Source organism: Chenopodium album, chromosome 8, assembly GCF_948465745.1.
Source record: "Chenopodium album chromosome 8, dcCheAlbu1.1, whole genome shotgun sequence".
Lineage (NCBI taxonomy): Eukaryota > Viridiplantae > Streptophyta > Magnoliopsida > Caryophyllales > Amaranthaceae > Chenopodium > Chenopodium album.
In genome coordinates, this window is record NC_137841.1 from 64,162,824 (window position 1) to 64,307,002 (window position 144,179).

A 144,179-nucleotide genomic window follows, 5' to 3' on the forward strand; every position below is an offset into this window, starting at 1 on the left:
GATGTAGATTTGGCAATCCTGACCCACAAAATTGATAATCTGATTCGAATGATCTGAAATTAATCCTGTTTAGAGTAATTTTACCCTGCCACGTGGCCTAATTAGAGGGTGACACGTGTCAGATTGGACCAAAATGGACCAATCCCTACTTGACACGTGTCATTCCAGAAATAAAGGGGAAAAGGCGGCCTTCAGGCCCAAATCCCGAGAACGCCGCAATACGGCGCAGCCCACCAATGATTAGGGTTCTGTGACCTAATCAGGGGCACAATTTCCAAAGACCCTATAAATAGGGAGATGTCCCTCATTTTGAGGACACGTTTTATCATTTATTACACATTTTACTCTTTGATAGAGACATCCTGAGCTTGGAATCCGAGCAGATCCCTACCTAAATTTCCGCACCTTTTTTCTCCCTTCAAGTTCCTAACTTGTGCGTCGGAGGCGGAGCACCACCCAACTGGTGTCTCCGTTTGTTTTGCAGGTACAGCTCACCCCGGATCAGTGTTCGTGTCGTAACTCTCCCGAGGGACAAAAACACCCAAAACATTTGGCGCCGTCTGTGGGGAGAGTACCTCGAAGATGATTCAAGAGTCTGTACCCCCTAACCGTCTGGGTGAGGACCCAGAAGTTTTTACAAACCATGAGGAGGATGAAGACCCTCAGGTCGAAGCCTTTACAGCTGAAGACGACTCTCTCAGAACCAAGCGCATCTGGCCATGAGACACTTGAACAACCTTCTGCGTTCACTCGGGAGATAACCGAGGCGGCTCAGCCGGCCAAGGTTAAGAACGTGTTGGTTGGTACCTATGATGGCACCACCAATCCGGAAGACCACCTCATGGCTTACACCAACCTCATGTACTTGCAGGGGTTGGATGATGCCACTTGGTGTCGGTGTTTCCCGGCTACATTGAAGGGCATTGCCCAACAATGGTTTGGCAATTTTCCAGCCGGGTCCATCGATAGCTTCAGGAAGCTCGCCTTCCTGTTTGCTTCCAACTTCTCAATGAACATCCCTGCTAAGAAAACAAGCCTTGATTTGAGCACTGTTAAGCAGGGAGAGAGAGAAGGGCTGCACTCATATGTCAGGCGGTTCAATCTGATAAGAATTCGGATTCAAGGACTGTCTGACGAGGTAGCCTTTACAGACTTTTTCAAGGGTCTGAGAGACGGGTCGACTTTTAAGTTCAACCTCGTCAGAAAAGGGGCTTTCACCTTACAGGCGGCTCTGAGGGAGGCGGAAAGCTACATCCAAGCTACCGACCTCTGCTCGCCTGGTAGCCAGTCGGACTCCAAAAAGTCCGACAAGTAGAAAGACAGCCGGTCAGCTCAGCCGGCCAAAAACAAAGAAGAGAGCAAGAAAAGAAAAGAAGTCTGGGCGGTTACTGACTCTGACCAGCCGTCCCAGAAGAAAAAGAAAGAGTTTAAACCGTTGAAGAGTTCTGTCCATTGAGAAGCCGAATCCTATGAAGAGTTCTGTCCATTGAGAAGCCGAATCCTATGAAGAGTTCTGTCCAGTCACGGAACAAAAATAAATTCTGTCAGTTTCATGAGGAAGTTGGCCATGACACCAACGACTGCTTTAGTCTTCAGCGGGAGTTGGACCGTCTGGCTGACAAAGGGCTGCTGAAGTCCTACATTTCTAAGTCCCCAGCCGGGGCAAAAAAGAAAAACAAGGGTCAGTACTCCAAGACTACCCCCCAGCCTGCTAGTAGTTCGGATGGGTTCTCATGTGGTGGCCCTACCATCCGGGGCACCAAGAGCCATCTTCGAAAGATGGACAAAGATGATGATGAGCAGGCGGAAGCCAGCTCCTCCTTCCCAGACGTCTTGATCACTGAGAAGGACAGGGGCAGCGTCCGCCGCCCGCATGATGACCCGGTGGTCATTGAATGTAAGGTTGCCAACCAGCTGGTTGGACGGATCCTTATTGACACCGACAGCTCATCAGACATCATCAGCCTCCGGTGCCTGCAAAAGCTGAAATACAATGTCAGCAGCATGCATCCGGTCACTCACCCCTTGGTTGGTTTTGGGGGTGGGATGGTCTACCCAGCCGGGAGAATTGACTTACCCATCCGGCTGGGAGAGAAAGGTCAGGGACGACATATTGTCGTCAGATTCTTGGTCGTTGAAGAGTTGACCGCCTACAACATCATCCTTGGCAGGCCAACCCTCAACGTAGCCAAGGCAGTAATCATCCCGTCCCTCATGTTCATCAAGTATGAGAGGGATGACGGCTCTGTTGGTTCCTTGAATGGGGATCAGTAGACGGCCCGAGAGTGCTATCTCTCAGCCGTCCGAGATACCGTGGCCCCAGGCGGTCAGGAACCAATAGACCTTGACAATGTCAAGGATGCCGACCCAACTCCCGCCCCACCAGCAGCCGAGAAGAAAAGAAAGACACCTCTGCTGGTGGAGTTGAAGAAAGAGAAAAAATAGCAATCACTGACCGGTGAACGGTTAGATGAGCTCCGTCCCCAACCGGCTGGCGAAAGCATTGATCTCGTTCTGGATGACGGCCGTCCAGAACGCACTGTTAAGGTTGGGACGGTTGCTCATGCTACCTTGGGTGCAAGCTTGCACCTTCTGCTGAAAGAATTCAAAGACATTTTTGCCTTTGAAGTGGAAGAGATGCCAGGCGTCCGCCCGGATCTTGCTGTCCACAAACTCGCCGTGGACCCCAAAAAGAAGCCCATCCGGCAAAAGAAAAGAAACCACGGCGAGGAAAGAAGTCAGGCGGCAGCTGCCGAAGTCAAAAAGCCGCTAGACGCCAGGTTCATTCGGCCTTGTAATTTTCCCGACTGGGTGGCCAATGTGGTCCTTGTTAAGAAACCGAATGGGACCTGGCGCATGTGTGTTGATTACACAGACCTCAACAAGGCGTGTCCAAAGGACAGTTACCCGCTTCCAAAGATCGACAGTCTGGTCGATTCTACAGCCGGTCACGCCTTGATGAGCTTTATGGATGCCTACTCCGGCTTTCATCAGATACCCCTGTGGAAGAAAGATCAAGAGAAGACGGCCTTCGTCACTGATCAGGGGCTATTCTGTTATATCGTGATGCCGTTTGGCTTGAAAAATGCGCGTGCCACTTTCTAACGGATGATTAATACGGTCTTCATTAATCAGATTGGGAGGAATGTGGAGGCGTACATTGATGACATGATAGTCAAATCCAAGCAGCAGGCGGATCACTTTGCTGATCTCCGAGAAACCTTCACCACACTCAGGCGGCATAAGGTTATGTTAAATCCTAAGAAATGCGTCTTTGGTGTTGAGTCTGGGAAGTTTCTCGGATTCCTGATTGATTAAAGGGGGATAGAGGCTAACCCCGAAAAGATACAGGCGGTGATTGACATGAAGTCACCCCGTTATGTCAAGGAAGTTCAGAGACTCACCGGTTGTCTGGCCGCCCTGGGGAGGTTCCTCAGCCGGTCAGGTGACAAATACCTCTACTTCTTCCAAACAATCAGGAAGAAGACCATATTTGAATGGGGGGATGATGCTGAGGCGGCGTTCCAGAGGTTGAAAGAGAATTTACATTCTCTGCCTAGGTTGGTCAGTCCTTTGCCTAGGGAGACGTTGTACATGTAATTAGCCGTCTCAGACCATGCCCTCAGTGCCGTTCTCCTTGCTGAGCGAGACGGCGTGCAGCTCCCGGTTTACTTCATTAGCCATGTTCTTAAAAATGCTGAACTCTGGTACCCCATGGTTGAAAAATTTGGTCTTGCTTTGTATATGGCATTCAAAAAATTGAAGCCTTACTTTTTGGCACATCCGGTGGTGATCTACACGGACCAGCCACTCAAGCGGCCGATGTCTACCTTGGACTCATCCGGGAGAATGTTGAAATGGGCTATTGAAATGCAGAGCCTTGAAATCACTTACGAACCAAGAAAGGCAGTGAAAGGTCAGGCGTTTGCCGACTTCATTGTTGAAATGACTCGTGCGGTGGCTCCGGATAATCTTGATCAGGTTTGGAAAGTGTACGTAGACGGGAGCTCTACAAAGAACGGCTGTGGTGCAGGCGTAATTTATGAGTCTCCTGAAGGAGACAGATTTGAATATGCACTACGCTTCAAGTTTCAGGCCTCTAACAATGAGGCGGAATATGAAGCCCTGCTAGCCGGCATACGCATGTGTAAGGCGATGTGTAAGGCGGCAGAGGCCATGAAAATTGACGCCTACTCTGATTCTCAATTGGTTGTTAGCCAGTATGAGGGAAGTTATGAGGCTACCCATCCGGCTATGATCAAATATCTTCAGGCAGCCAAAGAAGAGGCCGGGGCACTTGAGGAATTCCGACTAAATCAAGTGCCTAGGTCTGAAAACAATCAGGCGGATGCAATGTCAAAACTGGCATCTTCCGCCTGCCATGACACGCCTCGATCTGTCTTTTGGGAAGTCTTGGAAAAGAGAAGCATCTATGAAGATCCCATTGGAGTTCTGGACCGAAGCTCTACCTGGATGGATGACATCCGGGCTTATCTTTCAGACGGCACCCTTCCTAATTCGCCACAAGAGGCAGCCGTCCTGAAGAAGCGAGCTGCGAGCTTCGAGTTGAGAAATGGAGAACTCTTCAAGGCGGGGTTTCTTAAGCCCCTGTTGAAGTGTGTCACCCAAGAAAAGGGGAGGGAAGTTCTCGAAGACTTGCACTCGGGATTCTGCGCCTCTCACATAGGCGGCAAGTCCCTAGCCGTCAGAGCCAGACGACATTACTTTTGGCCCACTCTTGAGGCAGACGCCAAGGAATTGGTGAAAAAATGTGATAAGTGCCAAAAGTTTGGCAAACTTATTCATCGTCCAGCTACTGATCTGACGGCCATCCACAGCCCAATCCCGTTTGCAAAATAGGGCATGGACAAACTAGGTACTTACACGCCTGTTCCAGGCGGAAAGCGCTACATCTTAGTGGCTGTGGATTATTTCACTAAGTGGGTTGAGGCTGAGGCGGTTAAAAGCATCAAGACCTCAGACGTAATTTCCTTCATCTGGAAAAATGTTATCACCTGGTACGGGGTACCCATGTCTATGGTGTTTGATAATGGTCCTCAATTTGAGACGCCTCAGCTAAAAACTTGGTTGGGAGATCAGGGGATCTCAAGCTGTTTTGCATCTGTTGGCCGGCCCCAAGCAAACGGCCAAGTTGAAGCCTTCAACAAACTCATCTCAGACGGAATTAAGAAGAAAATAGAAAGAGCCGGTGGCTTGTGGGCAGAAGAGTTGATCCATGTCCTATGGGCCATCCGGACAACGGAAAAAGGGGCAACCGGTGAAACCCCATTTCTCATGGTTTACGGTGCTGAAGCCGTCTTGCCCATCAAACGTTACGAGCCGACTCTTAGAGTCATGCTGTATGATGAAGAGGCAAACTGGGAAGCAATGCGCCTGGCATTGGATTCACTCCCAGAACGCAGGGGCAATGCCGCCTTGCGTCATGAGATTTACCGTCTGAGAATGACTAGAGCCTACAACAAAAAATTACACAAGCGTCCTTTGAAAGTTGACGACTTAGTGTTACGAAAAATGGAGGCAACCGGTAGGGCCAATGAGTTGGGAAAGCTAACACCAAATTGGGAAGGCCCCTACCGGATCTATGAAGAAGTAAGGGACGGCACCTACCGCCTGGAAACCCCAGACGGCAGGCGCCTGCCTAGAACTTGGAATGTAGACAATCTGAAAAAGTACTACTTCTGAGAATGTAAATTTTTGTAAACAAATGAACTAATAAAGGAAATCAAACTTTGTTTGCAAATTGTGTTATTTTTTTATTCTCCATCCGGGTAAAACCCAGGCGGATTCTCCTTTACCCAACTAGGTTTGATACTTAGTAAAGGTTACATTTGTTGGACCGCCTGGGTAATACTCGGATCCCTTTCTTTATTTAGGTTTGATACTTTGTTTATTCAACCGCCTGATTATCAGCCTGGGTAATACCCAGACTGACCTGTTTGTCTAAAAAACTAAGTTCGATACTTAGTGTAAATTCAATACTGACTAGAAACTAAGCACAAAAACGTTTAGTGGCTACGCAACCGGTCTCAAACAAGACCAGAGGCTAAAATGGCCGGATGGTTGCTCATTTTATAAAATCGCCTGTCCCAACATGGACAAAGGCGTCCGGCGACACCCCTCCGGGTGCAATCGTCGCAGAGAACAGACTATTTGTCGGTTCTACGTATCCATGCAGACGGCAAAAATTGAACGACCAAATTGGTCAACTCATAGCCGTCTGACCAAAATAGCCTATGAAGAACGAATAAGTTCCCAGATACCGGATGCCCATAGGCATCAGTCGGTCAACGGCTGAAGTTCTCACTTAGGTTATTTATTCCAAAAATTTCACCTCTCACCCCAATTGTGGCAAAAGAGTTCAATGGCTATGAAATCTCTACCAAGACGGACATACGCCGTCTGTGTAGTGACCGAAACGCCTGTTGGTGTACGGCTGTGCACTTGGTTTGGGGCAATCACTACTATGATTGATTGACTTACAAACATATCATGCTCTTTGCAGCATCAAACGTTTTCAAGTCAATCAACCAACTCCACTTGAAACCAATCACACAGCCGTCCAGGGGCAAGGATATCCAGGCAAGAAATCGCCACATGCTTTTGATAAGATAGGATCAAAACCGACTCAGTCGGTGCATTTCATAAAAGTTCATCCAACCAAACGGTTGTAATGGATCAAATGTTAACCGGACCCCGTCCGGGAGAAAGAAATTGTTAATTAACCCGGCTCCACAGCCGGTAAATACACAGATACTCGGCACGCAGGCCGGAAAAAGCAAGTTTTGGCATACAGCCGCTGAATAAAAAGAAAATTAAAAAAGCAAAGATTGGCATACTGCCGCTGAGGGGTCACTTCTGGCCTGCAGACGGAGCCTCCTGGTCCTCCCCCTTCTCCTCATCATCTGAGGGAATTTCCTGCGCTTCACCAGGACCAGGAAGCTCAGGCGCGGACGGCTCATTGGAGTTGACCCAGGCTTCAAAGGAGGCAGGCTCTGGCTCGCCTTGCTCTCTCAAGTACACCACGTACTCGGCATAGCTGTGCGCCATTGCCCAGATGCTATAATCCGCGTCTGGGTACAAGGCAGCCCAAGCAATCTTCATACGGGCGTCGTTGTCAGCATCACTCTCAGCAACAAGGCGGTTTTGCTCCGCCTCCAGGGTTGCTGCAAAGTTTTTCTGAGCTTGAGCAGCATCCTTCTCCAGCCTCTCAACCTTGGTCTTCAGTTTGCCAAGGTCCGCCTGGGCCTTCTTGAGCGCCTTATTAGCCTTTTTGGCGCTCTCGTCCGCTTTCTTCTGGGCCTCCTCCGCCCCCTTCTTGGCCGTCTCAGCATCCGTTGCCCGCTGGTTGGCCGCCTTCAGATCTAGCTCCAGCTGCTGGATTTTAAACGCCTGTGTCATAATTATTGCTTTAGTTTCAAGTTCATTTACGATAGTCGAGTGTAAAGCAATATTATCAGCGTCTATGGCGGAATTCTTGGCCTTTTTTACCTCTTCTCGTTTGTGGGAATAAGGACGTGTGAGCCCGTCCACCCGCAGCATGGCCTGCAAAAAAGTCAGGCGGCATAAGTATGGCAGGCGGGATAAGACACTTGGAAAAAATACGATTGAATTAACAAGTTTCTTACCTCAGCTAGAAGGGATAGAATGCGTTCAAGATTGAACGTCTCTATCCCAGGGATATTGTCCTTATCCCTCTTCCGGACGGCTTCCAGCATGGCCTTGGCATGTTTCTGGACGTCTGGCCAGCGGGGAGATTGATCTGCACCATAATCAATACGTGATGAGTGCGAAACTAAGGCAGCACCTATTTGTTGCCGACCGTCTGAGGATGACGTCTGTTGGGAGTGGGATTTCACCTGTAAAGGCCACCCCAGCTCAAGCGGGGATTCAAAAGGGTTCTTACCTTTAGAGTCGGCCAAGCGGGAATCGCTTGCAGGCGTGGTGAACCCCGCGGCTGCTGATAAGGGGTTGACAAGATCAAGGCACATGCTGCCGCCTACCTTCTCGAGTCGCCCCGATACCCGTATCGTCTTAGCCCCGGCTGAGGCGCCAGGAGTTGACGCAGAGGCGGACTTTTTTATTTTGTTGAGAACGGCTGGGGCCTCCTCCCTAGCCCGTTTGTCTCAAACGATTTCCCAACTTCTCCCCCCTGCGAAAATAAACAAGTCAAAGTTAGTATCCGGGCAAGATAGTTTTTAAAATAAACTTAAGAAAGGGTCGGGCGCTCAATACCTTGGCCCTGAGCTCGGCCGCAGCTTTCTCCGCAAGATCTTTGCGGATGGTCGCAGAAGACCGCTTTAGAGTTTTCTTCGACTGCAACATGTTTAGTGCTTCTTCTGCAAAAAGAAAGAAATTGGTCAATATCATAAATCAATTTCGATAGAAAAATACTACAGACGGTATAAACTCAGGCGCATACGTTTGGTAAACATGTGCCCTAGCCCGCAGGCGGCCAGGAAGCATTCATCCCTGAACCAGGCGCTCTTGGGAATCCAATTCTTAGGAACTTTTATTGTTTCCCCGGTTGACAGAGTTGCGTCTGTGAGGCCGAAAAAGTCTGCCTCAATTATTTTGTCAAAGTCTTCCTCTGGGATCCGGGGAAGAGCGCACTTCCTGCCCAACAAGTCAGGCTTCTTATTGTATAGACAGAATTCATAGTTTTCCCGTCTGGTTAGGGCTGACATCAGGTAGAACCTGTGTTTCCAGCCATCGAACTTGGAGACCTTGTCCAAGGTCATCATATATTGCGGCTGCGTGGTTAGAGTGTACCACGCCCTCCAGCCGCCTGGGCTTCTGCTGAGGTAGTGCATGCTTGCAAAAGCCTCCCAGCCGGGGTTAAGCCCCTGGAACTCGCAGGCGGCAACATACCCCAGAATGTTGGTCCAGGAGTTGGGGGTAAGTTGCCAGACCCCAAGGCCGTAGCCTCTTAAAATTGCCTTCACCGCCTGGTAAGGGGGAAGCGAATACCAGCTTTGAACGCCGCCTCATAACAGCCAAAATAGCTGTTGGCGTTCTGTTCATCGTCCTCCCAGGCGATGGTGCCATTCTCAGGCGGCACCCGGATCCTATACCCGTCTCCTAGCGGGTGCATTTTCGTAAAGTTCTTTAAGTTCTCTTCCATTTGGACCCGGTCCTTGGAAGAGACGTGGATGTTGAAGGGATCGTCCTTCTCGCTCCACTTTTTCCTTTCTTCCTCCTCGCTATCCGGAAGAGGGGGTAAGTCATCGCTGCTCTCAGAGGTAGAGGCGGAGCTGTCACTCTCCGTCCCCTCCTCACTTTGGTCCAAGGGGGCAGAGACGACCTCGTCGCCGCCTTGATCGCACTCTTCCAAGAAAGAGTCAGCAGGGGTTGAAGAGGCGCGCGGAGGGGATCTCTCTAGAGCCGTCTGGTCTCCCTGACCAGACGTTTCTCCCTCAGGCCTTTGGCCGCCTGAGCCTTCGCTCCTGTAATTTGGATCGGTGGTCGTCTGCATTGTCCGAGCCATGGTGTCCTGCACAGACACATAACTGGTCGGAATCCTTGGCAAAGGGTGGTCCCAACACCCCGAGACGACACTCCCAGTCCTAGACTCAGCCGTCCCTAGTGACCGGCTGGACTCTAACCTAGGCTGTGCCGTGTGTGTTGGTGATGCACCCATTTATTGCAAGAAATATGTACAAGCGGTGAAAAAAGAAAAGAGCTGGGAGAGACAGAGACGGTACCTTTGGATTTGATATTTGAAGGAAGGCGGGTCCGGCTGGGTCGTTGAAGAGCGAACTTTCTTACTCGCGTCTGACTCAAGCGGATGACTTCTGCTCTCTCAAAGTTTTTCTCTCTAGAAAATTTTTGTAAACGTACAAAATTATGAGGGTAAAACGGCTATATATAGAGGGTAAATATGGGGGCATTTCCTTAATTTACTCGGAAGGTGAACGGTTACTCTGTAACGGTAAAATTACCGCCAACCGGAGCGTGACATGTGTCACAGATGCCACGTGGCGTGCCACGTCACATCTGTGAGGGGCAAATGTTTAGGGTAATTTTACCCTGCCACGTGGCCCAATCAGAGGGTGACACGTGTCAGCCTCAGATTAGACCAAAATGGACCAATCCCTACTTGACACGTGTCATTCCAGAAATAAAGGGAAAAAGGCGGCCTTCAGGCCCAAATCCCGAGAACGCCGCAATACGGCGCAGCCCACCAATGATTAGGGTTCTGTGACCTAATCAGGGGCACAATTTCCAAAGACCCTATAAATAGGGAGATGTCCCTCATTTTGAGGACACGTTTTATCATTTATTACACATTTTACTCTTTGATAGAGACATCCTGAGCTTGGAATCCGAGCAGATCCCTACCTAAATTTCCGCACCTTTTTTCTCCCTTCAAGTTCCTAACTTGTGCGTCGGAGGCGGAGCACCACCCAACTGGTGTCTCCGTTTGTTTTGCAGGTACAGCTCACCCCGGATCAATATTCGTGTCGTAACTCTCCCGAGGGACAAAAACACCCAAAACAAATCCGATTCATACTCGACCCGAAAATAGAGTTGATCTGATCTTAACAGACACCCGAACTAATTTGATCCAACTCGAATAATCAAATATTACTCGACCCGAAGAACCCAACCCAGACTCGACCCGAATGACCCGATTGTGAGATGTGAAAACTGAAAACTACAATTGCTTACTCTCCGACACTACCCTTGAAAGTTCCCCTACTTTTCCTCCATACAAATCAAATAATTTAATTTTTAAAAACTCCATACTATATAAGTACCAGAAACCATCAAAACATTGGAATATATAAATCATTTTTGTTTCTATCATACTCTAACATCATAAATCTCTTCCCTTTCCTCCCTTAGGAAGAGAGAGTGAAGAGAATTTATCAAAAAAAACCCAAAAAAATTAATCACCCATTTCATCAAATTCCCCCAAAAAATCATAATTTATCCACCCAAATCCGAAGAACTGGAGTCGTCGGGTGGTGTAAACGGGCAGATCAGATACAGATCGCCGTCATCGGCGGAGCTTTTCACGGAGGGTCAGGTACCGCCATTGTCGTCGTCAAACCCAGCTGGGGTTTCATCATCAACTTCCCCAGCATCATCTGATCAACCCCATCTACAAGACGCACACCACTCGTTCGACAAAATGCTTAAGAAAAACAAGTATCAACAAGAGTCGTTTTCTGACAAGATTTACCGTTATAAGGGTATAATTCTTGTGATTACATTGCCCCTTTTGCTGATCTCGTTTGTTCTGTATATGATGCCGGGTCCCACTGATGAAGGGTTCTCTCCTAGGAAGATGAAGACTGGTAGTTCTGTTACGGTTGGTGGTAGTAGATATGCTGTGATCTTTGATGCTGGGAGTTCTGGGAGTAGGGTTCATGTTTTTCGTTTTGATAAGAATTTGGATCTTGTTCCCATTGGTAATGATCTCGAACTCTTTGTTCAGGTGAGTGAATTTTTGTGAAAATTTTGAATTTTTATTTAGTGGGTTTGATTTGGATTTAAGTTTAGTTTTGTGGGAATTTTTCAATAATTCTGCTTTATGCTGATTTGAGAGTGTTGATTGTGTTTGTGGTATTTAAAGATTAATATGTACTGGGTTTGATTTGGATTTAGTTTTATTTTTGTGGGGATTTGTGAAATTCTTCTGAATTATGCTTTTGAACTGATTTGGGAGTGTTTGGGTTGCTTATGATCTATCTACATAGTATGGATCTAAAGGTTAATGCTGGTAATACATAATTGTTTCTAAGGTTACTTTGATTTTGCTTGGTAATTGGCTTTGCAGTTTCTGAATGGATTTTTATTTTTTCATGAATGTAATTATGGCTTTAATTATGGTGCATTGTACATTGATGGATTTTTGGGACGAGTTCTGATGTGGTTTAAATAATTGAATGCCGGACAAGTCTGAAGCTTATTGTTTTAGTGATTTGATCATCTCTGATTTTTGGTTAGAGTTTGAAATTCAAGAATGAAATCAAAATGCATGATTATTCTTATCTAGTGATTACTGATCAGTTATCTGGGCATAAAAAATGATATATTTGCTTTAGTATTGCTGGGGATCAGTTATCTTAATTGGAAAGGGCTTAGGTAGTTGGTGGATTTGGTTTCTAGAATTGCAATTTTACTTGTGATAGGTTTTTGAATCATCTAGTAAACCTTGAGCTCAAGATGTTTCCTCTAGTTTACCCCTGTCCTGGTTTACTTCTGTGTTTAAAGTTACTTGTTTTTCTATTGAAGGCAGGATTTATCCCAACCTTTGCTGAGCTTGCAAAATGATGTTGACTGTATTTGTCTGATTGCCTCTATCCCTATGCAGTGGTTGCTGCTCCTTTTTCTTCTTTCATTTGCTGTTGTGTAATAGTTAGCTTCTTATAGGTGGTAGATGTCGTGTCTTACTTAAAATTTGTTTCATGCTTCTACTTTTCCTGTCAAGCTTCATCATTGAGTGAATAGAAATTAATATGCAATACTTGCAATTGTTATATAACCCTGGTTTTCAATTTTTCTTTGTAGAAAAAACCAGGTCTAAGTTCATATGCAAGCAACCCTCAGGATGCTGCTAATTCACTAGTTTCTCTCCTAGAGCAAGCAGAAGCTGTTATTCCCAAGAACATGCTTGGGAAGACTCCCGTCAAAGTTGGGGTAAGCTATGTAGCTGATAGTTCTTCCCTAAATGATCAATTGTCTAATATTTTGTTATTTGCCAGTATAACCTGAAAAAATTGAGCCATTTTCTCTTACAGGCAACTGCAGGTTTGAGGCAATTGGATGGTGATGCGCCTGAAAGAATATTGCAAGCAGTATGTTCTTGACTCTCTTATTTGTCATGCATGATAAATAATTACTTTTTGGTGTCTCTCATTGTTGGTTGTCAGAGAAGATTTGACAAAAATGTAATTTCTCTTTTTTGTCTTTTAATTGACGTTGGTATCTTATTTTATATAGGTCAGGGACCTGCTCAAGGATAAAAGTGATCTGAAATCAGAACCAGACTGGGTCACTGTCTTGGACGGAAACCAGGAAGGTGCATTTCAGTGGGTATGTGGTCACATCCTTAAACTTCTTTTGTTGCTTATCCTAAAGTCCTAGTGAATTAATTTTTACTACATATATACTGTTATGTGGGCACTTTTAGTAGATTTTGAGGACTAAAGTGGGTAGCAAAAGAAATAGTCTCTCTCTCTCTCCCCGCTAGTGTAGTAGTGTTGTCTGTTCACCACTTCACCAATAATTTCTAAGTTTATTGTGAGTCGTCTTACTGTGCCTGTTTTCAAAATGCTTGACTGGATTCTACAGTATTTAACACAGTTTATTGGATTTTTTTGTCCTTTTTTTTGCTACTTGGTGGTTTTTTGAAAGTATAGTCTCTGCTTATAGACTATGTCAATGGTATCCATTGCTGTTTCTCCTCGATGAGAGCACACATGCTTTTCAGGTATTACCTTTCATTGCCGTACAGTACTATCCCTTTTCTTTTATATGGGATTATGTGTGCTTTTGGTTGCTGATGGTTGTGTTCTTAAATGGGCCTATTTTTATGATGGAACCTAGTTGATTAGTTATAGATTTTGAAAGCGCTCACTCTGTGCATGTGTTTTTCTCCCCTTGAATCCTAATATGCATGACGCTGGATTTAGTGGCTTCAGCATTTGGCATCTTTATGTTAAGAATTTGGAGCTTAATTTGTTTTTCTTCATTGGTGTGTAGGTAACCATAAACTATCTTCTAGGAAAATTGGGAAAGAAATACTCAGATACAGTGGGAGTAGTTGATCTTGGAGGTGGGTCTGTTCAGATGGCATATGCTGTTTCTGAGAGTGATGCTGCTAATGCTCCAAAGGTGTCTGATGGTGAGGAGGCATATGTGAGGGAAATGTATCTAAAGGGTAAAAAGTACTACCTATATGTGCACAGGTCAGCCTGTCTTCTCTCTAAAGTACTTTCTGTGCTTGTTTTTTCACACCTTGTTTCTTTGTCTGTATCTTTGTATCTAAATGAACTTGTCATTAAATTGTTTTGCTATCACCTTTAAGCTCATTGAGGCTTCTTTTTCCAGTTACTTGCACTATGGTTTACTGGCTGCTCGTGCTGAGATTTTGAAGGCAGTTGGGGATTCAGAAAATCCGTGCATATTGCCAGGCTATCAAGGTATAAAACTCATTAATTTCTGCTATCATATCCGTCATTATTTCAACTACTGCCCATTGGATTAGGCACATCATATTCATTTGGATGACTTTGTAACATCTTGTTTACAGTGCTCTTTTGCTTCTTTTGTTCCCAAGTAGCTAATGATTTTATTCTTTTGCCATTTTATGCTACAATTGCATGTTTAAGTTTACTGTATGATCCTCAGACCTATCTTAAACTGGTGATTTACACAAGGCACTGGGTGGTTGTTATGCTATGAATGCTATGATGTGTATTCATTTTCATGGTACACAATCCATTCAGTCTAGCCATCTTGAATCAAATTTCTTGTTAGTAGAAGATCTATTAACCGTCCTTTTTCTGTCAACTTGTGCCATATCTGGGAGCCTCTTGAGAGGCATTGGACTGTTCATATGTAATGGTATTCTTTCATATGATAGGTTCACATTCTTTGTAGGTGATGCTATGTTTTTCTAAATAAATGAAAATGGATAGTGTTTTTCTTTGATATTTGTACATATTCATGTGTATATGTTACTAGTGAAATTTATTCCCCTAATTTTTTAAGTGCTCTGTTTTGGTGAGTTTGGGTGAATGAGTTATCATTCATACATATCAGATAAACAGCCTGTGGATGGGAATTGTAGATTTACTTATCATCATGGTAATTGACATTATAATCTTCTGCTTTCAAGGTTCATACAAGTACGGAGGAGTTCAGTATGAAGTGTCAGCTTCTCCATCTGGCGCAGATGTGGATTCTTGCAAATCATTTACAGCGAAAGCTTTGAAAGTCAATGAAACATGTACACACATGAAGTGCTCTTTTGGCGGTGTATGGAATGGTGGTGGGGGTGATGGACAGAAGAATCTGTTTGTTGCTTCATTTTTCTTTGATAGAGCAGCCGAGGTATGTTATTTAGTTTTATTACTAGGTTAGAACCCGTGCGATGTACGGTTTATATAAAACCTATTTTTAATTAAAAATAAATCGCTATTATACATGAATATAAATAAGAATTACCTATATTTTGTAATTTTAAAATTTTTTATATTAATCAAAATTATGTTATAGTATTAGTTCAACGTAATCTATTTCATAATTCAATATAGGAGGTCATTTATTAGTGTGGTATTTAAAACTGTTTCAATTATCTACGATAAATTGATATATTTTAGTTGTAATGTAGAAGCTTCCAATATTTAATTTCAAAAATGTTAAATATGATTGCTTTCCAAAAAAAAAAAAAAAAGTTAAGAAAAAGAAAAAAAAAAGAAAAGAAAGATGACATCATCATTGCATTTAGGCTGGAAATTATTGAAAAAGCCACACGTGAGCAATGGTGATGTCAGCAACTTCTGTTTTAGTAATAGTTAATAGATTTGAAATAGTTATGGGGTTCTTCCTCCAACTTAAAATAATCCCTTTCTTCCCACATTAAATAAAATATAATATAATGAAAAAAGAGCAGTACCAGTAGTTTGGTATATCAATTAAACTTCATTTATTGTTTCTGCAGGCTGGTTTTATTAACTCAACGGAACCAGTTGTCACTGTACGCCCTTCAGATTTCAAGGAAACTGCTGAGCGCGCTTGTGGCACCAAGATTGAAGATGGGAAATCTAAATTCCCAGATGTAGAAGAAGGAAATCTGCCTTACCTATGCATGGATCTTGTTTACCAATACACACTACTTGTGGATGGTTTTGGTAAGTTGATTCTCTTATCTGTTTCTATGATAAACGATTTCCCTTAGGGCTTGTTAAACTTATTCTAATCTTTTGTTGTGTGCTTGTTCTTTTTACACAGGCCTAAAGCCTTCACAACAGATGACATTGGTGAAGAAAGTGCCATACGGAAATTCTCTGGTGGAAGCAGCATGGCCACTAGGAAGTGCCATCGATGTCATGTCATCCTTGGCATAATTGAGAAATATGTCATCTTTGAAGCTTTTCCCTGCCTTTCAGGCTAGTCTTTTTGTTGGAATTGAGTCTTGACTACTGCTATGATTGGGCGGACAGTGACTCCAGAAGTTTTGACACGCCTTCTTGCTTTCCAGATCTGTACCAAATTGATTCAAAGAACTGCTGTTGGATGACATTAAAAATGACTTTGATACCAGTGACTTATGTCATTATTCTTTGTAATTATTTTATACAATGCCAAGTAGCTGATTGTTTTATTGATCAATTGAAAGTGATACTCCATAGATGATTTCGAATAGAAGTATAGCAGTAGTTGAAACTCCTGTGCTCGATTGAACCCTGTTTTTTTGGTTTTCCTGGAACTCTTTTTATGAATAGGGTAAAGAGGTTTAGCTTTATAAAACAACCAAAAATTAATAAATTGACTTAGGCTTTGGTTTTTCTCACCTTGTTGTCAATTCTTTCAAATTTTAAAGTTTGTGTAAGTTAATTTTATAAGTCAATACTATATACTAAAAGGCATACTAGCAATGACACGTGTCATCTCATGATGTGTCCTTAATTATTATTATTTTTTTATATAAAAAATTTATGAATTAAGGAAACAAATCAATTTCCAAAATAATATTATTTGTTGTACATATTCCATATTAATGTAGTATATTTAAAATAAAAAGATTTCACAAATAATTTTTCTAAAACAGAAAATTGGACAATTATAAACCAAAAATTATATTCTTAAAAATATTTTGTGATCTGTTTTACAACAAAAAAAATATTGGTCGGATTTTTTGCCTACTTTTATTTTTAATTGTGTATTAGAAACTACAATTAAAATTTAACATATCATATACTTTTATTATTCCTCGACTAATTTATGATTATAATATTTATCTATTAATGATGTATAACGATCATCGTGCATGACACGGGATCTAACCTAGTTCTTCACTAAAGTGATGTCAAGTATTTTTTATTTTATTTATTTATTTTTTTGAATAAATGTGATGTCAAGTATGAACAATGAACAAATGCATTGATATATTAGAAGTCCAAGTCCAATTTAAAAACAGGAGAGAGATGATTAAAATGCTAAACTTGGTCCAAAATTGACACTCTTGTAATATTTTGGTCGTATCTTAAGATATTGACCTTATTTTAATTGGGTTTGAGAGTAGATTTCTAGAGCTTTCTAACTATATTATATGCCTTAATTCAAGTTTGAAATTAAAGGTTATGATAAAAATAATAATTGTAAAAAATTGAAAACAAAATGCTTGGATTTTTCAAAATTGTAGGCGAGAAACACCTTTTCACATGAGATTTTCGAAAATCTCATACATTTTTCCTCTTTACAAAATTTTATTTTAAAAAAATCACAACTTTAACTCCGATGATAACTTTGTCCTTGGCCAGTGATTTGTTTGGAGGAGATAATGTTAAATTAAGTTAAGGATATGGAAAACATAAGATACATTTGAGTTCATATTAGTTCATTTAAATTTAGTATGCGAGACATTACCCGGTAAAATATAAATGTCATTTAACGACCTCTTAACCATAAACATGTAGTGCTTAAGATTCAAGAATGATTTTTTTTTTTTTTTTTTTTTTTTTAAAAAAAAAAAAAAAAGAAAACGAATTGATGGTAAACAATGTTAATATTTTTTTGACGTGAAACAATAATGTTAATATTATCATTGAATGATTTCCTTAAAAATTGCTTAAAGGTAAATTTATTCCCTATATGTATTGGTTTACAAACTTATTCCCATGATGTTAGGATTGGACAGAGCTTCATTTTTTTTTTTCAAACATAGAACCGCTAACGGTGATAGCGGTTTTATACATTAAAGCTGCTAATATCGTTAGCGGTTCTAATAGACAGAAGAAAGTGGAAAAGAAATTATAGTGTGATGTTATTTAATTATTAGAACCGCTATCACTGTTTTAATATTAGATACGCTATCACCGTTAGCGGTTCTATGTTTAATTGGGAAAAAAAAATTACGAAACTCTAACCAATGCTACGTGGACAACATTGTGGGAATTACTTTTTAAACCGATACATATAGGGAATAAATTTATGCTTGAACAATTTTTAGGGAAATCGTTCTATTATCATTGTTTCAAAAGAAAATGTTAATATTATCATTGACCTCCTATTTAGGGTCTGTTCTCATTGACTGAATTGAGCTGAACTGAACTGAACTGAATTTATTAGAGGTGAACTGAACTAAAATGAATATTTTATAAAAGAGGGAAATTAGGAGTTGAACTGAACTGAACTGAACTTATTAGATCTGAACTAAACTAAACTTATTAGAGCTTAACTGAACTGTGTACTAAACTAAAAATAATCGTATCAGTAATTACAGACTTTACAGTACTCCATACCACTTTTTTTTTTTTTTTTTTTTTTTTTTTTTTTTTTTTTTTGTAAAAAAATAATAGTATTTAAAAAAATAATAGTAATAAAAATAATAAATTAAAAAAAAAAAAAATCAGCATATAGTGGGTCTACTGAGAACAGCAGAGTTCTCTCGACTCTCGACTGCCTGAATAAGCATAACAATCTCTCTCTTCTTTCTCTCTCATTATTCTACAATTCTTGTAATCAATTCTCTTCCAATATTTATTGATCTTGTATTAAACAATTAGAAAAAGCTGAATCAGTTTTATTCTTGGGTTTTTTAACCCATCAAATTCCTAAACCTATAACCAGTAACAACTGAACTTGAACTTGAGAGCTTCAGCCGCCATTGAGCTCAGGTAGTATTCTTCCCATTTCCAGATTGCTTTGAAATTTATTAATATATGCAATTTGTGGTAATGGGTTTGAGTGTTTTGTTCAAATGTTGCATTTATTTATGCTTTTATCAGCTAATTTTTTACTTGATTGATGAGTTTGTTGTATTCTTAATTATTTTGTGTTTCATTTACTTTTAGAATTGACTTGATTAATGGGGTTGTTGTATTATTATTACTTTTAATTTTTGAAATCATTTATTTTTATGATTTCTTATTTGATTTTGCTGAATATTGTGTAAAAGGGTATTTTAAAATGGTTGAATAAAAATTGATGTATATGGACAAGCTGATAAAATAGAGCTAAAAGCTTAAACGTTTGAATTTTATTTGATAGAAGAAAGGATGAATAAGAGCTCGATGTCTAATATTTGAACTAAAATTCAAATTTTGAGGGGATTTTGATGGAGAATTCTGATTTTTATTTATTTATTTATGATTTAATAGTAGAAATTGAAGTTGCAATTACAAATAAGTACAAAGTCTTAATCTTTGGGGGTGTTGTCAATGCTATCAATGTAACTGATAAAAATTATTTCTTGACTCTCAGGGAAGTGGAGCACTTAATACAATAACAACAATGATTTGTAAATTTTTGAAGACAGTAGATGCAATGTGAAGAAATGATCAATAATGTTGTTTATGCAATTTGTCAGGAGTAGAAGAAGGAATTTTCTTGCACCTTTTTCTTCGCTTACAAATGCTTTTTCCATCCCCATCAAATATCTCCCCTCTCAAAATTCCCTTATCCAATCATCATCTCAAGTTTCCATACCACATTCAAAGACAAAGTTCTATGCCTCCCTTTTTTGCTCCCTCATTCATCTATTTCTGTCCTGTGGACATCCTTCCCGGGCTATTCAAACATTTTCCTTCATGCAATCAAATGGAGTTGCTCCATCAGACTTGCGGTCGTGGAATCACCTCCTACGTGGATTTCATAACCTTGGCATGGCTTGTCAGGTATTGCTTGTGCATTTAAATTGGTTAAGGGTTGGTTATTTACCTTTTATATAAGGTATAAGAGGGGGGGGGGGGGGGCGTCTAACATCCTATGCTACTTCTTAGAATTGCAAAGTATTGGGGTGCATGCTGATCACACTGTACAACTAATGAATATGTCACCGTTATTTAAGTCTGTGACTCACTGCACACAATGCTTTTTTGAAATGGTCAATTTTGATATATATGTTTCAATTTAACCATTTTAATTAATATAAATGAGTATAAGAGTGGAAATATACATTCAATAATGTACTCTGGATGCTAATTGACAATTCACATTTTCTCGTGTATTTTTCAATATACCAGAGTTATATTATAGATAAAGGCAAAAATTATCTGGAAAGTAGGGATGTGAAGAGTTTTAAATATATCCTTATCTGTGAAAGATGCATAAAAATGTAAACACAAAGAAAAAGGGATGACCTTTGTGAAATGATTTTGGCACTCCTACTGTGAGAGCGCAGTTTTATATGCTCTACTCACAAGGAGGAGATCCAAATAAATGAAATGAGTGCCAATTCATTTCCCAGGTCTTTGATTAGGAAAGGAGTGTATATGCTAGGTCCTAATATATTGATTTAGTTTGAAAAACAAAGATTGATCTTGTATTTTGCACTTTATAATTCCGCTTTGCAAGAACGAAGATTGATCTTGTAGTTGGCACTGTATGATTCTGCTTTGCGAGAACTCCAAACCCCCTAGTGTTTTCCTTATTTCTTTTGGGTCTGGTTGGGTGAATGGTATGTGTGTGCATTGGCAGGATTGAGGGAATCATAAGATTTATTGAATTTAAAGTAAGTTAAATGGATGATCTTTGATGGCGGTTCCTTGGAGTTAGCTTGCATGCCTATCATATTAATAATATATACCCCCCCCCCCCCCCCTCCTCTTCCTCTCTTAGAAGAAAAACATCAAATTTCTTGCTAGTTATTGTGCTCAAAGTTTTTGATTTTGGAGATATATGTGTAGATGGGTTTTAAGTGTGGGTATATGCTTCCCTTCACCCCCTCTTTAAGGCATTTGCATTTTGATTCTGCTTAAGTGTATACTTGATACACATCACTAAATCGGCTTTAAAGTAGCTCTGATTAGATTATTTAGGTATGGCTTGTGTTGGAAAATGCTATCCTGTGGATTTCCCTTGTCTCCGCACTGAGGACATTCTAGTCAAACTACTTGCTAATTGGATAATTTGAATTTTTCTTTTAACTGATCATCAGGTATGGCTTGTCTATTCAGAGATGCTGGCTTGTGGGGTAATGCCTAATGTCTCCACCCATAACATATTAATCCGCTCTTTATGCAATTTGGGCATGTTGGATTCTGCTCTTCACTTTGTTGGGATTGTTGTTGAAGTTGATACTGTCACCTATAACGCTCTGATATGGGGTTTCTGCCAGCGAAACTTGCCAGAGCAGGCCTTGGGATGCTTGTCTCAGATGATAAAGAAGGGAATTCCTATTGATATTTGTACTGGTAATATTTTGATCAAGGGATTTTGTGATGTTGGATCGATGGGACATGCAGAACAGGTCTTAAATAATTTAATCGAATACAATGGTGACAATGTTGATTGTCTTCCTGATCTGATAAGCTTTAACACCTTGATTCATGGCTTTTGCAAAAACGGTATGATGACTAATGCTCTTCAAGTAATGGAAGATATAAACAAGATGGGTTTACTACCTGACATTATTACTTATAATATTTTACTTTATGGATTTTGCAAGATCGGGAATTTTTCTGAGGCCAAGAAACTATTGAATATGATATGGGAATCACAGTTAGGTGAACAGTCTCTGTCAGATGTGGAAAATATTCAGATCGATGCTAAGAAAACAGGTGTAGCAGTAGTACAACCCAATGTGATTACATACACAACATTAATCACTGCATACGGCACCCCAGAAGTTATGCATGAAGCACTGGCTGTATATCAGGACATGGTTAATGCTGGAATCTTTCCTGATCTAATTACATATACTTCCATTTTAAGTGGCCTTTGCAAGAGTGGAAAGGTAACAGAGGCACAGGCTCTTTTTCAGGAGATGAAGCAAATGGGAATAGAACCTAATCACGTGTCATCCTCAGCTATCATTCATGCTTTATTAAAATGTGGGAATCCATTAGGCGCATTTGCCTTTCTAAGTCAGATGGTGGTTCGTGGGTTATGTCTTGACCTTGTCTTGTATACAGCTATGATGGATGGGCTTTTTAAGGCTGGAAAACCAACAGAGGCTGAAGACATGTTTAAGATGCTCTTAATGCATAACATGAGACCCAATCAAATTACTTATTCTGCACTGATTGATGGTTGCTGCAAATTAGGGAACATGAAGAATGCTGAATCCGTGTTGCAAGAGATGGAGGTTTCAGGTGTTACTCCAAGTGTCATCACTTACTCATCAATGATGAATGGATATATTAAAGAAGGAATCCTTGAGAAAGCTTTCGAATTACTGAGGAAGATGGTGCAGCAAAATGTGGTTCCTAATTCCATAACATATGGTACTTTGATACATGGGTGTGTTATGGCTGGGAAGCAAGAGCTTGGCTTGGAGTTGTACGAGGAAATGAAATCACAAGATTTAGAAGAAAATAAATATATAGTTGATACATTTGTTAATATGTACAAAAGAAGTGAAAAGATGGACGAAGCAATGGATTTAGTTAAGGATGTCATGTCCAGAGGCATATTGCTTGACCGCTTTAACTACACAAATTTGATGGATGGCTACTTTAAGTTGGGAAATGTGTCTGCTGCTCTTCATCTGGCCCAAGAATTCACTGAAAAAGGTTTAGGATTTGATATTGTTGCATTTAATGTGTTGATGAGTGGACTTTTGAAGCATGGAAAGTATGAACCTGAATCAGTTTATGGTGGTCTGGAACAGTTTAATTTGGTTGCAGATGCTGCTACATACAACACAATGATCCATGCTTATTGTAAGGATGGAAGAGTGGAGGAGGCTCTTAAATTGTGGTCTGATATGAAGGTTGATGGGCTAATGCCCAATAAAATTACCTGTAATATCCTTGTTACAGGATTGTGTAATTTTGATAAGCTGGACAAAGCAATGGATATTCTGTTTCAAATGTCAGCTATAAGTTTCTTTCCGACGCCTAGTGTGCACAGAGCTGTCCTTGCTGCAGCTTCAAAGACCAGAAGGGCAAGTGTAATCCTGCAGATTCATGAGCAGCTTCTAGACATGGGCCTTGAGGCAAATTATTTAAGCTTTAACACCCTTATCAATGTCTTGTGCAAGCTGGGAATGACAAACAAAGCTTCTACTGTTTTAAAAAACATGAAAAGCAGAGGAATACCAGCTGATATTGTCACTTATAACAACTTTATACTTGGATATTGCAGAAGTAGCCATATAAAAAAGGCCTTTGCAACATATTTCCTATTGCTAAATGAGGGGCTGACCCCTAATATGGTCACTTTCAATACTCTGCTTGATGGTGTATTCTCTGCAGGTCTAACGAGAGAGGCAGTGAGATTGATTGATGAAATGAAAGAAAGAGGATTTGTGTTTAATGCTGTGACATACAATATTTTGGTCTCGGGTTATGCAAAGATGAGTAATACAAAGGAGTCAATCAGACTTTACTGCGAAATGGTGTGCAAAGGTTTCATCCCCACGACTGCTGCATACAATACACTTATCCACCAGTTTTCACTGCTGGGAAAGATGAGCCAGGCTAGAGAACTTATGAATGAAATGCAGGTTAGAGGCAGATCACCTAATGCATCAACATATGACATACTCATAAGTGGGTGGTGCAATTTATCCAATCAAGCAGAGCTTGAGAAGATGTTGAAACGATCATATCAAGCTGAAGCCATGAAATTGTGGAGTGAAATGACTGAAAAAGGGTTGGTTCCTGGTACAAGCACTATCTCTTCTATCTGTCGCACTTTAGCAAGATCAGGTAAGAAAGCTGCTGCTCTGAGATTAAAGGAACAGTACTATGGAAGAGGTCACGTTACAATTAGTCCAAGCAGCGAGGAGTAGCTTAAATCCGTTGTTTTTAGGTTATCCTTCTCACATTGTTGGCCTCTTATCTAAGTTGATGCCTAAATTGGCCACATTGCTGAAGAGAGAACAGCAGAAAGTGCACTATGATACTCCCTCACTCAAGGAGCTCTCTGAGAAAGCCCTCCCACTAAATATTTTGAGTGTCTGTGCTAGTTGGGTGAGGGCTTCCTTTTTTCCTTGAAAGGCTAATCTTCCTCCCTGGTGGAGACTTGAGGAAATGAGGCGCATTTACTGAAATTCAACAACTTCACTATCTTCTCTGTAAGTTAAGCTTTTTTGTACAAGACATTCATATGTCATAAGAGTGTTTTTTTCATTTGTCACTATTTTATAGGTATATGTTCCATGTAATTGGAAAGAAACTATTACAGATTTAAGCAAACAAACAAACAAATAAATAAATAGATCAAAGTTTTCTCCTAATTTTAATGTCATCTCTATATCGTTAATGATTGTTTTCTGAAACTAACAAGGTTTAGTTAGTATTTTCCCAAGTGATTAAGTTTACAACTCCTTTATGGTATTTATGTAGGTAGACATAGTACTACTGGTTGGCCAGCATAGAGAAGCTTTTTGCCAGTTGAGCAGCCAATCATATTGCTGGAGTTGTATCTTTACAATCTCAGAAAAAGATGCTACAAGTCTCTTGTTGTCTTTGAGAGAGGTCTTCTCATATGAAGTGCATTTATCACAAACCTTGTTGGTAAGCATTTCTTCTGAGCTCACTGAATATCCCACTTCTGTTATTTTTGTTGATGGAAGCAAAGTGTGGACAATAATTACCACAAATTCCATACGGAATTGCTTAGATTTGCTTCCATTTTTTCTTTTGTTGAGCCCTGAGCTTGTGGTCCTCCTTGATTTAACCATCCCTCAGGCAATAGAGGCTGCAATGCTGCATTCATAAATATGTCCAGGTCATTTTAGTTTGGTGCAACTACTTTTTATTTTATTGAATCATGTTAGAGACTTCAATCCAATGTGTCATGTTTTTACACCCCCCCCCCCCCCCACCAACAAAAAAAAAAAAAAAAGAAAAAAGTCAAGGAGTTGCTCTTATATATTTGACCTGCTTGTTTTCTGCGTACACTCATCATGTAGCTGCTCTTGTAATAAATATTCATAGAATTTAGGATTATTCTGATGGAATGGGTTTGATACCCAGAGGTTTGTGTGTCTATAGGTGAAACATCATCAGTAATTTTATCCAATTGAACTTGTTCTGTGAAAGCAATCCTTCAGAGCCACGGGCCCACAGAAGCACACTTTCGCCTGTCATTTACAAAAACTCATTAAGCTTGTCTGGAGTACCAGAAGAAATATTTTAATGACTCCTTTGATCATTTTGCTGACTAGCCTTTGCTTCTGGAAACTTCTGTTACCATTTTTAACAAGATTGACCATCCTGTAGCTCATAAAAACACAACCCAGCCATTCTCCTTTTGACTGGTTCTTCATTTTGTAGACTCATTGTTGAGAGTCAAAATAGGTGGTTTGTCAAATCAAGGCTCAATTCAAGATCTTGAGAAACTTTTGCTTTGGGGGAAATTTCACAATTTTTAGTCTTGATAGCATAGTGGATCAGTGGATAATAGCATAATACATCTTTAGTTAAGGCAGCTGCTTATCTTCTCATATTATCTTTATTATGAATCTTGTAGGAACATGAATTGCACGAATGCTTAATGTTGAGGGAATTTATAACCCCCGTATTTTGTTCATATTTTCCAAGTTAGAATCATTGAGCATGGTAAATGTTGAGTGAATATGCATAACATTTTGAGGCAGTGAGCAGTGTGAAGGATTTGGTTTATGATTCCCAAAGACTGTAGTCCTGCTGGACTCAACCCACCTGACTTGCCTTTTGTCTCAGTTCTCAATGACCCAACTTTTAAAGTCTGAATACCCAAAAGAGAGAGGCATGTGGGTGTTAAAAATAAGCTTTAATTATGATTCATGATGTATTGAAAAATAGTGGGTGCTCTGATTTAAGCCACTTATGATTTCATGAAAGTCTATTTGAGATTTATCACCCTTCAATCACATCTAGGCCATATGTTGCTTAGGTCCCAAGCTTCATTGATGAGTACTGACTATTGTTGGCTTCTGAAAGAATTAAACCTGACCTTTTATAGTTTTATGTGTTTTTCTTGTATATAAACACCACATGATTCTTGGTATGTCTTCTGATGGTAGGGTCACTAATGGAGTTGCATGTGAAGTCTCCCACGGTGATCTGGCGGTGTATGGGATGACAGTGGGGAAGATAGACAGAATAAGCACCATTGTACTTTATCTTCAGTTCTTCACTTAACATCAGTTGAGGTATCACTCAATCTACTTGTTCATGAAAAGACTGCATGGTTTTGTTGAGGATGCTGGTCATCCTAAAATATAGGGACATTTTGAATAAGCATGCATGATTGCTTTTAAATATAGGGTGTGAAAATTTAGAAGCTAATATTATCTTATTCTTCTTGTTTAAGCAAAAAAAAAAATAATAATAAAAAAAATAAATAAATAAATAAAAATTTAATGTCAATTGATGTCTCCTTTGTCATTTTATTTTTTTTTATTTTTTTTTTCTTTTTTGACTTGCATAATTCATTGTAATCTCTCTGAGAATTGGGAGAATTTTGATGAAAACTTCTGCAACAGATACTAGTCTAGATTGTTCTATCTAATGACAGATGTCATTGTTACCGAAAGTACACTTATTGTATCTTTGATCTTTTGCATAGAGAAGCAATGGACTAGTCTATGATTATTAAAAGTGATTTAAGTTTCAAGAAGCAATACAATCTGAAAAGCACATCAGTTTTATTTTTCCTTGTAAACTTGTATTTCTATTGCTACTGGTAGTCGTAGCAGATAAGCATTTGTGTGTGTTCTTTGGCTGCTCAATTACTCACTAATCTCCTTTATTCTAGAATATAGGAAGGCGGTCTGTAGAAGACATTGCTTAATTATATGTTTCAATGATCAACAACAAGCTGCACAAGGAGTTTGCTGATTTCGTCGTGATTAAGGTGATATTGCTGGAGGGAGCCTGATTACATTTTGAAGCTTCCACAGGGAATATTATTTCATTACGGAAACTTGCATATGTGAACGTGAAGTTAGCTTTTCATTAGTGCATGTATAGAACATATTATTAAGGCTACATCAACATGGTAGCTTATGCTTGATTTAATGTGTCGAGAATTTTGTACTTTGTATTATACAATTATACAGAGCACAATATGCATCAATTAACCGACTCAACTGATTGATAATTGAATACAATTTTATGCTATTCACACCGTCATAAGTCATTTAGTAAACCTTTCTTACAAAATAAAGAAAATACTCTATCAAACACATATATATTGTAGTTGTACACAGACAATTTCCGTATACACCTTTTGTCCCACTAGGATTGCCCTGTTTAAATTGTTTAGGACTCTCTACATCTAGGAAATCTATTACGGGGTAAAAAACATTAGAAAATCAAAATTTACTTTTATTGAAACATCAACCTAGGAGGCTGGCTTAAGCTTTTCAGGAACCAAAGCATAACCGCACTCTATAACTCAAATGATTATTCAAGGTTACAGAAAACAGCACGGGGCTCAGTGAAGTCTGTTCAATCAAATTTGACTTCTGCAATAATGGATTTCAACATATTATAATGGAACATACAAGAAAGAATTTATACAAAATTTGTATTCTAACACTTATAAATAGGAAAAAATTAGCATGAGAAACACCTCAGCTATAGTCTCGAGCAAGTGCCATAACAATAACATTCTACCAGAATGTCACATGGCATCAACTACTTCACGATAAACTGAAACTGTTCCTGTTCTTCCTAACCTTCCGATCCATCAAAAAATTATCCACCCAAAAGCCTCTGTAAAAACCAGCAACATAACATTAGCAGAATTCAACAAAGCTGCCCTTGGACCAATTCATGAAGAAGCAGAGCAGATGCAAATTACACTACAAAGCAGTCTTTAGATCGATACCCAAATGTAACAGCATCAAGCATCAGCAAGCTTCAACTCTTGCGAAGATTGCGGAGATTGATCATCTTCTGTCACCGTAGCTTCCTCACTTCACAATAAGGATGGTACACAATGAGAAAAACAAATCATCCAATGGATTCCTCCAAGTATGAAGAAAAACAATCCCCAAAAATACCATTGCAAATACACATAATTACGGCTTGATATTAGCAAAATAAAAAATAATAGACATTGGCTGCAATTTACAATATGTGATTGGTAAATAAGACTGTGAAATCATATTTTTAATTAAATTAAAAAAAATAAAATAAAAAAACTCACAAAAGCCCTTATAACTCAATTTGTAGAGTACTTTTATGCCTTTCCAAGTGCACATAATGGAAGTCTATCTAGCTGTTTAGTTCTGTTTCTTGCAAAATTATTCACCAAACTCCTAAACTCGGAAGTTTGGCACATGTTCTCGTTCTTCCTGCTCTCTCCAGACTATCTTTACGGAATTCCCAATACAGATTTATAGTTCGTCCTTTAGTTTGCTTACTACCAATCTATACTATATTTCCTGAAATTATAATCAACTCCATCACGCTTCAGAAATAAACAGAAAACCTATCTGGCAATGAGAGTAAAGAAATGGTGCAAAAACAAATTAAATAAATTACAAACTCTGAATTGCCTGAAAACGGAATAACTTGAAGGTTGAATTACCCCATTTACCAAACTATTTGAACTCAGACAAACCTAGAAGTTTAAACCTCAACTTGAGAAAACTGATAATTAAATATAGTCTCTTCCTTCCTTGATTTATACTGATTCTTCTGTGGTGGTAAAAATGCCTACTCATTGGAGACTATGCTAACTATGCTGATGATGAATGTGCCAGCTCGGATGATGACTAAGCAATTCTGTTATAACAGAATTGATCATGTAATAAGTGTGTAAGTTAGTTACAGCTAGCTCTAGAATATATACTTGTACTTTAGCATATTTCATTATTCATTCAATAGATTTCCTCCTCCTTCTTCTCTCTAGATTCTATCTAGATTTTCTCTCACTAAAATCTTGCTGTACTTCACTGTAAACTTCAATAGAAACTAAGTTCAAACTTCTACAGTACAGCTATATAAACAACCTTTTAATTTATCAAGGACTTCCAAACAATGAATTGTGTTCTGCATTATGCCAAAATATCATTATGGGAAACAATTAATACTCCGATGCTATCCCATAATCCAAATACCTATAAAAAAAAAGGCTAAGGCTTCTATCTAGGACATGGTAAAGGGGGCTGGATACATGTAGGGTTGTACAATAACAAAGAAGTGGTTCCCAATCTTCCCATAAATTGTTATTACAGCATACGTCAATATCTATACCATTTGGGACTTTTACCACAAGGAAACTCAATCTAAATTCCCATCTAATATAGTATGGGTCAAGTAATATGACTTTTACCAATTATAGTATGGGTCAAGTAATATGACATTTCCATTTTAGGAATGTTAGTCATGTAAATAGAAACGGAGGAAGTATATATTTTGTACAAAACTACCATGCTACATGAATCTTCAATCATTAATACATATTTAGCTTTCTAGTTTGTTTGCTCCGAGCAAATCTACCTCCTTGGGTTCAATTCATATTTAATATGCTTCAACTTCAATCAGAACATGTGTGGCAACAGAAGTTTTATACGGTGAAAAAAAAATACAAACATACCTACATTGCCCAATGCCCAGTTGCCCACAAACAACAAATTTTCCCAAATTTTAGACAATCTGATCAAGAAATTCTTAAGAAATCTAGGGGAAAACCACTCCTCTTTCCTCTACAAACCTAGTATACAAATTTCCCCGATCCTCTGGCCAGCAAATTATCTTTGTCTTATAATAACCTCTCATCAGTCTCATGGCGTAACCCAAATTAATTTTTTCTCTACAACTATATCTAAGGCTAATATATTCGTCACTTTTGATCTGTTTAAGTCTAATATCTTGCTCAAATCATTAATCTGTACTATTGCAACCCTATCCTTCCATGTCTCCATTTCTTATAGTATCCCCCTCCACAAAACAGACAGTAACTGCTACAATCCATTTGATTAGCTAGAGTCATTAACTCCAATTCCATATTAGTTTGCGACTACATTTAGATAGTGGAACATGAGAATAACAGACTCTTTAACATTTTCTTTTCCGAAACAGCAAGCATTGCTCTAAAATTTACATACTACAGCTATATATCATTATAAAAACACATACTCCAGTCTTTTAAGATCCAACACCAAAATATTATTATTCTAAAGTGAAAAAATACTATGATGTAGCAACATCCCGAATAGGTATAAGCATTCATCAATCTATGAAGATAGTATCAACATTTCAATACATAGAAGAAACCAATTCAAAATATTGTTATATAGGTTATGTTTGCCTTGTTAGTTAAGGAAAAATACGTTTCTAAAAAAAAAAAATATACTACAAATTCCTTGCATTTGGTTTGTCAAATAGAGAATAATTTTCTGCAATCATAAATAACTCTACCAAAGTGACTATTAATTTTTAACCTTTACTCAAGAATGGATTATCAAACTTACCATTGCATGTTTTTCTTCCTTCTAAACCTCTCTCCATGCCTCAATCCCCTGCCCCTAGGCTATCTAGCTTCTACCCTCCTCTCACATTGTTTTGTTCATTGAATTGGGCCCAATAATGGAATATAAGTTTGAATATAAAATTCCACTCAAAATATATCCAAGGAACTAAAACACAACCATGAGCTAAGTCAAGTTTGTTTCATCAAGTCCAAAGTAAGTCCCCAAAACCAACTTCCATTACGTCGATTCAAAAAAAGAATTCTTCCCAAACTCTCCATAATCAGAAAACCCAACTCAAATACAAAGCCCCTCATCCCCAAGTTCCCCCCCCCCCCCCAAGAAAAGGAACCAAATTTGATCATTCCGCGATAATCAATCAGTTAGAGAAAGACGACCACAACTCCAATTCCTCAAATCCCACAAGTTTTTCTTTCTGGCCACATTCCAAAAAATTCTCCAAAACGAATTTGCCAAAGTTTCACAAACAATGCAAGCAAAATTCAATTGTCTACGATTTCAGCATACCAAAATTGATCACACAAATACAATGACTACCCTGAACAATTTCACAATTCTCAATTCAATTCAAATTAATACGAACGAGGTAACGATTATCTTACCCCGGTGAAGCATCAGTAGCAGAAGCATCAGTACCCGAAGCATCACCCAAATTCAAATTCAAATTCAAATTCTTCTGTTCAAGCAAGAAAGTCTTAGTAATCAAATTACAAACCGTATAAACAAACTGAACAGAATCATTACACGGTATCGGGTACGTAATTTTCTCGAAAACCTCCCTCGGAACACTCGAATCCACCAACCCAATAACCGGAATCTGAAGCCGAGCAGCCTCATTAATCACAGAAGACTTCCTCTCAAAATCCATAATCACAACACAATCAGGAGGTTGAGCAGGAGCAAAACAAATCTTCTTATTCCTAGACCTAAACTTTTTAGGGCTAGAAGAGTTCGTCAGAAAACCCCCTAATCGCCAGTACTGAGCTTGAGGAGAGAGAAAGGAACCATGGCCGATCTTGCGAGTCATATGATCGAAAATGTCGTCGAAAAGGGGGTTAGTGTTGACGAAGAGGAATCGAGCTTTGCCGCGAACAAGGTGGGAGATGAAATCGAGGGCATTGCGAAGGGAAATTAGGGTTTTGTCGGAATCGATGATTGAGGCTCCATTGCGACTGCCATAGATGAAGGGCTTGCAATGGTGGGCGGTGATGCGGCGGCCGAGATGGGCGTTGGTGCTTAGAAGCTTCTGGATTACCACTGAGTGAATTGACATTTTGGAGAAGAAAGAACAAGTGAGTGTGTATGTGTGTTTTTGTGTGTGTGTGTGTAGTAGTTGAAGATGGAGGGTTTTGGGTTTTGTATACTTTGATTTCTCTTTTGCAATGTTTGAGGTGGATGGACTAGAACACATGGATGACTTCCTATAGGGTTATTGGGTCGGGTTTTGGGCTCGAGTGCTTGCGATGTGAAAATCGGGTGTCGAATTTTTCAAGTGGGTTCTGATAGGGAAGGTTTTAGCGATGGGGAGTGGAAATTGGATGGAGAATATTTTTATTCAAATAAAAGACTATATATTATTCTTTCAAAAAAAAAAAAAAAAACTATATATCATTATGTGTATGTGAGCCCCACATACATTTTGAGTTTACGATAGATAATAGGGGCTGCTTATTTGCGCACACTTAGCACTTATAACCGCACACCCCTGTGACCCCACTATAAGTTACTTTCCTAATTTCCTTCTAATTTGCACTAAGTCTCACGTATCAATGCCAATGTTTTACTTTTTTTTTTTATTTGGACTTTTGTGGGTAAATTACCCAACTCCCAAAATCGTAAACATTGATTTTGCTTTTTACTTCATCCCTCTTTTTACACTCCACCATTAATTTGATACCCAAAAGCTTCTACCTTTTATGGAAATTCACCTTTATAATATATCTCAATTGTAATTGCACTTTATTATAATTAGGAAGATGGATGGAGAATTTGATTTTGAAGGGATTAATGATAATGAATTTTGGGAGCTTTTTGGGCTAGATGATTTGCAGAATGTACTAGAGGAGAACGGCCATGAAGTTTGAAATTCTTCACATTCTCATATTAATGGTAATAATTTTCAATCTTGATCTATTTTTTACAAGCATCTTTGTAATTGGGGTTGGATTTCACTCAATTATACAATAAAATTAATCTAGGGTTTTAAAGGAAATTATTCATAATTCTTGATAATGAGTCAATTGATTCCAATATTGTTATACCTTAGTATTAAATCAGTTTATTTGCAAATTATATGTCTCAATTTCAACTTCTTAAGGTTTGGTGATTAAAAATAGTATAATAAGATTAGTTTAATTTTAACTTTGGTGTTAATCAAAATCAAAAGAGTACTATTGCAAAACCAAAAGAACAAACTCGTATTATCGAACTCTCAGCAAATAGGCTAAGTGTATATTTTTAATGGCTTTTTTATTATTCAAAATATAATTTTGTGACTATTCTTGTTTTTTTTTTTTTATTGTATAGGTTCACCAGAATTTGATAATCATCAACCTCCTCAAATGCCCACTGATATGTATCAACTTACGTCCCAAAAATTTTCAAATAGAGAAACATTGTTGGAGACTGTTCGAAGAATGGCCTACTCACTAGGCTTTGTTACGGTGATTCAAAAATCCAAAAAAAAACAGATGGGTTATTATTGGTTGTGATCGTGGTGGATCATATCGAACTAATCGTAGTCGTATCCCTAATAGTGGAAAGAAAAAGTCAGGAACTCGATTAATGAATTGCCCATTTCAAATTTGTGGAAGAATGAACCGAGACACTAGTTGGAGAGTCGAAATTAAAGATCTTTCTCATAACCATGATTTATCAAGTGATATTTCGGGACATCCTTATACCCGGCGTTTCTCAGGGGAGGAAGTTAATGAGATTAAACAGATGATTGCTGTCGGCATTGCGCCACGGCAGATACTTACAAAACTTCGAAAAGGTAACTCTAATCTAAAAGCAATATCTAGAACACTTTATAATGTGAAGGCTAAAATTATTAAAGATGGGCTAGGAGGTCGTTCAATGATCCAAGCTTTGATTGATGAACTTGGTAAGGGTGGTTTTATGTATGATGTTGAGTGTGATAATGAAGGACATGTGACACATTTGTTGTTTTCTCATCCAAGTTCGATTGAATTAGCAAGAATTTACTCATATACTTTTGTGATGGACTGCACTTAAAAGACTAACAAGTATGAAATGTCTTTACTTGATATTGTTGGAGTTACTATTTTTAATACATCATTCTTTTGCGGTTTTGCCTTCTTATTTAAAGAGGAGGAAAGTGATTATGTGTGGGCACTACAAAAATTTGGTAAGATTTTGGGTTATGATAAGCAACCATCGGTGATTGTGACTGATCGAGAATTGGCTTTGATGAATGCAATTAAAGTTGTTTTCCCTAATACTTGTAATTTGTTGTGTGTATGGCACATTGAAAAAAATATTTTAGCAAAGTGCAAGCCTTTTTTTGATGATGGTGATGAATGGGATGTGTTTATGTCCGATTGGACAAATTTGATTGCTTCTTCAACTGAAGATTAATTTAATGAAGCTTGGTCTGAAATTGAAGTGAAGTATGGGAAGTACAGGGAGATTCTCATTTACATTCAGAATACTTGGTTTTCATGGAAAAAATATTTTGTTGGAGCATGGTCAAGTGAATATATGCATTTTGGGCATGTTGTTAGTTCTAGAGCCGAAGGTTCACATGCTACTTTGAAGAAATACCTTGAAGTTTCGAGTGGTGACCTTCGCACAGTGAAGAAAAAAATTTGTCATGTTGTTGATCATCAATATAATGAGATTAAAACACAATTGTGAAGTGAGAAGATACGCATTCCTCATGACTTGAATGCGTATCCCCTTCTTTAGTAAGCTCATAGGTCATGTTTCTCATTTTGCATTAAGAAAACTCCTTAACCAATTTGAGCTAGCTTATTCCGATTCTTTGTCTCCTACTTGTATTGGTCAGTTTTCAAAAACTATGGGTCTCCTTTGTGCTCACGTGATGAGAAAAATGACTGACAGGGTAAAGTCGTATCCCCCAATCAAAAATAATTACCTAAATCGCTAACTAAGGTAGATAGGGAAGTAGGGTCGATCTCCACAGGGAAACTAGTCTTTTTACTCCTAATTTATTATTATAATCTAAACTATTTAAGTAACCAATATTTATAGTTGAATAAGAAACTAAACTAAAAAGAGTAGGAGTAGGGAGAAAATAATATATAAAAGGATTTAGGGCATAGGTTCACCAATAAATAATACTCCAGGGTAAAACAGGGTAATCAATCATTGACATGGCATAAATAACATGATTATCAGGCTATCGCAATTTATTAATCAACATAGATTTAACAGGCTCTCGCAATTTACTAGATCTAAGTTCTTATTGAAAATAGCCTTTAATATCAAATTAACATCTGCTCGATTCATCAATTTAATATTGTTATACTTTTACAAGCCGCAATTGTAAAACATTAAAACAATCCAATAAGAAATTACCATGCAATACCAATAATTAATAATAGTCAATCATCAATGCATCAATTAACCAGATTGTAAAGGGCTCTCGCTACGTATTACAATCACACAATTAATTTACCGGTATTAAATCTCATCTCTCGAATTTTGACTTAACCATTTATAAATTAACTTGCCTATTGAAACTAGACCTAAACATTAATTCTCATCTCTCGATTCTTGAATCAATATTGTCAAACTCATGCATAAAAGATAGGCCTAATCTAGTCACAGAGCATTAAATCAATCAATAGGAAATTAATCTAGCATTGATAATTAACAACAATAATTTACCCCTTCATATTGTTTATTAGATCCCCATAAACCCTAGAAATTAAACTACTCACACATATTAAAAACTAAACTAATCAAAGTAATAAAATAAATCATGGTGAAAGGAATAAAATAAACAACTAAGATTAAGGGAGAAGAAATAAAAGAGAAAGTAATACTAAGAGTTTAATTAAAAGGAGAGAGAAAAGTTAGAGAGATAAAGAGAGAAGAAAAACTAAACTAAAACTAAGGGCTTGTTTGGCATCAGTTTTGGTTTTCAGTTTCCTGTTTTTTTGAAAACCAAAAACCAAAAACAGAAAACAAGAAAAAGGTGTTTCCACTTTTCTGTTGTCAGTTTTTAAAATTATCATAATTTTAATAAATTTATATAATTTTTTATTCATTATAGGACTCATATCATATACTTTTAGAAAACAAAAAACCAAAAAACAGAAAACCACAGCAATGTCAAACGAACCCTAAAACTAACTAAAAAAACTAAACTAAACTAAAGCTACAAACCTCTCTTCTCCAACCTACGTACTACTACCCCTTTTATAAGAAAAGTCAAAGGACTTTCATTCCCACTCAAACTCCTCACCAAACAAATTCCTTCAGCAAATAAAGACGTGTTCAGCGAAGTAAGGCCCAAGGATTTGTAGGCCCAATATCTTAAATAGCCTAAGTGAGTCGCTGATTATATTTGCCCGATCGGGTCATGCCTCCCCCGATCGGGCCCGGTTAGCTTGGGCTGCAAGCTGGGCTTCAAAGCTCTACCTCCCTTTTGTTCTTGGACTTGGTCTTTTAGAGTTCATTAGCCCAAATTCATTCACTTGTTTGATCCGTGATATAAGAACTTGTAAAATCTTGGACATTCTCTTGTATCAAGCCCTTAATCACCGGATTAAATTTTCTAACTCGGCCTTGGGCTTAAAATATACGGTCATAAAATACGATCCGACTCTAATATTTTCGTAGTGGCTCAATAAGCTCAGGAATTATCGTAATTCTGCAAATTCCTACAAAATAATACCAACTCTACAAAAACACTAGAAAACGTATATTAGTAATAAAAATAGCTCCGTAGAGCTCAAATAAGCACAAATATGACCGTGGGACGGGGAATAAAAATATATATAAAATAGACTTATCAATGACAAATGAGGATTTAAAGCTTGGCAACATTCATTACCAGTGGAGAATTGACAACATATCACTTTCAAAGAACGGAGAGAATCAAGATTTTTATGGAGATCGGATTGATGTGCTTGTACAAGAGTTACAACTCAAATATCAGCAATTGCCTCTTACTCAAAAAGAAGGTATTTGAAAACAAATTTCTCAATTTGTTAGTTCTTCAAGTCCTTTGGTTCTTGAACCCATGATTCGTCAATCTAAAACTCTTGGAACTAATTCAAGAAAAACAAAAAACAAAGTACTTCTACAAAGAGAGATCCTTCAGGTTTTGAGATGGTTGAAAAGGTCTGAAGGTGCAGCATGTGTGGCAACACAAATCATGATCGTAGAAGATATCCTAAAAGTACTACTCAAAATTCTTCAATGTCCTTCATGCCTCCGATTTTGAATGACTTGACTAGTCCATCCACCTCTTTTGTTGTTGATTTGAACCTTTTGCCTCCAAACTCATATTATAATAACCCATCGTAAGGTAAAAAAATTTTTTGATAAGTTGTGTTTATATTGTCATGCTATTGTATATATTATTATATAAAGATATTATATTAACATGTTTAATTAATATTATGAAGGTCGAGAATATTTGATATTATGTGATGTCCACGATATAAAGTGCAAAGACAATGATTAAGGTAATTTTGTTTTTTTTTTCGTAGTTTGGTTATCTTTTATGTTTAATTGTCTAAACTAATTATTATATGTTATTGAGTTTTGTCGTAATGGATGCAGGTTTTGTCATTGGAGTAGTTAATTGGAAGTTACTAGCACAAGATCTTTGGATTAGCTTTGGTTGATAAATCGTATTTATGTATTTTTTGAGACAATATTTGTTGATTTAACTTTTGCCCAACTTTTGTATTTTGTTAAAAACTTAATTTGAGATAATCATAGCTATTAATTTAAGATGTTTAGTATCATATAATATCAAATTGATCTGATTATAACGTTAAAATTTTTTGAAAGAAAAAAATTGTCATTTTATATTTATGTAAAAAAAAAAAAATCAAACTTGATTCAAGGTTGAAAACTACTGCCGTTGTACAAGAAATACTTAATATTTGTTTCAGACTTAGAACAAACAAGAACAAACAAAAGCTATTATGAGTACTACGGAGTACCAAAAAAAAAATGAAGTATTAATGATAGAAGAAAACTAATGCATAAAGTAAAGAAAAAGTCAAATATCAATTTGCTTTCTCACTTTCTCACGTGTATTAGAAGAAAAAAAGGAAAGTAACTTATAGTGGGGCCAAAGGGGTGTGCGGTTATCAAGTTGGGGTGTGCGCAAATCAGTGCCCATAATTGGGTGTTTAAAAACTATATAAAGATTTCAAACTGTTTTTGAATTCAAACTGAAGGGGAATATTATTCTTAATCCCCTACTATTACTTTGTAAACGTTAATTTATTATTACCACTATTTTTGAAAGATCATGACACTTTGAAATATGTGTCCAAAGTTATAAACTTTGGCCATTATACTCACTATTACGTATTTCAAAATATAGGTATGTGGAATCTTGTTTGAATCGTCTCAATTAATTTTCCAAATATCACCTCTTTATATTTTTTTTGTAATGCAAAATTAGAGACATTAATAGTTTAATATTACATTACCCTCCATGCAAATAGTGAGTGTAAAAAACCTTCAAGAATAGAGGTTGTATATTTTATGATCGTTTTTATCGTATTAATGTGACAAATAAAAACGGTGTTGAAAATAATAAAACAAATCGAATAGGATGTCCAATGTAGCCAATATTTTTGCACTGTCAAATTGTGGTTTGCATGCAAACAAATCATGAACGCTGACATAGGGACAACTTCTCTTAACATTTTACACGAGTCACGATGAAGAGTTTTCATTGGTTATCTCAACCAATGGTGGTGGTCATCAAATACTCATTCATGCACCTACCTCATTCATGCACAATTCTAATACCCACTTATACCCATATACTCTCATTTGTTACTTTAGTCAATAATATTTTCTTTATCATACTTGTAGTAAAAAAGAATATTAAAAAAAAAAAAAACATTTTTAGTCAATTTTAGCGGACAAATGGCGAACATTAATCATTTGCCCACCTTTTGCCAAAGGTCAAGGTCATGGCCATAACCTAGTCATAACATTTTTCTCTCCAAAAACGATGAATTATTTTATAAAAAAAATTAAGTATTATTTCATCTTCTCTCCCCATGCCCACTACAAAAAGGACAACTAATGGATATGCTCTAAGAGCAAAGCCAATGATTGTCCATGCCAATGGTGGCCATCAAATATTTAATTCATATCTCTTTCTTTTATCTCATTTATGCCCAATTCTCACACCATTTATGTCCATATACTCTCATTGGTTGTCCACTACTTACCCTGTTCATAAATATTCTCTTAATTATACTTGTACTAAATTACTAAAAAGAATATAAAAAATAAATACTATCAACCAATTATAGCAGGACAAGTGACATACTCTAATTCTTTACCCACCTTTTGCTAAAGGTCATGACATTTATCTCTCCAAAATTGATGAAATTTTATTTTTTAAATATTATTTTATCTTCACTCTCCTCATACCCACTACAAAAGGGCAAGCAATGGGTATGCTCTAACATGATCCTCCTATCCTCTTGCACATCCATGAGAAACCTTAAAGCCAACAAAAAAGTGAGCTAAAAAGATGAAAATCCTATTGAAGCTAGTGCTTTCAGCTAAGGGAGGGTGATTGCAAAAGGAAGTTTACAGAGGAAAAATACATTAAGGCAATTTGTACAATTTGAGTTTGTAAAAAAGTGAGCTAAAAAGTGAGTGCAAAAGGAAGTTTACGGAGGAAAAATACATTATTTGTAAAAAAGTGAGCTAAAAAGATGAAAATCCTATTGAAGCTAGTGCTTTGAGCTAGGGGGGGATATTGCAAAAGGAAGTTTACGGAGGAAAAATACATTATTTGAAAAGGCAATTTGTACAATTTGAGTTTGCACGTAATCAGGTCTGTAAAAGAGGGAGTGCAAGGTGCCCTCTTGCACAGGCCCATTTTTTTTTTACTCCTTTTTTTTTAAAAAAAAACTACTATTGATTATATTGTATATTTGTATAGTCACAGTCTTCTTGTTTATAACGTTGTCAAGTATTCAATGCAGCCAATCACGCTATTATTTTCATCAAAAACATTTTCCTCCCTTTATTCAAGCTTCATATTAATTTCTACAACTTTCCAAATTCCTTCGTCAATTTAATTAGTACTGTATCATCTTAATTAAATCAATTCAATTCCATGGAAAATAATTTCTCCATTCAAGGATTTTCAATGGAAAATAATATATACTTAGTCAATTTCAAACATTTTTTCTTCCATCAAATTGGCAATGAACAATTAATTATATTTGATTTTCCATAATTATTTCATCTAATTCTCAATTAATACACAATCAAACAGAAACAAAAACGAATTGTAAATTCACTTGGGAGTATTGTTTTGATAGTTTTTTGAATGACTGATTTCAGTGATTCCTTCTTTGCCCATCGATTAAAGGTAAAATTTAATGTTTATTTATTTTTTATTTTTCTAGTTTGATAATATCAGTTGAAGCAATTTTATATTGAAATAATTTTTTTTATACGGTCCTAGACTCCTAGCTTCTAATTTTTCTATGGGCATGTATAAATTGTATGAATGCAATTATGTAGTATCTTAATCGTTCCTACTATTTCTCAGTTGGATTTTATTTTTTATTTTTTATTTTTTATTTTGCAACTTGTATGTTAAAGATTTGAATCTTAATTGGTTGTTTCTACGGGCCTATCATTGTATATGTGACACTATTATTATAATTATATAGTTGATATTATCAACAATTTAACATGAATAAAATATTTGAATTTAATTTTGCGTAATTGAATATATCATTGTTATACGAAAGCATTTTCATTTTGTAATGCATATATAGGGAAATTGTGCATTGAAAATTATAGATAAAAAGTACTTCGTAGTATAATTTTCACATTATTTAGGGCCCCCTTTTCGATTTAGAACAGGGCTCTCAAAATCAATACTACGGCCCTGCACGTAATAATAAGGTGTTTAAAAACTCAAATAGAGGATTTAAACAGTTCCAATTTAAATAATTTTTTTATATAATTATTTAGCTTCTAAAGTCACAATTTATTTTTTAACATTTCTTCATTATGGTGTATAAATTGGATTAGACATTTCTTTGGGTTTGAATTGTATAGTAAGTTCTTAGGATTTAAACCATAGAAGTATGTTTTTTAGGTTTGAAATACATACGTTTTTTTTTTTTTTTTTTTTTTTTTTTTTTTTTTTTTTACTTCCTCTTTTTGTATGAATTGTGTTCTTCTAAGACGCACATTCAAATTTTTTTTTTATTTTTTATTTTTTATTTTTTATTTATTTATTTTTAAATAGAAAACATGAGCCTAATATATTATTGCAAATCAAGCTCCATCAAAGTGAAACGACTTTGGGGGAATAGACTCATACAAACATGTTTAGAACACTCATATGTGTCCCATCTAGCAACTAGATGAGCTAAGGTGTAACCGACTATTTTAACATGAGAAATCACAAACACCTAAACATTTAACATTTAATTAAACTAGTATTATTTGCAAAACATACAATTAAATTTGAGTTGAAAACAATCCAGACTAAGGATAAAACACAAAGAACGTGGACCACACGTTGCTTTTTCTTTTATTAAAATAGAAATTATGGAAAGCACCATGTAATGACCATGGAGTATTAGTCTATCACTACTCATCTGGTACTCCATAGCTAGGAGCCTAGGAGGCTAGGAAGCATCATGTAATTACCATCGAGTATGACTTCTGTGACCTTGTCCCACATCATGTAATGACCATTGAGTATGACTTCTGTGACTTTGTCTCACATCATGTAATGACCATCGAGTATGACTTATGTGACCTTGTCCCACACTTTATTGTATTGGACTCATTAATTGACTTGATCACTTAAATCAATCACTTAAATATAATTGTATTTTGTATTAATTTCATCATAAACATATGCTTTTTTCATTTTTGGTCTAATACGTGTCGCTCTAAGGAAAAACAAACACTAATTATGTACACATGCACATTTATTGGGACAAAGTTGTCCGCTCAGTGTAGATAAGCGAATCGAAGGCAAAACGTAAGGATAATTGAGTAGGACACTGTAGTCGCTACTCGGTAGTTATTCAGAACTTTTAAACACTTCTTATTTGGTTGTTGGTGTTTTTATACAAACGAGTGTACCGTGACTATGAACCGGCTGCATAAAACAAGTATCGGAGTGTGAAAGGGGTAAAACCGAAATGTACAATAGCAAGTGAAAGTGAAGAACGATTTTCAAACCTAAACTGAACCACAACACAAACTCCCCCCTCATTCCAACTTCTTCAGCCAACACAACAATGGCTCTAAAACTCTTCCATTATTATCAGTCGCCATTAAGGTATGCTTACTTCTCTCTTTCTCTCTCTTCTTTACAACTTCGACTCTTTTCATCAGAGAAAACCCCTTTTGATCACGAAGTAGACAAAGTTTTTCGCATAATCAATGATTCATCTTCACCCCAGAAACTGAAACAATCCCTAAATTCAAGTGGGATTTCTTTATCAAATCAACTTATTGATAAAGTTCTTAAAAGGGTTCGTTTCAGTCATTCAAACCCACTTTTAGCTTTAGAATTCTTCAAGTTAATTGGTAAAAGTAAAGGGTTTTATCATACCCAATTTTCTCTTGATACAATGCTTTATGTTTTAGGTAGAACTAGGAAATTTGATCAAATTTGGGAGATTTTGAATGATGTTAAAAGGGAAGATCGTAGTTTGATTTCTCATAGAACTTTGCAGGTTGTTTTAGGTAGAATTGCTAAGGTTTGTTCTGTTAGACAAACTGTAGAAGGGTTTAAGAAGTTTAAAAGACTTGTTCCTGAATTTGATACTAGTTGTTTTAATGCATTGTTGAGGGTTTTGTGTCAAGAGAAAACAATGGTGGATGCTAGAAATGTGTATCATGGTTTGAAGGGTCAGTTTAAGCCGAATGCAGTGACTTTTAATATACTTCTATCAGGGTGGAGGTCGTCGGAGGAGGCCGAAGAATTTTTCGAGGAGATGAAGGAGTTGGGTGTGAAGCCGGATGTTGTGACTTATAATAGTTTGATTGATGTTTATTGTAAGAGTGGAGAGGTTACGAAGGCGTACCAATTGTTTAATAAAATGCAAGAGGAAGGGATTTGTCCGGATGTGATCACATATACGAGTTTGATTGGGGGTTTGGGTAAGGCAGGTCAGCCGGATAAGGCTAGGGATGTGTTGAGGGAGATGAGGGAGTATGGATGTTACCCGGATGCTGCAGCGTATAATGCTGCTATTAGGAACTATTGCATTGCTAAGAGGCTTGGTGTTGCTTTTGAGTTGATGAATGAGATGGTGGCCAAGGGGTTGAGTCCGAATCCAACTACGTTTAATTTGTTTTTTAGGGTGTTTTATTGGTCGAATGACTTGAAGAGTTCTTGGAGATTGTATCAGCAGATGAAAAAAGACGGTTGCTTGCCAAACACGCAGTCCTGTATGTTTTTAATTAGGCTGTGTAAGAGGCAGGAACAGGTGGATATGGCACTTGAGCTGTGGAATGACATGGTAGAGAAGGGGTTTGGATCGTTTATATTGGTGTCTGATGTTTTGTTTGATCTGCTTTGTGACGTGGGGAAGTTGGTTGAGGCGGAGACATGTTTCTTGCAGATGATAAAGAAGAGACAAAAGCCAAGCAATGTTTCTTTTAGAAGAATTAAGGTGCTAATGGAATTGGCAAATAAACATGAAGCCTTAGAGAATCTATCACAGAAGATGGCTATTTTTGGACCACCTATCCAAATTCGCAAGCCAAATGAGAACTTTGACGATGCCACAACTTTGCGATCAATTGCTCGTTGAGTTAGACTGAGATGTGATAGTTTGAATGTATCAAGTCGCTACGGCTTTTCTGTGTTGAGCGCGTGACCCTTCCATGGCTTATATCCTTTGATATTAATTATGCTTTGATGCTCGCAGCTGTGTTGATGAGGAGTCTTTTGGTTGTTTATTGGCTCAACAGCTGAAAGCAGAGTTGTTAGTGTTGGATGAAGAATTGTGTATTTTTTTGAACAATCACGGCATAGAGATTCAGCCATTCAGGGGCTCACATTTCTATCTGCTTGTATGGCATGCTGAGCAAACAGCTGATTCACTGGGATGGCCAGCACTGTCCCTTGCTGCTGTTTTTAGGCAATGCTAGCAGCTAATTGTCTCACGCGTTTGTTTAAATAAATATGTCTGTGAGAAGCAAGCATATGGACCAATCTATTTCCAACTTCCTCAAGGCCTGTGCTTCCAGAAAAGCTCAAAGCAGCAAACCTCGATGCCGGAAACCCACCCAAAATATTTTCCACATGGTAGATTCACCCCAAGAAAAAATATGTGTTAGTCAGGACACCCTATTTCAGCATACCCATTGAATAATTAACTGTTTCTACAGTTCTACCAGTTCTACCTCTTGGTGCTTGTAAGTTGTAACAAATATCCCAATTCTCCTCATAGTTGCTTGGTGGGCTTGCTGCAAATTCTTAACCTGACCTTTGGACCACCAAATGGAGCTGATACGGTGCTATCAAAGAGGTTTAATGTGTACACATACTGGCGCATACTGCAGTTTCTGCTATAAAAGATGTTTACTGGTAATCATTATATGTAAATGTAACTAACATTTATGGAAAAGCAAGAGACAGCAGGATGTTCCAGATGATATTGAATCACCCTAATTGATTGGCAAGTTATGGTTCTTTGTCTTATTATTTTTGAGTTGTTTCATCTATATTAAACTGGTTTTGATCATTACTCCGTTGTATTCAGTATTTCAGTTTTTGTATAGTTAATTTACAATTGTGCAGTGGCATTCAAACATTTTGTACAATAAATTTGTGCAGTGGCATTCCATATTTTTTGCGCGATAAATAATGTTATGCATCGATAGGGAATGAACATTAAAAGGCGTATAAAACATGGTCAGATGTAGAAGCAGACATCAGAGTTTTGAAACAACCTTCAACTTTCCACTAAATGATCGTCGAACATTCCTAAAAAACTGAAAAGTGATAATAGAAAGAAACCCAAGCTTAAGGGGAAGATTGACCTTTAGTTTGAGACATCAAAATGTTTTTTTTTTTTGTTTTTTTTTTTTGACAAGACGAATTAAAAACAAAGAAACATAAAAACCAACTAAAAGGACCAAAACAAAAAATGACGAAGGTGACCCTGAAGAGCCAACCAATGAGCCGGGGCAACCCACTGGCGAGAAACCTTCCGAAGTTCACAAACTAAGAATCGGAGAATGAAATCTCTAATATCCTGAATCAACTAGATGCAAGAAATATCCCGACCTCCTCTATCTTGAAATAAAGATAATAAAGTCGAGCAGCCTGTGTAGATCAACAAACGCCTGAAACCACGTCTATTAGCAACCTTAAGAGCCCAGAGACAAGCCTGAGTGAAGAGCAGAGGAAGAAAGAAATGCTCTCTAGCCTCCACCAATCACCATATTCGAACATGGGTCATGTCTATCAAAATGGTTTTAATCAAACTATTCATACTCATTCGAAAATTTCAAACCCATACCAACCTTATATATAGTCTAAATGTTTTAAGGTGTATAATAAATTGCTTAAAGTACTCCCTTAGAATTTTTAACCAAACTTCAAACATATTCATATAACCAAGAAGAGGAATATGACAAGAGATATGTAGAACACCATTTCCCTCTCCTGAAAAGAGGGGAATAATAAGAAGAAAAAGAAGAGAGTTCAATGAAAGAAAGAGAAGATACAAAAAATCAGAAGATACACATTAATGGACTGTCACTGTATGTTCAACATTCTGTAAGACATCACAAGTTTGGCTAGGTTCCAGAATATTGATTGAACAAAAGCTCATGAAAATTGACACTAAAATTCCTATAAATAGTTATAGATTTTTTCTTCTACTGCGTTGTCTTTGTTCTGCTTCTCGTTGCTCTAGTAAACATATCTTTTATGTTATGTGAATCTGTCTCTATCTTCACCTTTTTTCCCTGTCTTGCTGTCTTGGCTGTTTTCTTGTTGGTTGAAGCTGCTCCTCCATTTTCCTGTCGACATCAAAAATTCACATTATAACAAGCGACATTTGTACATAAACCACGCATTTTAGGCGCTAAAAGAAATTAGAGCGTGCATGAACTATATGCTATGCTAACTTAATTACTCAGCAAAGTTTCCTCCAAAAAAAAAAAAAAAAAAAAAAACCTAAGCAATGATCAGTACCATTTGCAACTTATGTTTGGAAACAAGTTGACAGAATGAAGCACTTTGTAAAAACAAACACGGAGTATTTATCATCATGGCCCATGCCAATAAAATGTTAGCCAGAGAATGGGAGAAATGCACGACAGAATACATCCAAATCTTAACAAAATACACATCAAACTGCATATTATAAATTGTACATTTAATCGCTATTCATAAAATATATGCTTTATCTATTAAGGGTAAGATGAAACATAAAGCTCCGTTAAACCCAATCAACCCAGATTAGAATCCATAAGACATTAATGTACCTGAGCTGAGGATTGATGCAAATTATCTGTCATGGAGGAAGAATGATCATCTGCTTTCCTTGTCAAATCTTGTAAATCCAATCTGTTCAATTTATAAAAGTGAACTTGAATATTAAAAGAAAAAAGCAATTCCTAAGAATATAACCTTAGTCTTTCAGACACCACTACAATCACTTTTTAATGAGGTCAAATTTCTCATGATGTGTATCATTGCATATGGAATTTTAACAAGTAAATCATGCCTACTACTTTGAGCCACCTTCAAAAACCATCGCCCTTTCAATGGCAAAGTAAATAACTCCATATAAGACATTTTCTTATCGTTTGATTGATTATATAAACAAATTTAATAGCCTTGCCCAAAACTCTTTCAAATTTATGTACCTCATTTTCCCTGTTTAAGTCCATCTTTCTCTTTTAATACAGTGTCAGGAATTACCTTAGATGATTACACAAAAGTTCCACCCAGGGCTTGTCTCTCAAATAATCTCCCAGTATTGATGCCACTTCAGCCACTGCAATATAGTTTAAGTATTACTGTTAAAACTCAAAAGCTTTATATAGAATTAAACCAGCAATAACATAGTTAGTTACTGCTAACAGAAACATATAAACTAAGATTTTTGGCTGCACTCTTTCATGTACAAACATTCAATCAGAACCACATTTCACAATAAGTAGACCTTGTGTGAACAGACAAATAAGTAGCAGTGCCAAAGGCCATCTCTTTTGGCGCAGAGCTTTTGCTGAGGGGTAGAAATTTTTGCTAGAAATTGGATGAGATTCCTTCACAAAATTAAAAGCAGAAGCACAAAGAAAGCAAAATTGACTGTTCAGAAGAATTGAAGGAAGAAGATAGAACATGTATTGATTGATCAGTACAATCGAATCTACTACAAGCTATCACAGTTCGAGGAGTGGACTAACCTCCAAGCAACAATTTGAGATAACAACACTTTTCTGAATAATCTCCTACAATTTTCTCTCTTTATTTATACTACCCCTGATTCCCTTCTCACTCCTAACAGCTTCTCACAATACTGACAACTCCCTCTCTATAACTTCTGACTATCCCCCACCATATTACCCTGGTAACTGTTTCACCTCATGTCAACCTTCCTTTTTATTACTCCTAGATTGAGCAGTGGCCTTGTTTGATTCCTTGCAATTTTAAAATTGATGTTTTGCTTAATCAAATGTTTAGAATAAAATGCCATCATGTGGGAAAGCTTAATTCAAGACATCAACTATGTTATCCCGCAAACGAATAGGGTGATCAAGAGTAAGATCAACACAAGCTTTGTTGAGATCTCCAAGCCTGTGGAAGTTTGTCCCCAAGGTACCTTATATGTTCATTCCCTTGGTCAAGTTTAAAGCCATCATAGAGTTTCTGTGGCGTTGAAAAAAGACTCTTTTTTAGCTTCTGCCACAACTAACTCATAGTGAAGAAATATGCAGGGCAGGAAATTAGGTGAAGCAGTCTATATAGGTTCCTAGATTCCAAACTTCCAGTGCCTTTCCTAATTTCATGACAGTCTAGTCTGGCAAGCTGATATATCAGGGAACTTTTATGGTCAATAATTCTACACAACTACGAGAATATATCTTCCAAAATACCAACTTCTGAAGGCTATAGCTTTTGTGAGGACAGAAATTTAGAAACACTCTTTGCAGGTGCTGGGTGCAGTGGCCATGAAGAGCATTATCCCCTGATGTATGAGTTATGTCGTACAAAGGTACAGGGTCCAGGACTCATCTCTTGTGGTCTGCTTCTTTAAAAAGCCGCATGCAGCCATGCAGGTAAATTAATTTAGTTTCTGAAGGAGGGAACTAAAGGTTCCTTCGTGGTGTGCAATTACGGCTGTGAAATGGGTGCTTTGGTTTGTGACATAATGGACACATCTTCTACAATAAGATTCATGGGGCTGAGGTGTTACAGAACCAAATTTTATAGCTGCTCACATTTCAATTTCGATTATAAACTCACTAATAAACAAAAAATTAAATGATCATGCAGATGTAGCTAGTTGAGACCAGAAGACACGGCTTTGGCTTCTACTGTGCAGAGCTCGGGAGTGATTAACTAACTGGTAGGACTAACCGCCCCCCCCCCCCCCCCCCCCCCCGCCTCTCTTGGCGCTCCTTTCCTCCCTACCCCCTCTTCTCTCCCTGTCCACCCTAAATTTAAACAAAAATAAAGAGACAAGAAAACAAAAGAAAAATGTGGTAGGGGTCTGCGTCATTATGATCTGGATCCTTCACTATTATATAAGTTAATTGGCAGCCAAACCCTATCATATTGTCAAGCATTTATTGAACCATTTTATAAAATGTGACATCCTCCAGGATTGGCAGGATAACGATATTAACAACTTGGAAGCCAGAAAATGTTCACAGATATCTTCTCAAAGAACAGAGAATAGACAATTTCCTAATATCATGCATCAGAATCCACTATAATGACGACCCTGCAACCAATATAACAATCAACGAATTCTACAGTGAGCCTTGAGCATTTTGAATATACTGATTCTTACATGTATGTTTGTCATCCTGAGCAGCATAGTTCTTGTCCAAAGTGAGTAAAGTCTGTTTTAACCGGTCAGCCTGCAGAGGAAAGAAAAAACATCAGAAGTATAATAAGTTCTAAAATCCAGCTTTACTACATAAAACAGTGAGAATTTGATACCCTACAGATAAAGTACAAGCAAAGCTATTAAACCTTTAGTTTTGAGTTATTAATTTGATAACCCAACACTAGCTTATGCCAATCAAACATAAAACCACATTTTGAGTTATTCAACGAAGCAAAACATAAGATTTAACTAAGAGCACCGTTATGCTTTAGAAATGACAAGATGGACACACCTTTGCACACAGCCAAGCTATAACCTTGGAATCATCCAGCCTAAAGAACTTTGTTGATCCAATATCTGTTCATAACAAGAAAGTAATATATCGTGTTAAAAAATAAATAAATAAATAAATAAAACCCACGAATAAATGCTATAGGTTTTGAAATACGGTAAAAAGATAGTTAAATACCAAAAAAAAAAAAAAAAAAAAAGTCATGCCAATCAAGGCTTCTACAAGGACAGAAATTAGCATATACCAAAAAGACTAATTCCAATTTGCAAGTCAATAAGATCAAAAGAAGCTTGCAAGTTTGGCCAATTTAGGCCATTTATTTATATAACTGCAGATGATGAATTATTCAACAAATAACATCTCTCATCTTGATGAATTATTTCCTTACAAGTCATACCCAGGGAAAACTAATCATACATACATATCGGAGGTTATTAATCATCAAGAAACAGTTTACATACTTCAACCTGGATAGCAGCACTTAGGTCTCTGATCTACAGCTATCCAACAAAGATTTTATATTTGTCTCTGAGTTTCTGACTTTCTGTATGTTTTTTTCTTAGTCCTTGAAATATGTACTAGGCACATAAAAGAGATCACAAGTCACAAACTCAAAAACATTAATTTATTCAACTGAGGAGTATAACACATCCCATGAAATCAAGCAAGCAGCTGCTTCTTCTCGCAAGCCTGAGCAGCTAATTGAACCTCGTCAACAAAGCTTTAATACTTCCCTCCAAACTCCAACAGAGTAATCAAATATAAATTGTATATGCTCAGTAGTTCAATTAGCCAAACAACATAATACACTAATGGGATCAACAATAATATTCCAAGTGAGCATTCTTTTCTTGGTAAGCAGTCTATGGTATGCAGCATAGTGATGTAAAGCTTGTCCTGTTTCATTGACATAGCCCAAAACGGGTTATTTACAGCAGATATATCCAAGTAATAATGTCAATCAAGTTCCAGCCACCAGAAGCTACGGAAAGGCACATTTGCTTTGATGAAATAACGAAGTCCTAAAAGGTTTTTGATCTAACAGTTCACAGAAACACACTGCAGCTTCTTTAAATTGTGAAGTAGATGAAATACATAAAGAATAATTTTGAATGACAGATACTAAAATATCTTGCGAGTAGATGTATTATTCTAATCTGGTTGCCATAACACCCAAGAACTTAAGGCTGAATTGGGATCCTTGCTAGTGGGTTTCGGGTAATTAAGTAATTTTGTAATTAGTTTGTTATTCCTTCTTAGCTGTAAGAGTTTGTTAGAAACTGATAATAAATAGAGGAGTTGTAAGAAGAAGGAATTATGCAAAAATTAGTGAAGTAAACTTTGGGAGAGATTTCTTCCTCTTGACAAGAGTGTATTGTTGATTGCTTTAATCTTCAATACAAACATTATCAATTTTGGGCTATTATTTCATCTATACATAATCTGGAATTCTCTGTTTTGATTTTAATTTCTAGCAAACTACTATGTCCTAATTCCCAAATCATGTGCAGTCCATCACTACAAAGATTAGTCAAGGAATCCAAGGGTAGACAACACATGCATTTTAGTTTAACAAGGAAGAGAACTACCACAAATTATGCAAAAAATCTATTATTTTAATATTAGAAACAGCAACTGCTGCACATAGAAATAATTATAGCAGCCGGCAATTGAGGTCTAGTGTGATAGCAAACAAATAAAGAAGTATCAAATGTGGAATGAAAAATTAAAGTGGAAATAGTTTTGATCAATAACCTTTTACTTCACAAACAACACCCATAGATTTCTCAATAACTGGTAATAGATGATGATATCCAGGAAAGCCGTCAATATAAATTATCTCATCTAATTGTCTGAATTTGCCTGGATCATTCGCCTTCTGTGTCCATAAAAAAACACAATGATAAGAAAGAACTGCAATGAAACACACAAGGATGAAATATCTGGACTGATTCAAAAGTGCATTCCAAAATGATCAGCTTTTAGGGAAATGTCCTATCATGCAATACTTATCAGACACAATTAAAAAGCTGACTACATAAATGCTATATTCATATGTTGACCTGAAAGTTAGAAGACGTGTGAAGTAGTAGGTAAAATACAATGCTATTTGTTTTAACTAGGCCAAGAATGAAAGAAATTGCAGAGTGTAATACTACAAGCCATCACTAAGCTAAACAGACAACACTCAATTTTAGAGCTACATACAAATCAATACAATCATGAACTAGGTAGGCCAAAACTAACTCGTTAGGTAAATAATAATTTCAAGCTCCGTATGTAAATGAGCCAAGCTTGAACGCCATAGTACTAAACTTGTTTATGCCCATGAACTCCACATACAAATTAATACATTCATGAACAAGATTTCCAAAATTCACTCGTTAAGTAAATAATAATTTCAAGCTCAGAAAGTAAAAGCGCTGAGCTTGAATACCATAGACTAAACTTGTTTATGCTCATGGACTTTACAATAGTATGGTCTTCAAATGTATGTTATCAAACTTTATTAACTAAATGTGTTGATTTGTAAATTTACCAATTGATTTATACATCCTCTCAGTTTGAGCTCCGTTTGAGGTCTAATCAGGCAATGTGCATGGAGTCATAAGTATTTACTACTCAATCCGATTTGGCCTTAAGTGTGTCTCTTTATTATTTTAAGCCAAAACATAAAATCTCATATTTAAGTGTTTTACAGTACCTTGAACATGACCAATTCTTAAGCACTAGAACAAGAGTGGGGAGATGACCTCAATCATATATTACCCTTTATCGAAGCTAGAAGAGTAATTCATGAACTAACTATTTGGTCAACATGAGCATTCAACAACTAAAGGGCACTCGTGCAAATTTTAGACCAATCAGCAATCAAAAAAATTCACTTGAGCTGAATTCCTGCTCTTTTACATTGAAACACCAACTGTTCAAAATTGCCAACAAAATATGGTCACTTCCTAAACTCCAATGAAAAGCCACACCTTTCTAAAAACAAAGCCAAAGATGTGCAGTCCAAGGCATAATAGAACCAGAGCTTCATCTAAATGAAATTATGAGAAAATAAAGGTCAAGAAATTTTCTACATCCCATTATCTCCCCCAAAAAAATGAATGTCTTAGCTGAATCATAAGAGGTGAAGGAAATGAAACGCCTCAGCACGAGAAAATCTATGATGTCTTTGTCAACTGTAAATATAATTATATGAATTGACTTACAATGTTCTTAACACAGCAGAACAACTAAATAACTGCCACAATATATATATATATTGTCTTTGTCAACTGTAAATATATATGTCTTTGTCAACTGTAAATATATATATATATATATATATATATAAATAATTATAAAAAAAAAAAAAATAAATAAAAAAATAAAATAAAATAAAAAAAAACATGTATACACCAATGCCTAACTGCCCAAGTGCAGACACAATATTGTATAAACCATAGGATAATAAAAAAAACACTCAGTTTTCTTTCAAAAAAAAAAAAAAAAAAAAACACAGTTACCTTCATTCGAGCATCCTCAAATATGGGAAGCATGATGAAGACTGGATCTATGGGTGTTGATATATACAAGCCTCCGTCTGTATTTATATTGAGATACACAAAATAAACAAAGAAAATGAAATTAGGAAAAAGAGGAGCTTCGAAAGATTTGAATATAATTGATTGAGAACAGATTTATGACATTTACTGCAGATTCACAGGCTATTCTATTCTTGACAGCCCAGTTAATTTCAGTAAGTAAAGATATAAAACATGCAACTTTTAAACATAATATGACCATATCCACTATCCAATGATTTCAATCTCAGGGTAAAGAATAATTTTAGAAAATTTCTAAATCCATTTGAGTTCATTATTTCATTAACGTTCAAGAAACAACCTTCAACAGTGGCACAATCACACAAGTCAAGGATGGTGCCTGCATATATTCAGAAACACATTGCTATGGCATCGGTTATTCCTCACATATCAATCCTAATCAAACTATCAAAATATCTAGATTTTACTCCCTTCATTTTCCCAAGTTCTACTCACTATCCGTTTTTATTCATTTTTCAAAGTTTTACTCACTTTTACTTTATTCCTTTTATGGCAACCTTTTATTCATTCTTTCTAAACTACAACCCACTTTGTGGGGCCCAATTATATTACACAAATCTTTTACTCTCTATTTCTCTTCTCTTTAAGCAAATGTAGTCACATGTGTGGTCCCCATTTTCACTTTTCCTTGGTTTTAGTAGCTACGATAACTGAGTAGAACACGGGAAAGCAGAGGTAGTATGTACAAGATCATAGATTTTTTTTTTTTTTTTTTTTTTTTTGAGGAAATAGATCATAGGTTTACAAAGGGGCTATTATTGATAAAGTTTGTGTGTTATTGTGATTGCTTATTCCAGAACTCAGCCCCTCCACTCTACCAGGTTAGAGACAAAAAAGATAAGTGGTGCATTGTATTAATTCGGTATTGAAAAAAATAATAATAAACCTTATATCATAAAATAAATAAATATAGCATATTGCAACACTTTTCTTCTGTGTTTATAGGAGAGATGCAGCTATTGTCACATGGAACTCGTAGGATGCATACTGCATAAAAAGCAATTCCAAAAGTGCCAGCAGGCCCAGCTGACAATCAACTCCAAGTAGGTTCTTATAATAGAAAGCTACAAAGTGGAAATAGTAATCCTGTACTACCAAACAACAGTGTCTTAGTAGCTGAAGCAAATTACTACAACGTAAGTTCTAGTAATTCTACAACAGTAGTGTTGAAGAAAAGCTATGAGGCACTGAGGTCTAAGATTAAATTCTGTATAAAAGTCCAAGCTGGACTTTCCATATCAGAGTTTCTAAGATGATAACAAATTACACCAATAGAAAAGGAAACAACTACAGCCTTCTATCTAGAAATTATGAAAAAAAAAAAAAAAAAAAACTAATAAGAGCACGGCAATCATGAACATTTAAGCCAGAACCAGGAAAGCCTCTGCCGTAGGAAACCAAAGGGAGTTAAGGAAGATTACTATACATGACAGTTTAAAAGCTGAACTCTGAGGCAATATAATGAAAAATGCCATTGTTTTTACACAGCCAAAATACCCAAAGAATAGCCAAGCAAATTTTGGCCATCAGACACCAACATAAACAGTTAATAAAAAAATTAAAAAAAAATTAAAAAAAAAATAATAATAATAATATTAATAATAATAATAAGAAGAATAATAATAATAATAATAATAATAACAATAATAAATAAATAAAATATAAAAATATAAAATTAAAAAAAAAATCTTGTCATAATTGCAAGAAGATTGCATAGACTACTCTATTAATTCAGCTGATAAGGAGATTCAACTCTTCAAGAATATATATTACCTTCGCAGACATAGTCACCTAAAAACCAAGAGGTATAGGATTTTTTATGCCAATGGAGTTCATGAAGACCCTCATTGATATAGAGATAAATAGCTGCGGTTCCTGAAAATTAATCAATAAGAAAAACAAATGAAGCACATCTGAAGTTTTAGACTAAGATCTACTTAATAATACATTGAACATGCAATTTAGTGTCATCTAATAGAAAAACTCAAAGGTTGCTTCAATGTATCTCTTTTCTGCATGCGGCAATGAAGGCCAATGTTCTCAACATATTAGAAAATAATAGAAAGAAAGAATTTGAAGGTAGAGATCATGGTATAGCACCAACAACACCAATGGTACAATGAAAAGGAAATTACAAATTATCACAGCAGCTGTTACTAGAAGCTATAATTATTATAATAAGATAAAGTCAGCTCTGCAATGTAATGATCATAGAGTCTTATTTCAATAACAAAAGATAGGATGCACTAAACTATATTTCTGAATATTACCAGATTTAGGATGGCGTAGAGAGAGAAACTGCCCTGCATCTGTCCCAGATGTACCATTGTCTGTAGGTGGATGTAAAAATGTTAGGACATGAAAACAGTTGAACAACTATTTTATCAAAGGTATCATATTTACAGCAACAACACTTTGAGGGAGAATGCATTGCAGATAAACTTTTAACATTTAAGCATGATGCAACAGACCCAAGGTAAACAGTATTAGTAAACATAAAGGAAGGTGCTAAAGTAATAGTTCCAAGTTCCAACACCCCTATAAAGAGATCAGCAAGTGCCAATCACAAAACAAAAACACAATATTCTGTTCTAATACTCCCTCCATTTTATTATATTTTTGTTCTATCCATGTTCCATTTTAGGCTTTTCTTTTATTCTATCCACTTCTACTTTATTCCAATTTTGGTAAACACTTTTTACCATCATCCCCTTTATAGTATATCGACAAGAAAAATGGTAATTTGAACTGCTTAGTGTTTGAATTTGCGCTTTTAGCCTTTTATAGTAAATCAAAGGTAAATTTTGCAAAATTCTTTAGTAATTATTTTGTTTGGTCTGTATTGCTGGCTTGATTAGTTTTGATTGTGATTGAGGGAGATAAAAGTGAAGTGTTCATTCCAAGAAGAGTTTCAAATTAGGGATAATACTAAATTTCTCCATAAAGGGTCTTCAACTATTTTCAGGTTATTATGATAAATATGTCACTCGAGTAAATAAAATTGCAGGAGGGGTAAAATTCCCCCCCCCCCCGGGCGGTAAATGGAGCTTCTTAACAAATATAGTCAATTGGTAGTGGTACCCAAACAAACTTCGGTATAAATGTAATTTTTACACCAAATACTAAAAAGGCAGTTTTCAAAGGCAGTGGTTCGCAAAAAAAAATTCAATAAATTAGAAGCATAACACAATTAGAACCTTCTATATTCATTGTATAGCCATCAATTTGTAATTTACAAAATTCATACTTCATACGCTACAAAGACTGAGAATACCAATGTTGGCCATCACAAGTTCACAGAATCACAGGTAAGTGAAAATTTCATATCTGTATTTGAATACACAGGAAACCCCACCCAACCTAGGCAACTAGGCTGGAACCCATTGGAGACAATGAGTATGGTGTGATACATATTAAGGTCATTAGCAGAAGTTTGTTGGGTTGAAGACTACATGCATTTTGCACAATCTCAATGATTTGCTCATAAATCGTACCTTAAGCCATTTATTCCACATGAATCATCTAACAACTTTTTTTTGACAGAACATGTTTCATAAATGATATCTAATTCGTTAACTGAAATCAAATTCAGATTATACACCATAAGATGCATGAGGACATTTTTTGAGGTATATCAATACGACACAAAATGTCATATAATCCTAGGATTAACCATTCCCTTTAAAAGTTCAAACCTCGACAATTTCTACTCGTTTGTTGTTGTTCAGTTGTTCTAATATAAACCACTATGTCTCCACCTTAACTACTTTAACCTTTCTCCCGAAAGCAACTCTTCTAATGACCGGTCTCGAAAATGCTAAAAACAAGCAACTTTCAGCAAAAAGAATACACTGATGCAATCCTTTTTATCATACAAAAACATATACTTGCACTATGTTTAAAAGAAAGTTAAATACAATAAATCATCAAACAAATGCAATCAGCTTCAAAACCCTAACTTTGTCCAAATACAAATATTAAGACTTTCATACAAAAACTAAGAAAGAATCACAAATCCACAATCTAGAGCACATACTATTAGAATTCTCAAAGGAATAAAAATAAATTGAAATAAAAATGCACAAAAATAGGAAAGAATTGGGAGCACCTGGGGCAATGAAAACCCGAATTTCACCATCAGCACTTTCCCACCAATTCATTTTGCACCCCTTTTTGTATCTAAATGGGAAGTTGGCAAATTGTAATAATATGGAATAAACCCAGAAAATTTAACCTAAAACCCCAAAATACAAATTGATATTTTCTTTAACAAATTGTTGTTTGGAGAAATTATGGATCGTAAATTGAAATTAATAGCATAAAAATCAAGGAAGAATCAGATAAAATAGGCAGAAATTGAAGAGTGAGTGAGCAATTTTTTGGAGAATAGTAGTCTAGGGTAGTATTGCATAATTGTATCAAGTGCTGAGGCATAATGAGGGGGTTCAGGTTTTCTTTGTTAAAACTTGTTTATTCTGCGCGCCAAGCCGACAATGTCATCTTTTTCCCGCTTCTTTTGTCGTAAGTTGTTACTCCGTAACTTATATATAAGGAAAAATATATTTAAAATGTGGAAAGTTGATTTTGATGTTGTAATTTAGTCTTGAGTTGTAATGGTCGGTTTTGGATTGGTCGGTTCTGTTGAACCCTTATTAGCTATGTTGAACCCTAATTAGCTCTGTTGTATTGAGTATTAATAATGATCGTATTAATAATGTGCTGACACCTGATGTGCTATGCTGAAATATGATATTCTAAGCAAAGAACAGGGTCTTACTCTTTTATGTCGGTGGCCGCACAATGCTATTATGGGGTTTACTTTTTCAAAGTTATAGAGGTTACCCGTTCAGTATTATAGGGGTTACTTGTGTTACTCAGTTAGTGTCATATGGGTTTGCGTCTTGCTGTAGGAGGTACATACTTTCTATTGTACTGAGTATTAATAATAATCGTATTAATAATGTGCTGACACCTGATGTGCTATGCTGAAATATGATATTCTAAGCAAAGCTTAGAAACTCAAAAAACAGGGTCTTACTCTTTTATGTCGGTGGCCACACAATGCTATTATGGGGTTTACTTTTTCAAAGTTATAGAGGTTACCCGTTTAGTGTTATAGGGGTTACTCGTGTTACTCAGTTAGTGTCATATGGGTTAGCGTCTTGCTATAGGAGTTACATACTTTGTTCTGTTGCAAGTAGTTATTCGCTGAGGCCAGTTACACAAAAACGTATTGTACATTTTCTTTTTGGTTTTGATGATTAAAGAAATGGAAAATGTTTGGAGGGTAGTCCCTAAAAAAATGCATATAATTGAAGGGTTGGGGATTTAGAGTACTGTAATTGAAGGGTCGGGGACTTAGAGTAAAAAAAAAAAAAAAAAAAAAAAAAAAAAAAAAAAAAAAAAAAAAGTGACATGTTAGTAGTAGTCCCATAAAAAAAAAAAGAAAAAGAAAAAAAAATGGTAAATGAGTAGTTATTGGTTTTATTTTAAAAAAAATGATAAAAAAGAATAAAATAAAGTAGTGGGATTGGCAGTTTTTTTTCCTTTATTAAAAAAAAAATGCATGGGAGATGAGGATTGGGGATTTGGAAGGCTCTCATTAAATGACTCTACAATTATAATATAAATATCACTAGATAAATATATTTTTTTTATCTTATTTAGGAAAATTTGTACTCCGTAAATAATAATCTTAACTTTGCTATATTTTCTTTAATAATCTCAATTTTGGATTATTTTGAAATAATTCGAACTTTGGGAGGTGTTTACTTTTTTCAATCTCGATTATCGATGATCGGTTGAATTTTTTTTAAAAAAAAAATTAAAGTGACCCATGTCACAAGTTAATTGGTTAAAAAAAACTTTTTTTAAAAAATTAAAAAAAAAATCAAACAAAATTAAAAAAAAAAAAAAGGAAAATTTGATTCTAATAATCCAACATTTCGCTGGTCTTATTCTATTAATCCCACCTTTCGATTATAGCTGATCAATCCCATCTTTACACACCATACTATTTTATCAGGCCCAACAGGTCATCCACCTTCTATAACAGGTTGTCTGTCCATGTGTCGTGCTATGATTGGCCTAAAAATAATTTTTAAATTTTTTTAAAAAAAACTTTTTACTTTGTATTTTTATCACTTGCATTTCCTCTTTCCTCTTTCATTCCTTTCCCCCTACCTTGCCCTCTTCCCTGCCCCTCAACTCCATGGAAGCCGACACACTATCAGTCACCTCTACCGCCCGTCCCAAACCACCGTAGCCACCCTGCTACCCTTCCCTACTTCCCTTGAGATTTACTAGAGCATTATTATGACTCGGAACAACCAAAATTCGATCCAAAAGAGCTGCAAAAAACATATACTTCTCCAGGCAAATCAAATGATTCGACATTTACCCCGACAAACAAATAGCAAACAAGTACTTATCCGACCTCGGATTCCACTTAATGGTTTTCCTCTAAGACAACTTCTGATCCACCTTGCCACAAATATTAACACCTCCCTCTACCATATCATCATTTTCGACACCCAATTTGGAAACATTCTGATAAGTGGTTTATTTGACCACTTATTGTGTCAATTTGGACCCGATTTTGCATTCATTTCCCCTCTTTCTAACCCGTTTTTGAATGAAAATGTTTTGTCTCGGCTTTCCCCCTCTTGGTTTGTGTTTGTCCATGTTTTGCAGGTCTATGGACTCAATTTGGCAAGCATTCGGTGCATGGTTTGTGTTCAAGGCAAGGAAAATTGAGAATGGAGAGGGCGCTCCAGCTGAAGCGGGCGTGCACCCCTCAGGAGCGGGCGCTCCAAACCTTCTGCCAAGTTTTTGCCAAACTTAATGTCAAGTGCACCCTGTGAGGAGCGGGCGCTCCTGGCCGTGGAGCGGGCGCTCCTCCTCAAACTTTTAAAATTGTATGTATTCTGAAGACAGCTGGAGAGGGCGCGCAACATTCTGGAGCGGGCGCTCCTGGCCGTGGAGCGGGCGCTCCTTCACTGGGAATCCGTTTTCTTTTGACGGATTTCCCTATGTGTTTCGGGGAGTATAAATACTTCCCCTTTAGTTCATTTGTGGGAGAGACAAAAATAGCCTAGTTTTTAGAGACTCCTCTTAGTTTGAAACATTCCTTTTAGTTAATTTAGCTTAATTTTCATCAATTCAATCATTGTAATAGTTGGTTTCAAGTTTGTTTCTCAAGATTGGCACTTTGTATTCAACAATTTCAAGCCTCAATTAGTAACTTCCTTCTACTTTTCTCCATTCAATTTCTGATTTATTTGTTGTTGCATGATATTTAAATCTTCTTAGTTCTTGATAATTTGTTATTGGATGATAGTTATTTCAATTGTTAATCACTTTTCCCCAATTATTGAAGAAGTTAGAACCCTAATACTTGTTTGCATGTTGATAAATATGAGTTGTGAGTAGTCTTCTTGCTAGGGGTTGGGTGAAGCTCGACCTTTTGGGTTAATTATGCAAATGTGGGAGAAGCATTGATGTTTGTATTGCAATTAAATTGATTATATGAGATTGCTTGTTAGTTCTTCAATGATAGGATTAGCTACCCTTGATTTAGGAGCTTGATAGCATGATATGCTTAGTTTGACATGGAAATGTGAATGAAGCATGGCATTACTTATTGCAATTTGATTATGTATCTTCTATTGCTAAACTAATGAGGAATCTAAGTTTAGTAGTGTGAGTTGTTTCCTAATTGCATGAGGTTGATCTTACATATAGTCCTTGATATATCTTATCTATTTCACTCCCCGTTTGTCTATTTGCCTTGGTTGAGTGGATCCCATTCCCTAGTGTCCTTAATCCATTGATTTAGAACCATAGTTTGTTTGTCTTCTTGACGAACCCCAATTCACCATTGACTTTGAATTAGCTTAAGTGTTCAGATCTTTGGCAACCATATCTCGTTCCTTGTGGACCGAACTCTTAATTGTCATTATGCTTGGTTTGTAAGGTGTTTGTTAATAAACGTGTTTGATTGAGTGTGGAATGTGCGACCGTTCTAACGCCCGGCCACTTGATATATTTTTTCCGTATAGATTATCGTATATTTAAGGTCAAACTTTGGTCAAATCTGACATTTGGGCCAGATCAGATCAGAGACCAGTTCAGATAAGCAAATATAAGGTGAATTAAACAAGTCCTCAGTTTTACGAAAATGTCACAACATGCGCTTAATGACTAATGGCATCAACTTCATTAGCCATTAAGGTTAATTATTTCATAATGTGGCACTCAATTATTGGTTCTTATTAATATTATTTAAATAATTAATTAAAAAAACTTTTAATATTTTTTTTTTTTAAAAAAAACCACCAACCTAGCCACCACTACCCCCCATCACTAGTCGACTGACCCCCACCCCCGGCTAGCCAGCGCCTATCAGCCTCCCACGCCACCAAACCCCCACCCACCCCACTCCATTTCCCATGAACACCCTCTCCTCGATTTCCCGAACCCTGCCGCCACCATTTCCCTAATTTCCCCAACCCGACACCACCTTTCCCCGATTTCCCCATACCCCGTTCCACCCCGAAACGACCCCCTCCCCTATTCATCGCCCCTTAAAACCCTAAATCTCACCCAAAGCCACATATTAAACCAACAATGTCTGAAATTCTTTTTCAAAAGTGGTTAACAATGAGAACCCCTTTTGAAGTTCCTTGTGGACAAAAAAAATATGGTGGTTTTGGACAAAAAGTTGTCAAATAATGCATTTTTGACATAAAATCCTACTAATTGAACTAAAACACAATTATTTTCTCACATACGAAGTATGTTTCAAAAATATACTTCCTCCATTCTTTTTTACTTGACCCGCTTTGACTTTTACACTAGTCTTCACCTCTCCTTTGTCCGTCTTTTGTGAATGATATGTAAGGAAAAATATATTCATATGATATCTTTTTTGATTCGTACGTCTCTGTAAGTACTATCGTTATATACAACTTTTATAATTTTTATTTATGAAGAATTAAAGTTATTGATCACTAAAGTTTTGCATTGGCAAGCGTGATAAAAGAAACAGTTCAAGTAAAAAAGAACAGAGGAAGTATTCATTAATAGTATCTTATCTCAAAAGATCCTAAATCAAAAAGGATTATGTTTCTTATAAAATATGATTTGTATCATTGAAGGATATGTTAAGAGTTGTATTGGGATATATTTTGGGAGTAAATATTGTGAAAATATAGCAAAGAATATATTGTGAATTATCCTAGGAATATATTTTGGAATATTGATAAGTGGTTTATTTGACTACTTATTGTGTTAATTTAAACCTGGTTTTGCAATCTTTTCCCCTCTTTCTAAACCGTTTTTGAATGAAAATGTCGTATCCTGGCCTCGCCCCCTCCTTGTATGTGTTTGTTCATGTGTTTGTAGGTGATATATCTCAATTTGTCAAGCACCCAAGCCTAGAAGGATGTTCATGGCTCGAAGCAAAGTGTAGGGAGAGCCCGCTCCAGAAGGAGCGGGCGTGCACCCCTACTGGAGCGGGCGCTCCATCGTTTTGAAGACATTCTGCCCAAGTCTCCATCCTTGTGAGGAGCGGGCGTGCTCGACCCTTGGAGCGGGTGCTCCATGTTGCTCTAAGTCATTCTGCCTTAACACTGAAGCAGGGAGGAGCAGGCGTGCTCCCACCTTGGAGCTGGCGCTCCTCACTAGTAGAAAAAAGTTAATGGGAAGCCCCAAATGGCAAGCGGTTATTAAATTCGGCTTCCAAAAACACCTTTCAAAAAACCCGAAATAAGCTAATGGCAAACGGTTTTGGGTGAACCGCTTGCCAAAATGTAAATGACAAGCGGTTTGGACATTGAACCGTTTGCCATTTGCTAAAAACCCTAAAAGGCGAGTTCCCCTCTCTTATTTTCACACCTCTTATTCTCTCTCCTGCCTCCCCTCATTTCTCACGCCTCCTTCTCTCTCCTCCCCTCAGGCTCTTTCTTCTATCTCCTCTCCTCTCCCCTCATTTCTCACGCCTCCTTCTCTCTCATCTCTCCTCTCTCCCCTTTCCCCTCCATTCTCGATCACTTACTCTCCTCTCTTCATCTCCTTCTCTTTCTCCACTACAACCACCGGCCAACGCCCACTAAGCATCCAACCGAGCATCATCAGCCCGCAACACCAACAACAACATCATCCAGTGAGCACCACCAACTTTTCTTTCTCATCTCCTCTCTCAGCCCCCACATCAACTTGGGTTTAGGTTTGATTTTCGTGAGTTTCAATTTTAATTTAAATTTGATTTCAATTTTATGGGTTTGATTTCGACTTTCGTGTGTTTGATTTCGGATGTTTGGGTGAAAATTTTTAATTTTATTTCTGATTTCGATTTTCGTGGGTTTGATTTCGGATTTTTGGGTGACAAATTATAATTTGATTTCGATTTTGTGGGTTTGATTTCAGATTTTTGGGTGAAAATTTTTAATTTCGATTTTGTGGGTTTGATTTAGGATTTTTGGGTGAAAAAAATTGGGATTTTAATTTTAATTTCGAATTTAAATTTCGATTTTGTGGGTTTGATTTCGGATTTTTGGGTGAAAAAATTTGTTGTCATGTGTGTGTATTGTGTGTGTTTGGAATAGATTTAAAATTTCAGATTTTTTTTAAAACTTAATTTCATATCTCATTTTGATTGTATGTGCAGGTGGTTTAATCGGTGGTGCGCTTCGGTGGTGGCTGGTGGTGGAACGAGAGCAACAACAAGTGACGGAGTAATTGATTTTTTTAAGAATAGTGTTAACTAATTTTATTATAATTATTTTTTTACTACTGTACTCCTTTTTTTTATTGAAATGTAATATTACAACAATTAATTAATAAAAAATATCAATGTTTTTACATATGTTTGGTTTGTGTATCAATTAATATGAAAAAACCAAAAAAAAAAATTAATTTTTTATACCCATAATGGGCAGCGGTTTGGAGCCAAAACCACTGCCCTTTCTCTAGTAATGGCAAGCGGTTTTGAACCGCTTGCCATTTAAATGGCTAATGGCAAGCCCCCTAAGCCCATGCGGTTCAAAACCGCTTGCCATTACGTATTTTCTACTAGTGCCTCCCTTTGAAGTTCAATTCTGTCTATGCTGTGGAACAGGGGAGCGAGCGCTCCTCCTAAGAACTTTTGATTTTGCCTTTCAGTGAACAAGCTGGAGAGGGCGTGTAGCACCCAAGAGCAGGCGCTCCTCGCTGGAAATCCGTCTTACTTTGACGGATTTTCCTATGTGTTTCGGGGAGTATAAATACTTCCCCTTTAGCTCATTTTGTAATTATACAATAGTAGCCTAGTTTTCAGAAATCTCTCTTAGTTTGAAACATTCCTTTTAGTTAATTTAGCTTAGTTTTCATCAAATCAAATCAAATCATTGTATTAGTGAAATTCAAGAATTATTTACAAAGTTTGGCACTTTGTATCCAACATTTGAAGCTTCAATTAGTAATTTCTTCAACCTTCTTCTACTTAATTTCAGATTTTATTTGGTATTTACATGTTACTTGAATCCTTTTAGTTCTTGATAATTTGTTGTTGGATGATAGTGAATTCAATTGTTAACCACATTTCCCCAATTATTGAAGTAGTTAGAACTGTAATACTTGTTTGCATGTTGATGAATATGAGTTGTGAGTAGTCTTATTGCTAGGGGTTGGGTGAAGCTCAACCTTTTAGGTTAATTATGCAAATGTAGGAGTAGCATTGATGTTTGTATCGCAATTAAATTGATTGTATGAGATTGCTTGTTAGTTCTTCATGATAGGATTAGCTACCCTTAATCTAGGAGCTTGATAGCGTGATTTGCTTAGTTTGACATGGAAATGTGAATGAAGCATGGCACTACTTATTGCAATTTGATTATGTATCTTCTATTGCTAAACTAATGAGGAATCTAAGTTGATTGTATGAGATTGCTTGTTAGTTCTTCATGATAGGATTAGTTACCGTTAATTTAGGAGTTTGATAGCATGATATGCTTAGTTTGACATGAAAATGTGAATGAAGCATGACATTACTTATTGCGACTTGATTATGTATCTTCTATTGCTAAACTAATGAAAAATCTAAGTTTAGTAGTGTGAGTCATTTCCTAATTGCATGAGGTTATAATCTTACATATAGTAGTCCTTGTTATATCTTGTCTATTTTACTCTCCGTTTGCCTAATTGTCTTGGTTGAGTGAATCTCATTCTCTAGTGTCTTTAATACATCGTTTTAGAACCATAATTTGTTTGTCTACTTGACGAACCCCCAATTCACCAAAGACTTCGAGTTAGCTTAAGTGTTAAAATCTTTAGCAACCGTATCTCCGTTCCTTGTGGACCAAACTCTTACTTGTCATTATGCTTGGTTTTTAGGATGTTTGTTTATAAGTGAATTTGATTGAGTGTGTAATGTGCAACCGTTCTAACGCCCATCAAATATTTACTCCCAAAATATATCCCAAATAATTTGATATTGGGACATCGTATGGGCACAACACTAGTTTTACTCTTTGTTTGTTATGAGGTTTTTTTTTTTCCTTGTACATTACCTGTTCAATGAACTATTTAAAAAAGACATAAAATATTTTTTTGTGGTTTTGACATATTTATTATTAGGAACTGTTTTAGGATTACTTTAGTGTAGTAGTATAGATTCTAGAAAAGTTAAAAATAAAAATAATTTTATGCTCATATAATAATTTGAAGAAAAAATTCAACTCATGTACCATATGGATTTGAAATTCGCTCTTCTTTAATATGGAAGTTTGTTAGATATTTATATAAATTGATCGATATTGATAAAAAAGCTTCTCTTTCTTTCTTTCGTTCTTTCTTTTTTTTTTTTTTTTTTTTTTTTTTTTTTTTTGTTAATTGACTTGTACATATCTTTAGATAAGATTTAGATATAATAGAATCACAATCAATTTTTAGATTAATTAACTCGTTCAGTGTACTTTTGCCTTTTCATAATAGAATTCTCACTTTTTATATAGCAACATGATTATTTTTTTTTTGGGTGCAATTTTCAATAATTTCCAACAAAAAAAAGCCGCTTCTCCTTTCTTTTTACACCGATACACATACACAGAGCGATTGATTTAATCTTAGTAATTTGCCATTTTTCTTATAATTACCCTCAAAGTCTTTAGTTATAGTAGTAAAACTGTAGAAGAAACGATGAAATGTTTCACTTGGTCGGGGTTATGTACAACCACAACTCACATCACATTATTTTTTTTTTTGAGGAAACATCACATCAATTTAATTATAAGGTACTTTCTCCGTCTCATGTATAACTTCTTTTTTTTTTTTCTTTTTAGTTGGTCAATCTTAAAAGTCTTAATTGTGCCCTATTTTGGATAAAAAAAATATTTATGACCTTTCAGTTAGTAGACGATGACATAATAATACGACCTTCTAGCGCTCTTCCAAAAATGGAACGCCCTTTGGATTATCTCAAAATTGTAATCCCCCGTATTTTTAAATATTTTATAAATGAAATTTTATTTTATTTATAATATTTATTTGTATTTTTTCGGAATTTAATTTCAAAAGTTTCAGATTATTAATTTGGGTCGAAAATTATTTTGGTACAAATTATCTTATGCACTTTCATTCTACAATTTGTGTTCAAACAAACAAAGCCTAGTCCATTGTTATTCACTTAATTGGCCCAATTTCATGAGCCCCAATCTTCCTACTTATTCTACAACTCTCTCTCCTATAAATATCCCATACATCCCCAAAATTTTTCCCACACAAAAAGGTTAGTAAATTCTCTTCTCTTTATTTTATTTCTTTATTTTTCCTTTATTTTTCTTTTTCCTTTAGTTTTCTTTTCTTTTTTTTTTCTTCTTTTTCCTCTTTACATGAGTTTTAACTCACTGCCTCCTTGCTCGGATTGCCACCCCTGCCCGCCGGATTCCGGCGCTACCGCCCCTGCTCGCCGGCGGACTACCAGCCCAGCCACCGTGGCTATCTCTTCTCCTTCCCCCTTTGTTTTATTTGTCTGCTTGTATGAATTTTAATGTATTAGTTTTGGGTTTTGATTTTGTGGTATAAGGATTATATTTAGAGTATCAAATTCATGTTTTTGATAGCTTAAACTTATAATTTCAGATTTTATTTATGTTATAAATTTTTAAATTTTGTGATTATAAAGCCAAGGGTTCTAATTTATTAAAATTGGGATTTTAGGGTTCTTATGATCAATTAAATTGGAGGTTTTGTTCCTATTGAATTTCTATTGATTAATTGAGCATAAAAAATGTTTTTCAAATTTAAGGAAGTTTTAATGAGTTTTAAATCAAGTTATATTGCTGTAAATTTGGTTGTTTGGGTATTGACTGAAATTTTGTGGTTTGATTTAGGAGAGGACCTCATAGAAGGTGTTTTTAATTGGAAAAATGCTTTACCAATTTGTTTATTCAAAGTACGTACAAGTTACGAAATCTTGCCTTTAGAAGCATGATTAGGAATGTATCAAGAACTTGGTATCATGTATAGAGAAGACTGAGCTTAATTATTTGGTTATACATTGTGATTTTCGTATATTGTGTATGAGACATGTTTGAGATATAAGTATATGACTATGGTTGTGGGTGATGTATAAGTGATTTTCTTATCAATTGGATATGGTATGATTAATTAAAGGTTATGAATTCTTGGTTGTCTATATGTGGAATTAATTTTGATAATGGTTCCATGAGGTTAATTTTTAATACTCTTTCATGAATTAATTATGATTTGAGTAGAGGAAGTTTATTAAAGTCTTATAAGACGAGGTAAAGGTTTTGGGGTGCTTTATGCACTCAAGGTGTTTATACACTGAGGTAGTTACAGGAATCAATAATAAATATTACTTGTCACTAATAAATCAAGAATTGAATTGGAAACTTGTAATTGAATTGATATTGGATTGATTGTATTGTTTTGCATGCATACGAGTCATCATCAAGTCTAAACTTGTAAATCACGTAAAGTGCAAGATGATTGAGCAATAAAACTCTAGATTTGTGCAAATCTAAATTAATGACAATCAGGGGTTGGGGTACACGGGGTATTAGCCGTGCACTTTTCTAGAGGTCGCCTGATCTACGAGTCTCTTGTTTCAAATACTTTTCAAAAACTAGGAGTTAGATGAGTTCTCATACTAGCTATGGTCATGGAGTCGCACCCGTGGCCATTGGATGTTTATTGATGTTTCCGAAAGGAGGCATGGGGTTTTTCTTTTATTGATGTTCCAAATGGAGCATGGGATGGACATCTTGTCTATTGCTTAATCCAATAAATGAAATGAAATAATTTATCTATTATTAATTAGTGAATTCTTAGTAATGTAAACAATTGAGTCATGTGTTGGAGTCTATAATTAGATTGTATTTGATGATTGATTATTAGTAGCGTGCAAGGAATTTATTATTATATTTCGTGGCTTGTATGTACTCAGCGTTGCTAATTGCGTGCTTTTGTGTGTCTTTCATTCTTTGGTCATGGCCTTCGCCTATCAATGTGTAGACACCTACTTTTGGCCTCTTGTCCCGAAAGGAAGTGCGATGATGTTACAAAAATCCGTTCTTCATGCTAGATCAAAGTTGAAGTGTTTATGGACTATGAAAAGAATTATGAAGTAAGTTGAAACCCATATTTGAGACCAAGTTATCTTAGAGCCTTTTCCGATTACTAATTAGGCCTAAAACGTGTTCATACATGTTTAAACTTGATTAATAACAGACCCAAATGCGTCAAATGCAATGATTGGATCCAATGGAACCTACATTGTTGAAAAACCGAGCCAAACAGGTAAACCAACCATCAAATTCCCATGAAAGGCATATAAATATGGATAGCCGTTTCAAAGAGCTTTCCAACGGTATATTATAAGCCCAATTCCGAGCCAAAACGAAGAAGTTATGATCAAAACACTAAACCAGGCCCTCAAACCGACACCCTTGCACTACAAGTCTACAGCGGCCATAACTTTTGATCCATAACATATTTTGACCTAATTCTAATGGCATTGGAAATTAGACATTCAGAGATTTCCAATGATATCTCACACACCTTAATCCGACTCCGCAATCAAAAGTTATGGAAGTTTTAAAAACGCGTTTTTATATAAGGCAAACCGCAAACTAGCGCAACTCAATCAGTTGCGCGCGCGACTCAATCAGTTGCGCGCGCGACTCATTGAGATGCGCGTGGCACCCCGGGCGACTCTGAGAGTTGCGCGCGCCACCTGACGGCGCAGCTCTAAAACCCTAAACCTAGATCCCTACGCCTATAAATAGGGGTCTTCGTTCAGCATTACGGGGACCGAAAAAATCAGAATTAAAACCCTAGTATTCTTAAACCCTAATCTCTCTACTTCTCTTACTATCATACTACTTTTCCCTCTTTCTTCCCAACTAGTCTTCAACCCTAATCCATCCATTGAAGCTCTTGAAGGTACAAAGAAGAAAGAAAGTCAATAAACACATTAAACGGAGATTTAACATAAAAGAAGAACGGTTTGTTTCCTGAGCACTTAGATAAATAACTTTTCTTTTATTGTTTAAATAACTTTAATTGATTAATTAGTGTTGTTTGATCACTTTAAAAAAACTTTTAATTAATTAATTCACATAGTACTATTTCGTTAACCAATACTAGAATTTGAATAATTAATTGTTGTTTTATCACTTAAGACAAGGCGAATCTTGTTTATTTCACGAATATTATTAAACAAAGAATAATGACTTTCGCAATGTAATTCCTACGTGATTAATGCTTGTAAATAAAATCAACTAACTAAGTCTTTAGGTATCACGTTGCATATATTGTTTGGTAATGAAATCTAATATATAACTGTAGAGTAAGTTAATGAGGTTTCTCCAAAACCTCAATCCTCTCATGCACTCCCTTTTTTTTTTGGGCACTATCCTCCATATAACTTCCCCTTAAACATATATAAATAACTTCCACTTCTACTTTTGTTTTTTTTTTTCAAATTATCCACATATAAGTAACTTCCACTTTTTTTTTTTTTTTTTTTTTTTTTTTTTCTCTCTTCAGATTATCCATTTTCCTCAAGACTTCCAAAAAAAAAAAAAAAACCCAATAAGTTACCTATTTTAATATATCTACCAATATTACAAGAAATCTATATTATTATTTCACAGTTTTTCCTAACTTTTCCGCATAACACATCAAAATCAATTGTTATATAAAAAAAAAAAAAAAATACAACCACCATAAGATCCACTATTTTCCTTAAAAAATAACAATTGTTTTCTTTTATATTTAATCACTCAATAACCACGACCTTTTTATTAATTCAATAATAATCAAAATCAAAATAGCACATTTTCTATTTGGCTGGCCACACTAACTAGCTAGGTGACCCCTGTCGGAATAACCTTTGACTAAGTAACCCCTGGCTGACTGAATAACCTTTGACTGAGTAACCCCTGACTAAGTAACCCATGACTGACCGAATATCCCCTGACTGATAACCCTCAATTAACCGAGTAACCCCTAACGGACCAAATAACCCCTAAGTTAACCGAGTAACCCTTGATCAACTAAGTAACACCTAAACAAATAACCCGGCCACACGGTGTGGCCAGCCACATATGAAACTTTGTGAAACAATATATACATCATGTTTTCTACCCATCCTAATGATTTCGTTTTTTCTTTTTTAACAAGGAACCTCAATAATTACCAACATTTCACTTTGTGTTGTTTTCTTTCGCGTATAATATAATCTGTGCAAATGATTAAAAAATAAATAAATAAAATAATCTGTGCATTAGCACGGATATGCTCATTGGCTAATATTTCTACATAACGTTCAATTAAGTACCTTATTATTAATTCAATAATCATCAACACAAAATAAATATATAATATGTTTTATGTGGGACAACCCACCAGTGTGTCTGCTTGTACAAGAACAAAGTAACCCCAATAACATTGACAGAGTAACACTTATAATACTAACGGGGTTAACTCTATAAAATTGAATGGATAATTAACCCCTATAAAACTGATAAAATAACTCCAATAATAGCTGGCCACACGGTGTGACTAGCCACATATAAGAGTTAGTTACCATATAAAATTTAACTTCCCGTATTTGAAATAGATTTTTTGTTAGGGTAATGTTAATTTACTTTCTTTTTAGTGTTAAGTTGGGAATTTATCAACAATTCACGAGTAAATTGGTGCATTAAATGTTAATTTTATGTCTATTCTTGCATATATCTTTTTCCTTTTTGTTATTAGATTTTTTGTAATATCATTCTGTAAAATATATATCCCGTGCATTGCACGGGTACACTCTAGTTGTGAAAAAGAAAGAGCTAGTAGAGGCCGTACTAGGGCTAGAATAGCGATTCCTCCCTAAAAGGAACATTATTTTAGTACCATCGCTCCCAAACTCATTTCTGGTTTATGTAGACCAATTTGGGCATGGGTAAACTTATGATTCGTGCTAATTATCCCTTAAACTCTACTTGGGAGAAAGGCATGAACGAGGTTTATGAGTTTTCCTAAAACTCATTGGTGACTCCTACTTGTTTCTTACAAAAAAGCGTGATGAGAGTATCATTTCTAATTCAAGGTCTCCCAAACAGTCAGGAATTCAAATCCTAATACACCCTAACAAGTGTAAAGTCCTGGGCTTTTAAGCGGCCAAGGGCATTTAAGGAGAGTACCCCTTACGATGGGATCACCCTCCTTACACAATGACCCTGTTATAATCCAATTTTTACATTTGTAATATTGAGGAGCAGATTAATCACAGGTATTTGCATAAAGTGAGACTTGCATCAAGTGATGGCCTGGGTTTATTGAGTGGAGAGTTGGTTTTACTTATGATTTATTTCTCGCATAAACATTAAACTTTCTCAAACTATGCCTTGATTTATATACTACTTTGTTAATTGGGTTTTGAATAAGGGCCTCGACGGTTCCAACTTGTAAGATTTAATTTGGTTATTAATTATTGGTTTGAAACTTTAATTTAATTGAACTAGTTTTCCGCTGCTAAATTCTGAAATAACCTTAACTTTTGAACATGTGGCAGTAGCACGTCATTAATTCTCTTGGATTTTGTTTTGGGTATTTACTGGTTTGAAAAGAGAATTATTGGGGTGTTACAAAAATATTATGACCTTTGACACAAATCTTCCGTAAATGAAACAAAAAAAACCAGTAACCAGTAAAACAAGTTACATTTAACACGTGCCGCATTATAATTTGTTAGGATTTTTTTAGTTTTAATTTTTTTTTTAAATAATAATAATAATTTTAATTTTTTAAAAAGTTGAAAATTAAAATTAAAACAGAAAACGCCATTCCCTTTTGTGAAACCCCACCGTCCACCTCCACCACGAACTCCTCGGAAACCACCCCAACCTCATCGGAATCAATCCTCCTCCCTAGTGCCACCCTCGAAACCGCCCCTCGAAATACCGCCCTTCCTCCATATCACAACGAAACCATCACCCCAATCCACCTTCGAATTAAAACCCAGTCAAAACCCCTAACATATAGAAAAAAATGAACTTGCATGAAGGGTTGAGTTGCTAGAATCAGACAAGGGGTAGGGAGGGGGTCGAAATTGGGGACGCTAGCTAGAGCTGTCAAAAGTTGACCCGACCCAAAATACCGACCCTAACCCGACCTATTAGCCGACCCGTCTGAACCCGAAAAAAATAGTGACCCGAACCCGACCTAACGCGACCTGAAACCAACCCTAGACCCGAGTTGACCCGAGTATTTGAGACCCGAACCCGAACATTAACCGACCTAGAGACGACCCGACCCGAATGTAACCCGTAAATTATTGACCTGAACCGAACCCGACCTGAACCGAAATTGACCCTAACCCGTTTTAACCCGTCAAAACCCGAATTCAACCCGACATGTTCCTATCCCGACCCGAATTCAATCCGACCTGTTCCTAACCCGACCCGAATTTAACCCGACCTGCTACAAACCCGACTCGAATTTCAACCCAACATGTTACAAACCTGATCCAAATCAACCCGACTTGTTATTGACCCGACCCAAATTCAACCTGACATGTTATTGAATCAATATGTATAGGTCGTTATATCATGTTGGTATTGGAATGGAAATTGAATCCTAACTCCATTCCTTCAATATTTCACTTTGAATTTTTAGAGGTTAGTTTCACAACATGTTTTTAGGGACGAATTTCAAGGACGAAACATGTTTTCCGCAAATTATTGACTTGAATCGAACCCGACTCGAACCCGAGAATGACCCGACTTGGAAATGATCCAACTTGATTATAACCCGCAAATTATTGACTCGAACCAAACCCGACTTGAACCCGAGAATGACCCGACCTAATAATTATAACTCGTAAATAATTGACTTGAATCGAACCCGACTCGAACCCAAGAACGACCCTAACTCGTTTAAACCCGTAAAGACTTGAATTAAACCCGACCTATTTTTCACCCGACCCGAATGTAACCCGACCTTTTATTAACCCGACCTAAACCCGACCCAAACCCGATAAGATGTATGACCCGACGTGACCCGAGTCAAGCATGACCCAACCCGAACCCGACCCGCATATGTTATGACATTAACCCGTATTTATCTCTACCCGAGATGACCTGACACACACTTACCCGACTCAAACCCGACCCGTTTACCCAAATTGACAGCTCTAACGCTAGCTGGGGTAGGGAGTGGGGTTAGAATTGGGGACAATGATGGGAGGAAGGCCTAAATCGGGGACATGAAGGGAACGGGGCTGAAGAACAGGTAGTTCAAGGTGTGTGCATGGTCAAGGTGAAGGAAAGGATGAGGGCGGGGGTCTCATGTGGGTCAGAGAGGTGTTAGGTAGGGTCGTTGACCGAGGGGAGGCGTGGCATCGCCGCGAAAGAAGTGGTCGAGCCAAGTAAGGGATCGGAGGCTGTATAGTGGGCCGGGGGAAGGGGCTGGGTAAGGGATTTTTGTTTTTTTTAAAGATTTTTTTAAACAAAAAAAATTAAAGGTCGTTCCATTTTTGGAAGACCGCTGAAAGGTCAAATTATTCTTGGCATATTTTCCATATAATAAAGAAAATATAATTTAAAATAGGAGAAATACACATTAATAAACATAACTTCGGTCGATTTTCCACTACAAGAAAATTGTCTTTTCGTAGCAATTATTTTGTAGCGATTGTACATTCACTACAATATGCACATATGTTTATGAAATAGCATAGGAATATGTATCATTTTACAATCGACATAGTCAACCCATAAGAAATTGATACGAAAAACATATGAATATTTATACACCTTTATTCTACACATTTATAAAATTATGGAAAACTGTATCGTTTACAATCGCCACTAAAACCCAAAAATCGTCGATACGAAAAGCCTTTTAAACACTAGATTTTAAAATTTTGTTTGACAAAGAGAACATAAAATATGTCATAGATTATTGGAAAAACATTTAATATAATAGCATGAGATTGCATGCATACATGTTCGAATCTTGTATAGATCATACGTATGTTCTAAGAATAATCCCAACATTTGATTATTTTGCAATGCAATAATCCAATTTTCACTTGTGTTTTCTTTATTCAATTCCGAATATTAACTACTTGAAGAAAAGGTTAAAAAAAATTAAGATAAACTACTTGTCACATGTTGCATGTTAATTTGTTCAAAAAAAAATGAAAATTTAAAAATTTAAATTAAAAACCCAAAAAAAATAAAAAACAAAGACCACCAACCACCAAACGTTGGTGCCCACCCCTTCCTCAACCGATCAACCCCCACCCCCAAACCACCTTCTTCGATCCCCTAACCCTACATTTCCGACCTCCCTCCCTTCCCCTCACGCCTTTGATTGTGTTTTTCGGCACAAGGAGTAGAGATAAAGGGAGGGGTTGCTTTTTTGTGGTAATCGGAGGTGGGATAGGTGACTTCGAAGGCTAGGGTTAGTGTTAAGGGTGGCTTTGGGGGTGGGGGAGGTGGGCCCATCACCAGTGGTTATGGGCTGGTGGTGGGTTTTTTTTTTCAATTGATTTTTTCTTTACTTTTTTTGGACCAATTATGACCTGACACATGTCATGTTACTTAGAATATTAGGTTGCTTGTTTTTGCTAACCGGTTTGGGATTTTTAGGAAATAAAAAATGTAAGTTAAAGTTCAGATTATTGTAGAATAATCAAAAGTTGGGATCACTCAAAGTAAATCGGTCAAAGTTGGGATTATTAAAGTGTATTTTTACTTTAAAATATTTAACTAGTGCTTTACACGGAATAAAAATTCGCTAGTATTTATTAGCGCGGGATATTGTTAGATACTTCGTATTTATTTAAATTAATCGATTATATTAAAAAGGTCTCAATTATTTGTTTAGTGTGTTGTCTGACGTGTACATATCTTTGGATAGGATAGAGTGACAGCCAATTATTAGATTAATTGTATCGTTTATTGTATTGTACAACCAATTACTAGATTAATTATATCGGAGTACAACCAATTATTAGATAAATTGTATCGTATATTGTACTGTAAATCTGTAATTGTGCCTTTTCATGTTTGATTTCTTACTCTTTATATAGCTGCATAATCCTGGTTTATTTTATTTACAATCTTCAATTATTTTCAGAAATACCAAATCTTTTATCTTCTTCATACATTGATATACATATATAATAAGTGTTTTATTTAGTTTTTATATCAGTATTTTGCCATTTTCTTATAACTAATCAAAGTTTGCTTTAGTTATAGTAGAAGGAGCATAATTGGCCGAGGAGCACAACGTATTTCACTGCCAAGGATTGAGTTATATACAACTTCATATCTCATCAATCGATAAGGTATTCTATTCATCTCATATATAATCTCTTTCTAAATTCTTTATGGGTTATCTCTCTTGAATGTCTTTTATTGTCCTTGTTTTGAAAAAAAAAATAAAGTCTAAATTGTGCCCTCAATTCTGATCCTTTATTTAATAGACACATAGGGATGTTATGTTAATTTGAACCGTAACCAAATCGGACCAAACCACATTTTAGCAGTTTGGTTTGGATTACGGTTAATGCGGTTTGGTTTGGTTTACGGTTTATACATAAAAATACGGTTGTATATATATATAAAAACACGGCTTACGGTTTGGTTTTTCAAGATTAAAATCAAATCAAACTAAACCGTAAACTAGTAAACCGTATTTTAATATTTATATAATTTTAAAATAATTATTATATATTACAAAAAATTAAAAAATAATTAAAATCAAAATACGAAATAGGGTATATGGTTGGGCTCATTATTTAAAATTTATTATAAGTTAATGAAGTATTATTTGATAATTTCTAAGGAAAAATGTTGTCTAATTATAAATCTTATTATTACGGTTTTGGTTTGGTCCGGTTAATATGGTTTTGATTGGTTTGGTTTGATTAATCACACAAGACCATAGTTTAAACATATAACTACCTTATAACTTTATTTCTTTTATGACAATCTTTATTATTAATTTTTAATTTTATCATCCTCTACCTTGCTTTATGGGTTCAAATTGATTTATTTAATCTCTTACTCTCTATCTCTCTCCTCTTTAAAACAAAAGGCATGTATGATTCCCACTATCACTTTTTCTTGGTATGCGTAAGGGTAAAAGTTCGGATTGTGATTCGAATTATAGGATAAACCAAATTAATTTAATTTGGGATTTTTAAAACCAAATTCTAACCCAGATTTGGATTCGGTTCAATCCAATCTAAACGGTTTTAATTTAGTTTTCAAAAACGAAACCAAACTAAACCGAAATTATTGGGCCTAATTAACACAACAAACATGTGTGGCTCATGATATCATGTCAATAATCAGGTTTTCTACATAGATATAATAAAACCGATATTACAGTATGAAAAGGCAAACATAAATACATAAACTTAAAATAATTCTTGATAAATTAAAAAATTTGGATTTTCTATTAGCATGATATGAAAATAATTTAGATCTAAGAGTTGTACATAACTTCAACCTAATATAAACCACAAATAATGTTGCTAGAAGTCGCCGGTACGGTGGTAGGTGACGGACTGACGGTGTGAGAAAATGAGAGAGCCATGAGTGTTTTTTTTTTTTTTTTTTTTTTTTCATGAGAGTAAAAATGAATGAATGATTGAGTGAGAGGCTATTAGCTAGGGTTAATTTTCCTTTCGACTTATATTCTAGTGGAAATACGGGATGTAGAAAATTTGGTTTTTTTTCTTTTTTTTTTTTCTAATTTTTAACTCAAAATCGAAACCAAAGCGTAATCATTTTTTTTTTTACTTTTTTTTTTCAATCCGAACTGAATGGAATTAAAAATAACCAAACTTTGAATTACTAATTTGGTTTAATCCGAATTACTTTTATCCTAGGTTTGCGCAACTACAATAACCAAGTAAAGTTTAAGAACAAAAATGGAGAACGTATTTATTTAATTAAATTAATTGATTATTATAATGAAAAAGTCTCAATTACATAGTATTTGCTTTATGTGTTGTCTAACGGGTCCCTATCCGTGGATAGGATAGAGTGACACTTAATTTATTTGAAATTCATTGTACTTGCGCCGTTTCATGTTTGATTTCTTACTCTTTATATAACTGTGTAAATGTGCAATCCCTAGCTTAATTTTACAATCTTCAATATATTTTTTTCTTCCGAATAAACAAATTTCAATAGTTTGCCATTAACTTGAAATTACTTAAATCCATTAGTTATTGAAGAGTGAAATTGTCCAAACGTGATTTCACCGATTCGGGTCGAGTTAAATTAAACCTCATATCACATCAATCGATAAGGTACTCTCATCGTCTCTTATATAATCTCCCTTTTTTTTTTGTGGTTTGTCTTTCTTAAAAGTCTTAACTGCGCTTTGCTTTCAATTTGAAAATAAAAATCTTAATTATGTCCTCAATCTCAATTTATGTTCTACCACTTGTTTAATAAACGATAACTTATTAATGTGAAAGACGAGAATCGAGGCAATCTTTAAGAGACCAAAGTAGTATTACTATTTTGTTTAAACATTTTTATATTCAAGATTCCTATTTCCTACAGACAATCAACAGTAATACTCTGAAATTCACAAATTAAGAACAGAAGCCAAAGAGTTGAAGAGCGTTCTTTCTATTTCCCCCAAATCGAAGATCAAATTAGAATATTTTAGGTCTACAAGTTCTAAATTTTTTTAGAAAAATTGAATTTACTCACTCGCTACTTTCTAGGTAAATTATCGTTATCTAAATTCTCGAACTTTTTGTTGAATTAATCATACAGATTTATCATCTGCTTGCTTAATTTGTCCCAAGTGATTTTTTTTTTGTATCTGTAATTTTTCTCCAAATTATGTGTATACATAATTTAATTTTGTAATTGTGGTGTAATTAGTATATATTGTTGGATTTTGAATATAATCTGCGCTTTTTTTGGAGTCTTTGAATGTAATTAATTGTTAGAATGAGGTGAATTATTGTTCGATAATGCTTTTTCTGCAACTTCTTGATCACAATTGACTAGAATAGTTGAAGATGGAAAGTGTATAAATGTACAATTATTATATATTACTTGAGTAATTGAAGTTTGAATGCGTCTTTGTGCTTCTATATGTGGCACAGAATCGGCTTGAGTTTCGGAAATGGAAATGTTTTGTAAACAGGGAAACCTAAGGATTTATGTGCTTCTTAATAGATGTTAACATGTTAAATTACTTTTTAGAAGTAACATTGAAGTGCCAAGAATAATTTTTTCGCGCAAATATTAATAATGTATTGTGTCTTTATGCATTACATCTCATTTTTTTGACATCTCATTTTGATTCACATTGAGTAATTTGATTGGAAATGTTATGCTGGCATTTTTTGGGGTGTTAAGAACCAATACTATTCATAATAGCTGTGGTCTTTGACCGACATTTGGTCGTAATGACTAGTGTGTTGTGAAAAATTGTATCTTTGTAATGATGCTTACAACAGAGAAGCTTATTATTTCTTCTGTTGTGCATAGTATATATCATCTGACTAGCTGTTTGCCTTTGATGCTTTTTTTTTTTTTTTTTTTTTTTAACAATTATTTTCCGCAATAGATTAAACAGATTAGTGGCACTATTAGATTGGAATGTTAGAATTGGTTAATTGTAAATCGTATGAGCTTAAGTCTTGATAGGGTTTATAAGTGAATTTAAGTGTTGTTAGATTAGCCCCCCTAGAAACTCTAGCCTTAGGCCTATCATATTTTGAAAGTGAAATGTTAATATTTATTGATGATAAATTTTGAATAGCTATAACTATAGAATACTCCCGTAGATATTTTTATTTGTCCCTGGTGTGTATGAAACCAGAAGTGGTTTGAGTTGGCCTGAATTCCTATCCATGGAAAGGGACTCGATTGGTATAAAAGTTAAAATTATTGACTCAAATGTTTAAATTTCATGCATACTGTGAGGGAATACATTACCTTCATGGGAATCCATGTACCCGAAATGTAACAATTTCTAATCAGCTACAAATTTTTGAATATTTTAGTTATATTTTCCAAAATAATTTAGTCGATTTTGTTTCTTTTCTATTCCCTATATTGCTTGCAGCTCAGGGGCCAAATAGGTTGTTACAATGAGCCGGCCGTCTACTCGTAACAAGAATAAGCGCAGTAGGCCGGAGGATGAACTTGATGCAAAATCTGAAATTTTGAGGTATGTAATTAATACTCTTATTATTATTATATTAGTTTTGAATTTGCCCATTCTCCCAATTGACAGTTCTTCAAATGAATCCGTAATTTGACTAACAAATATGGTTCAGGAGGATTCACTCAACGGGAAATGTAACAGATGATGATTTAGCACAGCTTTACAATATTAGAAAGACTAATTGTCATGGGTGCCGTGTTAATACAAAGGACAATCCTAACTGTTTCTGTGGGCTGATTCCACCCCCAACTGGAAGTCGTAAAGCTGGTTTGTGGCAAAAGGTTTCAGATGTAATTAGTTCATATGGTCCTGATCCAACGAAGGATCTCAGGTCTTCAGTCGAATCTCCTGCGGGTTTGACAAATTTGGGTGCTACATGCTACGCCAACAGCATACTTCAATTCCTTTACATGAACAAGGATTTTCGTGAGGGCATTTTTTCTGTTGAGCCGCATGTCCTTTTGCAGCAGCCAGTGTTGGATCAATTGGCACGTCTTTTTGCACAGTTGCATGGTAGTAAGATGGCTTTTATTGACTCAGCACCTTTTATAAAAGCTCTTGAGTTGGACAATGGTGTTCAACAGGACAGCCATGAGTTCCTCACTTTGCTTTTGTCCTTGGTTGAACGATGCCTTAGCCATTCTGTGGTCCCTGAAGCAAAAACTATTGTTCAAGACCTTTTTAGGGGAAGCATGTCACATGTTACCAGGTATAATTAGATAAATTAGCTTCGTTTTGTTGTGTTGTCTTGCTTTTTATGAACACTGTTTTTATCTTTAATACATTACATTTAGTTGTTGTGGTAGGAGAAATAGGATGCTTTATTATAGCTTGAGCAATACGTTTCCACTTTCCAGGGCTCAATTATTGCTGGTTATATGTTTTACTGCTAGTGTTGTGTCTTCGCTAACTATTGCTTATCCATATACTGGGTCACCGCTGCTCTTCCAGATAAAAAAAAGGATTATGCATCTTGTTTAGGCCGTGACAGTGAAAAGTAGAAAGTAACACCGGCAGCCACTTGATCCCTGTCTCTGATAGTGTAGACTAAATATTGTGAGCATACAGGAAAATGTGTTGATTGGCAAGAAAGTGGAGAAAATGGGAGGTTTCTTGGACTGCTAACTCACTAAGGGGCTCTTGGAGTCTTGGTTTTTCAAGGAACTTAGTTTTTCTGTTTGTGAAGCACGTTTACATAGATATCGTATGGTTTTGAAGGTACATTTTATGCTATTGGAGTGCAATTTCATTACCACAAAACAAATGATGCTGTTTAGGGATTTTCTTATATATCATGGGTATACGTAATTATCAAGCCTAACTCGGGTATTTTATTGGCTTTACATTTTGAATCTCAGCTCTCATTAGTATCAAGCCAAGACGGGAACAAAGAATGCACGCTCACCTATTTAAATGCATATACAGACATGCACTACCACACATCCTGTCAACTTCTATCATCACTGTCAGAATAGAATTTTTTTTTTTCTTCGGGACTTTAAAATAATAGTGTCTTGTATCTGGTTCATATCAAGTAAATTTGAAGGCCACAATACTTTTCATAGGTTTAATGTATTCTTGTTTTGCTATATTTGAAATCTATATCTACATTTGAGAGGGGAAGGGTATTATAATTTAGCATCCATCATAGGTAGTTTTATCATTGTCTTCCTGGATGATATTGACAAGTGTAATCACTCGTCTTTGTGTTTGAGCTTTGGGTTGGTCTTCGTAATAATTGTAGAATCTGGTCTCATTGTGTGATTTAGATTCTTTGTTTGCGAAGTCTTAGAATGCTTCTGTATTGTTGAGCATGGGGGTAGTCTTCGTATATATCTAGGCTGTATTTGGTTCCTCCCGAACTAGGTAGCTTTGCTTTCCAATATTTGCTGTACTCCAACATGTTATGTACCCTTGAACTTTTTTAGCTTCTGCTTTTGTTAAATTGACTGGCTTGCTGATTGAATCGCATTGTCTTCCCTGTTTCCAATGTTATTTGGAAGTTCAAAGCTCTCGAATTGTTGAATGCCAAGGTCTTTGTGTTAGCAATTGTTTGCAGCAAGATAAAATTTCTTGAAAGTTTTTTGGTGCAGTGGCTGATCAGGGCCTTGTCTTCTAATATTTACATAATGCAGTTCAAACTTCAAAGGTGCAAACTCAAGGTCATGGAGCATGGTGTAGGATTTTTGCACATAAAAGAAGCCTTGGTTGTGCTTGGTTTTTTTTGATGTAAACCATTGAAAGTGAGGTAGGTTGGGTTTAGGAGGATAAGGACAGAAGGTGCTTTGGAGGTGTGCGTATTTGGCAGTCATTTAGCCATTCAGGTGCTTTAGTTGGAGCTCATTGATGTTTTTATTTTACTTATCTTTACTCAAGGGATAATAAGTTTAGATAGTTAGATATGCTCTTATAAGCTATATAGGCTAGGTTCCAGGCTAATCAACTTTAAATCAGGGTTAATAAGGGCTACTCAAGGTTCAATTGTAACTACAATAAGCTTAGATTGATTAATATTAAGTTGAGATTTAGGAAATTCAATTGAAGATAATGCGTAGTCACAAATTTAGGGAGATTGGGCTATCATGGGATCATGTTACGTTATCTTGCTTCTCTATGGCCTGTTTTTATTTTTATTTATTTATTATTTTCTTCTGATAAAGTCTTCTTTAAAGAGACACCTTTTACCTCAAGAAAGGAGATAAGGAGGAAATCTTATCCTCTGACAGTGTTGTTTTGAGTTTACACTAAGTAAATTTTTGCTGTTGAAAATATCCTATTTTTCTACTAGATAGCCTCACATGCTTCTCAGTCATGATTTTTTAATAGTCATGTTAGAGGATATAACTGTGACATTGTGTGATCTCTTTCTTGTAGATGTTCAAAATGCGGGCAAACATCTGAAGCTTCTTCAAATCTGGAGGACTTCTATGAACTGGAATTGAATGTGAAGGGCTTAAAGAGTTTAGATGAAAGTTTGAATGATTATCTTAGCGAGGAAAAACTTGAAGGGGATAATCAGTATCACTGTGACTCATGTGGGACAAGAGTTGATGCTACTCGCAGTATTAAATTGCGCACACTGCCACCTGTACTGAACTTTCAGCTTAAGAGATGTGTATTTCTCCAAAAGGTAATCACTTGAATTTGATTTTATTGCTTGAAAATTCCTGATAATGATGCATTTTTCGTATTTTTATCCTGCTTCTAGAAAACTTTGGCTAGTCCTAAACCTACCTACATTTATAACTCCGGCTTAGAATTTTGGTTTAAACCCTAATATATCATAATAAGGGTTAATGTGGCTTTGGGGGGATGATTCCCAATCATTTGTCTTCATTATTAAAACTGTGGAGCTGGGACTTGGAGGAGGGACTATTGATGATTTGGACTGACCCGAAGCCTTTGAGGTTTTTTTGACTGACAAGCAGTCTTCCCACTTTTCCCATTTTATATAGTGTACGTATTCATAAATTCTTGACATCTCTTAGATTACAAAGTAAAAGGTCGCTATGGGTGAGGAACATAATCTCTTGGCACTAAAGTTGCACATTTCTTATAGTTTCTTGACATTCTGGGGCATCTGCCTCCTCTGAATTTCCCCTTTCTCATCTAATAAGGCAGTTTCCAAGCCCAACTTTTTTTCCTGGTTGGTAGCCAGGAGCAGCATATTTTCCAGAAATCTATAGGCTTTGAGGGCTTAGGAAGGGATTGCTTAGGAATAGTATATGGTATAAAAAGGGCAGTAAGCTGGTTGAAAACTTGAAATATCCTAACTAGAGCTCCATTAGGTGAGAGTCAATATTTAGCATCTCTGTGTTCTTTTTTTGGCATCAGAAAACTCATTTTGAAGCTTAGCTAAAGCGATGCCATCAGTCCAGGATGAGGTAAAATAACTTTCTGTAGACTCTTTGTCTGTTTTCGAAATGTTCCTTCTTAGTGCTTTTCATTTTAACTATTCAACTTTCTTTCGTCATCTACACAAGCATAGCTTAGTTTTCATTTAGTTGATGATGTCTGTATGGTGGATTACCCAGGTTTTCTTTGACTAGATCATTATAATAGTATGCACTTTTAGCCTGCTATGATAGGAATTTTCAATATGGCATTATGCATGTCTTCACTGTCAACTACAATTTGAAATTAAAGGTTTTTCTGCAGCAGTCATAACAGCTTTCTGCCTAGGATAAGTCTATCCCGTCTATTAATGATTCTTCCCTATGTGTGTAGACAACAACGAAAAAGAAAATCACATCTGCATTTTCTTTCCCGGAGGAGCTGGACATGGGAAAAAGACTGTCAGAGCCCTCAGAATCAGCTTTTATTTATGGCTTATCTGCAGTGTTGGTTCACAAGGGAACTGCTGTCAACAGTGGTCATTATGTGGCTCACATCAAGGATGAAAGCACTGGACAGTGGTGGGAGTTTGATGATGAACATGTTTCAAATTTGGGTCATCATCCTTTTGGTGAAGGGTCATCGTGTTCTGCCTCTAAGACAAATGGTACATCTACCCAAGAAGTTAAGACTTCTGTTTCAGATGAAAATCACATTGATGTTGACCAGCATGGGTCGTTTAAGGCTAATAGTCGTGTGGAGAGGTATTCTTCAAGTGATGCATATATGCTGATGTATACTCTTAGACCTAGAAAGAGTTGTCAGAATGGGTCAACAGGGCATAATGCTATTACTGAGAAAATTGCTGGGGCTTCAGTTCCAGTTGACAGTAGTCTTTCACTTCCACCTCATCTTGCTGATGATATAAAAGCACAAAATGATATTTACCTTGAATTGTGTGAAAATTACAATAAGAGAAAGGAACAGGAAATAAACACCATCACAGAGCGAAGACAAGAAGTCCGTTCTATTCTTTCTGAGGCACCTGTTCTTTCCCTTGAAGAACCATATTTCTGGATATCTATGGATTGGCTACGACAATGGGCTGACAATGTGACTATCTCGTAAGTGGCCATTTTTTTCTCCATATGTACCAAGCTCTGATGTTACTCTTCACTTTATTTTCTAGTGTGTTTAATTCTGATGCTTATGTGAGATATGCATCAGAAGTGGATGTTTATGCTTTGTTAACTACTTCCTCAGGCTGTTTTGAGTAGAAAGTCTAGTTTTAGGCTAATATTATATGGACTATGTGGGCATTCTAAGGTGTATTATTAGAATACTCTACATGTATTAAAATTACCTACTTATTTTTGAGGTTTAGACTGGCTTTTTGCCGATTTACTATTCATTTTTGTTCTTAGACTCTGTTCTTCCTATGCTGTGCAGACTATCCTTATTAATAGTTGACACTTGGATAGCGTAGGCAGTGTTGAAGGGAGTTGTTCACCTTGCTCCTTAATGGTTTAGGTTGGCAAATGAAGCACTTAATGAATATTCATTTTGAAATTGATTGTCTTGAACAAGTTGCTATGAGAAGGAAACACGAGTTTGGTTTTGTTTAATACTATAGAATGAGTTGGTATAGTAATATTGTTCCATTTTTTATGGCTGGATTATATTATTAAGGCTTGAGGAAATGATGATTCATTTTTAAAAGAAAACCGGTGGGGAGAGAGTTGTTGATCTAATTTGAATGTTACATATCATAGAAAGTGGGGGGGTTATTAGAAGATTGACCAAGTTTTTTTTCCTAGACCATGGATGTCTAAGCTGGCTTATGTGTTGGGCTGGAAATAAGAGTTTTTGTTGAGAAGTAATATTTGGCTCATAATGTTAAGCCTTATAGTAAATATTGGAGGATGCAAAGTGGAGTAGGCTCTCATATGCATTCATGGTTATGAATCTTATGATGAATTACTGTTTGTTATCATTTTATCTTAAAGAAGCCCTATGATCCTCATGGGTATTTTCTGCTCTCCATCATTTCTTTATCTCTACCATAATCAAGTTATGTTAATTGGAGGCCAAGATCTATTGGCAGATTCAATACTTTTATGGTCCTTTTTTTTTTGGTAGCACAACACCCTATTTTTGCAACTCATTGGTGAAAGCTTCTATGCTTTGCTCCCATTTTTTTTTGTTATTTCTTTTGATAGTGGTGAAAGCTTCTATGCTTTGCTCCCATTTTTTTTGTTATTTCTTTTGATAGTGGCATTATGTTTTGATAACATTATTATTGCGGGCAGTGCCATAGACAACACCAATATTCAGTGCATGCATGGGAAAGTACCAGTGTCAAATATCGTTGCCATGAAGCGGTTGTCAGCTAAAGCTTGGACCTTGTTATACTCCAAGGTATGCTGCTTGAATTCCTTGTATGGCTAGGACGTTTAATTGTTTCTATGTATGTGGAAATTGTTTACATCATTCCCAAACTGTAAAATCAAGTGCTTAAAAAATTATTGCTTTATTCCTTTCTCCTTCTCCAGATGGTGGGTAATAATTTGGTGTAAATTACTCCCTCTACTCAATTTTAGTTGTCTTTTAAGGTGATTATAAGTCAAAAGACTTATAAGTCATTACAGTGACATTCAAAACCAACTGGTCATGTACTCATTATCATCCTTAGTGACTAGAAATATTACATTGATTTTTCCAAATTGTACAAGTATGTGCATCACTGCCTAAAGTAACCACACAGAAATACCTAAGTACTTTCTCAGATTGCTCATCTCTTGGGCTTGATCCAGAATTTAACCCTGTTCACTCTGGGCATATAAAAAATTATAGCAGACTCTCCCTGTAAAATAAGAAAGAAGCAGTTGTGCTATTTGCCACCACTGCCCTAGATTGAGGTGATCTTACTTTTAGGCTGAAGTATTCTAACACTTCTGGGTTTGAATTTGCATTATTCGTGAAAGTGAACATGGACATGAAGTGATTAGGCATATTGGAAGAGAATGTTTTGTGTGAGATAAATGTGTGGAATATTTCCATGTAGTGACTTGTATGTTGTAAAGGTTTACATCAAATTCCTATTTAAGGTATCACAAGCGATATGTTGGCTTACTGATAGCACTGAACGAGTTGATGTTAGTATTGCAATAGGTCTCTTGTTCAGCTTCTATTCTGCACTTTTTTTTTTTTTGAGGGAAAGGTAGGGTTAAGATATTTTTATGACTACTCATCTTTATCTTGAATAATTAAACAAATTTTGTGATTTTTTTCTAAAGGGCAGTCTACGTGTTTATGGAAAATGCAGATTATCTTATCAACTTTGTACCATGTGGATGGGATGTGGCATCCTCACATTTAGGAAACTAAAATTTAATCATGAAAGGGATATTGTTCTAATCTTAATATTACCTCCATCTCAATTATTTGCTCAACGTATAAATGTCGCAGTTTCTAATTTCTAGCATATAAAATATAATTCTAAGGATATGTGTAGATTGTGTACTCTCCCAATTTGAAAGAAATAAAAATAGAAGACAAGATCTTTAATACTTATTCATTTTTATTTTCTCTCAAATGTCTGCTTCTTTGGAATCATTTTCTAATTCCTCTTTCTCTCTTCCGACTCTTATATTTACCGTCTTTCCTCCTTCCACTAATTATGCAATTCATGCAAAATAAGACTACTTTTTAAGTTGCCTTCAAAAAAAAAAAAAAAACTACTTTATAAGTAGAATGTAAACTGAAAAATGGTAGATAAAAGAAGTATGTGCATTCTAATTACATCCTTTTCTCTTCTTTTTGGTATTCTGTTCATTTCATTTTTGGCTTAAAAAATTATCTTCTTTGTTTCAGTTTCTAGCTTCTGTACATGAATCTTCACATTTTTTATTCTGAAATTTACTCCATCTTCTCTCATACTCCTAGTTTCCTTGTTTTGCAAAAAAAAAATATACAAATAATCAAACGCCTATGTTGACAATTTTTTGACTGAAAATATAGAGTATATATTATCTAGATACAAAGTTACCAATCTAGTAACCTGCTTTTTTATCTTCATTTTGACTTAAATTTAAGAGAGACTAGGCTTCTTGTGCTAGTAGGCTTGTAGCTTAGTGTCCTGACATGTATTTTTTTCTTATCCTGTTTTATTTAAATCTCTTTAAACTGTGATTTATTTTTGTTTCTCATTTTTACAAAATTTATATGTAACAGTACAATGGAGGTCCTTGTCTGGGCAGGGATGACTTTTGCAAGATTTGCTTAACTGATTCTGCACGTGCCATTGTTACTGCTGATAGCTATCGAGATCGAAGGGCGTACATGAAAGAATTTGCGGAAGCTGCACTTGCAGGGAGTTGTCCGGATGGTAAACAGTATTATATCTCCAAACCATGGTAAGTTGGAGGGCCTTTTTCCTGTTTTCCATGTCTTAGTATTTACTGTTTGTTCATTTTGTACTTAGTTTTGTTTCAAATTACTAGAAGAGTTTTGGGAATGACAATGCCTTTTCATTTTCTTTTGTTTAATTTCATCATTTAGGAGTATGATATTCTATTTCCTTTAAACTGTTTTTGTGGTCAATGTATCTGCTGCATGTGGATTTTTTTTTTGTGCTTAGCTAGCATTTGACATTAGAAGATAGCTTTTGTTATATTATTAAATATTTGGATTTTTATGTCTGCCTTTTCAAGCTTCTTGCTTCATTTTATTTTTTTCCTGGATGAGTAGCAATATAATTGAAGTTTTCTCATAGGTTACAGCAGTGGTTGCGGAGAAAAGCTAGCGATAACCCCTCTGAAGCAGATACAGGACCTACAGCTTCAATAAGGTGCCCCCATGGGCAACTCATGCCTGAGCAAGCTACTGGTGCTAAGCGAGTGTTAATCCCTGAGAGTCTCTGGATTTTTCTGTATGAAAATTCTAATCTGGTAAAACCAGATGATCAGTTGGGATGTTCAACATTTTCATCAGATGCAGAGACATGTACCGAGTGTTGTTTGGAGCTCACCGAGGTTGCTTCTTGGGAGGATACTCTAAGGTGGTTTGGCCCTATACTATTACTATTAGTTTTAAGCATATCCACAGATTGCTGATTCATTCGTCTTGCTGCAGAGAAATCAAGTTGAAGCAGCGCCAGAACCATGAGAAATTGGCTCTTGGAAAGGCTGTTCAACTTTCTTCAAATTGCAAGTACTACTTGTTACCATCTTTTTGGCTGTCAACATGGAGAAGCTATATTAATACAAGTGGCAAAAATAGTTCTTCAACGGCAAAGCCTGAGAGGCTGGATAGTGTTATCCGTTCACTTATATGTACCACAGTGAGTTCTACCATCCTGTGCTTTTGTGAACTCTTCCTGCTGTTAGTATGCCGTTCATTTTTGTAAGGTTGGTAGGGAGGTGATTAGGAAAAGTTATGCTAACTATATCAAACATATGCAAGTTTAGTAGAAAAGTAGTGCTCCAAAATAGAAAAATTATGAATACTCAGTGGCAGAACTCTGTCAATTTGTTCACTATAGAAGATGACAAACTCCTGTTTATCTTTTTTTGTGAATAATTACTTCAATGTTCTGATTGTTCTTCCACTTTATTTTCAGCATTCTCGATTGCTGGAGAGGCCTTTGGGCTTGACATGCAAACGTGGGGTGATATTGCAGAAGTTCTCTGCGGTGAGTTTTAACAAAACCATTAACCATATCTCTTACCTGCCATGTCATAATCATGCTGATGAGTGTCATGGATGTTAAACCAGATTCATACTCCTTGTGGTGTCACACACTGCTACTGTACCACGTTTATCTTTACTTTCAATTTGCCTTTTGTTTAAGTCTGCTCACTGATTTAAAGTTGGTTTATTCTTTCCAATTTCAGACAGAAGGCCTGTTAATGGTGAGTGAAAGTGACTGGAGACATTTTTGTGAAGAATGGGATGGAAAAGAAGAGAGAGGCATACTGGCTGAGATTGAATTTAAGAACTCGGCTGAGGGACATTGCCAGGAGATGCCATTTACTGAGGAGCATATGAACGAAGATCAAAGTGATGAGTTTGAGTCTAGGGAGCCTGTGATAAAGACTTCTCCTGAGGTATTTCCTGAGCTTAGCTATAATATTTGTAACACTGTTGTTGATTTTTTGAGTCTGTAACAGATAATCGGAAACTGTTGCTGAGAGGTTTCCTCTCTTTTTTTTTTATTTTTTATTTTTTTATTTTTATGATCACATTTGCTCCCTATTTTTTATCTGATGAATGCAGAAGGTCGTGAGGAACATAATATTGATGCTTTTTTTTTTGTTTTTTGGAATAGTATATTCATTGATGAAGAAAGCCCCCCCCCCCCCCCTCCGGCATGTGTTCATGCCCCTTGTGTTTGTGTCTTGATGCGTTCTTTTATCAAGGGTGTTTAGTAATCTACTTTCATTTTCTTTGTGTGTGTCTGTGTGTGTTTTTTTGGGTGATGAGGCTTGTGTAGTTTCCTTTTTTTTTTTTTTTTTTTTTTTTTTTTTTTTATATATATATATTTATTGTCGCACTATTGATACCTTTTTCTAAGCCTTTGGGGAACAATCACAGAAATGATTTAGTATGAATATTATGTGTTCCGGCTGGAATATAAGCTGGAAACAACTAGGTTGACAAATCTCTCCAAGAGCGAGAGAACTGTATATAAATCACTAATTAACAAAAATTTGAAGAAATATTATTTTTATTTTTTAATCATAGACTCAGGAGGAGTTATTCTCTACATTTCCTGAATTATTCTTGGAGAGAAGTCTTGATGATTGATATAAATTTCTATCTATGAAACTTCCAAATTCTTGGACAATAGTGAATAACTCAATGATTGAGAAATCTTTGGAAATAGAAAAAAAGAAGGAAAAAAAAAATACAAACAGTTACTTTTAATAAAAGAAAGCCCATTGAAATAATTGTGGCCCACTTGTTTCTTGTGATGTGACCTATCGGCTTCCTTGGAAACTAAAAAACTAGGGGTCTACGAAGAGGGGGGGGGGGGGTAGTAACATTGGTTGGCTTTTTTGTATGAGGCATAATATGCATATCTGATTTCCTTGATTCTATTGTCAGATTTCAAGTGAATGGTAGGTGTTGCATTTCTTCTTTTCTGTAGCTATTGTGCTCGAGATTTGCAGAAGTTAAGCTTATACTGACTCAACTTTTAAATGAAATGAAAAGTTGGCTCAGCATGACATAGTGGGTTATAGGCTTATAGCTGAGGCAGTAGATGGCAGGGGAGGTGTTTGTCTGTGCATGTTGGCCTACCCTTTATTACTTGCACATGTATGTATATTGATCTATTCTTCCTTGGCATAAGGGTTTGGTTGATTTTCAAACTTGTTTTATGTTGCCCCCTTTGTTGCAACTTGCGAGTTGAGCTGCATGATTGTGTTTGCCATAGAGATTAAGAATTGTTATTTTTATATGAATACTGGAATAGACTGTGAGGAGAGGGAGGTTGAAAAGTAAGAGAAAGTGGGTAAAGAGAAATTGTTAGAAAAAATGATTGGAGAGAGTTAAAATGAATGAGATTTTGTGTGTAGAGAAAGATAACCACATGAGAAAGTGCCAAGTATTTCGGGATGCCCAGAATAGGAAATCATGCAACTTTGTTAAGGGCTGGAATTTATTTTACTAATATGTTTTTGGTTTATATATCTTAACACTTTCATCTTTGAATCTCTATTTTTGTGGGAGAAGCTCATGACTAAATTTGTTTGTTTGTTTTTTTTTTTTTTTTTCATCTTAATACCCACCTTTTTTCAAACTCTTTCAAATGTTTATCTTGTTATGCCCCTTTCTTTATATCGTACGGTTCCTTATGACGATTCATGTTAGCCGATCCCAAATCATTTTGGGACTAAGGCTTTGCTGTTGTTGTTTTATATTGATTGCTAGCTTGTCTCTTGTCTACTTCTTATTGCCATTTATTGTTTTATTCTAAGGTATGTGAAGAATGCATTGGAGAAAAGGAAAGCTGTGAGTTAATGCGGAGGCTTAATTATAGTAATGAGGACATTTGTGTTTGCTTTGTACGCGGTAAGGAACCTCCCAAATCTATTTTAGAAGCTTCTGGGAACAATTGTGAGGCAGATCGTCGGACCTCCAAGCGTTCTAGAAAGACATCATTTGGAAATTCCAAGAATTTAACAGTTTCAGGTTCTACAACAATTTATCAGTTAAAGATGATGATCTGGGAATCTTTCGGGGTAGGTTGCATCTCTTCAAACTTTCCTTTTGCAGCTTTATTAGCAAGATACTTTATATTTTGTTTTCAAGTCTTTATGGTTGATTTTGAAGGTGTTCGCCAGAGCTCTCTGTCACAATTTGATAGTGGTTAAATTTCTGTTTTATGGTTGGTTTATTTTTAAAATTATTTTATAATTTTTAATTTAAATTTATTTTAAAATAGGTAAAAAATAAAAATAAAAATGAATAACCATGTTAATGTCTTGTTGTCTGCATACTTGGGAATCTTTCGGGTTAGGTTGCATCCTTTCAAAATTCCCTTTTTCAGCTTTAGTAGAAATAACTTTATATTTTGTATTTAAGTCTCTATGGCTGATATTTAAGGTGTTCAGTCAAAGCCCTGTGTCACCATTTGATAGTGATAATATTTTACAGAAATACTGTTCTGCTACTTTTTATTTTTATTATATTTATAGTTTTGTAAGATCTTCATATGGTCTTTATTGATTTAGAGAAGGCATATGACAAGGTGCCAAGAGAGATACTTTGGTGGGCAATGTTGAAGAAAGGTATCCCACGAAGGTATGTAGACCTAGTTAAGGATATGTATCGGGATGTGTCAACAAATGTGAGGACATGCGGAGGGTTGACAAAAGATTTCCCTATTACAATCGGATTGCATCAAGGGTCTGCATTAAGCCCTTTTCTTTTTGCAACGGTTCTAGACGAATTAACTAGACCAATTCAAGATGAGGTTCCATGGTGTATGCTGTTCGCAGATGATATCGTTTTGGTGGATGAGACTAAGGATGGGGTTAATGTCAAGTTGGAGCAATGGAGGCAAAGGTTGGAATCTAGAGGGTTTAAGCTAAGTCGGAGTAAGACTGAATATTTGGTATGTCGTTTTGGCACTCAGAGGGGGACAAGCAATGAAGTGGTGAGTTTGGATGGAAAGGATTTGACCATGAGTGAATGTTTTAAGTACCTAGGGTCGATCATCCAGAAGAATGGTGACATTGATCAAGACGTGACCCACAGGATTAAGTCAGGGTGGCTTAAATGGAGAGCGGCCACGGGAGTGCTATGCGACCGCAGCATTCCCTTAAAGTTGAAGGGAAAATTCTACAGGACTGCCATAAGACCAGTGTTGCTCTATGGTACAGAATGTTGGGCTTCTAAGAAAGAGCATATTAAAAAGATGGAGGTTACGGAAATGCGCATGTTAAGGTGGATGTGTGGAAACACTTTAAGAGATAGAATCAGAAATGAGGTTATTCGCAAGAAAGTAGGTGTGGCGGGCATTGTAGATAAATTAAGGGAAAATCGTCTGCGTTGGTTTGGACATGTAAGACGGAGACCCGAGGGTGCACCGGTGCGAAGAGTGGAAGAGTGGGACCATGGAGGGATTAAACGAGGAAGAGGGAGACCAAAGATGACTTGGTTGGAAGGAGTGAGGAAGGATATGAAGTGCATGGATTTACGTGGGGATGAAGTTTTGGATCGTAAGGGATGGAGGAGAAAGATTTATGTTGATGACTACACGGAATAATCAAATTTGGTTCATGTTAGCCGACCCCACTTTTGGGATTAAGGCTTTGATTGATTGATTGATTGATTGATAGTTTTGTAAGAAACCTACGGATAACTATGTTGAAGTCTTGTTGTCGTCTGCTTACTGCTCAGAGGTTCAGCAGAAAATTTTATTATTGTTTTAGGATGTAAAAAATTCTTGTTAGGGCATGGACCACCTTATTATTTGAAGGAAACACTTATGAAGTGCCCATTTCATTTTCTTCCGTTCACCCCTGTAGCAGAATATTTATGGAATCCTTCTTACGCTTCTTTTTTTCTTACAAAAAGGTTGTTTGTGTGTTTTATTAATCTTCGGAGAGGAAAATGCTGAATTTGATGCAGCTTAGTTTCCACTGTTCCTCAAAGAAGAGGATTAGTACAATTTCTTGCAAAAAGTTACTTTAATGCTAAAATCTAAATTGTAAAGAGAACTTAAAGATGGAAAATCTTTGTCTGTCTCATGATCTCATCCCCATCGTTATTGCTTGAGAATATGGAGATCTGATTATTATTTTACCAGTAGGATATTGTTAGAACATAGCAGTTATAATAGAAAATTAGTTCTGGAGAAGAAAACTTGAACGCCATGGATATCAAGATAGCAATTTCTTTAAAAAAATGGAGTGTAATTTTTCTAATTGTGAAGACCCTTTATGTTCTGCTGACAATTAATGAAGCATTAGCTGTGGAATAGCACAATGATTGGAAAGAAACTTTCAAATGCCCAGAAAATAAGTTAAAATTCAAATTAGGCTCTGGCAATTCTTTTTCCTTTTCTATAATGTCCCTTTGCTGTCTGTGTAGTGTGCACTTGCTGTTTGATGGATAATCTTTACATGTGTTGATAAGAAGGCATGTTATATGCAGGTGGTTAAAGAAAACCAAATACTTCATAAAGGATCCAAGGTGATTGAAGGTGAAGCTGATACTCTTGCTGATCTCAACATATTCCCTGCAGACGTGCTATGGGTGACTGATTCAGAAATCCATGAGTATCGTGATATAGCTGGTAATAGCAATATATCATCCTCATGATCAGTAATGGAATATACTATCAATTCGAATGTTCTATTGTGCAATTTTTATTGTTATTTCCTTAATTATGATGATTATGGGTTGGAATCACCATTACCAGATTCACACCTAACCCCATGAATCTCGATTGGGTTTGCACAAACCAAGTCACTGTTTGCCGGCTTCCCAATTCGCAGTGGTTCGCGAATTGAATTGTTGGTACCTCCGTCCCAATTCTGAGACCTTAATTAAAATTGATGCTTATTAGTGGTCCTGGTTGTAACTAACCAAAATTTAAAGGTAGCTTCTTGATTTTTCCTCTTCCTACAGAAAAGTAACCAGAAATTCTAGTAAAGCATCTCTTAATTGTTTCACATTTCGTAACTGAAATGTTTGCCCAATACTATTGTTATTGTGGATTGCTGGCAGACATTTTTGTAAGCCGTGCTTTGGATGCTTGTGCCTGCACACATCCCGGTCTCTGATGTCGTTTTTTGTTGTTTGCCTTTTGTCTTCTTTTGCTTAGCATTATCGCAATGATATGTGTCCGTTGCTTGTTGGCGCACTCTGCTTGTAGCTTTGAATTTATTATTTTTGGTTCTAGAAACTGTATTGACATTTTAAAAAGTAACAACATGAGATGATGCCGTAAAGTAAAATCTTTTTTAAGATTTCAATATGATCCTATATTTCTTGAGATTCCCAATGTGGAACTATGGTTTCTATCCATTTTCATTTGGTGCCGAACACTATTGGTAGTCTGTTATATGATCTAATTCACTTAAATCTCAGATGAACTTTCAGAGCAGAAGTTTGATGTGCGAGAAGCTGAAGAAGGGTTTCGTGGAACACTGTTGGCTTCTAATTCTGCTTCACAAGTGGTCTAAAGGACTGGATTCTAAATCTTTATATTGTTTATTTATAGTACTGGGAGCATGTCTTGCTTTGACTTTTTCAAGGTGAGGAATTTACTGCTCAATCATTTTTTGTTGTTGTTGTTGTTGTTGTTGTTGTGTGTGTGTGTCCACGTATGTTTGTGTTACTTTTAGGTGTTTCCTGGTAAGTCAATGTCGATGCTGCAGGTGTTTCCTGGTATCAATTGTCCTTTGGTTCCTTATACAGCCATTTGTCTGCATTTCTTATGTATCTATGAAAAAAAGGGAGATAGAATTATGAGGAAATAGTGTTATTTGAAAGGGAAATGGCTTTACATTAGGGAATTGTTTTGGTGATTTATGTGTTTGCATTTGTAAAGTCTCCAAATACTTAAGGCTGATTAGAGTTTACTGTCTGATTGAGGATGGGGGAATTCTTTTTGATTAGTTTGCTGTCATTCTATTGCTATATTTATGGAGAAGCATCGTGTAAACCCTTATCACCATATAAAGTGTAATGCATTGAGTATAGGGTAAGGGCATATTAGGAAATGTAATTATCTTTCACTTAGAGGTTGCTTGAGCAACTAGGGAGGAAATTCAGTTAGAGGAGGGAATCAGTCGGAAAAATATGATTGAGTGATTTTAATGATAATTATACTTCTCGAGAGCTTGAATATCATTTACAATTTCTGCATTTCTATTTCATCAGTCAAATTCGCACTCTTCCTCCTTTAGCATCCTGTCTATAATTTCAGATCATTACATGATGTTGACTTCAGTCGGATGTTATGTGCTATAGATCATTAGTGCTGTTAATTAAGATAATATTAAGAGTGAAGTTTGCCCGCTCCGCCTTCCCTCTTCTCTGTTCCCTTCTATTTCCTCTCCATCTTCCATATCCTCAAAATAGAAGTTGTTACATCAGAATAATGCATTTTGAAATATTCTCCAGAGCATCTTTGGGTATATCTTGCTGCGATGTGAGAATTTCTATTTAAGCTACTGGGAAAGATGATTAATTGCCACCAAATGAGACTAGCATCTTTAACACATTGTAATAGGGCATTCATATGGACTATGGAGGAACTTTTTTACTGGCTACCGAAATACTTGTTTTGTGTAGCACACTATAGAGTTAATATATATTTTGTTGGTGCTTGGTAAAGTCTTTCGTGCAGAAAATTCCATACCTCAGTATTCAATTGTAAAATAATAATAATAATAATAAAAAAAAAAAGTATCTGCCTGGAGTGTTAGAAATTGTAAATTTGACCCATTAAAGAAAGGCGATTCCACTGTATTTCAATATGCTGATAAAAGAGGGCTAAGCTATAGAGTACAGTTGCTTGTAAATCAAAGATATCCAGATACTCCGTTAGTGTATGTTTTACCTTGTGCTATATAATGTATAGCAAAGTATGCATATGTGCTGATCTGACAATTTTATTTAGAATTGCAATCTGATATTTACTTGTACTATCTGCTGATTTTAATTGGGCTTGGTTCTTTGTTGCTCAAAAGATTAGTAGGTAAACTGTGTTGCAAGGTGCAGAATCTATGAAATTTTGAGGGAAGAATTTATCATCATTTTTTTTTTTGAATTTTTAAATTTAGTGATTCATCCATAAATTTGCTGAAAGTTGATAGGCCAAAATGTATTTTGTGAAAATGTAGAAACTATTAATATGTAGCCTTTTTAACGATGAGGCTTTAGCTGTTAATTTTCATGTACATTTTTTCCTAAAATTTCCACCTTTTTTTAGATGTCATTGCTTACGCTGAACCCTTGTTATTGTGTGGTGCAGGGTGGCTGTCATTTTGGTATCTCTTGGCTTTGTTTTCGTTGTATATTGGAGGATTTTTCCCCACTTCCGATAGGGGATTGAGATGTGCCTGCTGTATCGTGATGTTTGAGAAGAGAGGGCGAGGGGATCAATTTTGATGTCAAAGAATCCCCTTTTATCTAGGTTTGCAATTGCCGGTGTGGATTTCATTGTATTATATTGGTTTCTCCATTTATAGTTGAATGGAGCTGTAGAATAGCTTTATGAACACATGTACTTGGATTTTTGCTATACCGGTTGATCAATGAAAAGGCCTTTTGTTGTCTTCTCAAAACACAACCCCTTTTCCGGGTTCATCTTATAACTCGTCTCTTCTTTTTACTATCACGTATAGGCATGTAAATATCTCCTGGGTTGGCCCTTATACCTGGATTTCATGCATGCTTAATTGTGCAACTTCAAATTCCTTGGAAAATCGCAAGAAATACGAAGGTCGAAAGCGAAAAGGTACTAATTTTACAACGGGACTTTAGATTTGGGGTGGTATAGATATAGTAAAGCCAAGATAAACTTTATGCAGGCTGATACTAATAGCAGCAGTATGCCCTATATCTGAACTTTTTGTTAGCTAGGTCTTCCTCAAACTTGTCTTAAACGATATGATTGAATGCACTATATGAATGCTTTGAAATTTAGAGCTTTTGGTATGAATCTATAAAAACCCTTTTATTTATTTATATATTTATTTTTATTAATAATATACTCCGTCAGAGTACTATTTCTAAATGTTCTTTGTAAAAAAAGTTAAAAAAAAAAAAAAAAAAAAAAATTAAAAAAAAAAAAAAAACCATGAAGAGGAGGGAGTCAGGGAGTAAAGTCCATTTTTAAATTCAAAATCAAGTCACTTTTATATTTGTCTATAAAGAATATAGAATGCTTTTTAGAGACATGATTTTTACAGCACAAAACTTATTCTATTGATTTATTCTAAAATATCATGAGTTACTCTTCTTTGTAGAAAACTCCCCTTTATTTGACAAGGTAAAAAAGATTAAAATAAATAAATAAATAAATAAAATGAAAAGAAACAAAATTCGAATAAAACCATTTGGGAGTTGGGACATCATCTTTATTAGCACATCATATCCTTGTTTCATAACCTCTACTTTTCTCTCTACCATTAATAAGGAAAATAAATGAAAATTTTGTACATTTGTACGAGTTAATTATTAGTTAATATTTCCATTGTTTATCTTTATCATCTCAACAACCTTCTTTAACTATCTCTTGGCATTTGTTTTTATTCTTTTAATTTCTACTATAATCTTCAAAGCAATTAGAAATGTAGGTGTTCTCTATTAGAGCTAATTAAATGAGCTCTATTTAGCCTCATTCTTAGACTGATTATAATCTCTCGTCGTTTCGACATTGAGGAAGAGATTATCAAATTATCAATTGAGGTTTATGCTTTATTAACATTTGAGTAGTTTATATAATGTCTTTGTGATTCCTAATAATCTTACCTCATAGATAGTAAAATCATCCAATTTTTGGGGGATTTCCTTCGAATTCTTTCATAACTGTCCTCATTTTTTGTCTAAAAGCCTCATAAATTTCCAATAAAATGGGATTTTTTTTTTTTAAACCCGTGTATTAGATGGATTTGTCATGCTTTCTAATATTGCATTCAATCATTCATTCATGTCCTGTGTTACAAACATTTTACTCCATAACATCAATCATGTTAATCACTTCACTCATTTTCATCCTATTTTGGCTTGTTGACAATGCAAATTGGTGTGCAAAGGCGGGGATAATTTTAAACAAAAGTACACATTGCCACCACAAATCGAGGAATGACAACCCGTCAAATATTAATAAACTTTAAACAACCAACATGTTTGATATCTAACACCTTAACACAATTGTTTTTTAAACTAAAGACTTGGTCTTAAAGTACATGAGATCGACCTCCTAACACATTTGGGTGCGTGATACCTATTTCTACGCACACCCAAACGTACAATATAAACATTAAACATGCAAAATAAGATAGGACCCAAACTCGTAATTTGATATAATTATTCTATAAGGTGTTAGATAACAAACATGTCGACAAGATATGATTAGTCAAACAAAATACAGTAATAATTTTGTGACATGGAGACTGCATCTGTTTGTCGTTTGTTGTAATGTGTTGTTCAGATCCAACGCCTGTGACTTCTTGAACTGCTTGCTCCTCCAAACCATCTCTCCCAGTTTACATCCACTGGCCCTTTTGTCCTGTAAACATCCCAGATTTTTTTTATAAAAATTAATACAAGTGTTATATTAAATATTAATTATATATTGTAAGTAATAACATTAGATTCTTATAATTATGATTTAAATAACAAATAAATAAATAATGGGTTCTTACATTGGAAGAAGAGGGTCTGGAACTGATTCAATTCCTGATATTATTCTGTTTTTATAAATTACAGAAAATGGTTTATTAATTAAGAATAATATATTTAGGAAAATAAACCCAAAATTTTCTCAAAAAAAAAAAAAAGGAAAATAAACCCAAAATGATTTAGAGGAAGTTTAACTTACTCATTGCAAACTGTGGAAGGTCCACCAATTGTATCAAGGTCATCTAATTCACTCTAAAACCACATATATGAAAAAAATTAGGAACATAATTATTGAATTGAGCTAGAATAAAATAATGTAGAAATCCCAAATAAAAAAAATAATCTACTTCCCCTGTTTCGATTTAATTGTCACATTATTAGTTCAAGTTACACGTAACTATTAATTCCGGACAGAGGGAGTACGTATTATTACTGTATTAGAAATCAGTTGGACAATAATGAAAGAATAATGAACCTGAATATACTGGATTTGTTGGTCAAGATGAGAAATTGCAGCTTGTAAACGATGTCTGCCTATGAAATTTGAAGGGGTTTTTATTCTTCCATTGTTTCTGCTTGAAACTGTTGCAGAACTTGCAGAAACAGCAGTAGTTTTCTCTGTAGTTACAGCTTGTTCTTCATTTTGTGAGTTCATTTTTAGAGAGAGAAAGAAAAAGGGAAAAAGAAATGAAGAAAAGTAAGCAACTTTAACTTCAAGAACTAACTCAAGAAGTATAAGATAGATTATGATTAGCTTATATTATATGGGTGTTAAAAGTGTAAAATGATTATGATTAGCTTACTGTGTTTTACCCATTTATCCAAGGGATGTTTTGGGTAGTCTGCCTAATTTTCTTTTCTAATTGTGGAAAACTGTTTCCATCTATTGTTAGTTGAGATATTAGTAGGCACACAATTTATAATTAGAGGATTTGGGTAAAAGTTTGGTTTTTGGTTTGAATTTGACTCTACTTCAATCCAATTGATGTATAATAGTCCATGGACTATGTTTCTATTAATATAATTCTAATTTGTTATTGGCTTTGTTTGGCAATAGGTCGTCGGCGGTTTGGTTGGTTTTATTAATTGGATGTTTGTTTGTTCTTTGACTTTTTATCAGTTTAATAACATCTCTGAACCTTTGGTGCTGATAGATATTATTAGTAACCTGATATTCAAAAGCTAAAAATAAAAGCTATTCCAGATTTCCAGGCAGTTTTTCATTTTTGACTTTAGGCCTTCAGCTAGTTTAAAAAGCCAGTTACCAAATAAATTTTTTAGTTGTTTGACCAAATGAAAAGGTTAAAAGTCAACATTTAATAAAAAAAAATCAATAAAAAGTCATTTACTACACAATGTTATTGAGTTTGGACTAATTAGATTTTTCAAAATTGGATAACTATTACCTTAAACTCGAGTAGAGAAAGTCAAAAGCAATATATATTCTACAATTTATAGCTTTTCTATCACAATTCTCCAAAACCTCAACTCTAAAATTCTATCTATATTTAAAAAATTAGATAAATTACTAATCTTTTTCAATAGCTATTCAAAAATCATTACTTAGGGCCTGTTCTCATTGACTGAATTGAGCTGAACTGAACTGAACTGAAATGAATATTTTATAAGAGAAGGAAATTAGGAGCTGAACTGAACTGAATTGAAATGAATTTCAACGTAAGAGAACAAACCCTTAGTAGAAGATTTATCTCATTGTACATTTTGTTGGATTACATTTTAAAAACAAATATTGTTAAATTATAAAGGATACCTAAATTAATTTGAAAGTCTTATCAACTAAAAGAAAAAATATACTACGTACAAAGATAAGTTTAAAAAAGAAGAAAAAAAGATGAGACATTTTATATTCCTCTGTTTTAGTCAAAATCTCAAAGTACTTGGTAGAAGACTAGTATTGTAGTACGATTCTTTAGTTTAAATTTGAAGTACTAAATTAAGGAAAAAGTTGGTGGGAAGAAGAAAAGTAAAATGACACGGTGACACATTATGGGGCAGTAATTGTGTCGGAAAAAAAGTGATTGAAAATTACTTTACATCATTTTTAGCCATTATTCAAGGGTTTGCAAATTGAATCTCACACATATTCTCCTTCATCTATGATTCGTTTTATCTGGCCCTACATCATGGGCTATTTGTGTAATTTTATCTTATAAAGTTCACGCTGATTAGCACACGCTAATCGAGGTAATCGTAGGTAAATTACAAGGGTTTAATGTAATAATAGATAACTATAATGAGGTATTGACTTAGTGATTAAGATTGAGAATTTAAGCACAGGTTCAAATTCCTATACCATATACATTATGGTGCATGTAATTGTATTGTGTTCAATCGAGTACCAAAGTTGTTTTACTAACATTATTTTATAATTAATAAGGTATTAAACATCGTTATTAATACGAAGTAATCCACATAGCCTTTATGAAAAATTGAAAACATAAATGTGATGTGAAGCTTGTACTCTCAAGGGGTTGTTGGGTGGGTAGTAGTTAGGGATGTCAGTGGGGCGGGTCAAGTAGGAGACCCGCACCATCCCCGCCCCAATGGGGCGGGGATGGGTCTCGGTTTGGCGGGTGGTGGGGCGGGGATGGGGATAAAAATCATACCCGCCATGGGTGATGGGGCGGGGGTGGATTTTAAGTTGTACCCGCCCCATCCTCGCCCCGCCCCACTTCGTACCCGCCCCATCCCCACCTCATACCCACATCTATATATCTTTTAAAGCAAAATTACATACTTTTATTCTATTTATAAAATAATTACATGAAATACAATATTAATTATAATACTTTGTACGACATTTATATTATAACACAAAAATGTGTATAATGTTTTATTTTATAATTCGTATTAATTATGTAAGATTGTGTATTTGATATACGGATATTAGGTGGATCTTGGGTGGGGATTAGGCGGGTTTTTGGTGGGGATGGATATCCAAGTGGGGGGTGGGGCGGGGATGGTTTTGGAGTTGTACCCGGTGGGGCGGGGATGGGGATGAAAATTGGACCCGCCGCGGGGATGGGGATGGGGATGGGGATGAAAATATTAGGTGGGGATGGGGATGGGAAGGCCAACATCCGCCCCGCCCCGCCCCGCCCCATTGACATCCCTAGGATTACTAAAGCAGGCGAGAAATTCCAACAAATTTCATGTAGGAAAGCGGCATGGATATCATTGCATTCTACCCCATATCGCCAAGCACCAACCCCTTAATATACTTGGGGACTAGTCAAACAATCACGCCATCTTTTTAACAACAAAACAAAATAACAGCATTCATCTAAGCCGCCTTCTAGTGGCTGAGGCGCTGAGCTGAGCAAGTGTTTTTAGTTTGCATGCGTTGATTTGACCCTTCAACAGTTTTGCAAGTAGTCATACTTGTTACCTTGTTGATCATCAACTCTATACCTGAAGAAAAGTACACCTGGAGGCTTTCCGGGTGGCATATGCAAGAGACGCATCCCTGCGAGCACAGGACACAGACACGGACATGGACACGTGCACGCTATGCACTGTCCTGATGTATGTACATCAGAGGCGTTTCTAGTTCAAAAGAACACCCCATCTCAGAATCAGGCAGTCATTTACATGTATTATACTAATATACACATACCCTGGCAATAAAATGAAGTAATTCCTGTTATATATTTAACTGAAGATAGAGTAACAATCCATTGCAATCCAAAATAGGTAAGAAATGTGAACTTGTAAATAATCAGTCTTATATGAAGAGCTGTGCTGGCCTTAATACTGTTTGTATACTTCTAGCAAAAAATTTCCCTCCACGGACTAAAGTTGATTAATATCTTAACTTTCTCCTACATCTTCTGAATCACTCGGAGCTTTGCACTCCTACACCTCGAGTTTAATTTCTCTTCCTCAGGAGTTGCTGTTATAGGTCTCTTAGTGAGGATTACCCCAGAAGAGCCTTTAACTACTTGTTTAATCCAAACTTCCTTTTCGCCGGGATAATAGTTGAACTCTTTTGGTTCAGCTCCAAATCCTCCCTCTTCTATGATAGTGTCATCTTTTCTCGGAATGTTATTGATGATGTTGAGGAAAGTCTGTTTTACAATCCTGTCTTCCAAACTGTGGAAAGATATGACTGCGAGCCTGCCACCAGGACTAAGGGAATCAAAGCAATTGTAAAGAGAATTTTCCAAGGTTTTGAGTTCATCATTAACTGCTATCCTTAACGCTTGGAAAACCCGTGCAGCAGTCTTTATCCAGCCCTGCCTACCTCCTGTTGAATCACTTTGAATTATCAGTTTTTCACGCACATACCCATTAATTGTAGGCATATTTTCCTTGCAAAATCAATCATTAAACTTAAATTCATCGGCCATTTTAATTTAGTTTTATGGTAATGACATCAGGCAAAGAAGACATTAACACAAACCTGAGAATAAATGATATAACCCCTTTAATCCCAGAAAAATTACACTTTGTATTTAAGGATGTATATTGTAAAAGCCATTCCTTTTAATATATAATAGCCTTGCAATGGACAGTCAGCTCTACTATAATCATACCTTTCACCCTAGATGTTGTACCGCGAATAAGATCCACCAAATCACCAGTTGTATGAAATCCGCCACCTAGACGAGCCTTGACAATCTTGTTCTGAAGAGAATACCAGTTACTTTCTTCTCCATACTCCTGAAGGATTTTCCCAACCTCAGTTGGTGGCCAAGAATTGAGTATATCCTCTGCCTTTAAGCTACCCTGTTACATTCCTGTTCCATTCAGTTAATCACATAATTAATACCAAAATTCTAACAAGATTTACACAAGAGATAGGAGGCTATGTACAATGTACATCCTACATTTCTGCAAAACATGGCAAGTAAATAAATGGATTTTATCTGCTTGCTTCATTTTTTAATCACATCTAGCTCCTTGTCCACCTCTGCTTCCCCTAACAAACCAACACCCCCCCCCCCACACACACACAAAGTATAAAATAAAGGTATTGAGCATGCCATTCGACAGGGAGATTCTGAAATTGCGGAGAACCAACCAAAATCTAAAGTCATCGATTCCTTCATTATATGATGATGATGATGATGATGATCATGCATTATCATAAATAAGAGACTACCCTAAATATTCCTCTCTGCTAGACTTCAAAATAGATTAATAGCATACATATTCACCTATCTGGACCTTTGCAAATCTTGCTAGTAAATAATCATGATGGGTGGTAGTGGTTGTTTTTTTTTTTTTTTTAATAGCTCTTATAAACTCATATAGTCATATGTATCAAATATATAGAAACGGAAATTGATTCTATTCTCAAATAGTTTAAACCAAAAAAAAAAAAAAAAAAAAATAAATAAATAATAATAATAAAAAAAAAATCTAGTACAATCCCTTAAATAAAGACACAGTTATATACTTCCTCCGTTTCTTTTTAGTTGATACGTTTCTTTAGTCACGTTTGCCAATGCACAAATCAAAACGTTAATATTTTCAATTACCGATAAGTAAAAATTATAAAAAGTTGATATTTTGAAAATATATACTGTGACGAATCAAACAAGACCCAACATGATTATATTTTTCATTACGTATAAATCAAAAAACATGGTCAAAGGGGAGTGTGTGAATAGTGCTAAAGTCAAAATGTGTCAACTAATAAAAAACGGAGGTAGTAGCACTTACAACAAACAAAGAGAAAAAGGGTGATATGAAGTCTTGCTCATACCTTAGGATCCATTCGCATGTCAAGTGGCCCATTGTTAAGCATGCTAAATCCTCTTCTAGGATCATCAACCTGCAAATTGCAAATTTGTAGTGGTCACTACAAGCTCATGATAATGGTAATCTTGATGAGGACAAATTAATATACAAATATATAATGCAACAAGGCAAAATTGGATCAAATGCCTCAAGCATAATTATAATAACACGACATATCAGATTAAATGTTGAAGCTTCAACTTTGTGATCTGAGTAATAAACAACATTGAATTTCGAATAAATTCTCATTGGAAAAAGCTCCTGCTAAAGATAAATGAGTTGATGCAATTCATCAATCACAATTTCTTGCAAATAGCACACAACAGATTTTTTTATTAACAAATTAGACCAGCAGATAGTAGATTGAAAAGAAAAATAAGAATATTATATTTTACGAGTACACAGTAACATAAGGCAACTATGATATAGTTTAGGAAAATTTGTTAAAAAGGACCTTTTAAGTGCATTTCTTTGTCTAAAAGGACCTTTTAAAGCCAAAGTTGTGAAAGGGGTACAAATTTTGGAAAAAAGTTGTGACTTGGGACCACATGCCGGAAAGTGGAATTTGACCCACCAACTCCGGCGTTGACCACCCTAGCCCAACCCCTCCCCCTTCCCCTTTCACGGCAGACCCCCCCCCCCAATTAGCCCCCCTCTCCCCCTCCATTGTCTAAGCAGCACCCAAGTCTCCCTTTCCTCCACCCCGAGTCCCCGATCCTTTTCCTCACCCAATTACCCACCCCCTTCTTTTTCAACTTACTCCCCGGTAAGAGTTCTTAATATTCAAGATCTCAACTTTCCCCAAATTCGTCACAAATTAATCCAATTTTAATTCATACCCTAATTTCATTAAACTCATTTAGAAATTTGATTTCATCTTCTCTCTTTGCTTTATTCTCTCATCCCTAAATTATAAGGTTTGGGGGTAGGAAATTGTTTGAAGATTATACAGCAATCGAGGTGGAGGAAAGGGAGTGGAGGTGGGGAAAGGGGAGAAGTGGGTTGCTGTGAAAGGGATGGGGATGGGGTTTCGGGGTTAGTGTCGGCAACGGAGGAGAAAGGGGGTGGCTTGGACTATCAACTTGTCGTGAAAGGGGAGGGGGGAGAACGAAGGAGGCGATGGGGTGGAGGAAATTGGTGGCTGCAAGTGTTGGTTAACGTCGAAGTTGACCACTCAACGTTGACATTTCGGCATGTGGTCCCAAGTCACAACTTTTTTCCAAAATTTGTACCCCTTTCACAACTTTGGCTTTAAAAGGTCCTTTTAGACAAAGAAATGCACTTAAAAGGTCCTTTCTGACAAAATTTCCTATAGTTTAAGGAATAATGAGTATATTAATTTCAAGGAGGTAAATCTATTATAATGCACCTTTATTTAGCATTTACAAAAATTGTAGATTCATTTCATTTTACTCTTTACCAAAAAACATTGAATAGTAGATTGACTAGTTCAATCCAATGGGGTCGGTTCTACTCTTTGCTCCAATCTACACTTTACCAAACAGATACATAGACCATAATTCAATCAGCTAACATGAAAAGGGTGGGAAGAACTGAATAATTATGCAAAAGAGTAGCAGGATGAGATTATGGAGGTGTGAAGATAAACCAAAAATTTACAAATCTGAAGGATATGGGAAATCTGTAAAAGAAAATGAAAGGACTTAGAAAACTAGAGGTACTTCATTGAGTTAATTCTAGGCTATGACTCTCAAGCCCCAACCCAATCAAAGTTAGATTGCAGTGGTTACAGGTCATGCAGCCCCATAGAAAATAAAAGTTACTGTTAGGTGTGAAAGTGTTTGTGCTAGGGATGACAATTCAGTTTGAACCAATTAAAGTCCGACTTCATCCAAAGAAAAAAGTCCAAGTGAACCCAGTTAGATTTTGATCTGTAATGAAAATGAACCTGTGAGTCATAATTACCGAGAGCTCTTTTATTTAAATTTCCAAACCTTATCCAATTCTGACTCCCCCACCCCTCTTCTATTCATCCTGTTCATTACTTCATTTGCATTCTTCTATTCACAAATTTGAATCTTCTAATTTCTCTCTCACACTCTTATCTCTTCTTCAATAAACAGTTAAGAGATTTAAGTCCATAAGCTAAAACCTTCTCATCAATTTGCAAATTTAAATCATGAAGCCAAGAAACTAACTTAATAATATGATAAAGACAAAATCAATTTACTGTCCCTCCTCTTTTCCTCTCAATGAAATGATGATTGCTTATATTACCAATATAATGTAAATTTGTTTCTTGAAAAAAAAATATTTAAATTGATTGCGTAAAATGAAGTCTACTTGTTGTTTTTAATTGTTACCTAGGTGTCTAGGATTGAAAATCACAAGAATATGGATTTAGAAGTTATGAAGTATTAATTGCATCAAGAAAGATATTTTTGATAGTCTCAAAATTCAATCTTTATGCTGCCATTTTCTAGATGAGTAGACAATACATTTTGATTGCAATTGATTTCTAAATTATACAATTAGGAACAAGAATATGTGTTATATATATATATATATATATATATATATATATATATATATATATATATATATATATATATATATATATATATATATATATATATATATATATATATATATATATATATATATATATATATATATATATATATATATATATGGACATGTAAAAAATGGCTTAACTTATTTTTTAATCAGGTCAGATCTAAGTCAGGGTCAGAGGCAGTAAAGTCTGATTGACTCGGAGGCGGATTGGGAGCTTTGGAGTCGGACTCAGATTTAAGGTCCCATTGTTTATTAGGCTAGAGTTAGATCCTACATGGTTTGACCCCTTGTCATTCTTATTTTGCATCAAGTGAGAGTTGAAATGAAGAGATAAAGAATTGCATGATAGACAGGACAAAGAAAATGGGTATATTGAGTTTACGGTTTGGTATTAAGAAATGAGAAGATTACCAGCTAAAAGAAGATCAATTACCTTTTAAGAGAATTAACCACCATTTCAGAATGAAACCATTAACTCACATCAAAAAAAGCTGAATAAAAAAGTATGCAGTTTCTATGGATCATTTTTTTACATTGGGGCTATATATTGACTGAGATATGCTTTAGAGATCTCTTCATTGGAAAGAGTGGACACAAGACATAGAAAGCTTTGATAGAGAGATATGAACATTGGTGCATTGAAAAAGTGGCCTTAATTTTACTCTGGCAGAGCAAGTGTTTCTGAGAAGAGCATGGGAGCATCTCTATGTAACATTGAAATTTCATATAGATCGATATGTACATTCAGAGTATACTGTCAGGCATGGAATCATACATTACAGGGGAAATCAGCAGCTATAACAGATTGAACCTTTTATCTTGCATTTCAAAAACTAAACCAATTGCACCATGTATGTTGTCTAAAAACAAAGAAATTCAAATTTGAAAATCACAGCATAATATATATGTATCTATATAATACTAAAAATTTCAATTGTACTACTGCAGTCTGCAGAGAATGTTTAAAAGCTTACCTGCATGGATGACATTCCTAAGTCCATCAAAATCCCATCAACTCCAGAGAGTAAAAGCTTTTCATCAACCTGACCAATTGCTTGTTTGATTTCTTTGAAGTTCCTCAAAAGCATATGAGCTTTCAGATTGGTATTTGAACAAGCAGGAGTGCTGTTCAGCATATTATTGATTCGAGATTGAGCCTTGTCATGGGCTACAGGATCAACATCTAATCCAATATATGTTTGCAGTTCAGGATGAGCTTGAATTATCTGTGGGTTGTATTTACAAAAATCAGCATCAATAATGAAATTTTATTAGTATCCTCCATGTCAACTGAGGGTTTATGATTAAACTAGTATTCACGATATAAAGGGGAAAACATATGGATACCCATATTTAGCATGAGATGTAAACCATATGAGGTATACACTACTCTACTAGGAAAAAAACCCTCCACTCAATGACAAAAATTACATAATAGCATTACCACTATAGATAACTTCATACCTTCAATACAGAAAAAACAGACTTAATGATGTAATAAAGCATCAGCATCAAACTTATAAAAGGGCTGGAATATCATGATAGGTTATAATCCCCAAAGCTCACCAAAATTTATTACATGATACTGGTCAGACTCATTTTGGGACTAAAGCTTTATAGTTGCATAAAGTTCAGACTCAACCATAAATGACTCTCAAATAACTCCCAAATTACATATATGAGGTGAAATAGGCAGCCCATGTCTTAGAATCCAAACTCCAATGTTTTTAAAGCTTCTAGGACCTCTCACTATGATTTCTTCTTATCTTTTCTTGAACTTGGAGTGATGAGCTTGATTAGCAAGAACCTCAACCAAGTCTTCCTAAAAAAAAAAAACCTGAATATTTCTTTCTCTGTCTCCAATCCCTGAAGTTTCTTGCGCAAATATTAGGTTTGTTCCTGAGAAGTTTTACCTATCACCTAATCTAGTTTTTTTTTTTTAAGAATATACATGCTAGATATATTTATAAGGTCGGTAGAAAGAGTGAAACTTATCTGATTGCCATATGATAATTGGAGCACATGATCTTAGCTTATACGGTGTATAATCATATAGATAATGAGTTTTCAACAATCCTAAGAATGCTAAGATAATTTGTTGGTTGGTTGAGGCCCATCAACAACAAATTGAGGAGTTATGCATAGGTCAGTTTGATTACTAATCTGAGGTGCATGATGTCATGGGCACATGGTCTAAGTGTTTTGACACCGGATGGAGTGGCATGTTCTTGCCTCTTTGGCGGCAAAGGTACAAGTCTTGTGTGGGAAAGAGTCGCAAAATTTTAATCTAGACAGGAGTTGCTTATTGGCGACAAGAGCAAGGGACAAAGCACATGTATGCGGGTAGAAAACACAAATGGTAGTGATGACAAGAATGTACTTGTGTTAAGTGTCTTTAATGACCCAAGGGTGCTTTAAACAAGTGAACAACACAACTATTAAAGGAAGGCAATTCTGTGTATAAAGCTTGATTCTCATTCAATGTCATCACTGTCTAGAGTGCTTTATTTTGTGTTAAAAACTTAAAATGGATAAAGGAGACACAGGGGAGAGACGCCCACTAACATAACCAAAGTGAGGTTCCATCTTATAACCAATTGGCAATTACCTACATATATAAATATTCTTTTATTTGACTTAGGGTTTTTCATTTTGTTGCTCAAAGCAAGAGATACATTCTGAAATAACTCACGAGAAGACTTCAAATTTGCTAAAGTAACCTCACAGAGGAAAAATAAAAGCACATAGAAGGAATACACAAAGATGAACACAATGTTAACGGCAACAAACAACAAATAATAAGATAGTGGCCTTTTTTTGTTACATAACAGCAATATTTAAGACGGTTCTCCACCATTCTACAATTTCGTACATACACCCGAATTTACCTACAATTGAAACACATTATTACTCATTTGCTAACATTCCAGCAGGCTGCTCAGTTGACTTCAGAATACCATTAGTGACTACCAAAGATTCAAATGCGAAATGCCAAGATTAAAACTCGTACTCGAGAGCGGTACCATAACCCTATCCTTCCATAAGGTAGGTAAGGAGCCGGTGCAATTAACATACAACACTAATAGTTTCGATAACAAATTCGCACACAAAACCAACCAACACCATCAACAGTTCAATCAAATAAGTTGAATTTATCCAACAAAACATACACTAATCAAACAATTTCAATAACCTCAATTTCTAACACCAAATTGCAATTAAATTAAATAAAATTCATAGAGAGAAAGAAAACTGACAGCGCAAGAATGACCAGCAGCACCCAGGGTACAATCAACAAACGAACGAAGGCGAAACGAAGACGAAGAAGAATCAAACACATCCATAACCTCACCAAGCATAACAGGAATATGACTATCTTCATCCCCATATTTCTTAATATACTCCTCATCGAATTCCTTATCAGACCTCGTCCTCCTCTTCACGACAGCCAAAGCCGCTTTCGACTTTGCTTTCGATGAGCTTGAAGCTACAACAATGGCGGAAGAAGAAGAAGACGGCTTCTCAATCTCTCTCCTCCTTTCCTGCTTCTTCCTCTGGGAGGAAGAAGGAGCATGGAAAGTGGTGAAGGAGAGAGAAGTGGGAATGGAGGAGAGAGATTGAGAAGATAATTTGAGAGAGAAGAGTTTTAGGGATGCTGAGACTGCTGCTCTTGCCATTTTAGACACTGTTTTTTCTCTCCAAGATTTCTGAACATAATCAGTATATCAGTATATGTACTCTTGTACTGATTGTTTGAGTCCAAACTGAATTTGGGTCAAGACGAATTTGGGTTTATCCTTAATTTATATGGGTCGAATAGGGGCTAAAATTATAATGGTTCAATCAAGATCATATGTAAACCTGTTCAATGGGCCGGGCCGGGCCGAACAAGGCTTTATCTAGAATGGGCCGGGTCGGGCCTAATCCAAAATGGGCCGATATTGTCCATGAGCCATTAAGCCCGACCCGGCCCGGCCCATTTAAAATGTATAAACAATCCAAAACAACCATAAAGTAGACACAATATAATTTGGTAAAAAATTGATTAATTTTGATCAAAAATTGAGTGAAAATTAAAGGGTGTTGAAATTTGCTCAAATGTTAGTCCAAGATCGAATACCCACTAAGGGTTCAGCTCAAAATCCCCAAAATTACTTGCTACTGTTGCTGCTCTTTTCTTCCTTCGTAATGTTGGTTATAATGCTGCACTTGTTTGCTTTGAAAAACAAGCTCATGATGTTGAAACCATACATTTTCCTAAAGTTGATTGGAATTCTATTAAACCCAACTTTGATAAAGTCACCCCATATTCGAATTTTCGGGCAGAGAAGTGGATCATTGTGTCTGTTTCGGATCTACATTAATCTTCTCATTAATAATGAAAATCACAAAAAACATACAAATTTCAGATGAAACAAATCAAAATAATTGAAAAAAGGAAATTAAATTGTACTACTTGAATATGATCGAGAACTAATCGAGAAGAATTGAGCGAAATCGAACAACATACCTTGGTAATTGAAATGATATGACGGAATCAACGATTGAGAGCGGCAAGCAAGAAGGTGATAAATTGAAGATTTAGAATTTGGGAATTTTTTTAGGGTTCATCATTTGGGGGAAATAGGGGATTTTTAAAGGGAATTTTTTTTTTTTTTGAAACTGACGTTAGAAAGTTTTAGAAATAAACAGAAAATTTAGGATAAAAAAGCTTCATAAGTGTTATCTAATTTCAACCCTTTTTAACTTAGACTCAACCCTTTAAAGCCCATTATTTAATAGCCCTTTAAAAGCCCGCCCCATTTAAATGTTGGATGGGTAAAACCCTTTTATAAAAGGGCTGGACTAGGGCTTTAAATGGGCCCCTAACCCATTGAACATGTCTAATCATATGATACAGAGTAGACTCATTAAATGCTAATATTCGTCCGCTAATATTATGGGCAACCATTGGGAGTATAAGGTTATTGACTCATTGATGGACATGAGTTTTAGTCATGGGTGAGGTGGAATACGGGAAGATACATATTGATATATTAAATTAATGACCTAGGTGGACAACAAATTCATCAAAAGTTATTTTGTGCACAAGTTTTTGAGGCTTTTCTATATCGAAGTTGATTAACTTAAATTACTCCGTATTATTTTGTATAAAGTGAGATTTATTGGAAAAATAATGGATCTTTGCTTGTAGGGTGAGGAGTGGAAGACAAACAAGGATAAATGAAAGGAAAGACATGTAAAAATAGTTTTGATTCCGTTTCGAATTAACGTGACAATCACCGATAAAAAAAACATGCCAAAAGATCCATACCAAAAAATAGTTTTGTAGTATAAAGTGAGATTTACTGATATACACAGTCAAAAAATCCAAAACATGAACAGCAATTCGATAACTATGCACGTCAATAAAGAATACATGTCAAAAGATCAATACTCTATAGCACTTGTACATATCTTAACAATGCAGAATTTTATCAATTGAGATTTGACTACTCCTATAGCTGTACATATATCTTATCATTGAGAATTATCACCCCCAACAAAAAAAAAAAGATGATGTTGCGACATGTGGAACAAGGTTAATATATAGTGATGAGACGCAACATTGCTAGCAAAAAAACGGCGAATTCCCTGTTTCTCATCGTGAGAAACAGGGATTGTTTCTCATGGGGGTACAAACGACATTTCGCCTATTATAAGTCACTTGATGGACGACTGAGCTGGCCCAATTAATCTTACGTGTTTAGAATTGGTTTGCCAGCTGTAATACTTGCTGGCATACGCCGTTATTCTTTGACGGAGATTTGAATTGGGCGAATTCATGGGTAAAAATACAAGTTCGAATCTGGGCGACCTGAATTTCAAACTTTTTCTCACTGCCGAATTGAAGTCGAAGACGAAGAGGAGAATCTCCAATTTGGGCGGAAACATTGTATCCAGGTTCTCACTGATTTCTATTTCAATTTTTTTATTTCAATTCGAACTGGCTTGTTTTTTTCTCAATTCGAACTGGCTTGTTTTTTCTCAATTCGTACTGGGCGCTTGGTTCTTGTTTCTTCGAATGTTGTAGGGTTGAGGGTCAATTTTCGGTGATTGTTTCAATTGACAGAATTAGGGTTGCAGTTACAGGATAGGGTTGCAGATGCAGAACCAAAGCTACAAAAGGTATTAATTTTTCCGGAATTAAATAATGCAATTATTGCGATTACGCTGCTATTAAATATTGGAAATGTTGATGTTCGGTGAATGGGGTGAATTACGCTGTTGAGATGTTCATTTGATTTGATTGAATGAGGTGAATTGTGCATTCATTAGTGACGATTATTCATTCTATCTATGTGATATTGTGTTAAATCAGGTGAACTATTGATTCATTGGTGCTCATTATTCTTTCTATATATGTTATATTGTGTTATGGTGGACTGTTCAGTTGACTGAATGATGTGATTTATGTTGTATTGTAATGTTCATTTGATGGAATGAGTTAAATTATGCATTCACTGGTGCTCATTACTCATTATATCTATGTGATATTGTGTTAATTAAATGAGGTGAATTATGCAGTCATTAATTGTTTGTGGGTAGATTGAGTTTTGTGGCAGCAAATTTGATATAATCGTTCTTCGGACAGGATTATCAAAATGTTAGCGGGGAATGGTAAGAATAAACGTACAATGGTGAGGGGTTTTGGGATGAAGATTGGGGCTGTGGTTGAAGATGTTGAAGAGGGGTATGGGCTCAGTAAGAAGCGTAAGGTATGTGAGCAGAAGACCATGCATTTGTATCCAGAATTGTTTAAGGTACTACAATACTCAATCTAAGATTGTTCTCACTGTGTTTTTGCATGGTTAATGTTTACGAATGAATTAAGTATACTGTTTTTTTGTGTGATTAGGATGACAGATTAAGTTATGGAGGGACTGTCAAAGGTAGAGCGGAGGTGATGGTTGAACATACCAAGGCATCAAGTCGGGTAAGTTTGCTTCCTGATTAAGTGGTCAGTGGGTCTAGGAGAGGAACATTAACTTTATTAATGTGATTTCATTGGCAGCCTCCTAACATGGGTTGCCGCATCGAGTCATTTGGGTGCATATGTCAGAAATTTGATGATAGGAGAAGACGTTGGGTTTGTGAGATGGGATTTGGTAGTCTTTTACATCTTGCTTTAGATATGCATTTACCAAGACAATTGGCATATTGGGTCATGACACGGATGGATCCAATTGGTGAAATGTTTAGAAGTCCCAACGATATAGAGTTTAAGTTTTCAAAGAATCAGGTTAGGTGGGTACTAGGGATACCAATGGGTTCTAGGACTGTTCCTTGTACAAAAACCATGACCCATCATGAACGTGTAAAGGTTCAGAATATAATTTTGAAGTATGGTAAATCGTGGGAGTCCAAGTCTGGGGGACAATCTGGTCAGGTCTACACGTCTGTAGGCATACCATTAAGTTCAGATATGATGAGTCGCTTGGAGGGGTACTTCGATGTTGGAGAGGAAGAGGAATTCAAGACGTTGTTCTTGATAATTTCTTTAGAGATGGTGTTGTGTCCCACTCAGTCACCCCGACTTGCGTCTGACCTACTACCTGCAATAAGCTGTGCTATGGAGGCAGTTGCGTATGACTGGTGCTCTTTAGTGCTGTCGAAGGTGCTGAAGAGCGTACAAAGTTTTGCTCGACGTTTCTATGCTAATGGGTTTGCCAGTGGATGCGGCGGGTGTGCAATATTTGCTGTAGTATGTGTGTTTCAGTGTATTATTGCTTGTTTTGTTTTTTCTTTGTGGTTCCTTTCTTAGTAATTGCTTGTTTTCAACATATTGGCAGACATTGTACTTGGATCGTTTGGATAGGGATCCTATTCAGTGGGGTGTTTTTCCTAGAATTAAAGTGTGGACTATGCAGCAGATTGGGATGGCAGCAAAGTCGGACAAATTGCTGTCTGGCGACTACGGGAAACTTGGGGTAAGCACTTTTGTATGTGTTTTATTGCACAGTCCTTCAAACAAATATGGTGTATAGAGGAGTAACCAATTTTAATTTGAATTTCATTTGTGTGGTCTTTCCTTGTGGTGGATCAAGCTATTGGATATTGCCTATGGTGAACAACACCCAAGGGATGCACAGGATAGCGTTGGACCCCAAGCTGGAGTGAATAATGTGAGGTTTGATCTTATAGTAGTTGTTTCACCTGTGTACGTTGAATCTGAATCTCTGTTGTGTGGATGCAGATACATGATTTACCAGTGCCTGGGGTTAACTTCAAGGCTAAGCAAAGAAGGGGCCGAATGCATGAGGTGATTCTAAACTGCAAGGGAGGTAACAATATGTACAGTGTGTAATATGTAGCATGTGTTGAACGCAATTCTAAGTTTAGAATGTGTAATGTATTAAGGGTTCTTATATTTGTTGGATTTGGATATTCTTATATTTACTTATTGGTTAATTCTTGACACATAATTTTCAGTTTTGTTTTTTTGACATATAATTTGTAGTTTGTTTTGTGACATATAATTTTCAGTTTAGTTGAATACTCAATTTCCAATTTGGAATGTGCAAGGGTAAAGCCCAGAAAATATGCCTGATATCTGGTTTTTTTTTGGGCTTATTTTGCTCAGTTTTTAGAATGTGTAATGTTCTGGAATAATGATGATAGTTGTAGGAATTGGATATTCTTAATTACTATTTTAACTTAATTGAATATTCAATTTTCTTTTTTTTGACAAAAGAATATTCAATTTTCAGTTAAGTTGAAAACTCAGTTTCCAATTTGTGTAAGGGTAAAGCCCAGTAAAAAAAGGCCTTGAATACTCAGTTTCCAATTTGGAATGTGTAAGGGTAAAGCCCAGAAATAAGGCCCCTGATATCTGGTTTGTGGGTTTGTGGGCTCCTTTGGCCCAATGTATTGGTCAATTTTATTTTTGGCCTTATTTTATGTCAAATGGACTTTGTCATAATTTTATGGCATTGTATAATTTATAATTGTATGTTATAGATTTCATAAGTTGTGCTGAAGTGTATAATTTTAGTGTACTGTATGTTTTACAAGTTTAATTGTATCAAAGTACACTTTATAGTTATTAAAATTTGAGGTAATGTGATAATTGCAGGGATAATTGTTAATTCAAACAATTGCATATTGTGCTAATTAAAACAACTTAACATCAAGTTCATAAGCAAGTTAAAAGCTTCAAGTTCAAAAGCAATACATCATCATCATCATGCCCATACTAAGGGGACTTTCTAATACATAGGTCCTTCGGGCTTCCTACAAAAGGCGATTGCATTCACTATCTACCCTAGACGCTTAATACATGATTTTGTTCACACATGACCTACTTGTCTGTGAAGCAAAATATTTCATCCCCATTCCTCATGGCCGCACCCCGAACTAGGTGAATTGGAGTAACCTTTTTGTTCTCATGAATCATCAGGATTTTGTTGGGCCTTACATTGACCTCCTCACTCCAAGCTCGAAACAGCCCGTCCAGAGAGTCATCCAGCTTAAGCAACACCTTCTTCTTCACTGACCGTGTTCGCGGCTCTCGAAGAATGACTAGCTTCTTACGAACATCCATGTTGCCATCAGCATGGTTCTACAAATCAAATCAAAGCAGAAATTAACAACTACATTTTAACTAAATTTAATGACATAAACTATATTTTTTTAAACCACTTTCATTCATTGCTATCTTAACTCAACAACTGTGTTTTAAATCAACTAATATTTTTTTTAACCACTTTCATTCATTGCTATCTTAACAACTTTGTTTTAACTCAACTAAACGACATTAAGAACTACAAATTACCGAAATTAACAACTAAAATCCAAAAACGTGTTTTATGTATTTAATTCAGTTTTACAATGGATTTAATCCACTTGAGTTGTTCACATTAAGTTAAAATCCATAAAGTACTTCAATAATTAATAACTGAATAATAGTTGCCGAAATTTAAAGACAGTAAGATCTACAAAGTTTATCAAGATTAATAGCTAAAATTTAGCTAAATTAACACCATAAATAATTTAACGACTATTAACAATAAAATTTGAACGAAATTAACAACTTTAAAAATTAGATTTTAACAGGTTTAAAAATTAAATTCGTGTTTAGCAGGTAAAAGTCAACGAGTTTAAAAATTAAATTTTAATGAAATTAACACCTAAAATGACTTATAATTTTAACTTGATGAAAACAAAAGCAAAATAAAATGATTAAGTTACCCGGTGGCCACGAACTCACAGGACAGCCCCATTCACAATCCCAGCCACTATTGGATTGTGAGTACAATAAAGGATCCCACGAGCATTCCTTATAGTAATATCATCCGAATGACAGTCCACCCTCCTAGCATAGTCATAGTAAATTTTCAGGAATGTTTCATTAATCCTAAGCTCATATTCGAGCCCTGGATCGTCGTCGTTTAGGCTGCGAATCCTGAAAGAGATCTTTGGAGCTAATACTCCAGGCCTTTCCTTCCTAAACCTTGGCCCTTTCTTAGCAACAGGCGCTGGCTTAGCAGTAGGAGGTGCCATGACAACCACAACATCAAGTTCATCATCTTCTATCTCAACAATAACATCCTTAGAAGCAACGGGCTTCTTTTGTTCAGCACCATCGACGTCCTTCTTCTCCTGATCAGCTACATCCTCCTTGTTTTCTACGGCAGCAACGACGTCCTTGTTCTCTTCAGCATTAGCAACGACGTCCTCCATCTCTTCAGTAGCACCAACGATGTCCGTGTTCTCTTCAGCAGCAGCAACGACGTCCTTATTCTCTTCAGCAGCAGCAACGACGTTCTTGTTGTCTTCAGCATCAACAACCTTCTCTTCGGCAACAGTTCCTTTTGGTTTCGTAAGGTCATGTACAGGATCTTCAATGAGGTCAGGAACAGAACGATGAGACTGCAGTCTAGCGCGACATTTTCTTTCTCTGACCCTCATGGCACACGCTAACTGCTCCAAGAGGCTGGGACGCCCGCTAGAAGTCTTCCTTTTCCTACGTGGTGGACCGAGTATGGAAGGGATACCATTAGGGTTAAGATTTGAAGGGGCGGAGGAACTCATTTCGGATGAATATCTATGTGTGGATGATGTTGGTGAATAAGTTATTTTGTGAAGTCTTATATAACCCCCCTTGCGTAGGAATACACCTTTTTTTTCAATTAAAATATTAATTAAATTATGCAAATGAGAATTAGAGTGCAAAGCAATAGTTCCATACTATATATAATATTTGTTTCCTAATTATACCACGGTCGATGACTGTCTCAATTGGTTTACATTCTACCTACACACTATATTTGGTTCTAGGTTCGAATCCCAGCAGCCACATTTCCCATCCCCCCAAATTTTTTTATTTGTTGATTTTTACACTACTCCAATATTTGTTTTGGACTTTTGGGTTTATAAAAAGGTAGTCCAATTTTATCTTTTTATACATGCAATTACACTAATTGTATCTAGTTTTAAAAAGTTACTTTGTATGTATTTGTATAAACAGTTGTATTAAAGATAATTACAAATCATGTCTACACTAATTAAATATAATAATAATAATAATAATAATAATAATAATAATAATAATAATAATAATAATAATAATAATAATAATAATAACATATAATTTTGTACTAAAAGGAGTTGTCCTTTATCCGCAAGGTATTAACTAAAGGACATTGTCTACGCTTACAAAATCACATTGAGGCCTGTCAAAATTGTTTAACAGAAAAAGGGAAACATGTATCTTCCTATGAATGTTCAGCACTGCAGCTATAATCCTTTCTAACTTCCCAAAAGCATACTCGTAAGTAGCTATCCTAGCTTTATCTTAGGCCAAATCTTATCCTAACACTTCACATTTTACCATTTTACCACGGTGAATCCATTTCTTTTTACCTCTCCAGTCATACTTCCAAATATCTTACACGCCAAATTGAAAATCGTATATGTACTGTTGCTAATGCAATTTTCACATTGTGGTAAATCAATCAACGGGTACAATTTAAAACATCAACGCCTATAAACAAAGAAATTACTTGATTAATCTGCTCAGATTCGATTTCATAGTATTTATTGTAAGTTTATGGAAATATCGCATAACCTTACACCTAAAAGTATGATCTAACATTGTTTTTTAAAAAAAAAATATGCTTTAACAATAAAATTGGTTACTGGCAATTATTAAATGTACAATTCTTTTATTTAATATAATGCTGATTTTTATTACAAAAAAATTGTTAGAGATTACTAGAGTTGAGTTACAATTTAATACAAGTGATTGAGTCATAATTACGATTTAAAAGGTTGAAGGGTTAAATAACATCATATCTAAGGGTGTGGGGTTTGTGTTTAGGGTTTGTAGGGTTTATGGTTTCTAGGGTTTAGGGTTTCTAGGGTTTAGGGTTTCTAGGTTTTAGAGTTTGTGTATAGGGAATACATGAAATAAAATTATCAAAGTTGTTACGTTTATTGACATAATTAGAGTTCATTTCGATCTCACAAACCAAAGAACAATTGAGCTTCGATGATCAGCTATATAGAGGAACAATATATGAACATCATTACTACGATCGACTACAGAGAAGAATTCGATCACCAAATCAACTATTATAATTAGATTTTACTGTCAATTTTAAAATGTACAATTCTATTTTGTAATTAAGGCGGAGAGTTTAATTTTTAAAACAAAAATTAGATTTTACTGTCAATTTTAAAATGTACAATTCTATTTTGTAATTAAGGCGAAGAGTTTAATTTTTAAAACAAAAAAAGACGATACAATAAGAACTTAGTATGGCTTATTTAAGGATTTAAGAGGGTTTAGGGTTTAGTGGTTTAGGGTTTAGGGTTTGGAGGGTTTGACTTCCAATTCTGATTGTTTTAGTTTTGTACAATAAATCTGACAAACCAAAGAACAATTGAGGTTCGATGAGTTCATTACTTCGATCAACTACAAAGAATAATTCGAACACCAAGCAAACTACGATTTACTACATAGAAGAATTCGATGTCCAAGCAAACTTAAATATTTTTAGAAATACTGTCATTTATAAAATGCATGTACAATTGACAGATTATAATGCAGATTTAAATTTTTGAATAAAAATTTGATAGACTACTTAGAAAGTTAGAATTTAAATTGTCAATAATTAATTTTTTTAATTACTAATACTTTAGAATATAAAATAATTTTTATTTTTTAATCTATTGTCATAGAAATTGAAACAAGAATCCAAAAAATATTCACCCACACCCTTTCCAACGTTTATAAATCATACCTACAACCTACCTAGCCCTAATCATAGCTAGCCTACTCCTGACTTACCATGGTAAAACAATGTCCTTTTACCAAACTAAACAATGTCCTTTTTACCAAACTCATACTTTCAAAAATCTCACACAAACATTTGAAAATCGTATCTGTAGTCCTACTAATGCAACTGTCACATATTGATTTTTTTTTTTTTTTTTTTTTACTGGACTGTCACATATTGATAGATCAACGGCTTTAAATTTAGATCGACTATTCAACGGCTGACGACTGTAATTTGTTCGTGAACACTAAATTTTGTATATATATATATATATATATATATATATATATATATATATATATATATATATATATATATATATATATATATATATATATAATTTATAGCTAAATATATTGAAACAAAAAGAAATCAAGTTTATTTTATAAGCGTAAAAAAATACGGAGTATATAAAAGTTTTACATCATTAGAGGTACATAAGAATTTAATTAGTATGACGATCGATCATATATAAGTGTTTGGGGTTGGAGGAGGGTTTAGGGTTTGAAGGGTCTAGGGTTTGAAGGGTTTAGGGTTTGGAGGGTTTAGGGTTTGAAGGGTTTAGGGTTTGGAGGGTTTATGGTTTGTAGGGTTTAGGGTTTGAAGGGTCTAGGGTTTGAAGGGTTTAGGGTTTGGAGGGTCTAGGGTTTGAAGGGTTTGGAGGGTTTAGGGTTTGGAAGGGTTTAGGGTTTGGAGGGTTTGATTTCCAATTTGATTGTTTACAACTTGAGGTGTTCATTATTCGGATATACACCGAAATAGGTCAATCTAAACCGAATTATTAATTAGGATCGGATAACTATAAATCGGGTTGGATTGGATTAAATTTTTTTGAGAAATCGGATTTTCGGATCGGATCGGATTTTGACCTTGTTTGAATCCAATAAATAAATTTCACCGAAATATGAAGCCATGATGTTACAAATGAGGGTTGTTCATCCTAATCATGTGAAATTATTTTTATGATTACGTTGATTGTTTATAACATGCAATTCCATTTAGATTTTCATGCAGATTTAGATTTTAGTTAAAAAAAAAATGATAGATGTGCATAATAATTTAGTCCAAATGAGTATGGATCATATATATTTAATGATTTCAGGGTTTGAAGGGTTTATGGTTTGTTTAGGGTTTGAAGGGTTTAGGGTTTGAAGGATCTAGGGTGTGAATGGTTTATGGTTTGGAGGGTTTGATTTCCAATTTGATCGTTTATAGGACAACTTGGGGTGTCCATTATTCGGATAAAAACCAAAAAAGTCCAATCTAAACCGAAGTATTTATTCGGATCGGATAAATTTAAATCGCATCGGATTGGATTGAAATTTTTTGAGAATTCGGATGTTTCGGATCGGATCGGATTGACCTTGTTTATGAGGATTGTTTATCTTAATCATGTGAAATTTTGTTCATGATTACGTTGATTGCAATGTATGACGCGAATCTTAAAACTAATTAGTGTATATAAATTGTTGCAATTTAATTTATGATTGTAAATGTTGTTAAAAAAATTAAGTACAAATTTTCTGGTATTAACAATTTTTTAAAATAACAAAGGTTAATGAATTTGTTTAGGGTTGTATTGGTTTGGCGCCCAAACAACGGATGAATTTCAGACCTTGTTCAGGAGTGTTTTAGCTACTTTATTTGACGAAAGTACAAAAGGAGGTTGCTTGTCAAAACTGTGCAAAGTTGCAGACCTTCACAAAAGAAAGTACGGAGTATTATCGTAAAAATGGAAACAAGAATCCAAAACATATCCACCCACATCCTTTCCAACGTTCCAAAATCATACCTACCCATACTAGCCCGAATCATAGCTACCCTACTAATTACCATGGTGAAACCGTGTCCTTTCACCAATGTCCTTTTACCAATATGTCATACACCCATTTGAAAATCGTATCTGTAGTCCTACTAATGCAACTGTCACATATTGATAGATCAACGGATGTAATTAGTTTGTGGAATTCTAAAATTTTGGGGAGTATATTATTTGTGGTTATGTTTTCACTTAAAACCGTAACAATTAACAAAATCATAGTAAATATACAAAGCTAGAGGCAACTAAAGCTATAAGGAAATTAAATCTATAAACATAGATGGCAACTAAATTATATTCATTCACATAGTTATTCTCATATAAATATTTATGATATGAATACGTACGGATTATGTAATGACCGACATTTCAAAGCATGTCAATGTTATCGACTAAACTAGGGGTGTAAATAAGTTGGAGTAAAATTGAAATCCAATCCAATCAATTCAGATCGGAACTCTTAAACGGATCGAATCGGATCGGGTCGGATTGAGACTTTTTGAAAGTTCAGATTAGGGTGTTGGATGGATTTATTGACCCTAACTGGACCGAATCCAATCCGAAAACCAATTAACGTTAAATTAGCTTGTTTAAATATGGATTTATTTTATTTTAAAAGTTTATGTCAAATACTTACTATCGACTAGAGTAGGTGGAACAAACGTTACTTCCGAGCAACTAGGAGGAACAACAAGATCAGCCTAAAAGGAACCACATGATTTATATATTTAACAACGTTTAATGGATCGACGGAACACAATTGAACTTTAATGATCGACTTCATTGAGGAATTATACATATTAATTGCTCATTTTGGGGAGTATAAGTATTAAAAAGTTTTATATCACTATAAGTACATAAGAATTTAATTATCATGATCAAATATAAGTGCTTAGGGTTTGTAGGGTTTGGAGGGTTTAGGGTTTGAAGGGTTTAGAGGGTTAAGGGTTTGGAAGGGTTTAGGGTTTGGAGGGTTTAGGGTTTGAAGGGTTTAGAGGGTTAAGGGTTTGGAAGGGTTTAGGGTTTGGAGGGTTTAGGGTTTGAAGGGTTTAGAGGGTTAAGGGTTTGGAAGGGTTTAGGACTTTAGGGTTTGGAGGGTTTAGGGTTTGGAAGGTTTAGGGTTTGGAAGTGTTTAGGGTTTGGAGGGTTTAGGGTTTAGGGTTTGGAGGGTTTAGGGTTTGGAGGGTTAAGGGTTTGGAAGGGTTTAGCACTTTAGGGTTTGGAGGGTTTAGGGTTTGGCGGGTTTAGGGTTTGGAAGGTTTAGGGTTTGGAAAGGTTTAGGGTTTGGAGGGTTTAGGGTTTGGAGGGTTAAGGGTTTGGAAGGGTTTAGGACTTTAGGGTTTGGAGGGTTTAGGGTTTGGAAGGTTTAGGGTTTGGAGGGTTTGATTTCCAATTGTCTTTTAGTGTATATTTTATTCTACAATATTATATTGCACAACATTTATTTTTGGCCCTACAACCAAGAATAATTTCAATTGACTTTATACTGGATCACTTCCTCAAATGCAAATATTTTTGACAATGACTATACAATGGCAAACTTCATGGGAAACAAGCACCAAATCTCTGTCAACCCATAACCGTAGCAGTTGTATTTTAACTAAAACTCTCAACTAGACACGTGCCAGTTTAGTTTACTTTATTTTTTTTTTCTTTTTCTTTTTCTTTGAGAGAAGTTAACTTACCTTACCAAACCTCGAGTTAACTTACCTTACCTAAGCTAGGGTGTACTATGAGTGGACTTAAGTTAACTATAGTTGCTTTTCAAAAAATAAAAAAAAAGAAAAAACTAGAGTTAGCTACTTCATTATCAGAAGTTAAAGTTGTCAGACAGAAAAGAAACACACCCCAATACTTTCTTCCTCTCTTCCCCAAGTAATATTTTCATTTCCCACCATAGAACCCAACCAAGAAGTGCCTTACCCTCCTAGGATCTTCCCGGCTACGGCCACTAATAACGCCAAACACTGTTTCAAGTACAACACGAACACTGAACAAGAAATGAACTTCAATGATTTTGTCTATTTTCATAGTCAAAATGGAAACTTGACCTTGCTTGAGGTGGAGTATGATATTCCGAGGAAAATTGTTGCCAACCCTAAAGAAGAGAAACACCGTATGGACAAATTGATAATGGTCAATGAGGCTGGTGAGATTTTTCCGGCGCACTTACCTAACATTGCTGACGTTGTTGGTAAGCCGGAGGTGCAAGCTGCCATTCGTGAGCTGGAAAAGGATGATGTTGTGGAGTACGAGGGTACTACAAAAATAATTCCAAAACTGTTGGTAGACAAGATGGATCCGAAGCCAATTATACCCACGAGTGGCCCTGTTTACTCCCTTGGATTGGCTGGCTTCATCACGGATTTTGGGAGCTACACTGATGATGTTATTTTCCTGCAGGTACCCTTTTAATTAGTAGCCAAATAATAATTTAATTTTAGATAATTTATGTTAATTTAATTGCCTACTATTTGATTTAAGTTAATTTAATTTTAGGTAATTTATGTGCCATATAATGGTTGAAATTAAAGTAGATTAGAGTATTAGAGTCCCATGAACGATTTTTGAATAGATATGTTTGACCAGTGAATGGTAATTTAAATTTGGTATGTAATTTGCTAATATAGATGATGTTTTAAGGTTAGTTATGGTAATTAAGCATTTTCATTAACTTGTTTACGTAATCATGTTGTTGTTCAAATTAAGTTAATCCTGATAATTTATGTTTTTGTTCAAATTAAGTTCAGGTAATTGTTATCATTCACTTAATTTTTACGTAATCATGCTTTTAGTTTTTATCATTCACTTAATTTTTAAAGTGCAGTATATTAAGTTAATTTTTAAAGTTAAGTATATAAAAAGTATATAAAGTTAATTGAGTAGTCAATCATGATAACTATGAACCCGTACATGATAATTTAAGTTGATTGAGTAGGTTAATTATGAATATGACATTTACACACAATAGATCGAGCCCCATCCCCCAAAGTTTTTTTTTTTAGAAAAAAACAATTTTTTTTAAACAATTGATTATAAATTTTGATCCAATAAAATAAGTTGGTTTGAGTAGCTTATAATCTGCACTACATTTAGGTGAGGTCTCCTATCACGGAGATCAATTACTCAGTTGTGAGGGACCAGTTCATCGAAGAAGATCTCACAAGCCGTTACCAATCTATCAGACTTCACCCATTGGTAGAAGCTAACAAGAAAGAGTGAACATTGGATCTTCTGTTGTGCTATGGAATGGCCGTAGGATCACCTGTCCTTTCTTTGTCAACCACTTTAAAAAAATTGTTTCAACCCATAACCCAATTCTGATGATAGTGGCAGAGGTGGGGGCAACATCCACCAATTGTGAAAGGATTCTTGCCAAACTAGGCACAACTATGACTTGGAAGTTCGATGCAGGTGGAGGTGTGCTTGGAGGGACCGTGGTTTTCTTTGATACTCGTAGGGTATACTCAGTCATCCTCCTAGTTGCAGATGAGTCAAATGATGAGCGTGTCATGGGCACAATTACCCCAGTTGAGGTTGAACTCCCTCACTATAGATCAAAAAAATATTGTTATTATGTTATTTAATTAAATTACTAATCCTTTAATTTTAATGTCCAACACAGGTTTCTGGTGATGGTGATGGTGAGGAGAACTAGTATCAAGTGCAAACGCTGATGGGGAAGGCTGCAATGTGAAGTTAGAAAAACCTTACTGCTACGCGTACTAATCTATGTAAAATAATGTGTGTTGTTAGAGACTTGGAGTTTGTGTGTCATGGAATTGTCTTGCTATGGTTTGTGTCTAAACTTGTTGAGTTTGTGTTGTTTAAACTTGATCTGTTAATGTTTATGTATGAATGTGTTATGAGGCCCTAATTATATTTAATAATTATCTCATTACTACGTTTTGCCCTTTTAAATTTGGTGACTAATAGTTTAAACCCTACGTTTTTTAGATTAGTAACCGAATAGTGATATAAGAAAGATAAAACCTAAATCATAAACACCATTTAGTGATCGATTCTTAAAAAATAAAATAAAACATAAAAAAAACCCTATCTTATAAAAAGTAAAATTAATTTTTTTTTTTTTTTAACTAAAGCACCTTTTAAGTTATTTTAAATAATGTATAGTTATTTTTTAAAAATAAATTTTACAGATAAATCCAAGTTTAATTAATACATCAAATACAAAATTTCATTAATTTAAGAAAAGGACTCCTTTGCATTAATAATTGGACATAGTATGTTGCAATAATTCATAACTTCTAAAAATAACAAAGGATCAGGGGTACAACTCTAACACATATATTACATTAATTACTACTACTACAACATTCCTTCATTAAATGAAAATAAGATAGAATAATTCTCCCAGCTTTTAGGGTTTGAAGTTCAATCATTACCACCATTACATTAAAGACACTATAACAAAAGTAAAACCAATTGATTTCACCGCCGAATTACATAGGTTAAGTTTAAATCCTTGGCTTGAACAAGTCAATTTCACCTCTTCCCACAACATTTGAATGAAGGTTTAGTAATTCCGAGATTGGGTTTCTTCAACGAAGGCTGTGTGCCCTGTGATGGTTAGGAAAAAAAAATTGATTAAATGTACAAGATGGACTATGATTTATCTTAATATAAACGTGTTTAATAACAAAAGGTAAATAAAGGTAAATAGTAGTAAAAACTATGGTAATTGGACTTTGAAGTTTACCTGAAGCACCACGTTGATTACGTCAGGCCCGGTAAAGGTAGGGTGCTGGTTGATTTTGATATCCTCTGGCTTCCACAAGACTGCGACATCGCCGGAAAATGCACGAACAGGGGAAGTGATGAAACTAAAGTGGCGTGGAAGCCGACGTATCATCTCAGTGACATTTTCTAAGAAATGCCTTGTCTCAAGTAATATAATCACGGATGGCTGCATAGCTTCATAAATTATTGAGAAATTACGAAGGAAGGACTCCCTAGTGATACCCCGAACATTCCAGGTGAGAATGCGAGTGTTTAATGGCACATTGTTGACATTGGGAACCCATGGAGGGCATGATACCGGATCCAATGCAACATAATGGTAGGGTGCACGCTTCGTAGACTGTGGCGCTAAATGGTGGGGTGCACGCTTCTCAGACTGTGGCGCTTTAAAAACGGTTAAGATTACTACACTTGGATAGCGCGGAACATTGACCACTTGAATGGCGTCTGAGAAGCTGGCCATGCACAAGAACAAAATGTCGAAGTCAAGTTGAAACGTAGGAGAAGTTAGATCAATAACGGGCTCTGGATCAATTAAATGCTGCAAGAAGTAAGGAACGGTGAAATAATTCCTGAGATAGAATTCAAGGATAAATTTTGCGGTTTTAGGCAATGGATAACAATCATCCACGTGTGGTATGTGAGCCGGTCGGAGCTCATCAGTGAGATCCTTTGACCGCATTTTCAAGGTCGAGAACTCAAGTGTCACATTAGTGGGATTGAGTATGAAGTTTGCAATAGTTCGTCTAGAGACATATGAGGGGTTGTCATTAGCATCCCGGCATAAGAACAGCTTTGAATCGAGGTCCAATTTCGGGGCTAAGCTACGAGGGGGGTCAAAGAAAAGCAGTGCCCGACTACCCTCAGGAGTTATCGCAGCTTTGGGCATGATGGTTGAGTGCTTGGGGTTGAAGATGGGTTCTGTAATTGGGGTTGAAGATGGGGTTATGTAAAGGGTGAGTACTAGTGATTTGTAATGTTAATATTTGTTACTAAACAATAATAAAATCCTCATGCTTCCCCACGCAAAAAGGACAACATAAAGGAGGGAAAATAAGCTATGCTTCGAAAAGACTTTAAAACATAGTCATAATTTTCGTAACAAAGAAGAGTGCTTTATTCTAATTTTGTTTTTTATGTGTGGGATGTCTGACTTACTCCAGTAAGGTAAAGGGAAGAGCTCTTCCACTCTCCCACTGACATAGACCCACAAAATTGCAAAAGGACCTCAAAGAAATTATATATTACATCTATGATATATTGACAAGCTAAGGGTATTGATTTGTAAGTAGGGGTGTCCATTATTCAGATAAAAACCAAAATCCAATCGAATCCAAACCGAATTATCAATTCGGATCGGATCCAAACTTTAAATCGGATCAGATCGGATTGAATTTCTTTTTTAATTTGGATTTTCGAATCGGATCGGATTGACCTTGTTCGGATCCAAAAAACCGAAATAACCGAATTATGATTTTTTTTTGTAATATTAATCATGTTAAGCTAAACTATGTTCATGATTATAATAATATTAATAACGTAAACCTATGTTTTCAATACTGGTAAATAAATCATGTACTACTATACTTTCAAGAATTGTAATTCGGATTGGATCGGATCGGATCTGGTATGTAATTCGGATCGGATTGGGTAAGTAATTCGGGTCGGATTGGATATGAAAACTAAAAATATTGGATTTGGGATAAATCCAAACCGAAAACCGAATGGACACCCCTATTTGTAAGCAAAGGAAAAGAAAGTGATATAACTTATTGGGTAACCGAGTACCCAACCGGTTCTGGTTCGAAAAGGTTGATAATTGGAATTGGAACCACCGGTTCTAATTCCGCTTCCGGATCAGCCGGTTCCTATCCGGTCCCAGTTCCAATTGACAGTTACAAAGACTCTTTGCTCACCCCTAATAATACTTCAAAATTACACTTGGATTGACTAGTTTCAAATAAAAGTAGTACAACAATAAAAAATATAAAAAAGACTAAGTAAAATAGATTATACTTCAAAGTTAGAGAATTACCATATCACAAAGAAATAAGGTACATGATCTAAATTGTTTCACTGCAACGAACACAAAAAACACATGATCTAAGTCCAACCGCGCGGATTAATTCTAGAAATCCTTTCTTTATCATATTTTTAGGGTTTCTTAAACATTATATTATTAAATGAGAAACATTGATTGACGAAAGTTAAAACGAAATTCAAACAGCGTATTATTGAAATTGTAAAGATGACAAAATTGGAAATAAAAAATTAATTATACGGTTAAATGGTTGGTTAAAGCTATACTTATATACGTAGTATATAAACAAAACTTGTTCACGTGTCACCTCTATCAAGTCCGACATGTCATAAACGTAAATAAATCATGTACTATTATACTTTCAAGAATTATAATTCGGATTGGATCGGATCGGATCGGATTTGGTAAGTGATTCGAATCGGATTGGCTAAGTAATTCGGATCGGATTGGATTTGACAACTAAAAAGATTGGATTTGGGTTAAATCCAAACCGAAAACCGAATGGACACCCGTATTTGTAAGCAAAGGAAAAGAAAGTGATATTACTTATTGGATTTGTGCTAAATCCAAACCTAAAACCGAATGGACACTCGTATTTGTAAGCAAAGGAAAAGAAAGTGATTTTACTTATTGGGTAACCGGGTACCCAATCAAGAATTATAATTCGGATTGGATCGGATCGGATCGGATTTGGTAAGTAATTCGGATCGGATTGACTAAGTAATTCGGATCGGATTGGATTTGAAAACTAAAAACGGAAATTTATTTCGGATCGGATTGGATTTGTGCTAAATCCAAACCTAAAACCGAATGGACACCCGTATTTGTAAGCAAAGGAAAAGAAAGTGATATTACTTATTGGGTAACCGGGTACCCAATCAAGAATTATAATTCGGATTGGATCGGATCGGATCGGATCGGATCGGATTGGCTAAGTAATTCGGATCGGATTGGATTTGAAAACTAAAAACGGAAATTTATTTTGGATCGGATTGGATTTGTGCTAAATCCAAACCTAAAACCGAATGGACACCCGTATTTGTAAGCAAAGGAAAAGAAAGTGATTTTACTTATTGGGTAACCGGGTACCCAATCAAGAATTATAATTCGGATTGGGGATTTGGTAAGTAATTCGGATCAAATTGGCTAAGTAATTCGGATCGGATTGGATTTGAAAACTAAAAACGGAAATTTATTTCGGATCGGATTGGATTTGTGCTAAATCCAAACCTAAAACCGAATGGACACCCGTATTTGTAATAAGCAAAGGAAAAGAAAGTGATTTTACTTATTGGGTAACCGGGTACCCAATCAAGAATTATAATTCGGATTGGATCGGATCGGATCGGATCGGATTTGGTAAGTAATTCGGATCGGATTGGCTAAGTAATTCGGATCGGATTGGATTTGAAAACTAAAACCGAAAATTTATTTCGGATCGGATTGGATTTGTGCTAAATCCAAACCTAAAACCGAATGGACACCCCTATTTGTAAGAAAAGGAAAAGAAAGTGATACTACTTATTGGGTAACCGGGTACCCAACCGGTTCTGGATCGAAAAGGTTGATAATTGGAATTGGAACCACCTCCGGATCTGTCGGTTCCTACCCGGTCCCAGTTCCAATTGACAGTTACACAGACTTTTTGCTCACCCCTAATAATACTTCAAAATTACACTTGGATTGACTAGTTTCAAATAAAAGTAGTAGAATAACAAAAAATATAAATAAGACTAAGTAAAAAAGATTATACTTCAAAGTTATAGAATTACCATATCACAAAGAAATAAGGTACATGATCTAAATTGTTTCACTGCAACGAACACAAACAACACATGATCTAAGTCCAACCGCGCGGATTAATTCTAGAAATCCTTTCTTTATCATTTTTTTTTTTTGTAAACATTAGATTATTAAAGGAGAAACATTGATTGACGAAAGTTAAAACGAAATTCAAACAACGTATTATTGAAATTGTAAAGATGACAAAATTGGAAATTAACAATTAATTATACGGTCAAATGGTTGGTTAAAGCTATACTTATATACGTAGTATTAAAAAATGTTTCTAAAATAAAATTTGTTCACGTGTCACCTATATCAAGTTCGACATGTCATAAACGTGATATGTGAGTATGTGAGTTTCACAAGTATTAAGTTTGACAGGTATTAAGTTTACATTTTAAAAATGCTTATAACAAGACTTGAACTGAAGACCAACATGTCTTAAGTTAATTAAGAGTCTTGCCATCTTAGATAAGTTAATTTGTGTCTTCAAATTAAAACAATTCTAATAAAAATTTCTTCAAAGTAAGAAAATGTACAAATAAAAAAAAAAGCACAAATAAGAAAAAAGTACAAATAAAAATAAAGCACAAATCAGAAAAAGTACAAATAAAAATAAAGTACAAATTAACAATAAATTAAAGTACAAATAAAAATAATGTACAAATAAAATCCAAAAAATCTTTTAACCTAAATTGAAGTCGTATAGTGTTTACTCCTTACAGTCATTCAATCAAGTGTCATCCACTCATCCTTCTCCCTCTATTTCCTTTGATGCGCAGTTAACGTTCTCCCTTGTGTTAGCTTCTGAGGTAAGATGTTACTTTCTTTTTGTCGTAAACCAATTTCAGTTTCTAAATATTGGGATATAACCTAAAATTTAATAATTCAATCTCAGTTACAAGAACAACTCGAGTGATGACGTCAAATGTAGGTAAGTTTGATTTGAATTGAATTTTGCTTTCACATATTTGCTTTCTTTTTTTTGAATTGTTTGGCTTGTACATATTTCTGTGAATAATCTTGATAATTTTTGGAAATTGTAATTTGGAATTATGATTGCTTAAATACGTGAATCTATAGTCACTGCTGATTTTATAATATAGAGATTTTAAAATCTTCATATTGAGATTAACCAATATGCAAAATTTGAGTTCAATTCATTTGAATCTAGATCTGAAATTCAATTGCAAGCATTTGGGGATTATTTTACGCTTTAATAGTATTGAAAAACAAATTTATTAGGTTTTATTTCATAACAAACTTATTGGTACATCATAATTTAAAAAAAAACATAGCAACACCTCAAACATGGAAATCATAAAAACTAAAAAAATAACTACTCAGGGATTGGCCGATTGTACTTGTTTTCATTTTCTTTCAGAAACTTGTCTAAGGCAAGATGTTCTGCCTTCTGTTTAACACGGCGCCGCTCAGAGCCATGTGCCACCCCATGGGCATGTTGTACAACAGATGTGAAACTTTAGTGCTTCATTTTCTTCCCCAGGCAGAAGGGGCACCTCAATCCCTCTGCTGACTGGCGGATTTTGGTCTTGCCGTCGACTAAACGCTTGTATGGTTTTTCTGCACACTCCTCTATTTCAGATTCACTGTACTCAGTTTCATCACTTGAACTCCCCATATTCTCCTAAACTTTTTCTTTGTAAGATGATACTCTCTAGTCTCTACAAATCTAAGTCTTTAGTTTATTGGTAGTGAGTATTTATAGGAGGGTGAATGTTGGTTCTTATGCTTTGTAGGATAAGGCAGTAGTCAAATGGTGAACTGTATTCGTCAAAAACTCTATTAATGCCAGAGTCAATGTTAACTTCGAAGTGTTAAAAAGGGTTCAGGTCTTAGTTTCCAATCTTATCCCAAATCAGTACACGTCATACTCTTTGCAAGCATTACGAATTTTTTTTAAAAAATTTTTTTTTTTAATCTTGGAAAGGAAAAAGAAAATATAAAAACTTTAAAAAAAATTTTATCGTTCAACGAAAACTTTAAAAGAAAAAAAAAATTGTTTGGGGGTGGGGTGTTGGTAGGAATCGAACCGCTGACCTTATGCTCAGTAGCGTGCTAAGAGTTGAGAGTGAGTGACCATTGGGACGGTACCTCGACCGTGATACATTGGCCTTAAAAAATGTTTATGTACCTTTAGAAATTCTCATTTTTGTTTATAGTCTTATAGAGTATCATTTTTCAAGCAATATCAGCTATTTTTGTTTTTTTTTTTATTTTTTTTTTATTTTTTGTTTTTTTTTTATTTTTATTTTTGTTTTTAATCTTGGAAAGGAAAAAGAAAATATAATAAATTAAATTTTTTTTTATCAATCAACGAAAACTTTAAAAGAAAAAAAAAATTGTTTGGGGGTGGGGTGTTGGTAGGAATCGAACCGCTGACCTTATGCGCAGTAGCGTGCTAAGAGTTGAGAGTGAGTGACCATTGGGACGGTACCTCGACCGTGCTACATTGGCCTTAAAAAATGTATATGTACCTTTAGAAATTCTCATTTTTGTTTATAGTCTTATATAGAGCTGTCAATTCGGGTAAATGGGTCGGGTTTGAGTCGGGTTAGTGTGGGTCGGGTCATCTCGGGTTAACGTCAGGACCTATGCGAGTCGGGTTCGGGTTGGGTCATGATTGAGTCGGGTCACGTCGGGTGACAGGGTAAAGTCGTATCCCCAAATCAAAAGTAAATACCTAAGTCCTCTAACTAAAGTAGATAGGGAAGTAGGGTCGATCTCCACAGGGAAACAAGTCTTTCTATTCCTAATAAACTAAAATAATCTAGATTATGAAGTAACCAATATTTATATTTGAATAAGAAACTAAACTACGAAGATTGAGAATAGGGAGAAAACAATATATAAAAGGATCTAGGGCACAGGTTCACCAATAAATAATATTCCAGGGTAGAATATAATAATCATTCATCAATGCATATATTAATCAGATTATAAAGGGCTTTCGCTACGTATTATAATCACACAATTAATTTACCGGTATTAAATCTCATCTTTCAAATCTCGACTTAACCATTTATAAATTAACCTGCCTATTGAAACTAGACCTAAACATTAATTCTCATCTGTCGAATCTCGAATTAATATTGCCAAACTCATGCATAAAAGATCAGGCCTAATCTAGTCACAGAGCATTAAACCAATCAATAGGAAATTAATCTAGCATTGATGATTAACAACAATAAATTACCCCTTCATATTATTTATGGATCCCCACAAACCCTAGAAATAAAACTACTCACACGTAATTAAATCTAAACTAATCAAAGTAATAAAGCAAGACATGGTAAAAAGAATAAAGTAAATAACTAAGATTAAGAGAAGAGAAATCGTTACCAAAATAAATCTGGAATTAAGAGTAGAATTAAGAACAAAGGTTTAAGAGAAAAGAAATCTAAGAGAATAATTAAGAGAGTAAAGAAAGAGTAAAAAGAAGAAGAAGAGATACTAAAATCGTATTACGGAGGAGTATTTATACTCCGTACAAAAATCCTAAACTGAAACAATGTAAAACGACGTTAAGCGTCCACTAATAAATACACGCACCCGATCGGGCGCGCCTTTTTTTGCTCATTACTACTAATCTCGCGCCCTATCGGGCACGTCACCGGGCGCCAGCCTAAGCTTCTCCCGCCCGGCTGGGCGCGCCTCCGGGCGCCAACCTTTTTGGCCGGGCGGCTCATTTGGGCCACTATTTGGACTTCGATTGGGCTCCAACTCTTCGGGCCAATCTGGATTTCCTCTTCCGGTCTTGAATACTCGGTCCAAATGCCCCGGTATCACCTATACCGAGCCCTTAATCACCGGTTCGATGGATCTAACCGGCCCTGGGCTATAAAATCTGGTCTTGCTTCTCCAATGTTCGTGATTGCTCCAAAATATCTCGGAAAAATACTCCAAAAGCATAAATCCCTGCAAAAGTCAACCAAATCTACGAAGACACTAGAAAACACCAATTAGTAATAAAAGTGGCTCTAAAGAGCCAAAAACACTACTAATTATGACCAAGGGACGGGGGTAAAATACTGTATAAAATAGACACATCAAACTCCCCCAAGCCAAACCTTTGCTTGTCCCTAAGCAAAGATCTCATCAATGAATTAATAAATATGCTTCACCCCAAAAAGTAAAAATCAAGCACAAACGATCTAGGGTAAATCAAATAAACATGCTTCAAAGTCAACCAATCAAATCCATCTAATTACCAATCTCCCTAACAATTGTCAAACAGAGCAAACCACAAGAGCATATAGAATTCAAGACTAGTGCTCACGCACTCAACTCTCATTTTTGTGGCGAGTAAAAGATGTACTCGATCGCTCTCCATCCAACCCCTTTATGTGAACAATGCCTCCCAATTCACACTCTCGTGTGTATAAAACAATGAACGCTCAATCCTACTAGTCGACTCGAAATATGCCAAATCATAACTTGCATTGATAAACAACACTTTCACATTCATACAATTCTATGCACAAAGGTCGGAAGGTCTTTAAAGCTTGTAATGTAAGGTTAAGGTAAAGGGTAGGATAAATTTAGGAATAAGTGAGAGAAAAGCTATGCTTAAGGGAGCAAATCCTAATAAAGCCCATGATCAAAATAAATAATGATCAACATCTCCTACATAACCAACTCTAACATCAACCAAAAATACTCCAATCAGAATAAACAATCCCAACTCTTACAATTTCACTCATAAGAATATAATAATGAAGAAGTGGAGTGAATAAACAAACTTTATTTTCCAAACTTGAATTTTTCATTGAAGCTCTATAATTCTATAATTATTTTTCTTTTGATCACCCTCCAACTAGAACATTTGAACATTTTTTTTTCTTTTGAAGTTCACTTATTTTTTTTCACATTTTTTTTCTTGAACTTCTCTTTTTTTTTTCTTCATAACATCATGCTTTATTTTTTCAAGAAAATATAACTCTCAAACTCATCAAAAATAAACATGAATAACAACAAAACAACTTCTCAAAAGCCCACCCAAGTTGTGCAAATAATAAGCACACTACAAACTCCCTCACCTCACTCACTAATAGCTCCCCCAAGCCAAGCTTGAGACTAGTAACCAATGGGGTAAAATAGGCTTGTAATATGGCTAATAAAACAACAAAAAGTCAAGGCAACAACATGGGTAGCAAGAAGGGAACAAATGTATCTACAATATCTGGAGGCTACCTAAAAGAACAAATGCCTTCGTCCTCCACAATGTGCATAATAATGAATCATATAAATATTACTAATAGTTGCAAACCAATACTCAAATTCATTGACATACCAGGAATTATGGAACTATCACACATTCCTTACCAAATCAACTAGTCAAGCACTATATTCACAAGTAGTTGGACAAAATTGACGCATGTTAAGGTTTCAAGGCAATCAAACTTCAAATCATGATCAACTAATCCACAATGCTTATCATCAAATACCAGGAATCAAACAGTTTTTCTCAAGTAAGGGGAACAGGGAAGCATAATTTATAATTCATTGGAACGTATTTTTGAATTTTTTTATTTTTCAATTTTTTTTGTGTTTTTGTATATATAAGAAAGCAATAAAACTAACCTAGAAAGCAAAAAATCTAACCTAAGAAAACACACCAAAAATAAAAGAAAAGAGAAAAAGAAATATACCAAACCAAAATCTCCCCCAATCCAGAATCAGACAATGTCCTCATTGGCTCGGGAACTAGCCCAACATAGCTAGTCCTGATCATCCTCATCCATCGAGCCGAAAACCGCACCTCCACTGCCACCTGCACCACCTGCACCAGAAGAGCTACCACCAAAATAATCAGCGTGAAAACTCCCTCCCCCCGCCGGTCCCCCGAAAGGAATGTCCTGGCCGTACCCAAAGAAAGAAGAATAGTAAGTGTAAATACCACGGGCAGTGGGATCCCTATCGTATCCCTAGGGTGGAGGCTGAAACCAGTCAGGGTGAATAGCGTCGTCGGGAATGTTGCCCCGACGAGCATAATCATCGTACATAGGGTAGAGAGCTCTACCCTGGTTCCTCTTTAGGTACCCTAACCTCTGGTCGAAGGAGCCTACCATCCTCCTAAGGTCAGTATGTGAATGCTCGATACGTCCTAGGGCCTGACCTATATGAAAGGAATGGTGTCCTTCGAACAAGTGTACTATTCCGTTAGTGGGTTCAGAATTATTATAAAGCTAATATATTCAGTGAGGTCAAGTGATCGGAATGCCTGGGTAGAGGCCGCTTCCGATCAGTAATATTAATGAATAATTAATATTACAGCTTAATCTTGACTGAACCCTTCAGGTCACACCCAAGCATTCAACAAACCGAAACGACGAATTAATTCGGAAGGAATTAATGAGTCGACCGAGTAATATTTATTTAGACGTCGGAAATTCGAGCTTAGAGCGTCGAAACCGAGCGTCGGAAGTCGAGTCGAAAAATAGTGAAAGACGAGACGGAAATAGTAATAAATCAACAAAAGACCTAAATACCCCTAGCATCGGAATGCCCAAGCAAACCGAGTGCTAAGGGCGTATGGCCTAGCATGCGCACCAAGCCGAGCCTAGGCTGGCTGGTGCGTGCTAGCGCACCCATGCTAGCATCGCAAGGCTAGGCGCTGCCTAGTGCGTGCTAGCATGCCAGGCGCAGCCTTGTGCGCGCAATGGCTAGCAAGCCATGCCGCAACAAGCTGCAGCAGCTAGCACGCTAGGCGCGCCAGCTCGCCACAGCTAGCAGCAGCATGGCTAGGCCATTGCTTGCTGCCTAGCAGCGCTGGCTAAGGCACAAGGCCAGCAGCAGCCCGCACAAGCATGCTGGGCTTGCTGGCCAGCAGCGCCTGGCAGCCCGCATGCGAGTGCTGGGCCTACTGGGCTTGCTGGGCGTGGCTGCCACAGACATCAGCACATGGCAGCCCACCTTGGCTGCCTTGGTGCCCAAGGGTGGGTGCCATGTGGCTAGTGGTCCTTGAGTGTGTGTGGAGTGAGGTGGCCGGTTATGGGAGAGGGAGTGGGGAGCAAGTTTGGTCCCCCCCTTCTCCAAGTGGTCCTCACCTAACCACTCGCATGAGCTTGCCACTTGTTGATTTATTACTAGCTTGATTATTAATTTTATTTTAGCTTTAAAATAAAATGGAAAAATCATACTATCCCACATTGATGGGAGAGTAAATGATACTCCCATCATTTCCTATAAATACCCAAGTATGGGCATTGGGAATGATGCTTGAGTAAGAGTTGAAAAAGGCATCACAATTAGTGAAAACCTTTGAACTCAATATAATTACTCGGGTTTTATTGGTCGGGTCTTGCTAACCCCAAGACATTGGACCTAGTCGGTTTTTTTGGTGCGGGTGGACTTCGTTGGAGGTCTCCGTGTGAGCGGGACTTGAAGCTTTCAAGTAAGAGCTCATTTTGGAGCGAAGCACGCGTCAAAGGTAATTAGCTTATCTTAATCTTGTGATTAATTTAATTATGTTTATGGTTTTATTTATTGCGAGTGCGGTCTTGTTTTTGGGTTTGTTTCCGCGGTGAGTCGGACTCACCAAACCCCAACAGTGGTATCAGAGCCTCGCTCGTTTATTTTTAAAATCATAATATTTTCAAGGTGTTTTTATGGCTTAATTTTTCTGGTTTTAAGTTGCTAATTAGACTAGTAACTCGTTTTTCCAATTTTTACCTCGTATTAGAGCTGTCTTCAGCTCTCGAACCCAGATTTCGACCCAAAAATAGTTTAAAACTTTATTTATGATAAGTGATTGAAACTTTGAGTTACTAAATTCCATGAATTTTGGTTAAACTTTGTTGATTTAATCATTGGAATCATAAAGTTTAAAACTTGTGATTGAAATTGGTTTATCTTCATATTGGAAGATATAATTTTTCATGAAGTCACAAGTATTAAAGTTGGAGTCTTTATTGAACTTATGTTCATTTTTCCAACTCCTTTTTATTTTGTCAAAATCTCAAGATTAATTTAAAGTGATTAAATTAATAGTGAGAATTGCCCTAATTTATTTTATTACACCACCAATTTTATTAAAGAATTGTTCTTGGAAATAAATTTGGTTAATTGCATTTGGATGAATTATTTAAGTTGGACTTGTTATTTTTCATTTTTCTTCAAAATTGATTCTAAAATTAATTTAGAATTGATTTATAATGTCACACACAAAATCGATAATTTTTGAAACATTAGCACGCAACACGAGGCCTAAGAGCCCCGAGCTAGCTCTCGGCCAGCTGGGCTGCTCACGCAACCCATATGTGGCTGTCGAGACTGCTGGGCGCTTCGTTCTTAGGTGCGAGGAAGGGCGTGGGCTGCTGCTCGCTGCCAGCAGCATGGCGTAGCAGCAGCATAATGCTGTGCGCGCTGTGCGTGCTGCTACGCTTGGCTGGGCTGGGCGTAGCGCATGCGAGCACAAGCAGCCCACATGCATGCTTGGTGTTGCGGGGGTGCCCATGGGCATACTACGTGCTTGTTGTACGGTACGTACAATCCCATAATTGGCACAATAACCCCGGGTTATTAAGGCGATGCTATTTTAAAGTTAATTTTAGCGTTGCTTAATATGTAAATAAGGGTATTATTTTGGACTCCAAGTCTTAGTGCTAGGCACTTAGACATTTTGGAATTCGTAATTTTGCATAAATTGTCGTTTTAATTATTTTAATTATTTTGTTTATTTAATTAAAAATTTTGGAGGCTAGGCCTCGGGTTTTGAGCGACATTTGCAAAATTAATTTTGGCAAATATTTGGGTTCACCGACTTAATTAATTGGATTAGTTAAGTTGGATGCGGAATTTAGTGGGAGCGTCTCTAAGTTATTACCATAACCGGTTAAAACAACTTTGACTAGTTTAATTAGGCGTGTTAATTGGATTAACCACCTAGATTAGTTACTAGTTCTCGCGCGTTTTATGCATTGTTACTTGATTATCGTTGTAAAATGCATGGGCCATTCACAGATAGTGAATGGATGAATGGAATGTAAAATTCTCTCACAAGTTTTATGAAATGGCAACTAGTGGGGCCCGATTAGGATAGAAAATACGGATTGTGATCCGTGGTGTATTTTTGTAAATCTAAATACGGTCTGCGAACCGTTGAGTATTTTTGTACCTTAATATTTAGATTAGTCCTAATCGTGGATACTAGCAATTGTAATATTTTGGTCAAGTCTTGAAGACGGGGTTCTTAGAAGACAAAGCCATGAAGTTGCAAATGAAGACCTTTTGAAGACTTGAAGATCTCAAGGGGTCATTCTAGTTGCCAAATGCATCTCTATTTATGTTTTCGATATATATTTATGTTTATATATATATGAATTATATGTTAGATGCATGTTTAGGATTTCGAATGTTGAGATGATTAATTAAGTTCACTTAAATCAACCAACATAGAAACCCTAGGTCCCTAAAATATTGAGTAAAACTTGCCATTCCAAAACACACTTACCAACCGAACGAGGGTAGTGGTGGGCTACGCCAAAGCGAGGCATCACTACTTCTCCAAGGAATGTAAGGCATACCGGGTATGCAAGGTGGTTTTGGTTATACTCAACGATATGAGTGACAACGATATGAGTGATGGAGTCCTAACATGTCGTGGCAAGGTGAATAAATTGTTTAGAGAGCATTGGATGCGACGATTTATTCAACCAAGAATGGCTTGGAGCCATTAGCAAAGCGTTGCTTACCTTAGGAGATTGAGTGTTAAGACTAGCCAAAGCATGCTTAACCACTCTTTGTTTCTTTGGATCTTGAAATCGACTTATTCTCACCTAAAATGGGGACAATCTTTAATGTGTGAATAAGACGTTTTAAATAAGTTTGATTAAAATGCATGAATTCAATCTTATTTAAGTATAATGAATGGTTTTTTATTTCAAATTCTTTCAATTGTAGAATCATGTCTTCAACTAATGTCAACGACCTTATGCTCCCGGAATTGCCCGAAAAGTTGCCAATTTCTCTGAACTTGGTAAACTTTAAGGAATGGGAAGAGGAACTCCGAAAGACCCTCCGAAATTGCTACCTAGAGCACATTCTGGACACTCAAATCCCGAGTTTCTACTCAAAGGGGATTATGAGTGATGAGGCACATGAGGTATGGAGTGTGGATTGTAAAAGAGTTTCCAGACTCATGGCAAACTCCATCCCGGTACAATGGAAGGGGAAGTTCTCCAACTATTTTCCGGACATGATGCTCAAAGCTCTAGAAGATGTAGTCAATTTGAGAGTCACCAAAAGTACCAGAGGCAACTATGATGGACTTGTGGAAGATGTGACTAGGTCACTCTCGAACATGAGGATCAAGCCACCGCAAGATGGGTGTCTCACGAAAGAGAGACAAGAAGTATGGGGTAAGGTCTATAATGCAAGACTTAGACCCGGGATGCCACTTCAAGCTCATGTGCTCAACATGACAAGGCTATTCACCCATCTGGAGCTAATTGGCAAACCAGTGGACGATGAGCAAGCGGATCTCATGCTACTAAGCTCACTCCATTCGGGGTATTTTGCATTAAAGATGCGACTTACGGCCAAGCGGAACAAACTGTCCTTGATGGAAGTTGTTCAAGAGCTCCAGAAAACCTATTCTTGCAAGAAGGCTAAGGTTGCTCTGAGACCAAAGAAGAAGGAGTTCAAGAACAAAGCTAAGATGAGCTGCTTCTATTGTAGTAGACCCGGACACTACAAAAGAGAATGTAGCATGTATCTAGAAGATGAGGCGAAAAGAAAAGTAACCTCAATCTCAGGTATCATCTTTACACTTGAACATAAGCCATTTATAAGGTATTAGATACCGGAAAATTGGCTCACTATATGCTCCTGTTTCAGGAACAAAGTGAGCGGTACTTTTCAAGTGGATATGAGTACACAAGTGGAAGAAGAAGATAATCTTTCAAAGAAATCTTGTAATCTCATATTTTGTCTAGATTTAAAACTTGTTTAGTTTTATCTACCATATTTTGATGTTGTGGCGTTGGACGTCATTTTGAACTTGATCACAAGACATATCATCTTGTTTATATTTATGGAATGACACGTTTGTTTCTTTGGAAAAATTGTTTATAATGATACCAAAAGAGCTAAGACCATAGAGTCAAATCAGACTTACTTGTGGCATTGTCGTCTTGGCCACATCAACATCAAACGCATCAAGAAACTTCTACAAGAAGGTGTTCTTGACTCTTTCGATTTAGAATCGTTTGAGAATTGCGAGGGATGTCTATTAGGCAAGATGATTAAACAGCCATTCTCCAAGTTGGGAGAAAGGGCAAGTGACTTATTGGGTCTTATACATACCGATGTATGTTGACCAATGAGCTCAACCACAAGAAATGGACATCGATATTTCATCACTTTCACAGACGACTATAGTAGATATGGCTATGTCTACCTCATGTCGCATAAATCTGAATCATTTGAAAAGTTCAAAGAATTTCAGAGTGAAGTTGAAAATCAGCTTGGCAAGAAAATCAAAGCCCTTCTATCGGATCGAGGTGGTGAATACTTGAGCCAAGAATTCGATGACTATCTGAAAGAAAAGGGTATACTTTCAGAATTGACACCTCCAGGAACTCCACAATGGAACGGAGTATTCGAAAGGAGAAATCGAACCTTGTTAGACATGGTACGATCAACAATGGGTCTTAGTGATCTTCCTATCTCTTTCTGGGGACACGCACTTCTAACTGCGGCACTAACACTGAACCGTGCTCCATCAAAAGCTGTAGAAAAGACTCCATATGAATTATGGACGAAGAAACCTCCCAGGTTATCTTTTCTAAAGATATGGGGATGCGAAGCATATGTCAAGAAATTGATTTCTGACAAACTTCATCCCAAATATGACAAGGTTTACTTTGTGGGCTACCCAAAAGAAACCAAAGGGTATTACTTCTACAACAAATCGGAGAACAAAGTGTTTGTTGCTCGCGATGGTGTCTTTTTGGAGAAGGAGCACCTTTCCAAAATGACAAGTGGGAAGAAAATCGAACTCGACGAAGTTCGTGAGGATGAGCAACAAAATCATAATGACAGTCAAAGTGCTCAAACAGCATATGTTGACGCAGGTCAAAATGATCAAAATGTGCAAAGTTGAACCGACAATGCAAATGCTCAATCCATTACCCTACGTAGGTCTCAGAGGCCGAGATATTAACTTGATAGATATCTTGGTTTAGTATTAACCGAGAATCAGGACATCCTAATTATGGATGGAGATGAACCGGCAACCTACAAGCAAGCGATGGCAAGCACCGACTCTGCTAAATGGCAAGAGGCCATGAGATCTGAAATGGATTCCATGTTTGAAAATCAAGTCTGGGACTTGGTTGACTTACCCGAAGGTTATACACCTATCGGATGTAAGTGGATTTTCAAGTTGAAAACCGACAAAGATGGAAATGTATTCATTTACAAAGCTAGATTGGTGGCAAAAGGTTACAGACAAGTTCATGGTATTGATTACGATGAAACCTTTTCACCAGTCGCAATGCTTAAATCCGTTCGGATCCTCCTAGCGATTGCTGCATATTACAATTATGAAATATGGCAGATGGACGTCAAAACCTCCTTCCTTAATGGTTATTTGGAAGAAACTGTGTATATGACACAGCCTGAAGGTTTTGTCGACCAAAACAATGCTAGGAAAGTTTGTAAGCTTAAGAAGTCCATTTATGGATTAAAGCAAGCAAGCAGAAGTTGGAATCTGCGATTCGATGAAGCCATCAGTAAGTTTGGTTTTATCAAGAATCCAGATGAATCTTGTGTTTACAAGAAGGTCAGTGGGAGTGACATCGCCTTCCTAGTCTTATATGTCGATGACATATTGCTCATTGGAAACAACATTCCGTTGTTAGAGTCTGTAAAGGCCTGGCTTGGAAAGTGCTTCTCAATGAAAGACTTGGGAGAGGCTCAGTACATACTAGGCATCAAGATCTATAGGGAT

General features: G+C 35.9%; 9 protein-coding genes across 13 annotated transcripts; 5 read left to right on the forward strand and 4 right to left on the reverse strand.

Annotated features, from left to right (window-relative positions):
- Positions 1-10,748: 10,748 nt before the first annotated feature.
- Positions 10,749-16,357, forward strand: LOC145641978 (apyrase 2-like). Its single transcript, XM_081693016.1, has 9 exons — positions 10,749-11,461; positions 12,538-12,666; positions 12,768-12,824; positions 12,970-13,062; positions 13,732-13,937; positions 14,080-14,171; positions 14,870-15,084; positions 15,695-15,884; positions 15,985-16,357. The coding sequence occupies exons 1-9, from the start codon at positions 11,156-11,158 to the stop codon at positions 16,098-16,100; spliced, it is 1,404 nt and encodes a 467-aa protein (XP_081549142.1). The 5' UTR covers positions 10,749-11,155; the 3' UTR covers positions 16,101-16,357.
- Positions 16,358-18,615: 2,258 nt separating this feature from the next.
- LOC145641979 (uncharacterized) lies at positions 18,616-27,241 on the forward strand. 4 transcript variants are annotated; one of them, XM_081693017.1, is made up of 6 exons: positions 18,616-18,872; positions 19,459-19,871; positions 21,134-24,217; positions 24,489-24,659; positions 26,153-26,281; positions 26,887-27,241. In XM_081693017.1, exons 2-3 carry the CDS (start codon positions 19,542-19,544, stop codon positions 23,930-23,932), a joined length of 3,129 nt encoding a protein of 1,042 aa, XP_081549143.1. In that variant the 5' UTR covers positions 18,616-18,872; positions 19,459-19,541; the 3' UTR covers positions 23,933-24,217; positions 24,489-24,659; positions 26,153-26,281; positions 26,887-27,241. The 4 variants fall into 4 exon arrangements, with proteins under 4 accessions (XP_081549143.1, XP_081549145.1, XP_081549146.1 ...); XM_081693019.1 differs by having other exon boundaries at positions 26,894-27,241; XM_081693020.1 differs by having other exon boundaries at positions 24,493-24,659.
- A 196-nt stretch (positions 27,242-27,437) lies between these two features.
- On the reverse strand, positions 27,438-31,916 carry LOC145556246 (small ribosomal subunit protein uS2m-like). 2 transcript variants are annotated; one of them, XM_081617897.1, is made up of 3 exons: positions 31,177-31,916; positions 27,964-28,051; positions 27,438-27,848 (listed from the first exon to the last, which is right to left on the reverse strand). In XM_081617897.1, the coding sequence occupies exons 1-2, from the start codon at positions 31,845-31,847 to the stop codon at positions 27,979-27,981; spliced, it is 744 nt and encodes a 247-aa protein (XP_081474023.1). In that variant the 5' UTR covers positions 31,848-31,916; the 3' UTR covers positions 27,438-27,848; positions 27,964-27,978. The 2 variants fall into 2 exon arrangements, with proteins under 2 accessions (XP_081474023.1, XP_081474024.1); XM_081617898.1 differs by having other exon boundaries at positions 27,937-28,051.
- Positions 31,917-33,388: 1,472 nt separating this feature from the next.
- LOC145643174 (protein FAR-RED ELONGATED HYPOCOTYL 3-like) lies at positions 33,389-34,174 on the forward strand. Its single transcript, XM_081694328.1, has 2 exons — positions 33,389-33,727; positions 33,815-34,174. The coding sequence occupies exons 1-2, from the start codon at positions 33,389-33,391 to the stop codon at positions 34,172-34,174; spliced, it is 699 nt and encodes a 232-aa protein (XP_081550454.1).
- A 7,801-nt stretch (positions 34,175-41,975) lies between these two features.
- LOC145556247 (putative pentatricopeptide repeat-containing protein At1g02420) lies at positions 41,976-44,554 on the forward strand. Its single transcript, XM_081617899.1, has one exon. The coding sequence runs from the start codon at positions 42,061-42,063 to the stop codon at positions 43,582-43,584; it is 1,524 nt and encodes a 507-aa protein (XP_081474025.1). The 5' UTR covers positions 41,976-42,060; the 3' UTR covers positions 43,585-44,554.
- A 951-nt stretch (positions 44,555-45,505) lies between these two features.
- LOC145556248 (uncharacterized) lies at positions 45,506-57,171 on the reverse strand. The gene is made up of 10 exons (XM_081617900.1): positions 56,861-57,171; positions 55,023-55,082; positions 54,526-54,627; positions 52,654-52,730; positions 50,897-51,020; positions 49,142-49,206; positions 48,811-48,880; positions 46,713-46,788; positions 46,274-46,355; positions 45,506-45,805 (listed from the first exon to the last, which is right to left on the reverse strand). The coding sequence occupies exons 1-10, from the start codon at positions 56,910-56,912 to the stop codon at positions 45,662-45,664; spliced, it is 852 nt and encodes a 283-aa protein (XP_081474026.1). The 5' UTR covers positions 56,913-57,171; the 3' UTR covers positions 45,506-45,661.
- A 20,664-nt stretch (positions 57,172-77,835) lies between these two features.
- LOC145641980 (ubiquitin carboxyl-terminal hydrolase 26-like) lies at positions 77,836-97,114 on the forward strand. The gene is made up of 15 exons (XM_081693022.1): positions 77,836-78,007; positions 79,366-79,470; positions 79,580-80,176; positions 82,342-82,597; positions 83,695-84,425; positions 85,611-85,719; positions 87,535-87,716; positions 88,076-88,360; positions 88,435-88,642; positions 88,922-88,993; positions 89,196-89,408; positions 91,284-91,547; positions 93,967-94,108; positions 94,906-95,072; positions 96,797-97,114. Exons 2-14 carry the CDS (start codon positions 79,391-79,393, stop codon positions 94,998-95,000), a joined length of 3,234 nt encoding a protein of 1,077 aa, XP_081549148.1. The 5' UTR covers positions 77,836-78,007; positions 79,366-79,390; the 3' UTR covers positions 95,001-95,072; positions 96,797-97,114.
- Positions 97,115-98,624: 1,510 nt separating this feature from the next.
- On the reverse strand, positions 98,625-99,920 carry LOC145556249 (guanine nucleotide-binding protein subunit gamma 1-like). The gene is made up of 4 exons (XM_081617901.1): positions 99,647-99,920; positions 99,371-99,423; positions 99,195-99,239; positions 98,625-99,058 (listed from the first exon to the last, which is right to left on the reverse strand). The coding sequence occupies exons 1-4, from the start codon at positions 99,824-99,826 to the stop codon at positions 98,977-98,979; spliced, it is 360 nt and encodes a 119-aa protein (XP_081474027.1). The 5' UTR covers positions 99,827-99,920; the 3' UTR covers positions 98,625-98,976.
- A 2,896-nt stretch (positions 99,921-102,816) lies between these two features.
- LOC145556250 (uncharacterized) lies at positions 102,817-111,188 on the reverse strand. The gene is made up of 5 exons (XM_081617902.1): positions 110,733-111,188; positions 108,450-108,701; positions 104,903-104,971; positions 103,728-103,920; positions 102,817-103,438 (listed from the first exon to the last, which is right to left on the reverse strand). Exons 1-5 carry the CDS (start codon positions 111,150-111,152, stop codon positions 103,014-103,016), a joined length of 1,359 nt encoding a protein of 452 aa, XP_081474028.1. The 5' UTR covers positions 111,153-111,188; the 3' UTR covers positions 102,817-103,013.
- Between the last annotated feature and the right edge of the window lie 32,991 nt (positions 111,189-144,179).

Coding starts and splice junctions, on each gene's coding strand:
- LOC145641980 (XM_081693022.1), top strand. CDS start 79,391: ATGAGCCGGCCGTCTACTCGTAACAAGAATAAGCGCAGTAGGCCGGAG. Junction 79,471..79,579: donor GCAAAATCTGAAATTTTGAG/GTATGTAATTAA, acceptor AATATGGTTCAG/GAGGATTCACTCAACGGGAA. Junction 91,548..93,966: donor TGATCTGGGAATCTTTCGGG/GTAGGTTGCATC, acceptor TGTTATATGCAG/GTGGTTAAAGAAAACCAAAT.
- LOC145556247 (XM_081617899.1), top strand. CDS start 42,061: ATGGCTCTAAAACTCTTCCATTATTATCAGTCGCCATTAAGGTATGCT.
- LOC145556249 (XM_081617901.1), bottom strand. CDS start 99,826: ATGAACTCACAAAATGAAGAACAAGCTGTAACTACAGAGAAAACTACT. Junction 99,424..99,646: donor AACAAATCCAGTATATTCAG/GTTCATTATTCT, acceptor ATGTGGTTTTAG/AGTGAATTAGATGACCTTGA. Junction 99,059..99,194: donor CCAGACCCTCTTCTTCCAAT/GTAAGAACCCAT, acceptor GGATGTTTACAG/GACAAAAGGGCCAGTGGATG.
- LOC145556246 (XM_081617897.1), bottom strand. CDS start 31,847: ATGTCAATTCACTCAGTGGTAATCCAGAAGCTTCTAAGCACCAACGCC. Junction 28,052..31,176: donor GCTACTGATGCTTCACCGGG/GTAAGATAATCG, acceptor CTTATTGTGAAG/TGAGGAAGCTACGGTGACAG.
- LOC145641979 (XM_081693017.1), top strand. CDS start 19,542: ATGTTGTTTATGCAATTTGTCAGGAGTAGAAGAAGGAATTTTCTTGCA. Junction 19,872..21,133: donor ACCTTGGCATGGCTTGTCAG/GTATTGCTTGTG, acceptor ACTGATCATCAG/GTATGGCTTGTCTATTCAGA.
- LOC145641978 (XM_081693016.1), top strand. CDS start 11,156: ATGCTTAAGAAAAACAAGTATCAACAAGAGTCGTTTTCTGACAAGATT. Junction 11,462..12,537: donor ATCTCGAACTCTTTGTTCAG/GTGAGTGAATTT, acceptor TTTTCTTTGTAG/AAAAAACCAGGTCTAAGTTC. Junction 15,085..15,694: donor TCTTTGATAGAGCAGCCGAG/GTATGTTATTTA, acceptor TTGTTTCTGCAG/GCTGGTTTTATTAACTCAAC.
- LOC145643174 (XM_081694328.1), top strand. CDS start 33,389: ATGAACCGAGACACTAGTTGGAGAGTCGAAATTAAAGATCTTTCTCAT. Junction 33,728..33,814: donor AGTGTGATAATGAAGGACAT/GTGACACATTTG, acceptor TGCACTTAAAAG/ACTAACAAGTATGAAATGTC.
- LOC145556250 (XM_081617902.1), bottom strand. CDS start 111,152: ATGGCAAGAGCAGCAGTCTCAGCATCCCTAAAACTCTTCTCTCTCAAA. Junction 103,921..104,902: donor ACATGCGAATGGATCCTAAG/GTATGAGCAAGA, acceptor GGAATGTAACAG/GGTAGCTTAAAGGCAGAGGA. Junction 103,439..103,727: donor TACAACATCTAGGGTGAAAG/GTATGATTATAG, acceptor GTGATTCAACAG/GAGGTAGGCAGGGCTGGATA.
- LOC145556248 (XM_081617900.1), bottom strand. CDS start 56,912: ATGAATTGGTGGGAAAGTGCTGATGGTGAAATTCGGGTTTTCATTGCC. Junction 48,881..49,141: donor TAGCTTGGCTGTGTGCAAAG/GTGTGTCCATCT, acceptor TTTCCTCTGCAG/GCTGACCGGTTAAAACAGAC. Junction 45,806..46,273: donor TGCATCAATCCTCAGCTCAG/GTACATTAATGT, acceptor TGATGTCGACAG/GAAAATGGAGGAGCAGCTTC.